Raw genomic sequence first — 119,579 nt, forward strand, 5'->3', positions numbered from 1 at the left:
ACCTTGTCATCGCAGCTGGATCGTGTGAACAACATTTCATTACCTGGGCACTGGGCCCAGGTAGTGAAATGGGGCACCCTGTCCAGTTCCTCCCCTCTTCGTGACCTGCCGCCTGAGCGACCCTCTCCTATGTGGGCCCGGGTGCAGTCGCACTGCCTGCAGAATCGATGGCTACACCACTGACCCCACCACCCCCTTGTGGACAAATGTGGGATTTGTTTTTATTTGTGTGGGAGATTTGAAGCCGCTGAAAGTAGTGCTCTTCAAGTGAACCTTATGGCGGAACCCCGGGGTACCATAGTACCCCGGCTGTCGCACAATGTCCGTGATGCAGTCACGTTTAGTCTGTCGATGGTCGGCGATGCGGCGATCGACTCATCTCGACGAGCTGTACACGATGCACAAATTGAAAGTTGAATTTCGCAATAACGGATTTTGTATGCTAATGTTTGGCGTTTCGACATCGCGGAGTAGCACTGATTTCGGATTGATTGGTGCCCCAGTCGCGGAGTGAAGTACACCCCTGTAAAAAAATAGTCCCAGAAACTAAATATTTAATTGCCTCGGCCATTTTGTATTATTTGGTACCCCGGGGTACTGTCATAAGGATCAAATAAAGATAGTGCCAGGTCAGTTGTTGGGAACTTATAAACAGACTTGTGAACGAAGGACAATTCTGTAAAACACAAAAAGTGAAAAGTGAACAAGAAGTGAGAAGGCCAGACTCGGCAATAAGGACTGTGGGGTCTGGGTTGGGGTGGATACAAATTGTCAGAAGAGAGCACAATCTACTCATCCTGACCATAACTGGATGACCAATCCGGAGTATAAGGGATGGGGTATACGTTGTTTATGGATGATCGAATAGGACTTCAAATCATCTCTGGCAGACCACACATTAACACAAACCTTAGCATTATCCAATAATGACTGAAAAATGAATGTGCGTGTCGATAGAGCAAAATTAGGCCCTTACATTGACGGAAGTAACTGAGCACTCTAAATATACGAAACATATCTGTGAAAAGAAAATATTTCATTCTCATACGCCGATTAGTGCAGCAAAGATGCTGTCAGGAATGGATAAAAATCGTTGGGTCATGCGATTGTGGGCCGTATGAAATGAAATCGTAAGTATCTTTCGGCCCGCCAGTCAGGGAGGTCCCCTGCTGATACCCTAGCACTAACCTTATGTCTGTCAATTTTTTGTAAATAAATTCACTTTAGTTGCTCACGGGGCGCTTTCCAGGTGGCAGATTAACGGTAGTAGATGAGGATGGCGGATTCCAGCAGCTTCTTTGTTGCGCTCCATTCCACACCTGTCCCGTAGCCACTCCAGTCGAAGGCACTAAAGTCACTGCACTGCCTTGGAGATGCCTCAGGCACGTAGCCGCCACCGCCTACACAGAACTGCACACACAGATATTGCCATTTACTTGAGTGGGCATGTGCTCGGGCATCACATGGGCTGGAGAGGAGAAAGGCTGATGTGGATCAGGATGTGGAGCTGACTGGACTTGCTGATGATTGGCACCGGCGGAATCAAGACCGGCCTCTGTGTGTGGAGGAGGCCCATGAGGGATGCTACTGGGCAGTTGGAAACAAGTCGCTCTCCAACAACAATAAAGGCGTGATGCGAAAGAGAAACGAGCAAAGCATCGGTGGGGAGCACAGGTGGTAAATATTATCAGTCGTCTATCTCGGTCAATTAGCCCATAATATCTGTGTCCGTTGTTTTTCTCGCACTTTCTGTTTATAGGCGGCGTTGTGTGGACACTATGGAAGGGTTTAACCAGAGATCAATCGATTTTGGGGCGTTTGGGTCGTTTCGAGTTTGGTAATCGGTTAGCATGGAGCAATAACCTGAACGGTGTTGAGCCAGTTTTGTGCGAATTGCCCGGGTCAGGGATTTTTCGTCATCTGCTATGGGTGGGGGGCAACCCCCTAGCACAACATTGGGCTTGTAGGTGTTCAGGCAGTGCATGGTAGCAGCGGTGTGCAAGTGGTTAAAAATTGATTTGGTGGTGCTATTTGGTGGAAGAGCATTTAAAGTAGATTGTACGTTGGTAGAGCTGAAGGAAAGCAAGGTGGATTTCATTTTCCTAGCAGGTGCAGGGGCTTTCAGTAGCTTTGTGCAAGGATGCGTTGTCAAGTGGCATGAAGCCAGATATTGATCGATGAGAAGCTTGCAGTGTTCTTGAATCAGAAGAACTTTGTTTCTTGGTGGGAATGGTCAATGGGCGCCATGAGGTGGCATCCTGTGGCTAGGCATAGTGCCTGGTATGGGGAGGTTTGGAGCTTTGGTAACCTATAGGGAGAGGTTTGGGCACCAAATGGGACTGGCATAATTGATGATGGGACGTCCAATGACTTTGTAGGTTAGGAGTAAGTCTCCTTTTGTTGACCCCAAGATATGCCGGCTAAAGCTCGTAAGATGTTATTTCATTTGTTAACTTTTGCATAGACGTTTCTGGCGTGTTGAGCGAAGCTGAACATGGTGTCAAAGGTTACACCTAGAATTTTGGGGGTTTTTGCTAGTGGGAGGCGTTTGTTGTTTATTATGACGTTGGGATGTAAGTTGTCTTGATAAGGATCAGGTGTGAAATGGGTGACTGTTGATTTGTATGTTGAGAGTTGAAGCGATCTATTGGCTAGGAAAGTACTGAGCCGTTTTAGATAGGAGTTGATAGAGTTTTCCATTTTGGGTATATTTTGATTAGAAGTGTAAACTGTGATGTCGTCGGCATAGCCGACTACTTGTACTCCTTTTGGAGGAGTTGGTAGATCGTGGAGGTAGGTGTTGAACAGCGCTGGGGATATTATGGAACCTTGTAGTACTCCTGCATGAATCTTTCGTGAGGAGGATTGAATATCACGAGAGTGCATCATTGGCAGGCCCCTTAGGTAATTTGTAAGCCAGCAAACAAAGCCTAATGGTAGCGTAGAACCCTGGATGATGTTGATGAGCGCAAGGTGGTTAACGGTATCGAAAGCCTTTGTAAGGTCAAGGGAAGTGACGATAGTGTGGGATGGTGTTCTTTTTCTCATTTAAAACGTTTGCAATTTGGGTGGTTGGGTTGAGAAGAGCTGTTGTTGTTGAGTGTGCAGGGCGAAATCCATATTAGTGAGATGGAGGTAAGTTGGTGGTGATGATTGGAAGGATGAGGGCCTCTAAAATCTTGATTGATGGCCAATGTAGGGAAATTCGGCCTGTAGGGACGTTACTTGATTTAGCTCTTTGCCGGGTTTTGGAAGTGGGATGATTGTCGATGATTTCCAGATGGCCAGAATGAGGTTGCACTGTAGTGAAGCGTGAATGGTGGAGGCGAGAAACGTTATGCCAAGGGGGCCGAGGTATTTCTTTTTGCTGTTTTAATATCTAAACACGTGCTTTATTTGCCAGAAAGGGTAAAACCTATTCTTATTTTTCATACTTTGATGCCGGCAAAAAGGTCACATGATCTAGTGTTTACTGTATTTGTATGCACTCGTCTGTGCTGCCATCGGTGTAGCAGCGTGCTCGATAGCAAGTATTGAAGTACTCACGTGTTCAGTGTTACAGTTGGAGACGACCTTCAACCCAGAGCAGATGGCAAATGGGGCTCTCTCCACTGTTAAACACTCTGAATTGCACAAACCCTGTTGTCGTTCCGCCTGTGGAACATGGTCTCATTTATTGAATGCATTTATGACGGTCAACTTCAGTTGTCATTAACATTGAAGCAACTGGCATTTCTGGAAGGCTCAAATGGGCCACACGGTGAGCTGGGTACGACTTTATTGTCAGCGCCGCTCACTTTTACACAGCTTTAGGATAGTGATTTTTTTTTAAACCTCGCTTTGTTCAAAAGTGGGGTGACTGCAGCCATCGTAAAGAAAACTGTTGGGCACCGTGCCAGTCTCATGAGACTTGTTGAAGAGGCCAACAAAGAAAGGCCCTCAATGCAGAAAAGGTTTTTCTGCAATCGTCCGCAATGGGTGGGGGGGTCCAATTGGGCAACAGGTAGATCGGGGAATCACAGCGATCAGAGAGGTCAGTTGCAAAGTTGCGATTCGCGGGGAACTTCACCAACAAAGTGCCCTCGCTTTGTCTGTTGCATTAGGAATTGCGGGTGCCGTAAAACAACCTTTATTTTAATTTTACTTGCAAACTACAACCTATTTCCTAATTCGGCACCTAACTAGTGTAGTCAAATATGATTACACTCAGGATATGTTTTGTTTACAATTAAACTCTTTAATGATAAACAAATAAAACCGCGAACAGCCACTGACCACAGCCGTAGCTCCACCCTCATTTTGACCCGAAGGGCATCGAAAATCCACCTTTCTTTTTGCTTTGAAGACGGACAAAACTTAATTTTTAAAATGTAGTTCAAAGATTAAAAAAACAGTTACCACTTTCTGTCAGAAGAGGGAGATGTGTCCCCTTAAATGTTGAATCCTCATCCGCACTTGCTTTCAATCAGCCCAACAACCCATATGGCATATGTAAAACCCCCTTTGGCTACACCTGTACCGTATTCTGCCGAACTACGTAATGCCATACCTGTCAACCCCTTATCAGCGCCTACCTCATTACAGACCAGTTCAGACCTTATTGGTCACCCCGTGCCCCTATAAATCTCAACGTTCATCCTACAAAGCCCCATCACAAGAGAGAAACACAAATAGACAAAAAAAAGTGCCTGTATTGAAACGGCTGTACGCCGTATGGGCCTAAGAACTCAATTCCCTGTACGACTTGCTCCAACACAATGGTGTGTTGTACTAGTATCGAATTGGCATGTTCTGTTTAACTATGACAATCTGTTAATCATACCGCATCGCAGATAAAGTACGTAGTATAAGTGTAGGACTCATACCGACGCGACAGCGTCTTTATTAACATATATAGTTCCACATCCCTTCCGTCGACATCACTCAATGTCACTCCGCTCGCTTCGCTCGCTCTCCTTTGCTCCTCCAGCGATTCTCCTCTCTGCTCTCTCTCGCGCTCCAGCTCGGCTGCTCTTTGTTAACTTTGTCGTCCCACTCCGTCGTAACTCTCCACCAAGGTCCGTTACTCCGCTGCTACCCTACGCTGTACTCGCTCCATCCACTGCCACTCTATACTGTATCCTCTCTATCCACTGCTACCTTACACTGTACTCTCTCTATCCACTGCCACCCTATGCTATACTCACTCTATCCGCTGCTCCGTCTCTCCATCCGTTCCTCTCTCGTCCCAGGCACCAACCACTCCCGTTTCACTCTACCATCTCACCCTTTATCCCCGAACCAATTACCCTTCATTAATTAGGTCATCCCCCCGCGACGCCACTCGCCCCCAGCCCCCGTGCCACGTGGCGTTGTGGTTCCAGACACGCCGACGCCAATAGACACCAATACCTCTCGTCCAATCACCGGCCTGCGTCCTCAATTACCCCCGGCCACCTGCAGCCCCCTTAACTATCACGCCACCTTAATTGGTACGACAACAACGGCTAGCCAATCAGCGCCCTGTGTCCTCGTTCGCCCTCACTGTCCGCCACGTGCGCGTATATCGACCCAGCGCGTGACGCTTGTTTCAAGCCCTACATAAGCAATACTTACCCCCACAGTTAGGACAGTTGTAAGAATTGATGACTGCGTCACTTCCATAGTCATAAACAATGGGGTAGGCAGGCCCGTTATTGGTGGGACAGCTTCCGGAATTGTACGTTAACGGGAAAAAATTCTGCCAACAAAAGGAGAACCATCAATTAATATTTACTTGAAAACAACAGAACAGTGTTGCGCCACTTACAATGTGTTTTTTCATGTGTGTTGATGTGTCTGCTCCCACTAAGATCACCCATATCATGTATGCGTTTTCCTTTCCGTCAAATCACTGCTAGATTAAGGTCTACCCACACAATGTGGGTCATAGGGGTTACTTGGCCATACATCAGCACATTGGTCAAGTGCAGATTGGTGGAGGTAGGGAGCATATATATGGAGGCATAGACATACATAGGAACATATATTGCCCCACTGTCCATTGCTATTCACTAAAGTCCTGAAGGCGTGATAACAACCTGTTCCTACTGGTTAATGGGCATTAATTTCCACCAGAGCTATCTGGGGCTGAGCTCCAGAAAATATATCCATTAAATTAAGCCTTGCTGGTCAATTATTCAATCACTATGCAGGCACAACCCTGATTAGCTTCTGAGATCTGACAAGTTCGGTGCCTTCAAGGTGGTTTGGTCAAAGGCATATCACATCGCACTACAATTTTTATATAAAGTTTTCAACCTCATGAATCACAATAAGTCAGACAAAGGACTCTACCTTGAAAAAGGAGTAAAGGCTTCCTCCAAAGGCAGCCAGAAACTTCGACTCCGTGTGGTAGCGGAAGAGTGATGATGTCTTCCACGCAGGCAGAGGAGTCCCATTGGGAACATGCCACACTGCTATGTCATTTGCCTCCAGATCGTAATATCCCGGGTTCTGAATAAATTAAACACACAGGCAGCAGAGCTATGATGAACCACTTAACTGAGTGCAACGAGGGGGCAAACACGATCATTTATTAATTGACATGTGTTGCTTGTTTCAGTTCCTTCACATAGAATAAAAAAACATTGACACATATTTCTTATCTATATTAGCAGACTTTACACAATTGTTTGTATTTTTTTCTCCCAAGTATCATTTGGGTTTGGGAGATCCAGAGCACGACACGTTGGACATTTGCGAACTATATATATACATACTGTATATGTATGTTGAATTTCTTTCTCACCGTACATCGCTAACTGTGCTAATCGGAGGTCTTCTTCTTCGGAAGTGGGGGAGAAGGGATAGGGTCGGAGGGTGACATGATGGTCAGGGTGAAGAGACAGTGATTAGGAGAGCAGAGATCAGTGGTGATGAGGGAAGCAGTGCAATAGAAGAACTCCAAAGTGTTGTCAGATATATGTGTAGAGTATTAGTGCTGACTGCTGACTGAAAGTGGTAACTGGTAACTACAGTGTACGACAGTACACATATCAACAGGTGACAGCATACACGGGGGGAAGACAACTAAGGCAGAGTTCATGGAGGGGTCCATCTGGAAGCCCTGGGAACCTGCCAGTAGGTTCCAGAAGGGGGGCGTGGCCAGGGCGGAGCAAGGCCACTCCGGGAGGATAAAAGAGGGGGCCCTCAGCGAGAGCTCGGGGCTGTTTCTGGAAGCAGATTCCCTCACCACCGTCGTCGCCACCGTCTTCACCATCACTGGACACCGCTAGCTAGACAGCCTGCCAACTGTTCTAGCTAGAGAGTGCTGCCGACGATAGACGGTTCTGTGTGACATATATATAGTGTACACCCAGGTATGTGTCGTCACCATTGTGGGTGGAATAAAGAAGGTGCCTCCAATAACTACTGTCTCTGAACTGCATCACTACATATGGAGGGGTGGGGGTGGAAGAAGGCATAGATTAAAGGAGCCTCTTAGAGAGAGGAAAACTGTGTAGATTTAGGGCAAATTGAGGTGGAGCTGGAAGGTATCTGGGAGAATGAGGGGGTGGGAGGAAGAGGGTAAATAGAGGCAAAAAGGCAGTCGATATGGTCGAAGAAGGATGCAGGGAGACCTGGTGGGCAATACATTTTAAGGAATGAGATGGAATGAGGACCGGAAAAAGAAGAGGGTTGCAACTCGAAAGAGCAAATGAAAGAGAGGAGGGGAATGAGACCAGAGATAGGAAATGAAAAGACCAACACTACCACCTTTCTTCCCAGCAGTCTGGGGAGAGTGAATAAATAAAGAGCATAAAGAGGAGAGAGCAGCAGGGGTTGCAGTGTTGATGGTAGCAAGTTTTAGTGAAACCAGGGCGTCAAGGTGTGGGGAGAAGAAGGCATCCAGAGTGGCAGCAGTTGTGTTACAAACAGAGCGTGAATTCTAGAGACCACGTTTCAAGTGGGGGAGACGGGGGGAGGGGAGCAGGGAGGGGCAGAGAAGAGATTGGTGGGGGGGTATGGGGAAAACATTGATGAGATTGTAGGGAATGGATTGATGGCGATGGGAGGCAGAGGAATAAAAGGGATGACACGATGGATGGGAGTGAGTGAAGATAAGAATGGGAGCGGGGGTGGGAGTGAGAGAGGTAGGGTCAGGGGACTACTATGTGTAGTTTGCAGTGAAGGTACCCAGGTAGGGGGGAGGAGCATGGCGTGTGGCCTCTGCCGCCACGGCAGCCCTGACAACGGTGCCTCCGACGTTGGCCATTTAAGAGACCAAGTTTGCGACGCACCGAGCCAATAACTCATTGTGGGCCCCAGATGAGTGGGTGAGAATGCATTGTAGATTAGAGAATTCACAATCTCTTATACCTATCTTCTTGAAAACAAGGAAATCAAGAGGCGTTGCCAAAATCGCAGAAAATAATTTGCCCCACCACGTGAGTGTATTTGTGTCTGCGTGAGAGTCTCTGTATTTATATGCAAGTCTCTGTGTGCGTCTCCCTGTGTCTGCGTCTCCGTGTCTGTGTGTGAGTACCTGGTGCAGTGTGTGAACATAGCCAGTTGGGACACAAATGCGGCCGGAAGTGGTGCTGGTCACCCAACCCTCTGGTGTGCCGTGCCGGCATTCATAGGTCCTCACTAACAACTGTTTCCCCAAAAGTATGTTAAGGATGGATGTGGGTCTTTGTGGGAATGTATACTCCTACGTCAGCAGTCCTCCTGCTGTGTTTGTTTCACACCTGATGACGGTTGCTTGTGTTGCGATCGAAACGTCGTGATCTATTATTTTTTTCTACCTACGTGACTTTACCGAAAGAACGAAAGAGTATGGATTCCTGCAGTCCCGAAAGCTTTAAATCAAGATTTAATGTATTCGTTACTGTGTGTGTCTGTACGTGTTTCTGTTTCTGTGTCTCTGTGTCGGTGTGTCTCAGTAGCTGTCTCCATGTCTGTGCGTATTCATGTTTGTGTCGTCTCTGTGTCTGCGTGCAAGCTGCACTTTAATACTATCACAAAGTGAGCTGCACTCTTAACACCTTCATACAAAGGTAGGCACCTCCGATGCACACCGTTGTTGTTGTTTACATGACTGACAGAATGTGTTGAATCATCCTTTCTTGGTACGAATTTGTACTTATGCCTGCTCTGACTTAGAAATCACCAGCCATCAGTTTTTTCACGCACTATTCCACTAGGTATGGGTCACAGAAAACGACCTGGCTGCCTCAGGTAGGTTGTGAGTTGGACATTTTATAACCCCTGCTCTCGTGTGTGGGTCCAAGTGGTGGAGGTGCAATTGCATTGCAGGCAAACCTTGTAGTCGTCATCAGTGGCCGACTCGGGGACACCAAATGTGTTGAGGTTGGCCCAGTTTTTATCTCCATCTACGAATGGAACTGCAGGATTGCTGCCCTGCTGGCTGGTCCAGCGGTCTCCCGTGGTACACTTGGCCGCGATGTTGTTCTCGTGAACGCTGGCGACCAGGGTCCAGCCTCCTCCGTTGGTGTTCATGTCGCAGAACGCCTGGTAGGACTGCCCGCTCTTCGTCTGCAGCAAGTATAGCCCATCTTTCGTGAGCAAAGGGAAAAGATTCAACAAATTGGTTATGTGTGGAATTGGAACAAATGTGGGTTTCCCAGTGCACTGTCTTTCTATTAACAGACCACTTGTGATACCCAATCCAATTATCAAACCAATTATGTAGGTAAATGTGTATTTTGGTACAGTGTGTAGTGCTATGAGGTTGAGAGAGGGGCCTACTGCAGGTGGCATGGGCCAATCAGTTGCTCGGAATTGGTGGCTGGGTCACTGGGTGAAAAGGGGGTGCATCACGTGGTAGAAATCGAGGGCATGGTTTTATGGCATCACAGCCATGAACAGACCCTGCCAACATCCCATATGAGGGGGTCGGGAAGCCAAGGGAGGGCTGAGGCGGTAGGGGACGAGCGGCAGGAAGTGGGGGGACGTGACAGTTGGTGGTGAGGCTCGACCAGGGCTCGGCAACCATTCAAGGTATAAGAGGAGCAATTTTTTTTTGTCTTTGACCAAAACAGGTTTGAGAGCCGCATCGCACGCAGAGCGACGTTTACACAACCACAACAGGTAGACAGCAAATAACAAATTATAACTATAAATAAGCTATGAATACAATTTTTGTTTTTACCAGGTAAGGCCCACTGAGCTCTACGAGCAGTCCTCGACTAGCGAATGCCCGACTTACGAACACCCGTACTTACTAACCAGCTTCCATGAAGTAAAAAAAAACATTTCCTTGACATGCAAACTCGCAATTGCAAACTATTTTGTTCAGAGAAGCGAGATGCGGGGAGATGGGGGCAGCCAAAGAGCCGCAGGTTGCCGACCCCTGGGCTTAAAGGTCGGAGTCGGATTTCCGATATCGGTGTGTCAGCTTAGTTAGGGGGTAGATCTCCATTGAAGCAGAAGGCAGCATTGTGTGAAGCATCTAGCCTCACCTCTCTCTGTTTTTGTCTTCTCTTTGATTTCAAGGCATGAGTGTGGCAGCTCCTCGGACCATTTATTTTGTGAAATCTCACTGCAATCCTCTGCTGAGAAGCACACTGCTGTCCTCACAACACCGGCACCTGGAAGCACAAGGCATCAGCATCACCCAGATTCAAACCCCACAAGCAAAGCACAGCATGCTTCTGTTGGTGATCCCAAGTCGGTGGTAGACATATCACATTTCATTGGTGGCACACAGTAACCGCATGTAACAATTACTGTTTATATCTGATTATTCTTAACGGTTGAACAAACTGAACTTCATTCAACTTTGTTGTCCTTCCCCCACACCTCTCATTAGCTCAGTTGCCTATGTATGGTGCGAAATAAGTTGAACATACATATACATGTTACTGCATAAGAGGGTAAAACTAAATATACAAACATGCAAAATATGTACTTGCGCACTGTATCGATTGCATCAATTGCATGAACTTCAATAAAAAGGAACTCACATAAAAGTGCCGTAGAAATGCTCACAAATGGCGACAATTTGAACAGCCCCATGGATAAGCAGAGAAACCACTCAACTCTCTATAACTCTACAGCGATCAGAAGCCTGTAAATACAATACATACAAACCGCTGCAGGTAACAAAACCCCCAACGCAACTTTGCGAAGATATACTGTGAGCACTAGAGTGAGAACAAAATTGGTGATTAGTTTAAGACACCAGCCTTGCAGACTGCAGCAGGAGTTGTCAGCTCTGTGAGCGTTGGGCAGACACTTATAGTTTAATGCCTGCTTACAGCAACCAATCAGGAAAGTTTATTGTGGTAGGAAATAGGTGATATGCAAATATGTTCAGGGACAGGGAAGTTAAATACCCCATAGTACTCATAACAATGTCCTCATTTACAAAGAATGGATTAATGAACAAATCCACCATTCACAATTGCGTGCCCCTCCCCCCTAGCTATAGGAACATAAATGTGGTGAACTTAGGACCTCGCACAAATGCTCAGAAACGGAGACAGTTTTAACAGTCCCACGGTTAAGCAGCGAAAGCACGCAACTCTCTATAACTCGACAGCGACAAGAGGAGCCAGTGAATACAAACCACTGTTCGGAACAAATCTCCTAACACAACTTGCAAATAGTTGCTGTGTGTGAGCACTAGAGTGAGAACAGAATTGGTTATTAGTTTAAGCCTTGCAGACTACAGCAGGAGTTGTCAATTCTGTGAGCGCTTGGCAGAGATTAATACAGTTTATAACCTACTTATAGCAACGAATCAGGAAAGTGTATTGTGTGACAGGAAATAGGAGATGTGGAAATATGTTCAGGGACAGGGAAGTTAAATACCCCATACTACTCTTAACAATGTCCTCATCTACAAAGAATAACGAGAGGCATATAAAAACACACAAATCTGACATCTATATTATGCAAATTCACAATTCACAATAGCTAACGCATACTATGCGTATCCCCTTCCTAGCTACAGGGTTATAAATGTAGTGAACTTTCATTAAAAAAGGACCCCACAAAAATGCTCAGAAAAGGCGACAATTAAAGATCTGCCATGGATAAGCAGTAAAACCACGCAACTCTCTATAACTCTAAACTACCCATAGAATCTCATAAATTCAAACCACTGCTGGGAACACAACTCCCAACATAACTTGCGAACCCCCCGAAGGACCATAACCTTATTGTGGTGGTGGGGTTCGCGTATTCCAATCACCCTCGGCTATGTCCACCTGGAGTCTTGTACTCCTGGTAGGGTCTCTCTTCGCGAACAGGTCTGGGTGAAGGTTCCAGACAAATAACGGTCCAAACAAAAGCCCCTTATAAATGTGTAGTGTAATAGCGCCGGCTGGTGGACAGTGAAGGAGAATAGCTGCCCTTAGTGAAGCAGTTGCAGTACCTCGGGGTCACTTTCACGAGTGATGGTAAGTGGGAGCAGGAGATAGGGCGGCGGGTCGGTGCGGAATCCTCAGTCATGCGGGCGCTGTACCATTCCATGGTAGTGAATCTACATTCCCACCCTCATTATGGTCATGAGCTTTGGGTAATGACCGAAGCATGAAATTGCGGGTACAAGGAGACAAAATGAGATTTATCCGCAGGGTTGCCGGGCTCACTTACCGTGATCAATTTAGGAGCTCGGTAATCTGAGAGAGCCTCAGAGTCATATTTCCCCAGTTGCTGAGGTGGGGGTACAAGGTATTGTAGCTATTGTGAATGGTGAATTTGCATAACGGGTATGAAGCCACGTGACTTTTTAATTTTCATTTCCTCATTCTCTGTAGATAAGGACATTGTTCTGAGTAGTTTGGGAAATTTCGATTTAAAGCTTTTGTGACTGCAGGGATTCATCTTCTTGGTTCTTTCGGTAAAGTGACTGCAGGGATTTATCTTTGGTTCTTTCGGTAAAGTCACGTAGAAGGGAAGTAATAAAATAATAAAAATAAAACATAATAAAATAATTCTCACGACGTTTCGGCCACTTCCCTTCTACGTGACTTTACCGAAAGAACCAAGAAGATAGTTTGGGAAATTTAACTTGTCCTGGTTTGTTGCGATCATCGTCATGATCCATGGGCAGATAGGTGTCCACTGCACGATTTTGTCATATGTTTCCACTTTCCTTTGTCGTATGCCAAGTACAGTCATACCTCGGTATACGACCGCTTTGGAATAAGTCGAATTTGGTATGTCATGTTTTGACGCGAAAATGTCTTGGGATACGACGTCTTGCTTGGGATACGACACGCTTGCTAGAACTTGTATGGGTCGGGATGAGTCACCGCGTACAGTGCCCGCGTACACAATACTGTTAAGGCTCTAGCAGGCCGTAACAGATTATTTCCTTTCCCTTTATTTCTTATGGGAATAATTCGTTTGGTATACGTCATTTTCGGTATAAGTCCTATCTTCTGGAACGAATTAACGACGTATACCGAGGTACCACTGTAGTACACATCTTTCTGGCACCAATCTCTTGTCATCAAACCATTCTGTGTTAGATCTTACTCTCTTTTCGATCTTTCTGGTTCCTTCCATTTTTCTGAACAACACTTTTAATTAATGTGTAAAGACCGAAACACAACAGACGACTTACCGGACATGTATAACTTTTTATTTTGATACTGGCAAGAAAGGTCGCGTGATGCAGCTGCTCACCCCGAGATATAAATGCCCTGATAGTGCATTGTCTGTGTGCTGTTCGCCTTTTTTGCATTCTCTGGTCTAGCACTGTTTGAGACTAGGCCATAAGGAGACTGTCTCTGGTGTGGACCAATCAGTTTCAAAGACAATGCATATATTACCAGAGCATGTTTTTGTTTGCAAGTTCACCACGTGTGGTTAATGCAGACTTGATTCCTTGAAAAGGTTTCTGTTTGGTGTTTTAACATTTTAACACCTTTTTTTCCAGAAATGATAAAACCTATTCTTATAAGCTAGGAAACTGCTTTGTGGCAATATTTTTACGTGTTTTGAAACATAGTAAGTCTTGATTTGAAGCTTTCGTGACTGCAGGAATCCATATTCTTTGGTTCTTTCGGTAAAATTACGTAGGTAGAATTCAAATAAAACAAATCACGACGTTTCGATCGCAACACAAGCAATCTTCATTAGGTGGAACAACCATAGCAAGAAAATGTAATAATCATTGACTCTTTGAATGCTAATGTTTTAAGTACAGCATTTCTCAGGATCAGAAACGTTGCCATGTAATCCTTTATAATTATTTAACGATTAGTTACATATATATTTATAATTCATTACATTTCTTCGAACCCTAAAAAAAACAAGTGGAATACGTTGAGAGAATTTACAATAGTGAGATAAACAAAATTAACTGTGGAGTGGGAATCGAGAGAAGGCAAATGATGATGAAGACGCGGGGTGCGGAAGATGGCGAGATTAAATCAGATAAATCGGAGACTACCTACTCAGGAAAACCACCTATTGTAACCTTAAACTGTAGTGCAACAGTGTAAAGTTACGGGTCTAAATGTGAGTGGAAATTCGCATCCAATACGTTACCACCTCACTCGGCACGAACGACATCCGGCTGTAAAGTATTATATCTGAAATAAAAACGTGTTAATATGTAAAATGTATTCCACTGTTTGTGGCAAACATGAAAGTCTGGATAACATTGTGCATACATTATTGCAGTAATATTTTACAGTTCAATTAGTTTAAAACGCATCTTGAAGCTTAGAAGCAACCAAAAAATATATATATTTAAAGAAATTTTTTTTTGCTAGAACCATTAAAAATATGAACGAATTTCGCAATTTAACCGCCTCACTCAGCACAAACAACGCCCGCCTGTAAAGTATAACTGAAATAAAACCCTGTTAAAATGCTAAGTCTATTCCACTGTTTGTGGCAAACATGAAAGTCTGGATAACATTGTGCATACATTATTGCAGTAATATTTTACAGTTCAATTAGTTTAAAACGCATCTTGAAGCTTAGAAGCAACCAAAAAATATATATATTTAAAGAAATTTTTTTTTGCTAGAACCATTAAAAATATGAACGAATTTCGCAATTTAACCGCCTCACTCAGCACAAACAACGCCCGCCTGTAAAGTATAACTGAAATAAAACCCTGTTAAAATGCTAAGTCTATTCCACTGTTTGTGCCAAACATGAAAGTTGTTCCAATGGTAAAATTGTGCACGCATTATTGCAGTAATATTTACAGTGCAATGAGTTAAAAACGCAACTTGAAGCTTAGAAACCCCCAAAAAACACATTTGTGCATATACCATTAAAAATAGAAACGAATTTGAATGTATTTAACGTTGTTCAGGTTGTTTAAAAACTCACTTAAAATCGGTTAAACAAATCTTTGCCATTACGGTATTAGTTGTACATTTTAAGTAGACATCCCCAGCGAGCACCAGCGGTGATGTTTACGAAAAGTCGTGAGGGCTCAATACAATATCCCAGATAAGTAAGTTCACCAGGGTTGGCCTTCGGAGGGAATGGCGCCCCGTACGAACTTTGCATTGGTTACCTCCAATTCCACTCGTGTTGGTTTATTCTCTTAGTTATTAGACTTAAATACAGCAGCACTGTAGCAGTGGGGAAACACGACTGAAAATAGAACCCCCCCCCCCGCCATAGAGTTAATGCGGTGTGTGTTATGTTCTCCTGAGAGAGGGAGTTGGAGCATGCCTGTGCATGTTTGGAAATGTGATAAGAGTCTGGGTGTGGGCTCGGGTTCACCAGTCGAACGAAGTAAACTGATAACACCGCACATGAAACGATCTGTCATAAAGAGTATGAAACCTATAAATTGCGTGTGGTGGAGTTTGTGCATGATGGGGGATCACACCTCCCACCCAGCACTAAACGATGTTCCCATTCCCTACAACTGGTTCATATCACACTCGTCGCCCATGTTAGCTGTGAATGAATTAAACTGAGATTGCCGGCTTCGGTGCAGTGATGCCCTTCCCATCTCTGTGAGGTTTGCTCGTTTTAATTTTAACGTGGAAGAGTGAGTTCAGATTAAATTTATCTCCCATGCAATCTATATATATAAAATCGCAAATCTGTCTGTCTGTCTGTGTGTGTGTCTGTGTATCGGACCATACGCAGTTTCATTGGACGAAATGTCAGGGATTTGTGAGACACGATTGGTCCGGCGGTTGCCCCTGGCAACGGGTAGCGACGCATTCGCCGCGGGGTGGACGCCATTTTTAATTCCCGTTAAAAATAGGCGCACGCATTAACACGCGACTCTGAGGTAAATTCATCAAAGTTTCACGTCCTCTTCACTCCCCCCCCACCACAATGTGTGCAATTACTATTATAGGGTCGGTAGATTATAAAATTATAGCAATTAGACAGTATTATTGTAGCGCGGGGGGGGGGGGGAACGGCACCCGTACCCAGCCTCAGCCGGGTGGGCAATTTAGGCGAGGCCGGAGGCTCTGCACGCTACACCCCACCACACTATAGGCCGTACATACTACTGCACAGCGGCCGAGGAGATCGTGGCTGGGGGGGGCAGGGGTAGCAGCCCATCTCTGTATATATGTAAGGTTATTAAGACATTTTTTTTTCACCCGGGCAACGCCGGGTACTTCTGCTAGTTCGTTTAATATTTTTATTGGAGACCAATGCGGATTTTTGTTTAAACGTGCTTTAACGGCGACAGAAAAGAGGACGAACTCGATTCAGAATACAATAAATCTTAACAATGTTTGGAATGTATTAATGAGGCCTAGATTCGTGATGCACTATTGACACACTCTGCACAAGGATACAAACCAACTGGGGCGGGTAACCACTTCTTGACAAACAAGCACAACCAGTTTAACACGGAGCAGGCTTTCACGACCAATATCCATCATAGAATCTTAATTTGGAGCTTTCGTGACTGCAGGAATTACTCTTTGGTTCTTTCGGTAAAGTCACAAATAAAGATAAAATAATAAATTAAATAATAGCATACGACGTTTCGATCGCAACACAAGCAATTATCATCAGGTATAAATGAAATAGAAACACAAATCTAGTATACTTAGAAATGGAATGTAATACAACAGAGAGTCGGATAACATAACAGTCAACACCCTACCTGGTTGATTACGTTCTTTCTGAGAATGCTAAATTTGAGAGAGAGATAAAACACAGAACCAGAAACATATAGACAGACATATAAGCAGACAGATATCACAGAGATACATAGAGAGAGAACAAACATAGGCACACAGAGAAAGAACGTCTCTGTGTCGAGGCCTTAAATAGAGAGAGGGGGGGCGGGAGCGGGGAGAGAGGGAGGGGTTAGAGAAAACTAGCATGTCAATGAGTAGCGCGATGAGTGGTGTGTTGACCAACCCTCTGTGTTGCATTGCATTACATTTCGAAATTTTGCTAGGTTTTATTTGATTTAGTGTACTTTTTTTCTGTCTCCAATCGTTTTTTTGTCGTTCTTATGTTCTGCTCTGCCTGTGTGTGTCCATTCCTCATGTTTGTGGTTTGTCTCTCTTTGAAATTTCACACTTAAATTCTAACTTAGCAATCTTTGAAAAAACGTAATCAACCAGGCTATGCGTTAATTGTGTGTTGACCGACTGTCTGTGTTGCATTACATTACATTTCGATATTTTGCTAGGTTATTTAACTTATTGTGCCTCTCTCCCGTTCTCCAAATTTTCAAGCTTGCGCACCTTACCACTCGTCGCGCTATTCATTGACATGCTAATTTTCTCTAACCCCTCCCTCTCCGCTCCCGCGTGAATTGTCATGCGAGGGGAGTTTGTGTAGAAATTGCAGCTCATTAGGCTTCTTAGATCCGAAGATATTAAGCCTCAACGATTCCAAAGAATATAAACGGACAACATGGCAAGTTCAATAAAAGGGTGTGAAAAAGGGCACCTCCACGAGATTCTGTATGGACTGCTGAAAGTTGAGCAGCATAACCGTCATCGATACTTTTCCCATCCCACACATCGACCAAGATGCGTTTTAACCGCCTGGTGGTGGGGTCGACGTCCTTCTTCACACTTTACCCTACTACGGACGTTTTTGTAGGAAAAGTTTAGCGAGTTCGCCGCCCCTTTGGCCACTGACGCTTACTCACCTCAAAAAACCTGAGTTTTCAACGGACACCAGAATGGCGGTCGGCCTTCAGAGGGGTTCAAAAGTAGAATGACTAAAGCACCGATCTTGGCTCACCCCGACTTCAACCGGGAGTTCTTCCTCGACACAGGGAGCCAAGAGCAGGTCAACACCTAAGCCAGGCACATCCTCAAGGGGGCAACGCTGAACTACTCCATGACCAGGCGAGAGTTGGTCACCATCCGGTTTGGCTGCTGACAGTTCCGTACATCTATGGTAGGACACATCACATACGAAATGTATCGTCAAGTGCTGTGGCTCTTGTTCTAATTCAACGATCCCCGGGAGAGGCATTGCCTAGCTGGGGAGTGCGCTTGGCCAAAACCAGGAGTGGGAAGAAATGCATTCTGGAGTTTAGATGGCACGAGGTGATTACGCATTTAATAAAGGAGGCATGGCTTTTATTTTTCGGTTTTGTTGCATTATATCCTCCCCCCCCCCATGCTACACACAATCGTTGCCCCCGAAGTGGCAAGGTGACGAACCCAACCTTACCCTGCGGGTCCCCCTGTATGAAAACGTGATAACCCTGGTTCGATGTGCTTTTGGTTCCTCTTGTATACCTGGCACCGCACATGTCCGAACCACTTCACAAGGATGTATGCATGTCAGTGGTCACTCCCGCTACCACCAGCCAATCAGCTGCCAGAAATAAGATCCCAATGTAATGTGGCTGCCGTTGTTGCATCAAGTTTCCGAACAACGCCCAGGCTGTGGTTGAGGTTTGTTGTACGTTCTAGCTATTTATGTTTTTTTTAAGTAACACGTGATTTTCGTTTGCATTTATTTGCGTGAGTGCGTGTATGTAATTGTTCAAATGTGTAATTTTGCGTGGGAATACTGTGCCCGTGTTTCTGTGCGAGTGCATTTTCCTTCTTTGGGTGTATCTATCTCGTGCCATGGCGGTCTTAATAGGTGCTGGCACAATAACATATTTGAAATCAAGTTTGATAACATATTTTTCTTGGGAATGCTTATTTTTTTCCTGTATTTAATGGACAATGGCTTTTTGAGGTTTTGACATTTTTTTTTAGTTGACTTTTATTGTAAAACAACAATGGAATGCTCGGCACAAAGAGGGGTACTTGTTAGAAAATTATCCAGAAAATGTATGGAGACTCATTGAGGCCTGGGTAAACACAGAAGCAAGACATTCAGGCACGCAAAAGTGCGATATTTAATAGAAAAATTTATAATCATGAAGAAATGAAATAGCCTAAAGGTGAATATAACACCGCACAAGAACAGAAACATGTATATCTATCCATTGCCACCAACCTCATGTTTGAGTGTGTGAGAGTCGGTGTGTCCCTGCGATTTCCCAGTGCGCGAATTTCGGCTACTGAAAACGCCGAGGCCTGCATAGCTCTGAGGCGACGCATGAGAGCTACGCTTCCATCCCACCCCTGCACCAGCGCATACGAATTGACACCAACGATGCATAGTGTTCACTAATTAAGGGTGAGCCTTGCACTCACAACGCACACATCCAGGTTGTGACTTTGAAAATCAATCACTTGAGATTCGTGCAAATTGTATGCACATGATATTTAAACACAACATAAAAAAAATTATTACTTTACCAGGTAAGGCCCCACTGAGATTATGCAGGTTTTTTTCAGAAGCGACCTGGCCAGGGGCAGTTTCTTCATTAGGGCGATTGGGCGACGCACCACCAATATCATTCAACCACAGAGTCACGCTAGCCGTCACTGTGCCTCTGGATATAGTCCAATCAGCGTCATGTCACGTTCTGTGGAGTACCGCCTCTTTTTGGGCGATTTCACTCCGGCTGAGAATCGCCCCGAGTGGCCCCATAGACTTATATTCAAAGATCTTTTTTTTCGACCGGGGGGCGCTGCAATGCATTCTCTATGGCTTCCGGGAGGGCTCGCACTAACGTGCTTACGTCATCATACGTAAGTACGTTTCATCCAACAATATAATTTGTCGCCACCTAGTGGAATCTTTAATAAAATAAACTTGAGTGGATTGTATTAATAGTGAATATAGAAACAAACAAGATGTATTGTAAGAGTCACTTTATTTTTCATTAATATTAAAGAAGTGAAGTTGCCTTTACATGCTTAAGCTGTTAATTTATCCATTGCATGGGTGGACCTTATCCTTATCAATCATCCAGACATTTGCCCCCCCTGAGAGATTTTGCAGGAGCCGCCACTGGACCTGGCCACAAATGATAGCTCATAAAAATGGCTTATCATGTGGAAATATAGCAACCAAATGTTTCTAAATGTGGTGAGAAAACCCGGAGAACCTGGCGAAAAAGCCATACCACCATGGGGAGAACATGCAAGCTCCAAATATACAGCAGGCATCAGGGTCGGGATCGAACTTATGACCTCCTGTATATCAGGCAAGGTAGTAAACATCTCGCCTCTGTGGCTAATTTGACAAACAGTGTAGGCTAATGTAACAAAGCAAAATAGTGTAGAGACGACTTCAACGCATTTGTCCTGGGAAGGTTTTCTTTATTAAGGAGCCACGTGCTCACACTGGGACAGGCGGAGACCCGCACTGCAACAGCCCCGAGTCTCCGAAGCATCTCCCTTTTATACGGTCCGAGGCCACGCCCCCTTTCCAGCACCTTCTCGCTGCTTCTAGACCGCTCGCTCTAACAGCAGACTCCACTGTCCTCTTCCATCCCCTAGCCACGCTCCTATTCTCGATCATTCCCGTAGCCAACAGTCAATTCGTACTGCAGGCTGACTCCCCTGTCATTACTTCCCGTGGCCACTAGTCCATTCGCACTGTAGGCTGACTCCCCTGTCATTACCTCCCGTGGCCACCAACCCATTCGCACTGCAGGCTGACTCCCCTGTCATTACATCCCATGGCCACTAGTCCACTCGCACTGCAGGCTGACTCCCCTGTCATTACCTCCCATGGCCACTAGTCCATTCGTACTGCAGTCTGACTCTCCTGCATTACCTCCTGTGGCCACTAACCCATTCGCACTGCAGGCTGACTCCCCTGTCATTACCTCCCTTGGCCACTAGTCCATTTACACCGTAGGTTGACTCTACTGTCATTAGAAAAGTACAAACAAGGTTGAACAAAGAAGAAATGCAAACGAAACAAAAAGTAATCAATTGTTGAATCGAATTTTGACCCCGAGTCGTGAAAATTTATAAAATCGCCGAGAGAAGGACGACCCATGATATGTCTGCTGGCTTTTGAAAGGCTTCAAAAGACCAAGTGGATCCGACCGCAACGCCTCACTCACTTGATACGGTTTCATTTCCTTAGGGGCGCCCTTACACGGTGACTTGATGTCAATCAGGCCCAAGTGCCCTCACTAGTGTGTGCCATGATATCATTTTCTATCATACAATACGAGATCAAATCTTACGTGACAGTTATCGCGATATCAATTTGCCGTAACTTTGTCATTGTATTCGGATGTTTAGTTTATTGTTTTTGCTCTTCGCTGCTACAATCATTACAACCGTATAATCTATATTGCTTATAACGCACAGTACACTACTAATAATTATGTATGTTGAACTTCTTTCGCACCGTACGTAGCCAACCGCTCTAATCGAAGGTGCAGGGGAAGGACAAGAAAGTAAACATAACAACAAGCAGTTCTAAAGAAATTAGTTTTCAATTTAGTATAGTGGTGTAGTGTATAATAGTGTATTGTAGTATAGTTTATTTAGTAATAATAGTGTAGTGTGTCGTAGTGTAGTGTATAGTAGTGTGGTGTGTATTGTAGTCTATCGTGTACTATGTAGTGTAGTGTATATTGTAGTGTATAGTGCAGGGGTCGGCAACCTATGGCTCCGGAGCCGCATGCGGCTCTTTACGGGCTGCTTCTTGACGATATGTACCTGAGTACAGTATGTACTCAGATGCATTGCGGCTCTTGAAATACTGAATTTTGTACCGAATTGGAAAGAAATGGCTCTTCTTGTTATTTTGGTTGCCGACCCCTGGTATAGTGTCATGTATGTTAAACGTCTTTCACACCGCACGTAGCCAACCGCGCTAATCGGAGGTGCAGGAGAAGGACAACAAACTAAACACAAAGAGCAGTTCTAAAGAAGTTAGTTTTTCATCTGGATGATTTAAAAGTGCGTAGCTCCCAGTGACTTCCTAATATCGAAAGGAAGAGTGCTCCAGACGGCTATGAAATGATTACATCGCATAACTGCCAAGCCACCAATTACTCAGAAAAACATTTTTGTAAGGCACGTGATTGAATGGGTAATAGCCATGTAATGATATTGTACAAAACGGATGACGTGATTATCTGTTATCTCTATATTTTGTGATATATTGTAAAGGCTCCATATCGTGGTAACTGTAGTACACTGTCCGTTTAGGTTTTCATTGCCAGTGTGATTTAATAATCGATTTTGGGTAATGATCTAAAACTATGTGTCATTAAGAGCCTCCATCTAGCCAAGCAAATTAAATGGTCACGTTTCAAACGTTTAACAACGCGGCAAATATAATTGTTTCAGCACACTTACTGGAAGAGTTAAAGAACAATCCTAGCAACCGAATTTAGCAGGAATGATACGAAAAATTCGCTTCAAATAAAACATCAACCATCTAAAGGACATCCAGGAAGTCCCAATCAAATCCTGGAAGTCAGAATCAAGTTGAAATTACTTCCTGAATGACTACTAAGAAGCTAGAATGACTTCCCGGATTTACTTCTCACCTGGAATTTTGACATCGTATCGAACAAAATGGCCCTCATCCAATTGCCTGATTTGATTGTGAGAACTGGTCTTAAAACTATCAAGTAAGATGCAACAACAATCGGTGCATTGAACGCTTGTGGAAGTGACAATTTAGTTTTCGGCTACGACGGGTTTGCAAAAGGGCCTTTTATAATGCAAGTCTTGCCATTATTTATTGCGTAGCCTAACCCAACAAAATGAAATTCACTAATAGGGTTTTTCCCCTTTTTTGGCAACAAAACGGACACCTTTTGCAAGGAATCATGTTTACATTAACCACAATACTTGCAGTCAAATGCCAACAAAAAACAATACTCTGATAATTTATGCATTGTCCTTGAAACTGATTGGTCCGCACCAGAGACAGCCAAAAGGCATCATCTGGTCGAACACCATATGAGACTAAGCTCTAAAGAAAGCTGTCTCTGGTGTGGACCAATCAGTTTCAAAGACAATGCATAAATTATCAGAGTATTGTTTTTTGTTTGCATTTGACTGCAAGATTTGTTGTTAATGTAAACATGATTCCTTGCAAAAGGTGTCAGTTTTGTTGCCAAAAAAAAAAGGGGAAAACCCCTATTAGTATATTTTGGTACTGGCAAAGGAGGTCCCATGATGTAAAAAATGAAATTCGTCAGCGGTAGAAGATGAGTACGGATGCCTCCAACAACTGTTTGGAGCAGCTCCAGCTGATCTGCGTCCCGTAGCCGTCCCAGTCGAAGGCGGAGAAGTCGCCGCACTGTCTCGGAGACTGCTCGGGAACGTATCCCGCGCCGCCGATGCAGTACTGCAGAGAGACAAGCACGGGTTAGAGTTCTCGGCTGCAGCAAAGTCACACATCGAAATGGCTGAGAAATTGGGGAAGAGCGGAGTCTGAGATCGGCGTTTGTGTACGGTGAACCTCTCGGTTATACGGTTAACCACTCGGTTATCCGTGAGCAGTTTTTCTGGGTTGTACCATGTTTGACAAATGTGTAAGAACCATGTATGCAGATACCGGTTCGGTTATTAGCTGCGCTTCACTCGTTGAGGGTCGGTGACTCAGCGTCTACGTTTCTTTAAGTAAATGTAAACCGTTAATTTCGTGTGTGAAGTGTTTTTAATGGAGGCAGTTGTAACTATTTATTTGCCATCCACTGCAGCAAGCCTGCCTTTTGTTGTCACTCGTTAAATGTCAAATGACGTGTGTGCTACCCAAAATATTCAGAATTTTAGGACACATGCATAAAATTTGGTAACAAAAAAAAAGTTATCTGCCTTCTTTTTTCATATGGCATTTTTGGGGGGATTGCAACAGATTACAAATTTGATGTTGAGATTTGACATCCATTCGACTGCTTTCAGGAATATCCACCTGGATTTGTTTCAGATCACTGTTGAATGATCCGATTGGACAATTGTTCACGACACGTTGCACGGTCTGAGGTATCCAGTTGTCTGTGATCATAGAGATATATATACATTTTTGCGTTCCCTTAACAGTTTTTCGTGAGTGGCCATCCTCATCACCCACTCCTAAGGCTTCGCCTAAGTAGACTTGATTATCCGCGTGCGGTTTATCCAATTTGTGGATTAACCGTGCACCTGACATTTTGACGTAAATTAATAACTCATGGATTCTCCCTTAAGCACGAATTAATCATCTAAAAACAGGCCCACAGTGTTATTCTTGGAAATGTTTTTTACAACCCACGTGCTTAAACCGAACAAATATGTGCTCCGGTTAGTCCGAAATCTACGTGATCGCCTCTACAGTACAGTAGTTGCATATCTTTACAACAGTGGGCGGAGTTTGATTGATGTTGATTGGCGTAGCTCTGCTATCCACTTAGTGAGCTGAGTCTTCTTGCGATCGTTAGTATTCATTATAAGTTGAAAGAGTAACAGTAGAAATCGTCAGTTGTGCTTAATTTTGAGTGCTTTATCCGATCATGTATTTGTGAGTGTTAATTTGTGAAACTGTGCGTGTGTTTGTGTATGGACTTTTGTAATTAAACAGGTGAAGGAGAGAATGTATTGCTCATTTTTTGGTTCATTAGCATACCAAATTTCATAATTTATACATATACTCGTGTTTTTTTTGCAAAGAGATCCTCGTTAAATAGTTCTTTTTTGGATAATCTGCGGCCATCCTTGCCGTCGTTAGCGTGGATAATTAATCGAGTCTCCTGTATGTGCAATTGCTATACAGCAGAGGTGGTGGAGACCCTTTAATTTACTGAGGACAGAATAGGACTTTCCAACTCCTCAGTTGATCCAACCGCACATTAACACGCAACTTAGTGTTATCCAATAACAATGCAAACAAAACAACTGAAATAGGGCTCGCGTTCACAGACGGACTGAGTGAGCGCTGGCAAAACTCACAGAACGCAAAGTGCTGCCAGTTGGGGCATTTGCAAGACGTTACCAACGACAAAACCAAAGAGTACGTTACCAATGATGGATGCGTGCCTTTCACAGGCCTATTTTTGAGGTGTTTATGGCCCTATGAAATGAGGTGACGGGGGGGGTTGGGGGGTGGGTTTGTTCCCCCGGGCTCTGCTTTACCGTATGGGGCGAGTGTAACATGACATCACTCTGAACACCGTGTGTCGGATGGTGCAAATGCTCCTCTCACATGCTCGGTGTTGCACTTGAGAGCCATGACCCCGGAGCAGAGGGCGAATGGGGCTTTCTCCGTGTTGAACACTCGGAACTGCACAAACCCTGGCCGTGTTTCACCTGTAGTGGGGGGGGGGGGGTGAATCGTTGTTAGTCTCGGTCGATCTACTGCTGGATGAAGGAGTCCTCAGTCACCCGCCCATATTTCTACGACGCAATAATCCACCTCGAACCTGATTTCATTGTTCTACAGTCGAACCCCCTCTTAACCACGGTACTTGGTTCCACGAAAGCGGTCGCTAAGCGATTTGGTAATTAAACGAGTATAGGAGATGCACGTTAAAGGCTTAATTCTTTCAGATCGCATCGAAAGTTATAATTTTTCACCGAAATTTTTTTTCTTTTAGCTATTTAAAGATACCAACAACATTATAAACACATAGTATTAACATTAACACGGTTAATCAATGCATTAATTCATATTTACTGTACCTACAACAGCCTGTCGTTAACAGGGGAATGGTCGGTAAGTAAACACATTGGGCTCTATGGAGGCACTACACATTACACTTCTATATACACTACACTACTATACACTACACATTGGGCTGTATGGAGGCCTGTCGTTAAGTGATTAGTCGTTAACAGGGGTGGTTGTTAAAAAGGGTATTTCCTCATTGGATCACCCCTCGTTCATCCCAAGACCCCCTAATCTCTCCCCATTCTAACCACAACCATTACTGTTCTTCCTTCACATTCTCTCTCCACGGCGACCACTCATTCTCCGTCCATCCAATGCGTCCATCGTCATTTGCTCTCGTATAAAACAAGGTTTTACTGAATTCACGCGTCACCGGTCCGCCCATCACTTCCTCTCGTCTTATTGTAATCACCTAGTCTTCACCATTACGTTCATACATAACGTTGTTAATACTCAAGGCGCTAAAAAAATACGACGAGACGAGATGCTCCATTCCTCGGCTATTACTCAGTCTTCATTCGTGACCATCGCTCCGCCGAACTAAAGAGTTCCGCGATTCGGTTTATAAGTACGAACGATCGTTCACAAGTCGTATGATTAAAAATAATAACAGTCTATCTTCTTGGTTCTTTAGGCAAAGTCACGTAGAATGGAAATAATAAAATAATAAAATAAAACATAATAAAACTTCTTTTATTTTATTATGTTTTATGTTATTTTATTATTTTATTAGTTCCATTCTACGTGACTTTGCCGAAAGAACCAAGAAGATGAACCCCTGCAGTCACGAAAGCTTTCAATCGAAAAATAACAGTCTAATTGCGGTTCGTTCATAAGTATGGATATTCGTAAGCCAGACTTTCGTATCTCGGGGACTGCCTATGTTCACACTAGCAGCATGGAAAACGGAGGCTTGCTGTAGACCTGCTAAGCGTGATATACTGTACATATTGTTGTGTTTTACAGACATTACAAATAAATGTGGTGCCATCAATGTGAAGTCCCTCCTGTCTTCATTTCGAACGTGCAACATGTTTTGTGCGTGAACCCAATTTTGACGAGTTAAACGCTCGGTAATAGTCACTCACCTATACAGTTAGGGCAGATGAGTGAGTTGACAACATTGTTGCTTCCAAAATCGTAAACTATTGGGTAAAAAGGTCCATTATTGATTTGACAGGTGCCTGAACCAAACGTCAATGGGTAGAAATTCTGAAATATAAACAGTGCAAACAATTAGATTTTAACAAGGGCGAGACTACTGTCCCTGCAGATTTGTGTGAAAAATAGATTTTTGGTATAACAAACCTTAAACCCTCACCCCAACCTTAACTCTAAGGCTTATCCCCTAACCCGTAAACCTAAACCCAACCCCTATCCATTTCCCTGAATGTTACCTGTAAGCATGAATCTCTTACTTTATGCACGAGTTAAAATGTATTGTAGAGACATTGGCGCATTTGACCATGTTTTTTTAACAACAACAACAACAAAGATCAAATTTACGTAACTGTTCAGCTATTACAGCATTTAGAAGCGTTTTAAAACGTGCTATTAATCACTAGTTACAAAGCAACACTAAATAATTTAACGGTGGGCAATACATGGATTGCGTTCCGTCCGCGAATCGCGAAGATACTTTTTTGTGAATCTCGGGGAAAAACAAAATTAGATCTTGATCATGAGGTCACAGTGGCATCGAGAGTGCTGCTGGGTCGTGATTGGCTGAGGGCAGGTGGGTGACTGGGTGGTACTTTAGGCCCCCTTCCTCCAGACACACGTACGCGGACACGTGACTTGCAGGTGAGCGTGTGTGTGTGTATTGGCACTGTGTGTTGGTAGATATGGGGAGCGGTAGTGTAGTGGTTATCGCACTGCGCTACGGAACCCGGTGACCCGAGTTCCCGCTCACGGCTGACACCAGTGGCGATTTTCTGAACCAGTCCTGGGCCTTGCCAAGGTCAACTCAGCCTCAAATGAGTACCTGGTGATGTGTGTAAACATCGCCACTTGGAAGAGAAAGGCGGCCGGGCCTGGTGCTGGCCACCCACCCATGTGTGTGCTGTTCCGGCCTTCATAGGTGCTTGCTAACAGCACTTGCCCCAACAGTATGTTAAGGATATACAGGGGATCTTTGTCTTTGTGTACACACGGAGCTCAGATACATGCTGCACATGTAACCCCCCCTGCCCCCTCGCCCTAAATCCACAACTGCCCAAAACATCATGGGCAATCGCACACGAGCGCATGGGGCCATGTATGTGTAATGACTAGTGGCCACGGGAGGTAATGACAGAGGAGTCAGTTGTGAGTGTGAAGGGACTGGTGGCCACGGGAGATAATGACAGGGGAGTCAGCAGACAGTGTGAATGCACTAGTGGTCACGCGAAGTCATGACAGGGGTGTCCGCTGTGAGTGCGAAGGGACTGGTGGCTACGGGAATGATCGAGAAGGGAGCGGGGTCAAGTGACGGAAGAGGACGGTGGAGTCTGCTGGTGAAGCGAGCGTCCAGAGTCAGCGAGAATGGTCGAGAAGGGGGGCGTGGCCTCGGTCCGTATATAACGGAGATGCGCGGGAGACTCGGGGATGTTGCAGTGGGGGTCTCCGCCTGTGTCAAGTGAACGTGACTTCACTAAAGTGCCATCTCAAGAAAAGTGTGTCAAGTTGTCATGGTATATGTATGTATGTTGAACTTCTTTCACACCGTACATACCTTGTATAAGGAGTAAAGGTTCCCCCCGAGGGGTTCCAGAAAGCCGACTTCCGTGTGGTAGCGCAGGATCGCCGACTGCTTCCACTGGGGCAAAGGTGTCCCATTTGGGACGTGCCATATCGCGATATCGTCCGCGTCAAGGTCATAGTATCCCTCGTTCTGAATGCACACATGTGCGCGCGACACAAAAACGGCATTAGACGGATAAAACTAAAACATTTGGGAGGCTTAATCTGCATACAGGGGCGCCTCTACTTAAGAACATTCAACTTTCAGAATTACAAACAAACCTGTCCAGTTGTCTGTTCGGATGGAGAGTCGTTCAACCACTGAGCATTAGATGGCGATGGTGGCATCTACATCTGCAGAATGCGAAGAACCAGTGGAATCTACATCTACAGGAGATTATTAAACTTTTGAAGCCATTCTCCGCGTTTGGTGTACATGCCGTTCAACGTGTTTGGAATCGACGGGGCTAAAGTTGGACTTACGAACAAATCGACTTACAAACAGACCTCTGGAACCTAACTCGTTCGTAAGTAGAGGAGTCCCTGTACATTGTGAGCTGCCAGCCATTCTCTCTTTAAGCCCCGCCCACTTTCACATAACCACACCCACTCCCCCCACTAGCCCCTCCCCCACAGTGAGTAGCTCTGCCACTGACCGCCCTGCCCCACCTGCTGTTCAGATAGCCACTTTCATGGCTCCGCCCATTACTGAGATAGCCACGCCTAGCAGCCAGCGTTTCCCCCACCCCTCTTTGCGTATGCTGTCGACCATGTGGTTAGAACAAAAAAATCAACTGAGAAAAAAGTTCAACTGGGACAAAATTATTTTGGGTTTCTTTTTCTTTGCAAACGCTTCAGTACACTAGGACACACCGTCCGATTATCAGATCGTCCAGGGAAAAAATAATACAACGATGTTATCATTGTTGTGTTTTTCTAATGCGCCTGGACCCATCCGAGTGGCAGCTGAGCCTGTCATCAAAACTACAATCTCAAGGAGAAAATCTAAAACAAATATCGGTGACAAATACACCAACTTAAAAAATTCCGCTCCACCACGATCGTTTTAAATGGACAATATCATAAATTCTTTATTCCCGTGGTAGTTGCCAGTCACTCTATGTCACAACCACTGTTACCCTTCCATACTGCGGTATTCATTGTATTGACCCCGAGTAGGACAAAGGGCATGTGGACACTCAACGAGGATTTGAACTTGTGTGTTCTGTGCTGTTAATTGTAAATTAATCATTGTGCAGCATCAATAGGGTGTCGTTGTAATTAAACATAGAGGGTCTGTGGCAACATTATTTGTGTATTAAAGTCACTCAGTCCATTTGAGTCAGTAATTCCTGGGGTTGGTCAGAGACACTGACATTGGGTTAACAACTCGGTGGTTATAGGAGGCCTCAGGCATACTTTCATGTGATACAGCACACAGATATATCTACTTTGAATGTGGGTGCTGTAACACTGGATCTGTGGCACAATTTTCAGATTTCAATTTAAAGCTTTCGTGACTGCAGGGATTCATCTTCTTGGTTCTTTCGGTAAAGTCACGTAGAAGGGAAGTAATAAAATAATAAAAATAAAACATAATAAAATAAAATAATTCTCACGACGTTTCGGCTACAACGCAAACAGCCGTCTTCAGGTGAAGAATGAGACACTACCAAACTAGGAGCTTATATATAAGCTGCGTTGGAGGTGGAAGAGCGCCTTAACAAAAAGAATGTGCATATGAAGAGGAATTTAGCATATTCATGGAAATGCGTAGGCGTTGGGGGGGGGGGGTTTCAAAGTCATATTATGCCCATGCATAATGCAGGATTAGCAGCACCAAGGGGGGGTGCAGGGATTAGCAGTAACAAAGGAAAGGAATGTTAATGATATGTAGCTGCAGTTACTCAACAACCACGTAGAAAACTAAAGTATAAACTACATAAAAAACTAAAGTATAAACTGCTTAGCACCATCAGTATACTTACTATACTCTACAATAAGCTGAGTTACTAACAGCAAGTAATACATTACAATTCTACGTCGTAAAAATTCTGTAATATGCTTCCATCTAAACTTTATTCTCTTCCATCACACGAGCATATACCGTACTATATACTGCCATAGATAAACCCAACATTAAATTATATACTGTATTGCTGTAAACCAACCTATACCTTATACATTTTAAGATAATACTATGTATTATTCTACACACCCTAATGTGTATCGAAATGGTTTATTACGTCCTTCCAATGATTGCTAAGCCAGAATCCATCTTCTCGGTTAAAATTGTCTCTGTGTTTGTATATGTGGATCGCCTCATGAACGAATCTCTCATGATAGCCAGATGGCTTGCAGAGAACCTCTGTCTTGGAGAAGTCAATATCATGTGAGCCCACTGAGTTGTAACAGTGATCTGCCACGGCTGAGGTGTTTGTCCTACCGTGTTTCAGGTCAGCTTTATGTTCACGGATGCGGTCCGAGACATGTCGTTTGGTTTCCCCAATGTAACTGCTACCACAGAGGAAACTTAGTTTGTAGACGCCAGGGTACTGTATGTCTGGAACCACATATTTTACAGACGGTACCAGATCACGGATTTTATGTACTGTGTTGAATCGGACCTGGATCTTGTGTTTAATCAGGATTTTGGAGATATTTTTTGTGACCCCAGCAATGTAGGGTAAGGTGATGGTCTTGAAAGGCTCCTCAACAGGATCCTTCTTGATGGTTGGAGTGATGGCTTTGCGGATTGTGTAGTCGGAGTAACCATTAGCCTTAAGAGCTTGGCGTACGTGTTTGAGTTCACTGGCAATGTGTTCATGGTCGGAGATGCATTGGGCTCTATGATATAGAGTCTTGATGAGGGAATTCTTCTGGGATGGATGGTGGTGGGAATCCGGTTTTAGATAAGCATCCGTATGGGTGGCTTTCCTGTAGACAGAGTGGCTCATTGAACCATCAGGTCTCCTTTTGATTAGGACATCCAAAAAGGGTAGCTTGCCATCTTTTTCGACTTCCATGGTGAATCTGATGGCTGGGTGTATGGAGTTGATGTGGTCGAGAAATTGGTCTAGAGCAGCACGGCCATGTGGCCAGATGACAAAAGTGTCGTCTACGTACCTCTTCCATAAGGTCGGGCGTAGAGTGGCAGTCTGGATGGCGTCCGTCTCAAATTTCTCCATGAAGATGTTGGCTACAACCGGAGATAGGGGGGAGCCCATTGGGGTGCCCTCAGTTTGCTTGTAGAAAGTTTCATTCCAGGTGAAGTATGTATTGGTTAAGCAGTGTCTCACCAGGGGGGGGGGGTACCCCAGCATTCAGTCCATGATGAACCAAGTCTTCAATGATTGCGATGGTGTCAGGTACAGGAACCTTGGTGAATAAGGAAACCACTTCAAAACTGACAAGCAGGTCGTCTGGGGACAGGGCAATCCCCTTGATTGTCGATACCAGGTCAGTAGAGTTTAGTACCGCAGAGGTGGTTTTTCCAGTGAAAGGCCGTAGGATTTCAGACAAAAAACGAGCCAATTTATAGGTGGGGGAGTTGATAGTAGAGACAATGGGACGAAGAGGTGTATCTTCTTTATGTATCTTTGGCAAGCCGTATAATCTTGGTGGCCTGGCTGCAGAAGGTTTCAACGAGAACTGTTTGGTCTGATCAAATAATGCGGTTGAATCAGAAATGATTTTGTTGGTTTTAGTGACGAGGCTGTTGGTGGGGTCTCTTTTTATTTTTGTATAGCTGCCATCGTTGAGTAGTTCTTGAATTTTGTTGTTATATTCTATTTGGTCCATGATGACAGTGGCATTGCCTTTGTCGGCTGGGAGGATGACAATGTCATCCCTCTTTTTTAATTGAGCTAATTCAAAACGCTCATCTTTGCTGATGTTGCTAGCTGGCATCTTAGCGTTTTTGAGGGTTGCAGAGATTTCAGATCTTGCTACGTCTGCAGCGATGTGACTCAAGCCCTTGAGAGCTACATCTACTCGAGCAATTATATCATTAACTGGTATGTGTCTAGGTGTGACTGCAAAGTTTAGTCCTTTAGCTAAAACGGATTTCAGACCTTCAGAAATAGAACTGTTACTGCGATTAATTACGACTTTGTTAACATCTAGCTTTTCAATGTGTGGGTCCGGTTTCTTGTTTGAGAGGCGGTTGAATTTGGAAATCAAGTTGTCCTTACATTTAGTCGACATAGCGGCAGCTGAAGAGGCAGTCATTTTTTCTACATGTTCCCAATCAGATGTGGACATTGTTGCACTCAAAGATAAGTGTGATTTGTAGAGTGTCTTGTCTAACTGATCTAGTTCGGTGCGCGTAAGTATGATTTTCTCTGAGATGAGAGCTAAGCATCAGCAAAGATGAGCGTTTTGAATTAGCTCAATTAAAAAAGAGGGATGACATTGTCATCCTCCCAGCCGACAAAGGCAATGCCACTGTCATCATGGACAAAATAGAATACAACAACAAAATTCAAGAACTACTCAACGATGGCAGCTATACAAAAATAAAAAGAGACCCCACCAACAGCCTCGTCACTAAAACCAACAAAATCATTTCTGATTCAACCGCATTATTTGATCAGACCAAACAGTTCTCGTTGAAACCTTCTGCAGCCAGGCCACCAAGATTATACGGCTTGCCAAAGATACATAAAGAAGATACACCTCTTCGTCCCATTGTCTCTACTATCAACTCCCCCACCTATAAATTGGCTCGTTTTTTGTCTGAAATCCTACGGCCTTTCACTGGAAAAACCACCTCTGCGGTACTAAACTCTACTGACCTGGTATCGACAATCAAGGGGATTGCCCTGTCCCCAGACGACCTGCTTGTCAGTTTTGAAGTGGTTTCCTTATTCACCAAGGTTCCTGTACCTGACACCATCGCAATCATTGAAGACTTGGTTCATCATGGACTGAATGCTGGGGTACCCCCCCCTGGTGAGACACTGCTTAACCAATACATACTTCACCTGGAATGAAACTTTCTACAAGCAAACTGAGGGCACCCCAATGGGCTCCCCCCTATCTCCGGTTGTAGCCAACATCTTCATGGAGAAATTTGAGACGGACGCCATCCAGACTGCCACTCTACGCCCGACCTTATGGAAGAGGTACGTAGACGACACTTTTGTCATCTGGCCACATGGCCGTGCTGCTCTAGACCAATTTCTCGACCACATCAACTCCATACACCCAGCCATCAGATTCACCATGGAAGTCGAAAAAGATGGCAAGCTACCCTTTTTGGATGTCCTAATCAAAAGGAGACCTGATGGTTCAATGAGCCACTCTGTCTACAGGAAAGCCACCCATACGGATGCTTATCTAAAACCGGATTCCCACCACCATCCATCCCAGAAGAATTCCCTCATCAAGACTCTATATCATAGAGCCCAATGCATCTCCGACCATGAACACGTTGCCAGTGAACTCAAACACGTACGCCAAGCTCTTAAGGCTAATGGTTACTCCGACTACACAATCCGCAAAGCCATCACTCCAACCATCAAGAAGGATCCTGTTGAGGAGCCTTTCAAGACCATCACCTTACCCTACATTGCTGGGGTCACAAAAAAGATCTCCAAAATCCTGATTAAACACAAGATACAGGTCCGATTCAACACAGTACATAAAATCCGTGATCTGGTACCGTCTGTAAAAGATGTGGTTCCAGACATACAGTACCCTGGCGTCTACAAACTAAGTTTCCTCTGTGGTAGCAGTTACATTGGGGAAACCAAACGACATGTCTCGGACCGCATCCGTGAACATAAAGCTGACCTGAAACACGGTAGGACAAACACCTCAGCCGTGGCAGATCACTGTTACAACTCAGTGGGCTCACATGATATTGACTTCTCCAAGACAGAGGTTCTCTGCAAGCCATCTGGCTATCATGAGAGATTCGTTCATGAGGCGATCCACATATACAAACACAGAGACAATTTTAACCGAGAAGATGGATTCTGGTTTAGCAATCATTGGAAGGACGTAATAAACCATTTCGATACACATTAGGGTGTGTAGAATAATACATAGTATTATATTAAAATGTATAAGGTATAGGTTGGTTTACAGCAATACAGTATATAATTTAATGTTGGGTTTATCTATGGCAGTATATAGTACGGTATATGCTCGTGTGATGTAAGAGAATAAAGTTTAGATGGAAGCATATTACAGAATTTTTACGACGTAGAATTGTAATGTATTACTTGCTGTTAGTAACTCAGCTTATTGTAGAGTATAGTAAGTATACTGATGGTGCTAAGCAGTTTATACTTTAGTTTTTTATGTAGTTTATACTTTAGTTTTCTACGTGGTTGTTGAGTAACTGCAGCTACATATCATTAACATTCCTTTCCTTTGTTACTGCTAATCCCTGCACCCCCCCTTGGTGCTGCTAATCCTGCATTATGCATGGGCATAATATGACTTTGAAACCCCCTTCAACGCCTACGCATTTGCCATGAATATGCTAAATTCCTCTTCATATGCACATTCTTTTTGTTAAGGCGCTCTTCCACCTCCAACGCAGCTTATATATAAGCTCCTAGTTTGGTAGTGTCTCATTCTTCACCTGAAGACGGCTGCTTGCGTTGTAGCCGAAACGTCGTGAGAATTATTTTATTTTATTATGTTTTATTTTTATTATTTTATTACTTCCCTTCTACGTGACTTTACCGAAAGAACCAAGAAGAACTTTCAGATTACTAAAGTCACCCAGTCCATTTGGGTCAGCAATTCCTGTGGTTGATCACAGACACTGACCTAGGGTTAATAGATCGGTGGTTACAGTAGGCCTGGGGTATAATATCATGTGATACAGCACGCTGATAAATTTGCTTTGAATGTGTGACATAACGTTGAACATTTTCAAGAAATAGATTAAACTTACGGACTAGGCAGGACATTGCTGCGCCTGTAGGGTCCTGGAAAGGCGTCGGAGTGAAAGCGTGTCCAAAGTGGCTCGTAATTAAATATTGGCAGGAATCCCGGGACTGGGTTATTAGACCGCTTTACATGCCCGTTACAAGTCAGTTACACTTGTTCATAGGCCCCGGCTGGGACAGATTGCCTTGGATCAGGCTTAATCAACTGGTATATGGCTACGGTCGATTTGGCACGCGGATTTGACACAATGACTGCGTAGCTGTCCAACAAAACAGCTGTCCACATTAGCGAGGAACTTTTTCCCCTTACAGCGGCGGCCAGAGTGTTTGATTTAACTCGACGAAGTGGCAAAAAAGGTGGTCGAGTGATTTGGATTGTTCGTGTGTGCGGTGGCTTGGGGAATAGCAACTTAAATGTCGATATTCAAGTTTGAAAGCCAAGCGATGGCCATTGGTGTCCCTCCTGCTGCTGCTTCAGTTGTATTTGCAAAGTTGGCAGGAGTTGACAATGTGGTCCACGTCTGGCAATGCGCTCTCCGTTTGGAAATGCGTCCTGCGGCTTGCAATGCGCTCTGCTCTTTACAAATGCGCTCTCGGGCTTAGAATGTGCTCTAGGGTTTGGTCAGTGTTTCCTTTGCTGTACCACCTTTAAAGACGGTGAACGGATCCGGCATGAAGGGTCATGCCGGAATCTCATTGAGTCATGATTCTCCATTTGTTTTCGGAGAGCCGTAACACCAAACGGCTTCATCGGTGGCATCCAACAATAGAAACGAGTCCAGGACGTCGCCGTAGGACGTCCGTTCGATACGTTTGCTGGCAAACGCAAGAACGGCGAGCAGAACTGACCTTATTCTTAGGTTTTTTCGGTAAAGTCACGTAGGTAAAAAAAATTAAAATTATAAAAGTAAAATAAAATAAAAATAAAATAAAAATCACGACGTTTCGGAGGCAACACAAGCTTCCGTCTTCAGGTGGAACCGTCACAGCACGCTTGCTGTATCAAGTAAATGAGAGATCACAAGAGATACTACCCCGTATATATACTGGTTGAGGGGGGGGTGAGCCAGGACAGGCCCCATTTTTATAATTATGGTCGTGATTTTTTTATTTTACTTTTATTAATTTTAATTACAATTTTTTACCTACGTGACTTCACCGAAAATAACTAAGAATATGAATCCTTGCAGTCACGAAAGCTTCAAATCTAGAAGAACTGACCTTGTAATCGGTGTCGGTGGCGGAGAGGATCTTGTTGAAGACATTGAGGTTGGTCCAGTTTTCGTCGCCATCCACGAAGATCGGCAACGGGTTGCTGCCTTGCTGGCTGGACCAGCGGTCGCCGATGGCGCACTTGGCCGCGATGTTGTTCTCGTGGACGCTGGCGACCAGGGTCCAGCCCCCTCCCTTGGTGTGCATGTCGCAGAACGCCTGGTACAGCTTGCCTTCCTTCGTCTGCAGCGAGTAGATGCCATCTGTGCGTGAATACAATGCGCATCGAGAGAGAGAGAGATCGTGACCAGGGGCAAGGAGTGCAACCATGGGGGGGGGGGGGGCCGGGGGGTTATGTGGCAGCAGCGTTATGCGACGCACACAGGACCCCAGTTGGCTACAGATAAACAAGTTACACACATTTTATGAAAATTAAGAATAGAAGATTCTATGATATAGCTGCTCACCCCGAGCTATAAATGCCCTGACAGTGCCTTGTCTTTGTGCTGTTCACCTCTGCGTTGTTCCCCGCTCTAACACTGCTGGTGAGACGAGGTCGTGAAGGAGGCTGTCTCTGGTATAGGCCAATCAGTTTCAAAGACAATGCTATCAGAGCATGTGTGTTTGCGTGTTCACCACAAGTACGTGTGGTTAATTAAGACTTGATTCCTCGCAAACGGTTTTTATTTGGTGTTTGAAGATCTGAACCACCTGTGTTATTGCCAGAAAGGGTAAAACTTATTATTATTTTGCATGCATTGATTCTGGCAAAACAGGTCACATGATAAGTAAAAATATATATATATACACGTGTTTTGAATTGTTTTTTTAAATATAGGAGAACAATACAATTTAGTTATAGCCTATATATTTATTACAACCGTAGCTATTTCAGTTCAAGTGAGTCGGCAGAAAGGAGGGGTCGGCGAGCACAGTCGTATCTTGCATAGCCACCCACTTGCATAGCCACCCACTTGCATAGCCACCCACTTGCATAGCCACCCACTTGCATAGCCACCCACTTGCATAGCCAACCACTTGCATAGCCACCCACTTGCATAGCCACCCACTCCCCCGTTGCAATAAGTCGTTGTGCCCCCTGTGCAGGTGCCTCCGATAGCATCGATGTGCAGAAGGCCCGGGACGAGGAACGAGTTGGCAAAGAGGACAAGAGAGGGAGCCCCAGCCATTCGCGGGGAGAATGGCAGGACATGGAATTGTTACCGAACAGAACAGCCACGTCCTCGACGCCGAAGATAAATGGATGTGATGGTTTTCAGGATTACCTTTGGTTGTGTCTGTCGTCTGTTTTATCTCCAGGCAGGATCTCGGGTACTTTTTGCAGCACGCGTCCGCTAGATTTTTGGCACAGCTGGTCCAGTCGTATGAATTGTCGCATGTCTTCTTGGTAATCGTAATGCCTGCAGACACACCTCATGCAGTTTAATACGTAGGCTTTCGCGACCAATATTATTAATAATAACAAAGCACCAAATAGGTGACTACTCCAGCCTACCGGTGTGTTGGAGAAGTAGTCACTATTTGGCGCTGTGTTTACGTGACAAATCCCTTACTAATTGGCTGTGTCGGGTGGTGGAGGGTTTCGACACATTCATACTTACGCGATCTAAGTAAAAAACATTTACACCTCATGCAACCCGATTTCATACTCAATCATTCTGATTCCACTAGTCAGACCACTCTTATGTTCTATTAGAAACTCGCTGATCATTTTTAAACCGACAATTCTCGTTTTCTGAGTTCGGAGAGTAGTGAGGCAGTGGTTAGTGCGCTACATTATGATCCCGATCACTTTCAATCCTGGCCGCGGCTAACAAGTGCTGATTTTACATCAAAATCAATCCAGCTCCCCACCCCCCCCCCCCCCCCCCATTTTTTTATTCAGCTCTCCCCGGCCGATGTGGTTACTGTGGTGAGAAACCACATTAGCCAATCAACCCCCATGACCAACAAGGCAAGTGAGAATGCACGATTTAATGCCATGAACCTCTTGGGCGACAGAACATCGATCGATCCCCCGGTTTCTCCGGGCCCAACAGCTCAATACTTTGTTCTCCTGCCCACTTTGCGGCCCCAGCGTGGTGAGATTCTGCAGTGGCGAGATGTTAACTAACTCGCCTGGTACACAGGAGGTCGTGGGTTTAATCCCGACCCGAACGCCTGCTGCTGCTGTATATTTGTAGTTTGTATGTTTCGCGCCGTGGTCACGTGGGATTTTTCTCTGGGTCCTCCCGTTTTCCCCCCCCACATTTAAACACACGGGTTTAGAGCATTCGGTTGCTTTACATTTCCACGTGCTAATCCACTTTGTTGAGCCATCATTTGTGATGGCCAGGTCGCTTCTGAAAAAAGAACTGTATAGCTCAGTGGGCCTTACCTGGTGTAAAAAAAAAATAAAGTTTAGTTGAGTACAACACGCGGAATTATAGCGAATCGTTGGAGCGTGCTGACCTACCACCGTCGTCAGAAGCATTGAAGAAGTTTGGGTACTTGATCGGTCCCCTCACCGGGGTGACACCATTGGTGGGGATTATTTCGACGGCAAGGCCGCTAATGGCTTGAGTGACGTTGTCCGCTCGTGTCCATCTGCCACCGACAGCCGCAGCTGGAAGACCGCACGGACGTGCACCGCATGGTCGGTGAGCACGATTGGTGGCGACGTACGGTCAAATTCACGTCCTGCACTGTTAGTCCGACCCCCTCCGTCTAGCAACCATTGTTTAAAAAAAAAAGAGGGCAGTCAGGGCCAGTCCTCGAAAATATGGTTGGCTGTCGGGCAGCGCTGTTACGTTTAAGGACATCAGTGTATGAACTTCACCGCTTACGCTGTCAAATCCGGGGGAAATGATCAAGCATGCACTTAGAGAGACTCCCACTGTTTTAAAGTTGGCTGGGGGAATTGACATCACTCCGTCAAAGATCTTAAGGGGGGGCGGGGGAGAATGTCTCTATACACAAAAGTGGGGGGGGGGGGGGGAATGTGTGGAAATTATATTTGTGAATACTGTTACAAATCAGCACTGTTATGACCTGTCCACAATGATCCTTCCAAATTTGGGAAGCCGACAGTTGGTTAAATTAGGAATGTTTCCTTTCAACCGTGATGTGTTTCTTGCACGTGAAGGCTCAAAATATGCCAAGTAACCAAGCAAAGTTGTAACAGTGTTATTATTTTTCGATTTAAAGCTTTCGTGACTGCAGGGATTCATCTTCTTGGTTCTTTCGGTAAAGTCACGTAGAAGGGAAATAATAAAATAATAAAAATAAAACATAATAAAATAAAATTCTCACGACGTTTCGGCCACAACACAAGCAGCCGTCCTCAGGTGAAGACAGAAGAGAGAGCTGTCATTGGAGCGCTGTCTTTCAGACAGCTCTGTTTCTTCACCTGAGGACGGCTGCTTGTATTGTGGCCGAAACGTCGTGAGAATTTTATTTTATCATGTTTTATTTTTATTATTTTATTATTTCCCTTCTACGTGACTTTACCGAAAGAACCAAGAAGATGAGTGTTATTATTCACAATTGATTTTGGGTTAGGACACGCACTGACTGGGCCACATCTTTGCGTGATGTGCTCCATCACCCTCCACAGCGAAACAAATGGAAATTTCCATGGCTACAATCGTTGAACAAACGTGCCAATTATTATTTTTTCCAGCTCACCAGTAAGTTGAACAACCATTTTCACAACTTTTTGTTTTTAACGGTAAAGTCAAGTAAGGTAAAAAATTAAAATAAATGAAATCACGACGTTTCGGAGGCAACACAAGCTTCCGTCTTCAGGTGGAAACGTCACAGCAAAATGACTGTATCAGTAATTTTAAACTTCTGATACAGTCATTTGCTGTATCAGTAATTTTGCTGTATTAGTAATTTAGCTGTGACGGTTCCACCTGAAGACGGAAGCTTGTGTTGCCTCCGAAACGTCGTGATTTCATTTATTTGAATTTTTTTACCTACGTGACTTTACCGAAAAAACCAAAGAGTATGAATCCTTGCAGTCACGAAAACTTCAAATCTAGAACCATTTTCACAACCCGATTTCGTTATTAAGCTGCTCCACAAAGTACAAATTCAGCCGAAGCTATTCCAACTTTGGCCGCATTTGTGGGTTGTCGTTTAGATGCAATAAATAAGCCGAAACAATTACATAATGGACGAAGCAAATCGGAATTTAACGATGCTCAAACGGTGAATGCAAAGTTCAACCTCTTGTACATACATAGTTGTGAACCATTGCAAAATATATCGTATTAAACTTCACTTTAAGAACAGCATTAAAATGTCAGCATCACAAGTAAAACATTCCCGTGAAATGGAGGCCCAGATAAAATAGTACGTTACGGAGAAATGTATCTTTGAGTGCAATTCCAAAAGTTGTGAAATTAACTGCTTCAGTGACTACAGCTTTTTGTCAAATAAAAAAAAACCCATCAAGAATATTACCCTCAACGCTCAATGCACGCGGACTTGTTCTTGTCGATGTTTTCGAGTGCCTTTTCTAACCGTGCATTATTAACTTGACGTGAATCGATGAACTTTGCCTCTCGTGTTTGGAGCTCTCTGTCCGATCGCGTCTGAGGTTTTGCTCCCCATGGTGGCGACGTTCAAATCACGGCCAAAGGCGGCCGGCCCAGTTCTATAACACTGGTCAACACACTTTTTCTGGCATAAGGTATTCCAACGGTTTTAAGGTAAGTTTGGGGTGCTGATTCCAAATCTGGCATCAGTTTTTGTCCATCATATCAGGTTTTTGAGATATCAAATATTGCATTTTCAATAAAAACTGCAGAATAAAAATATTAAATAAATGTGGATATCTACATAAAATGATATTATAAACACACTATCCTAAAAATACAGCACCGTATTTTAACACAAAAGTAGTCACTGACTCGCAACAACTTGCAATCATAAGTGACAGAGTTAATTTCGGGTAAAATCAATGAAAATGGGGTATGCCGATAGCATAAAATGAGATGTGATAGAGCAAATCTGAGATCAGATTTGGAATCAGCACCCTGAAATTCGTCTAAAACAGCTGCAAAAGTCCAGGCCATAATTTTTTTTTGTTGACCAGTGTAATTTAGCCTTCTGAATTTATTCTGGCATCTTAATTATTTTACCGTTTTTATAATGCTGTGTCTTCTCCTTATATACGTGGATTATTCTTTTGCTCACATTTGGCTTTTGTAAATGTTTGGTTTGATCTTAACTCGTGTGAAGTGGCATTGAACATTGTGCTTCGAAAGTGTGCTCTACAAATAGAGATAAAAAAAAACATTATTACCTCGGAAGCGGACATTTTCGTAAAGACGTGAATTACAAAACTAAGAAATCGACGAGTTTATTCATTTAAAAAAAATCGAGAAACTTACACACAAGTGCCGCGCTGGTGGTGAGAAACAACAGCAACGCTCCCAGAGTCCCCATCGCCACGTGGAATCCGCAGCTCGTACGGGACGCCGGCTCCACTCGTGGTCCAGATGCGTCCCTCCTTAAATAAGAACCGCTCGCTGCCAAACTCGCAGAGCTAACGCGACATCATCTGTCGAGCGCACGAGGGGCAGCTCTGTAGGCTGGACATTTTGGCAGCCTTCCTCTGCAAACAGTGGCTCGGTTTTATTTTTTTGGGCGGGGGGAGGGTGGTAAGCGCCGTCGCATTTCAAGCTCTCTCCAGCAAGAATTTCCAACGGGGATGGGGGGGGGGGGAGAAGGTGCCTCATGCCACTTGATGGAGCTCTGGTTCAAGAGAGGTCCTTGACGGATGCGGTGCAAAGATGATGGTGAAGGTCTGGGGGTGGGAGTCGGTGGGCAAAGATCGCGGGTGTTTCATCCAGCGCAGCGGATTCTGGCAGAGGTCAAGAAGCGATGGCTTCACTTCTCATGTAGTTGGCGTTTTACTTTACAGCTTCTTTATCAATCCGCTGCTGGATGAAGCCCCCCCGCCCCCCAGCACTCCCTCCTGTCATATACTGCGCCACGCTTGTCATTGTGTGCTGAAGTGGGGGTGTGAGGCCGAAGGGCCAGCTCGAATATCAAAATTCCATCTCTGTGAAATGAACAAAAATATCGGCTCGATTGTCATATTTAGCTAACTCTGCTCGAGTACGATTCCCCGACCAACGTCGAGTGGATCACTTCAGCAGCGTCGTTTCAAGAAAATGCAACAACTCCGAAACCGGTTTCGACTCCGCAGTGTCTCGTCAGCAGTCAGGTTCGCCTAAATGAGCGCTGGTGTAATGCCGATCTTGCGGGTATCGGAGATATGGGGGGGGGGGGGGGGGTGACCAACTCCTTACGATATGGGGTCCCCAGATTGCATTCGTGACCGATGGCCCACTACACTTGCGGTGGTGCTATGGGGCGTGAAAAAGTTATCGCAATGCCAGAGTTTTGAAGCAAACACGCCAGGATGGGTCCGCTCCTGCCCAGGCTGCCGTGACTTTACTGCGGGTCGCAGTCACCCCGCATCTCTCGGACGCGCTGATAATGTCTATTATCATTACAGACTCTTATCATTCTTGATTAAACATGTTTTGCTCAGACAAATGTGTTAAATCGATAGTGTTTGTTTCGAATAGATAATTGTCTGGCGATGTTTCTGTTTTTTAGACGAAGAATTGCGCTCCAGTGGTTTTTCTTTCAATTGCCTTCCAGTCGGCACGCTTCGGCAGTGGAGCAATGGTTTGTAATCCAGAGGTCACCTGCTCGATCTGATCGCACGGCGTGGCAGTTGAAACAACGGGGGAGAGTTGCTTCACGACGTTTCACACGTCGTAGGCTTTCGCGACCAATATCATCCATAATATAGGGGTTTTTTTCGGTTAGATCGAGTAAATAATAAAAATGTGTCGTTAAACCCGCCACCACCCGACACAGCCAATTAGGTTTGTCACGTAAACAGAACGTGCCAATTCGTGACTAGTACAGCACACCGGTGTGTTGGGGAGCAAAGCCACAACATTTACAATCTGAGTAACGAATTGGCATATTCTGTTTACGTGACAAACCTTACTTATTAGCTTTGTCGGGTGGTGGCGGGTTTATTGGCACATTTATATTTAAGCGATCTAAACCAAAAAAACCTAGATTATACACACAAAGTGCCCGCCACAAATTAACCCCAATTCTTTGCTGATCTCGTCAAGGAGCATAAACCATCATGCGAACTCCCGCATCGCGCGGAACTTTCAGATGCGCTTCTGTGGCCGTCTGGAACGCGCTCTTCCTTCCGATACTAGGACTCTACTGGAGCTATGCACTTTTAAATCGAGGTTGAAAACTAATTTCTTTAGAACTGCGTTTTTGTCTTCGGTTCGTTGTCCTTCCCCCACACCTCCGATTTAACCTTGTGCGTCACCCAGCCCATGATGAACGCGACTTTGATGTTTCAACGTCGGTGTGTTTTAACCTTGTGCGTCACCCAGCCCATGAGAAACGCGACTTTGATGTTTCAACGTCGGTGTGTTTTAACCTTGTCCGTCACCCAGCCCATGATGAACGCGACTTTGATGTTTCAACGTCGGTGTGTTTTAACCTTGTCCGTCACCCAGCCCATGATGAACGCGACTTTGATGTTTCAACGTCGGTGTGTTTTAACCTTGTGTGTCACTCAGCCCATGGTGAACGCGACTTTGATGTTTCAACGTCGGTGTGTTTTAACCTTGTGCGTCACCCAGCCCATGATGAACGCGACTTTGATGTTTCAACGTCGGTGTGTTTTAACCTTGTGTGTCACTCAGCCCATGGTGAACGCGACTTTGATGTTTCAACGTCGGTGTGTTTTAACCTTGTGCGTCACCCAGCCCATGATGAACGCGACTTTGATGTTTCAACGTCGGTGTGTTTTAACCTTGTGTGTCACTCAGCCCATGGTGAACGCGACTTTGATGTTTCAACGTCGGTGTGTTTTAACCTTGTGCGTCACCCAGCCCATGATGAACGCGACTTTGATGTTTCAACGTCGGTGTGTTTTAACCTTGTGTGTCACTCAGCCCATGGTGAACGCGACTTTGATGTTTCAACGTCGGTGTGTTTTAACCTTGTGCGTCACCCAGCCCATGATGAACGCGACTTTGATGTTTCAACGTCGGTGTGTTTTAACCTTGTGCGTCACCCAGCCCATGGTGAACGCGACTTTGATGTTTCAACGTCGGTGTGTTTTAACCTTGTGTGTCACTCAGCCCATGGTGAACGCGACTTTGATGTTTCAACGTCGGTGTGTTTTAACCTTGTGCGTCACCCAGCCCATGATGAACGCGACTTTGATGTTTCAACGTCGGTGTGTTTTAACCTTGTGCGTCACCCAGCCCATGATGAACGCGACTTTGATGTTTCAACGTCGGTGTGTTTTAACCTTGTGCGTCACCCAGCCCATGAGAAACGCGACTTTGATGTTTCAACGTCGGTGTGTTTTAACCTTGTCCGTCACCCAGCCCATGATGAACGCGACTTTGATGTTTCAACGTCGGTGTGTTTTAACCTTGTCCGTCACCCAGCCCATGATGAACGCGACTTTGATGTTTCAACGTCGGTGTGTTTTAACCTTGTGTGTCACTCAGCCCATGGTGAACGCGACTTTGATGTTTCAACGTCGGTGTGTTTTAACCTTGTGCGTCACCCAGCCCATGATGAACGCGACTTTGATGTTTCAACGTCGGTGTGTTTTAACCTTGTGTGTCACTCAGCCCATGGTGAACGCGACTTTGATGTTTCAACGTCGGTGTGTTTTAACCTTGTGCGTCACCCAGCCCATGATGAACGCGACTTTGATGTTTCAACGTCGGTGTGTTTTAACCTTGTGTGTCACTCAGCCCATGGTGAACGCGACTTTGATGTTTCAACGTCGGTGTGTTTTAACCTTGTGCGTCACCCAGCCCATGATGAACGCGACTTTGATGTTTCAACGTCGGTGTGTTTTAACCTTGTGTGTCACTCAGCCCATGGTGAACGCGACTTTGATGTTTCAACGTCGGTGTGTTTTAACCTTGTGCGTCACCCAGCCCATGATGAACGCGACTTTGATGTTTCAACGTCGGTGTGTTTTAACCTTGTGTGTCACTCAGCCCATGGTGAACGCGACTTTGATGTTTCAACGTCGGTGTGTTTTAACCTTGTGCGTCACCCAGCCCATGATGAACGCGACTTTGATGTTTCAACGTCGGTGTGTTTTAACCTTGTGTGTCACTCAGCCCATGGTGAACGCGACTTTGATGTTTCAACGTCGGTGTGTTTTAACCTTGTGCGTCACCCAGCCCATGATGAACGCGACTTTGATGTTTCAACGTCGGTGTGTTTTAACCTTGTGCGTCACCCAGCCCATGGTGAACGCGACTTTGATGTTTCAACGTCGGTGTGTTTTAACCTTGTGTGTCACTCAGCCCATGGTGAACGCGACTTTGATGTTTCAACGTCGGTGTGTTTTAACCTTGTGCGTCACCCAGCCCATGATGAACGCGACTTTGATGTTTCAACGTCGGTGTGTTTTAACCTTGTGTGTCACTCAGCCCATGGTGAACGCGACTTTGATGTTTCAACGTCGGTGTGTTTTAACCTTGTGCGTCACCCAGCCCATGATGAACGCGACTTTGATGTTTCAACGTCGGTGTGTTTTAACCTTGTGTGTCACTCAGCCCATGGTGAACGCGACTTTGATGTTTCAACGTCGGTGTGTTTTAACCTTGTGCGTCACCCAGCCCATGATGAACGCGACTTTGATGTTTCAACGTCGGTGTGTTTTAACCTTGTGTGTCACTCAGCCCATGGTGAACGCGACTTTGATGTTTCAACGTCGGTGTGTTTTAACCTTGTGCGTCACCCAGCCCATGATGAACGCGACTTTGATGTTTCAACGTCGGTGTGTTTTAACCTTGTGCGTCACCCAGCCCATGGTGAACGCGACTTTGATGTTTCAACGTCGGTGTGTTTTAACCTTGTGTGTCACTCAGCCCATGGTGAACGCGACTTTGATGTTTCAACGTCGGTGTGTTTTAACCTTGTGCGTCACCCAGCCCATGATGAACGCGACTTTGATGTTTCAACGTCGGTGTGTTTTAACCTTGTGCGTCACCCAGCCCATGATGAACGCGACTTTGATGTTTCAACGTCGGTGTGTTTTAACCTTGTGTGTCACTCAGCCCATGGTGAACGCGACTTTGATGTTTCAACGTCGGTGTGTTTTAACCTTGTGCGTCACCCAGCCCATGATGAACGCGACTTTGATGTTTCAACGTCGGTGTGTTTTAACCTTGTGTGTCACTCAGCCCATGGTGAACGCGACTTTGATGTTTCAACGTCGGTGTGTTTTAACCTTGTGCGTCACCCAGCCCATGATGAACGCGACTTTGATGTTTCAACTTCGATGTGTTTTATACGTGCTCGTCATCAGAGGGCAGTGCATCAAAATCCATTGGACTGTATATCTATCCTGGCCATGTGTATGACCCCCCACTCCCTCACCTTTACCAACCCGTACTGACCAGCGTGATGAAGTATGGCCAATTAACGCCCATGACGCACACGGCGAAGGGATGCCCTCATCTAGCAGTGCAATGTCAAAAGGGTTGCACATGCCCATGAACAAATGGCAGTCTTCCTGTTAACCGTACAGTAATGTCTATTAGACAGAGGTTCTTTGCAAGCCATCTGGCTACCATGAGAGGTTCGTTCATGAGGCTATTCACATATACAAACACAGAGACAATTTCAACCGACAAGATGGATTCTGGCTTAGCAATCATTGGAAGGATTTTATCAACCATTTCGGGTCTTAATTGATTGTGTTCACGCTTACGGTGACTTTCAGACCGCATTCCATTTTCTGCTCCCCCCACCCCTCCTCTTTTCCGAACATAGATGAACTCGTCCATCTGGCAAACAGCCAAATCGCTGTCTGTGGTGCTGACGTTAGAAAAAACCGTCACTTTTTAAATCCTTTATATTAAGTTCGCTTGCTTGCTTGCGTGCTTGCTTGCTTACGACCGTGTAAATCTTTCGGTCGTTTTTTAACCCACTTCCCATGATCCAATCGAGTTGACATTTGCCACACAGACTCGTTGTGCGTGACAATTAATGTTCTTGAAAATTTTTTTCCAAAATTTTACACTTTATAGGACAAAAATATTATATTTCATTACCAATTGTTTAATACTGCAGACAATCATCTGACCCAAAGGTGGCAGCCATCTCAAGCCAGAGGACGAGAGGACTCAAGCCGCCACGCATATAAAGGATTTAGAGTGAAAAACTTTGTTTTTACGGGTTTACTTATTTCAAATTTTCTTGCTGTGGATTTCACACCTGATGATGATTGCTTGTGTTGCAGTCGAAACGTCGTGATAATTTTTATTGTTTTATATTTATATTATTTTATTATCTCCCTTCTACGTGACTTTACCGAAATAACCAAGAATATAATGTATATTATTTAACTAAACTTTTTTTATTTTACCATATCAGGGCCCACTGAGCTATATCGTTATTTTTCAAGAGCGACCTGCCCACCAATGATAGCTCAGCAAAGTGGCTTATCATGTGCAAATGTATAGCAGCCAACTACTCCAAAGGCATGGTATTTAATGTGTGGGGGGAAAACGGGAGGACCTGGATAACAATCCACGCGGCCACGGGTGAAGAGAGACACGCAAACTCCAAATATACAGCAGCAGGCGTTGGGTTCTGGATGAAACCCGCGACCTCCTGTATACCAGGCGAGGTCGTTAACATCTCCCCGCCACCGTGGCGCCCTCATTATACAAATGTTTTTATTGTAAAAAAATAGAAAATACAGGTTAGTTAATAACACTGACTTTAAAATAAATAAAATACATATTCAATAGGCAACGTTTCGGCCGGTAATCCTTCATCAGAGCATATTGTTTACGTGCTATGAAGAAGGCCATTGCCAAACAAGTGTACTATACAAGTGTATTAGAAATTGTTTTACCTATTAAGACCACAGTCTTGTTCTTGGCTTTTTGTTGTTGATCATGCAGCAGCAGCAGCAGCAGCGTCACCTATTAATGTGTTTAACCCTGACATCACGACCATTCATGAACGACGAGGGGTTATTCAGTAAAATCCGTTCATTCAGCAAACCCCTAAGATACCCGAGAAATATAGCGATGAGAGAAGTGGTATCGTTTAATAATATATCAATTTTATTCGCGCACATTTGCAACGTAAGCAACATAAACAGGTGGCAATGCTGTCACACAATGCTGAGCCAGTGCCCCTTTCTGACAAATATCCCTCGAATAGCCTTAACAGACTGTTGGGGCAAGTGCTGTTAGCGAGCACCTGTGAAGGCCGGAATGGCACACGAGGGGGTGGATGGCCAGCACCATGCCCAGCCGCCTTTGTCTCCCCAGCGGCGATGTTTATACGCACCGCACCGGGTACTCATTTAAGGTTGAGTCGACCTAGGGAAGACCTAGGACCGGTTCAGATCATCGTCACTGGTGTCGGCTGTGAGCGGGAATCGAACTCGGGTCGCCGGGTTCGTAGCGCAGCGCGCTAACCGCTACACTACCGCTGCACGACACACACGTGCGTATTAAGCATCGTCCATCTCACACGTCAGTGGCACTGTCAATTATTTTTAAATTTGATCCTCAGAGCCGCGGCAGGCCTCACCACAGGCAAAGGAAGACGTAATACAAGAAACAACTAATATTATAAAGACACCAGTTGTGGTTCTTGTGTAAGTTTCCATTATTTGCAAGCGAGGAATGGTGAATCGATATGGTTTACAATTTACCGTTTACAAATTGGCCGTAATTTTGCAAATAATGATGGCAATGTTACGAAGTCAAATCCTTCCCGAGTAACTTTTTGAAATTCCCATTTGAAAGAACAAAACAACAACAAAAACTCACCACCTTCATCACTGACGATGCCTTTCCACAGAAACATTTAGCACACAGACGAGGCTAACACTACAGGCAATGGCCATTCTTCAGCCGAGCTGGGTGACCTTGGCCGAGGTGACATCGGGTGACCTCGGGTGACCTCGGGTGACCTCTGCCAGCACGACCTCGACGGCCCACTCAGCGCACGCCGGCACTGCTCTTCATCAACGGGCACCGGGCAAGGCCAAATCACCCTTCCGTCGAGGCAAGACCACGTGCACCCGTCTTGATGCGCAAACTCCAGCAGCAAATTGCGCTCACTCCGGGCGGCGGTCGACGTCGTTCGAAGTGAGAGACTGCGACCCTCGTGATCCGCGGTGCATGGGCAGCAAGGGAAGTTTGTGCAAATTCTGTCGCAAGAGTTCGCACGCTCGGCGCAACGGCCGCTCGCTCGCTGGTTGTGCGCGACGAATGAAGACCTTTGACGTGACTGACTTGGAGACGTAACTTCTTTGGAGGCCATTTTTTAATGAAACAACGAGCACACTGGTATACAATTTCTACTGTTGCACAACGCTCTGTCTCTCGCCTACAACACGATGCTAGCCGTCCGACACCGACGGCGCTGAGCTAAGACAGCCAACTCCTGCCAGCAGCGCAATTATCAAGTGGACGACGACAGCGAGGAAGGCAACAGGAGCGACGACGATGAGGACGGGGGGATCCCACTCCAAACGACGGCCCCGATCCCCCGCTCGGAGTCCCCTTTTACCCCGCCAGCGTGGCCTCGCTCCGCCCCGGCCACGCCCCCCTTCTGGAACCTACGAGCCGGGCTCTCGACGCCTCCCCTCCGTCACCTTTACCCTCGATCCCTCTCGGGTCTGCCACGTGGCCTGCTGTCAATCAGCGCTGCTTCCCTCTGCAGGTCCCCTTCTCTGCCAGCAGCCAGCGCTATGCTACGTAGTGACCAATTCTATGTCACTACACGTTGACTGATTTGCCTACGGAGTCCGCTGCCCCCCACCACCCCCACGTAGCCCGCAAAGGCCGTTGGGGCAATGTGCTTCTATACCACCGCGACACACGACGCAGTGTGTCCAGCACCATGCCCGGCCGTCTTTGTCTCCCCGGTGCTGATGTTTTAACACGTCAGCATCGGGTACTCGTTGAGGCCCGTGGTCAGTTCAGATATTCAGATGTGAGTGGGAGTGCAAGACGGTAAGCAGCCTTCACGCGGCCCACTCTGTCGGGTGAGAAATCACGACGATTGCCGTCAACGCGGCGACCGAGCATCGATCATCGATCCCGCGGTTCTCCGGAGCGACAACGCAGTGGGGTCGGCGGGTCCGTAGAGCATTGCGCTGACCATGGCACAAAAACGCACACGCGCACACACACTCATCCTGGGCAGCCATAAGGGGCATGATGACCCGACGCCGTGACCCCGGTCATCCTCGCAGCAGCAGCGGTGGATTTTGGCTGGCCATCAAACAAAGACGGTGGCGGTAACCGCATCGCGCGGCGCTTTCAGATGCGCTTCTGCGGCCGTCTGGAACGCTCTTCCCTTCCGATATAAGGAAGCCACTGGGAGCTGCGCACTTTTAAATCGTCTGGATTGAAAACTGACTTCTTGAGAACTGCTTTTGGTGTTGAGTTTGTCGTCCTTCTCTCCCGCACCTCCGATTAGCAGGGTTGGCTACGTACGGTGCGAAATAAGTTCAACGTATATGCTTACTCCCTGCGCAATCATCCTATACGTATATCCGGTACACCGGTGTCGACATCAGACAGTCGTTGACGTTGCCGGGCACTACGCGTTGCCCGCAAGGTTAGCCGATGGTACGGCTGTGTTCAAAGGCAGCTTTGAAGAGGAAGTCGCAGAGTTTCGTTGATTCAAGCTTGGGCACCACTGTGAATGGAGATCCTTTATTTATTTCCCTTTTTAAGAGGAGTTGCTATTGAGATAAGCTTTTTTTTTTATTAATTCATAACGGCGAGGTAAACATTTAATTGCCATTGTCATGGCAGTGTGCAGTTTTAAATACAAAAATCGGGTTTTTTTCCTTTGCTAAATAATGTGACTGGCTCCAAAGTTTACAATGTTCAAACCCAGGGTTAAAGCAAGACTGCAGTTTTCACCTCGATGACCGGGACAATCCAGGGGCGAGATGTTAACTATCTCGTCTGGTAAGCAGGATGGTCGTGGGTTCGATCGCGACCCTGACGCCTCTATATTTGGAGTTTGCGTGTCTCTCTTCCCATGGTTGCGTGGATTTTTCTCCGCGTCCTCCAGTTTTTCCCTCCACATTTAGAATCAACATGCGTTTCGAGTATTTGGCTTCTGCTATAAATGTCCACGTGATAAGCCACTTCGTTGAGCTATCATTTGTGGCCAGGTCGCTTCTGAAAAAAATATATTTAACTCAGTGGGCTTTACCTGGTAAAATAAAAAAATATATAGATTAGTTTTAAATCTGTATTCGGGTGGCAGGAGTGGATTCACAACCGAGATCTCGTACTGGTAATGTGTTCAACTTTATTACAGTTTACTGGACATTTCTGGTAGACCGAGACTGAGAAGTATGCCCTGCTTCGATAGACAGTGGAAATAGTGGTGATGTGTGTATGTATGTTGACCTGCGCTAATTGAAGGACACAAATTTACGCAGGAGGGGGCGATGTTGCTTCTCCGTAATTTCAAGTGAGAAATTTGCAGGTATTTCATTGAGCTTTGGGATGCGTAATTGGTTTAACACGTCGGCTTTCGCGACCAATATCAACCATAATACAGTTTTGTTCGCGATCTAACCCCAAAAACCTGTATTATGGACAAGTTACATTGCAAATTTGTTTGTTTTTTAGCTGTGGGAAGACACCCGAAGACTTCGAAAGAAACCCATGCCAGTACAAGGGGAGAACATACAAACTCCAAATACAGAGAGGCACCAGAGTCAGGATTCAAACCCAAGAACTCCTCACTGTGAGGCCACAAGTGTAACCACTGTGCCACCCAATGACTCATCGTAAACCTGCTGAGAGAATGCCTCTCTGTCCTCTGGCCCCGAAGATATTAAGGAACTGTGGAACGGACAGTAGAGATGACCGCGAGCAGAGAGAAAGAGGAGCGGGGTAGGAAGAAAGACCCCAAAGATAAATGGGAAAAATTTCACGGGCAAAAAAGATGGGGGTCACGTGCCAGTGACGGCACACACCCCCTTGACTCTGGCCAATGGCATGGCACTGCGACCGATAGGAGGGCACGATCGGGCCACCCGCCAGGTCAGCGGTAAAATATGAACACGGCGGCCTCGAGCAAGCTCTTGGAGGCGCTCCATTCGACGTGCGTCCCGATGCCGCTCCAGTCGAAGGCGCTGAAGTCACCGCACTGTCTCGGAGTCTGCTCTGGGACGTAGCCCGCGCCGCCGATGCAGTACTGCAGACACGGGAGAGGCGGAAACGCGGGTCAAGAGTGCCGCCCTCTGTCTCGCCTCTCCAGGAAAGTCAGCCTCGCTCATAGGCTGATAGCAACGCATCATCGTTACAACGAGCCGTCTTTTTTTTAATCAGAAAACCGGTCACATGGCACAGATCCCAATTCTAGATTTGAAGCTTTCGTGACTGCAAGGATTCATACTCTTAGGTTTTTTCGGTAAAGTCACGTAGGTAAAAAATTTAAAAATTAAAATACAAATAATAGAAATAATGATAGAAATAAAATAATAAATCACGACGTTTCGGAGGCAACACAAGTCTCCCCACCGCCACTCCCCAGCAATCACTTGTATTTAAGGGCTTGTCTCTTGGATTTTTCCTCACTTGATACAGTAAATTTACGTGTGACGGTCCCATCTGATGACGGAGACTTGTGTTGCCTCCGAAACGTCGTGATTTATGATTTTATTTCTATTATTATTTATTTTATTTTTATTATATATTTTAATTTTCACCTACGTGACTTTACCGAAAAAACCTAAGAGTACAGATCCCAATGACGCCATTACTCGTGACGTCGTCTCGTGACGTCACGCGCCTTGTGACGTCGTTAGCTGTACTCAAGAGCCACCGTCGTTCATTGTCAGCTACGATCCAATCCTCCCCGGATGAAAGCCTCCCCGGGACTCCACCATCCCTCGCCCTCCTGCGACGTAACAATCCGCCTAGCAGCCGCACACTCCACAGCTGTTTTCATCGCCCAAATGTCCGTCTTCGGACGTGCTCCAAAGCACCCTTCCCTCCCTTGGCTACGTGATTTATGGGAGCATTTTCGGGTCTTATGCAACCTGGGGGTGGGGCACCTCTGATTTTCAGGTCCAATGGCCTAATCGTTACACTACACAACTATGGCTGTCCGCCTGATGATGCTGGTTGTTGTAATTGCCGGCTAAATGTCACGGTGCTCGAAGTCTAAATGTTGTCGTGGGTTTACTCTCCAACACACAACCGCTTAGTGCTGAACTAGTAACTACACTAAACACTACACTATACCCTACACTATACACTACACTATAATTGTAAATGTTGTTGTGGGTTTACCCTCCAACACACAACTGGTTAGTGCTGAACTAGTCACTACACTATACACTACGCTATACACTACACTACTATACACTACACTACTATACACTACACCATACACTACACTATAATTGTAAATGTTGTAGTTAGTTTACCCTCCAACTCACAACCGGTTAGTGCTGAACGAGTAACAAATTGGTGCTTTTTGTTCACGTGACGAACCTTACAAATTGGCTGTGTCGGGTGGTGGTGGCGGGTTTAACGGCACATTTATATTTATGCGATATTACCCCCAAAAACCCCCCTCTATTATGGATAATATCGGTCGTGAAAGCCTAGTACGTGTTAAACTGACTACACGAGATGTTCTGCATAAATAACACGTGTGCAACGATGATGATCGAGTCTAACGTAAGTACTCACGTGTTCAGTGTTGCAATTATCAAGCACCCTGAGGCCTGAGCAGAGGGCGAATGGTGCCCTCTCGTTGTTGAAGACCCTCAAGTGAACATAACCTTGAAGCGTCCCACCTGCAAAAAACACCGCTGCATGTGAGCTGTGGAACATCAACTATACAGCGTGTCTCAAATTGATGGGCCCAATTTCAAAGCAGTATATTTCACGATGGCAACATGTTACAATTACACAAAAAGTTGCAAACGGTTTAATGAGTTATGAAGTTTAACTAACCATTTTATAAATTCTCTATGTGCCCTCCACCTGCTGTAGGGACAACATCGAGACGATAGTTGAATTCGTCCCAAACGCCTCTCTTCTCACGTTTTCCTCTGAAGTGCATGGTCACCCTGTGCTCTTCCCCTTACATAAACAGCCCGTTTCCTAAAATTGTCGGTACCAGCGACGAATGCTCTTTGACATTGGCTGATCAATGCCAAAACGCCGTTGAAACGCACGCTGCACCGCAATTATGAATTCAGTCTTGCTGAACTGCAGAACGCAAAACGCCGTCTTGCGTATGATTAAGGCTTGGGGCTGTTTGCGCGCTGGGAGAGGCATCTCGCGGTGATCATTTCAAACTCTATGCCCCGCCCTCTCTATGCCCCGCCCTCTCTATGCCCCGCCCTCTCAAGTGGTAAGAGTTTCATTCATGGGCGGTTCGTGGTTGCAGAGATATAGCGATTTCAAATCGTGTCCATCTTTTTAAACACCCTGTATTTATAAGAAAACTAAAAAATAATTGATTTGAACCAGAATAAACTCCTCCTCGTTCGAGACGCAAATATAATGGCACCATCTCTTCCTGGATTTGACATCCCTCCTTCTACTCCTCGAAGACACTCGTGGAGCCATCAACCGAATCACAATGTCCTTCGTGAATGGAAAATTAAAGACAAGCCTATGATTAAAACTATTAAAATTAACCTAAAACTATATATATTTTTTTATTTTACCGGGTAAGGCCCATGGAGCTATATAGAATGAAATTAATAAAAATAAAACAATAAAAATCACGACGTTTCGGAGGCAACACAAGTCTCCGTCATCAGGTGGGACCGTCACAGCCAGATTTGATGCAGCATATCTGGGGTGGGATTTGTGCGGTATTATTTAAGCAGAATATTTATGCTGGAGGAATCCGATAAGCTATAAAAACTCTTTTTCACAGACGTTCAGTCAGTGTCCGGGTCAGAAAGTTACAACAACAACAAAGAATAATAATAATATAACACGACAGGGAAATACGGAGAGTGATGGTGAGAAAAAAATATTACATAGAAAACAGGGGGAACATAGACATAGAGTATGGAGAAGGGAGTTAGAGAGAGAGAGGAAAGGGGTAAGAAGGAGGAGAGCAGAGCATGAAATCTTTTGTGAAATCTTTCATTTAAAAAGGAGCAGGGGGGCACATAAAACAAAGCATTGAAAAAAAAACGAAATGATGAACGATGCAAAGTGCCGACTACACCGAGCATCTTCTTGTTTCCTCTGATCGTAAAAAAGAGAGAGAGACAGGAGAGAGATGGGGAGGGTTGGGAGGGGAGGGATGTGGATGAGATAGATTGGAGAAAAGTTGGGAGGGGGGATGGAGGGGAGAGGGGGGAGGGAGGTGCTGAAGAGGACACACGGATAGAGAAACGGAATGGACGGCGAGAAATCTAGACACACACTGGGGATGTTGCAGCACAGGGAAGGGCAAGAGAAAAGTGGAAGGGAGTCAGGGCTGCGTACAAGGTTTGTTTTTAAGCGAGACGTGTAAATTATTTGTCCGGAGCCGAAACGTAGGAATGCATTTTACCCAGACAAGCTGGGCAGACTTGAGAGGCGACGCTGATGGTGTTCCCAAAGTCGTAAACGATTGGGATGGCTGGCCCATTGCTTGCTGGACAGGTCCCTGAACCGTATACTAATGGATAGAAGATCTGCAACAACATCAACAATCAACGTAGAAATGTTAGGCACACACGGAATAATTCCTGTTGTCGACAAGATTAAAAGTTTCAGATTGTATTGAATTTATATAGATAAAAATTTCTCTACGTGAGTACAAAAAAACTATGTGTAAACCGAAAGGAGAGGGTAGGTGTTCACTAACTATCACAAATTTTCGCTAAAAATGTGAGCATAAGGTCGCTTTACCAAAATGAATTTACAACAGAGGTCGCAACCGGGTACCCGATACCCGTACCCTACCCGATACCCGGCTACCCGTACCCGGCCGGGTACGGGTACGGGTAGCCGTTGCGACCCTGGTGCGGCCGGGTACGGGTACGGGTAGGCCGTGAGTCACTGGTGATTAACCGTTTGTCATTTCGGGTAGGGTACGGGTAGGGAACGGGTACCCGTACCCAGCCGGGTACGGATACGGGTACCCATTTGCGACCCTGGTGCGGCCGGGTATGGGTAGGGGCAAGGAATCAAAACCCGTTTGCGACCTCTGATTTACAATAACGTACTGGATTCTGAATTGATGCGAATTTGAAAAAAAAGTGACTCGTTGTTGTTGATCGCAAGGGGAGAGGTCGGTGTTCACTAGTTTTCACAAACGTTCACTATAAGTGCGAGCAAAAGTCATCAAAGTGAAACGGCGCTGAGTTCAAATTAAAAGCGGATTCTGCTTCTTTATTTAAATTTCTATTCGCTGTGCAAAAATAAAAATATTGTCACGCACAAATGAACTGAATAGATAATTGATTATTATTCTGTAATGTCGTGAAAAACAAAGAGATAAAATACAAAAAACAGGCACGCACTTTGATCTCATCAAAAGCGGCGCTGTGATCTTTTTGGAGGAAATGTATTAATCTTGTAACAACAAAGCAATAATCAAGTTACAATTTTAATAAGAAGTCTTTCGTGGCATTTAGGCACTCCCCCCTCCCTTCCCCTTCTCCTACAGGGGCATAGGAGCTTAGGAAGGCACCGAGGGCTTGTTTAAGTTTATTGAAACGGTTTATTGGAACATGCGATTTAGACGGGTTTGGATTGCACTGTAATCCGTAATGTGTGCCGTAATGTGTGTTTGTGCTGGTGGTCAACCCCTTGTCATATCCTCTCTGTGGCGTTTTGTACCTGAATCGTCTTGTTAATGAACCAAAACATACTTTTGACCCAATGTTTTTGTGGACGAGTGAGAGAAAGAGAGAGAGAAAAGTTCGCCAGCGAAATTTGAGGACATTTAAGCAAACGTGACGAGTCAACCTAGAGACCGCTTGCAGCGGCGAAGGAAATCCGAGGCCACTGCGACAACTTCCGTGAAGCGATCGGTGGCCGCAGTGAAAATCGGTGCCGAAGGGGATTTGTGCTCTGCAGGCGAACCACGTGTGACCGGACAGGATTTGTGCTCTGCAGGCGAAGCACGCGGGGGTGACCGGACGGGAGCGCGTGTTTTGGCGCGCGGTTTGAGCCCAGCGTCCGTCTTGGTAAATACTGCGGGTTTATGAACCTTTAAAAAAAAAGTTGTTTTAAATGCCATCTTCTTCGCAGTGGGACATACAATATCCCGTGATGTAACGCTAAACTATAAACTGTAAAACTATGAACTATTTTTTTTTTTTACCGCGTAAGGCCCACTGAGCTATGTAGCTCTTTTCAAAAGCGACCTGGCCATCACAAATGATAGCCTAACGAAGTGGCTTGTCATCGTGTAGGGAGTTTTAGCAGTCGAATACTCTAAACGCACGCTGGTTCTAAAGGTGGATGGAAAAACCGGAGGACCCAGAGAAAAAAAACACACGCCCACGGGGAGAGAGACATGCAAACTCCAAATATACAGCAGTCGGGGTCGAACCCGCGACCTCCTGTATACCAGGCGAGGTAGTTAACATCTCGCCACCAACAACTCGCAAACGAATAGGCCACATGTGCCAGCGTCACGGTCCCAAATCTTTGTCAAAATTAAAAATGACTCACAAATTGCATCATTACCATGAGTGCAACGATCGCTAAAATGAATTCGCAATATCGCCCTCCCCCCGTCTGCCATCCTATTGGCCGTCTGCGAAACATAGCACCTCCTGAGAGCCTTGGTACGTTTAAGAGCGAGTGACACCTGGCGTCGTATGTACGTTGAAATTATTTCGCACCTGTGGATAACCACAAGCTGCTGAGCTTGTGCTATCCACAGCGACAAGCGAGTGCCCTGTTCAGCTCGGAGCATTGGGTGTCGGGGAGAGCCAGCCTATAAGTAACTCTTTTAATATATAGATTGAAAACTAATTTCGTTCAAACTGCGTTTCGTTGGTTAGTTTGTTAAGTGCCTGCGCACGCCGCTGTCTGAGGAATGGCACTACCAAGGAACGTGAACTACCACCGCTCGAAACTCTGGTCGTCGTAAACCATCATCACGTCAACTCTGGCCATCGTAAACGATCGTCTCGCAAACTCCGTTCATCATCCTCGCAGCAGCAGAGCGGCTTTTGGCTGTCCATCGAACAGAGATGGTCACCGCATCGCACGGCGCTTTCAGATGTGCTTCTGCGGCCGTCTGGAACGCTCTCCCTTGCGATAATCGGAAGCCACTGAAACTTTGACTTTTAAATCATCTCGATTGAAAACTCAATTCTTTAAAACTTCTATTAGTGTTTAGTTTGTTGTCCTTCCCCCGCGCAACTCTGATTAGCATGGTTGGTTACGTACGGCGCAAAAGAACTTCAACATGTATACATATCCACACTCCAGCCCCTGTGTCGGGGTCCTACTACAACGGTCTGGGTGCTGCTAACTCAACAGAATACCGGACGGCCGCAAGAGTGCTGCCTACCTTGTAGAGGAAGTAGAGGTTGCCTCCCAAGGGGGTGAGAAACTCCGTCGCGGTGTGGTAGCGGAAGATCGATGAGATCTTCCACTGGGCCAGCGGCGTCCCGTTGGGGACGTGCCACACGGAGATGTCTTCCGCGTCCACGTCGAAGTAGCCTGGGTTCTGCTCGCGCACGGCAACACCACGACAGGGGAGCACGATTTTGAAAAAGAGATCGCTGGGCAGTGACCTCCTAGAGGTGGACAATATTTCTTGTTGGGCGGGCCAAGCTGACGATGACGTGCGTGGCTGGTGGCGTATACATCATCAGTTTCACGTGTACGTCATCAGAACGGAATCAGTAGAAAATTAAAATAAAAAAAACTGTGCCACACACCCTCCCACAAGGCCGTGCGAGAAGGCGTGTGGCACAGATTGGCGCCAGCTATCGTAGAGCGTGGCGGTTGTGTCTCCACGGTTCTCTGCTGTGAGTAACAACGTCTTTAATAGCAGCGGCACTTGCCACTCTAAATGAAAATTAACGCTGAATCATTCATGCGTTACCGAGATTCAGCGGTGAATGGGGTGGGAACCCACCGCCCTGCAACTTGCAGACATCTCAGAGCGGGTAAACTCGACACCTATAATAAGCAGAGAAATGCTAAAAACGGGACCGATCGGACTAAATTGGCCGCGACCGTCGGTGACGCCACCGCCGGTGAACCGAGGCAGCGGACCTTGTAGTCGTCGTCAGTGGCGGACTCCACCCGCCCGAAGGTGTTGAGGTTAGCCCAGCTTCTGTCCCCGTCTACGAAGCCGACGGCGGGGTTGCTGCCCAGCTGGCTGGACCAGCGGTCGCCGATGGCGCACTTGGCCGCGATGTTGTTCTCATGGACGCTGGCGACCAGGGTCCAGCCCCCTCCGTTGGTGTTCATGTCGCAGAACGCCTGGTAGAACTGCCCGCTCTTCGTCTGCAGGCAGTAGACCCCGTCTGTGCGTGCGTGCGTGCGGCAGTGGAGCGGTGTAAGCGTGTCAGCGCACTGCACTAGGAACCCGGCCACCCGAGTTCGATTCCCGCTCACGGCAACCAACATCAGTCACTATTATCTCAACCGGTCCTGGGCCTCTTTTAGGTCGACTCAGTCTAAAATGAGTACCTGGTTCGGTGTGTAAACATCGCCGACGGGGAGACAAGGGCGGCCGGGCGTGGTGCTGGCCACCCACCCCCTCGCATGCCGTGCCGGTCTTCATAGGTGCTCGCTAGCAGCACTTGCCCCAATCTGTTAAGGCTACACGGGGGGTCTTTGTCTTGCGACAGTGTTAATGTCGTCTGCGGCTTTTGTTTGTTTCCAGTCACGTGGTGGTGACGTGGCCAAGCCGTGCCGCGTTACCCACTCTTTGGGAGAAGTTCGTGGTTCGATGCAGCGGCCGCCCTGGTTAATACTAAAACTCAACTATTTAATTTTACCAGGTAATGTCCAATGAGCTATATAACTCTTTTTCAGAAGCGACCTGGCTATGACAAATTATAGCCCAATGAGGTGGCTTATTATCGCGTGGAAATTTACAGCAGCCAAATACTCTAAACGAGTGACGTTGATTCTAAATGTGGAGGGGGAAAAACGGAGGACTTGGAAACAATCCACGTGACCACGGGAAGAGAGAGACATGCAAACTCCAAATCTACAGGTGTCAGAGTCTGGATCGAACAAGCGACCTCCTACTCTTAGATGATTTCGGTAAAGTCACGTAGATAGTAAAATAAATAATAGATCACGACGTGTCGATCGCAAAAACAAGCTATCGTCCTCAGGTGAGAGAGAGGAACATGCCTCTGTGACGAGGCATTAGATAGAGGGGAAGGGGGGGAGGCTGCAAATGGGCGAGAGGGTGGGGATAACATTCAAAGAGGGCTTGGGTGAAAGAGAGAAAAGACACGTGACACAGAGGCACGGTTTTCTTTCTCTCACCTGAGGACGAGTGCTTGTTGCTGCGATCGAAACGTCGTGAATTATTATTTATTTTCCTATCTACGTGACTTTAACGAAAGAACCTAACACTGTGAAATCGTGCAGTCACGAAAGCTGATAATCAAAAGCGACCTCCTGTATACCATGCGACGTCGTTAACATCTCGCCACCGTACTAAGGTGTGCATGAACCGTAAAGATACCACGCGATACGTACAGAGACACGTGGAGATACATCAAAGACAAGCAACAGCAGTGCGACTGTGGCCACGTAACCCAAACAGTGGGGAAAAAGAGAGTTAGCCCAATGCAGTTTAACACGTAGGCTTTCGCGACCAATATTATTCATAATCAACGTTTTTGGGTTTAGATCGCGTTATTTATAAATGTGTCGTAACCCTCCACCACCCGACACGGCCAATCAGTAAAAAAAAAAGTGTCACGTTGACTTTTTGTCTTTTGTCAACGTGACACTTTTTTACTGATTGGCCGTGTCGAGTGATGGAGGGTTACGACACATTTATAAATAACGCGATCTAAACCCAAAAACGTTGATTATGAAGCCCAATGCAGTCTGCGCTCTCCGTTCAACGGAGGAAGAGGAGCACATCTCTAGGAACTCTCTTCTCGTGAAGCCATCTCGTGGCTTCTATCGTCAGCAGCAGCAACAGCGGCAAACTTCGACGCATCGAGAAGAGTCGCGGCGACGAGCAGAGGTCGTCGCGCGGTGGCTGCGAGGTCCGTACCTTCCTTCGTTTTCGTCTTCAATTTAATCTCCTTGCAGGAGCGCGGCAGCTGCTTGGTTTCTTCCTCGTGCTTGCAGCCACATTTCGACTCGCTTTCCTTCGCGTCCGAGCACGAATCGGTGCAGCTACCTGCAGACACGGCAGAGCCGAATTTAGCCGTTCTGACAAACACGCGGTTATATATTTAGCACGCGCTGGGCTTTCGCGACCGATGTGATGGCTCATAATTGATTTGGTTTTGTTCTTTTAGGTCAGATCGCGTGAATAAAATGTGTGTCGTGAAACCCTCTTCCACCCGGCAGTCATAAGCTGCGGCAAGACTAAATCAGCCATGTACGTTTTGTTCATTAACATTACCACTTTATTAATTGGCTGTGTTAGTTTGAGGAGGGTTACACGACATAATAACATTTTATTTACGCGATCTGACCTAAAATAAAAAATATATATATATTTTAAATGTAAAGAAATAAATTCTGACATCACATTATTATAATTTGTGATTGATGATTGTGAGGTTAAGCCACGTAACCATCTGATAAATGTGTTATCATTAATACGCTTATTTGGGTGGTTGAACCTTTCATTGTGAGCGTAGCAGCCGTAGCTGCAGTGCATGTGTGTATGTACGTTGAACTTTTTTCTTACCGTACGTAGCCCACCGTGCTAATTGGAGGTGCAGGGAGAAGGACGACAAACTAAACACAACAAAAATCAGTTCTAAAGAAATGAGGTTTCAATCTCCATGATTTAAAAGTGCATAGCCCAAGTGGCCTAATGTCGGAAGGAAGAGCATTCCAGACGGCCGCGCGATGCCGGTAACACAAAAGCCGCCGCTTGCGAGAATGAGCGGAGTGCGCGTGATGAGGGGAGGGGGCATTTGAGAAACTTGCCACCGTCCTTTCAACTGCCGCGCATGGAGACGGCATCTAACTCGCATCCTACGGATCGCAAGTCTCGCGTGAGGCCACTGTGGCAGCATCCCCTGCTCCCATGAGAACCGGAGGGTCAAGACAAAAGGGTCTCTCGGCTCAAACAAGCAACGGGACAGCGCTCATCTCTATCAGTAGGCTCCAACCAATGTTGTCAATTCCACGTTCACCTTTTGGGAGGCCAAGATTGACCTGTAGGTTTTTTACGATTTCTACTGTGTAAGCTCTCCGGTTTGGGTTTTCTGGGTTGTACCACGTGTCGTTCGGCCACGGTGCCCGACGTTTCGCTCCCGCGTGCTGGGACCTTCCTGAACAATCCGAATTTAGGACCTGAAACGAAACGTCGGACGCCGTGCCTAAACGCGCAACGTGGCAACGACCCGGACAATAAAAAGCGCTTCGGAAGGCGCGATAACCAAAACGAGCGACTTGGCGGGGAAGTTACTCACACGCAGCCGCGACGCTGTTGCAGAAGAGCAGCAGCGGTAGCAGCAGCAACAGCAGCAGTCTCGAAGCTTCCATGGTCTCAAGTCGTCCCACGGCTCTGTGATGAGATGCACTCGCCCCTCTGCGCATCCACCGAGTGTCCCTCTCTCTTTAAATAAGCGTCAGATGCCACCCGCTAAGACCATCCCTGGGGGTGGGCGGGGGTGTCAGACGCGACGGGGACGTGCCATCGTCAGCGGGCGCCGTGCCAGCCGAGAGGCGCTCGCCCGCCCGCCCGCTCTCTAGCGGCGAAACAATCAACGTGTGTATGTTGGCGACCCCTCGAATTAACTTGTGGGGTGTTTTTTGTTGTTGTTGCAAGGCATTCGTCTGCACGTGGCGGGTTGTGGTGGAGTGGCGAGCGCGCTCGCACCGCGGACAAAACAAACTCGAGGTTGATTCCAGGCCACGGTCAACTTCGGCTGGAGCCCACCACCTCGCACTTTCCAATAATTTGCACTGACCAGGTGGAATAATCACCACGGTGGCTAGGAGATGTTAACTACCTCGACTGGTATGCAGGAGGTCGTGGGTCCGATCCCGACCCTGACGCCTGCTGCTGTATATATTTGGAGTTTGTGTCTCTCTCATCATCACAGTAGCTAGGAGATGTTAACTACCTCGCCTGGTATGCAGGAGGTCGTGGGTTCGATCCCGACCCTTGACGCCTACTGTATATTTGGAGTTTGCTTGTCTCTCTCATCATCACGGTGGCTAGGAGATGTTAACTACCTCGCCTGGTATGCAGGAGGTCGTGGGTTCAAAACCGACACTGACGGCTGCTGCTGTATATTTGTAGTTTGCGTGTCTTTCTCTCTCCCCGTGGTCACGTGGGTTTTTCTCCGGTTTTCCCTCCACAATTAGAAACACGCATTTAGAATATATGGCTGCTAGAAATGTCCACATGATAAGCCATTTAATTGCTTCTGAACAGCCTTCATGCTGGCTAAGAAGGCTGTCTCTGGTGTAGAACAATCAGTTTTAAAGACAATGCATCTATTATCAGAGCGTGTTTTTGTTTGCATGTTCACCACAAATACGTGTGGCTAATGCGGACTTGATTCCTTGCAAAAGGTTTCTATTTGATGTTTGAACATCTTAAACACTCCCTGTTTTATTGCCAGAAAGGGTAAAGCCTCTTCTTATTTTTTCAACTAAGCGTTGATTGCACGCAGCTGTGGCGATTTAAATATGATGCTTAAGGTTGCACTGTCGTCTGCAACGTGAAGTGGATCGGTTTGCGAGTGGAAGATAATGAGCTATTTTAAAACAGGGAGAAGATATTATTTTGGAGACGCAACGGCCTTGCGGTATCACCAGAGTTAATGTTTGAAAGTGTGAGACTTCAACGACCAGAGCATATTGACCGATCCTTTCGTAAGCTAGAAAAGTTGACTCTCAAACTTTTATTGAATTTAGTTGCAACCGAGTAGTTAACGCACCATTGCCTGACCCGGCATGCTTCTGAGAAATAAAATGCACGAGCAACGAGCATCAACATTTCAGCCCAATTGTCCATATCGTGAGGCATCTCTAACTACTGAGTAACAACTAACAAGCGAATACATTGTTTACGATCAATGAAATTTCGATTTAAAGCTTTCGTGACTGTATGGATTCATATTCTTGGTTCTTTCGCTAAAGTCACGTAGAAGGGAAATAATATTTTTTAATCCTTTATATTAAGTTCGCTTGCTTGCTTGCTTGCGTGCTTGCTTGCTTAGGACCGTGTAAATCTTTCGGTCGTTTTTTAACCCACTTCCCGTGATCCAATCGAGCTGACATTTTCCACACAGACTCGTTGTGCGTGACAATTAATTTTCGTGAAATTTTTTTTCCAAAATTTTACACTGTTTAGGGGAAAAAAATATTTAATTACCAATTGCTTAATGCTGGCAGACAATCATCTGACCCATAGGTGGCAGCCATCTCAAGCCAGAGGACGAGAGGACTCTAGCCGCCACGCATATAAAGGATTTATAGTGAAAAACTTTGTTTTTACGGGTTAATTTTTTTATTATTTTGTTATTTCCCTTCTACGTGACTTTACCGAAAGAACCAAGAATACGATTAATGAGTTTAGTAACGGTCCTTTTTATCGTTATCAGTAACCATGTGGATTCAAATTGTATCGTAGTTATTTTATATTGGCAAATTCCTACGTGATTATTCAGTCAATGACTCTCGTGGCACGATATAATTTCACGCATTTATAAATCATCTCACGTAACCGCCAGGGAGAAGAAACACTGCCCTGTGCTTTTGAAATGTCGCGACGGCAATGATCGTAGACTCTCCAAAAGGGGTTCCAAGTCTTCAAAAGCTCCAAAATACGAGTCGCGTGAACACGTCCCGGTGAGGATTGCCCTTTGACTGAATCTGCACCGATGATCACAAGAACCGACGGCTCCCAGGTGATGGCGAGAGGAGGATGGTGACGAGGATAAGCCCGATCGATAGTTTTTTGACGAGATTCCATCACTTGGCATTGTCGGCGCCACACCAAAAAAAGATAACACGCCCGATGACACGATTGCGGTATTTTTAAAACGGGCATCGCCGAAAGCAAACGACATGACGGGTTCAGCTGTACCAAAGACAAAGATCCCCCATGTAGCCTGAACAGACTGTTGGGGCAAGTGCTATTAGCACCTATGAAGGGCTACCGGCATGGAACACGAGTAAGTGGGTGGCCAGCACCACGCCCGGCCGCATTTGTCTCCCCAGAAGGCGATGCTCACACACCGCGCCAGCTGCTCATTCGAGGCCGAGTCGACCTAGAGGAGGCCCGTGACCGGTTCAGATAATTGGTGGCAGAACTCAGGGCCACGGGGTTCGCCAGCGCAGCGTAGCGCCGACCGCTCCACGCCGACCGCTAAAGCTATTCCGCCACAAACATTGACCAGGCTTGCTGGGTTCCAAAACAAGCGGCGCTTGCGACAGATGTTTGACCGAGCCTGCGGTAATCTCACGCAGGGAGGTCTACGGTGACTTTTGCTGGAGGTTAGAGTCACCTCGGGCCCGGCTGCAACCCGTCGGCCGAACGTTGCTCGAACGTTAGTCCACGTATTGTTGTTGTTGTTGATATTATCTTGAGTCTTGCTCAAACGACTCCGGGAGAAATGTCAATTTTGCGATGTGGAACGCGTCTCGTGGGATTCGGGTTTGTTGGTGCTTAAAAACAATGCACGCACACGCACATCGTCATTTCGTTTAACAGCACAGCAGTTCCATGTCGTTGATTTAAGCGAAACTGAATCATCCAACTTCTTGCAAATATAGATCTGGGGGAAAAAAAGCACGTGATCATCGGATTAGCCATGGTCAATCGACAGTGGGATGAAGTCTTTCCCAAGCCGTCAACCATCTCTCACAAGCCCGTGATATAGCAATGATAATAATGATCATAAGCAATCCATCTAGCACCTGCACACCATAATACAGGTTTTTTTTTGAGTTAGATCGCGTAAATGTGTCGTTAAACCCGCCACCACCCGACACAGCCAATTAGTAAGGTTTGTAATGTAAATAAAACATGTCAATTTGTTACTTGTACAGCACACCGGTGTGTTGGAGAGTAAACCCACAATATTTACAATACGAATTGTAAATTTTGGTGGTGGCGGGTTTAACTAAAAAAACCTCTATTATAGATATTGGTCACGAAAGCCTACGTGTTAAACTAAAGGTCCAGGTAGATTCGTCTTTTATCGTACGTTATCAAAAATAATTAGAGTAAAACAGCTTCGCTGATTTACAACCAACGGCTCGTTCTGCTTCGACGAAGAGGTCCGAGTGTTTTTAACTTGCCAGGAGCGTTTCTCCGTTCCCGTACTGCGAAAGGGCAAGTGGCGAGTTTAAAAGTGTACAACGTCTGAAACCACATGTAATATTTCCCGGCGGTATATGATTTAAATTGTTTTTGTTTGCTCTACGGATCTTCAAAGAATTCACCCACCGGTTGCGAGATTCTATCATGCAGGCATCGGCTTTCCAAGTGCCACAATGTGGTCTTAACCAATCAACTTCCTTTTGGCTTTCATTCTCCTTGATTGACAATGCCATTCACATGCATTGTGCCCTCCCCGTAATCTCATTCTTTCCCAATGGTTTCACAATAGTTCTCTGTGTATCCCATCTTGGGTTTTACATTTTCATTATTTTTTCCAAAGCTCCCATTTTATTCAACAATTTGCTTCTCATAAAAGCAGCCGTGTGTATAATTATCGAGAACTAAAAAAACACCCCATTAAGTCACGCGTACACCACGTAAACATTTACAAGGTTTTATTGAACGCTTTCCCGGTCCTCACTGCAAATTCACATTTGATTCCATTCATTCATTTAATGTGTTGATATATTCCAGGATAGGTGGACTTGTTAATTCAGGCAAATATACTCCACAGCTGCAAAACAAATACGGGGGTTTGCGCTGAAGTATCTAATGTGTGCTCACATCAGATTGCACGCACCCTGAGCATGGTGAGGGGCAGCTGATGTTAATATATATTTAATAATTGTACCTTCTGAAACAGTTGCTAAACGTCTTATCATACCAAGGACAGCGCTCGCGGTGGCCACAAAGAGCAACACGTCCTCGCGTGCGCAACGATCGACCAACTTCGGTCACCTTTCCTGACAAATCTTCCCAAACTTGAGTTGACAGAATGGCGGATAGGTGGCAGAGGTCGAGGGAAGTTGATGAGACGACAGCTCCCCCCTCCCACCCCTCCAATCACAGGTCAGCCCGGACGCCGAACCCTGGCCCCGTGGGCGGCTCCGTGAGGGACGTGAGGCCTCCTGCCGGCTCGCACGAGAAGCGCTCGTTCCTGAAGAGACACGCGCACACGCAACGTTCACACTCTGTGCTGGGCGAGGTTGTCGCGGTTGTTGCTGCTCTACCAGCTCTTTAGATGCTGCTGTGCACAAATAATGCTATTGCCGAACAGTATTTGGTTTTGGGGTCCACTGAGGCGAAATGGGTGGACCACACAAACACCCGCAGGGAAAATGATGGATAGTGTTGACCATAATAGAGGTTTTTGGGTTGGATCGTGTAAATTTCAATAAGCCTACATGTAAAACGGATAATGTTTCACCTGAAGACGACTGCTTGTGTTGCGATCGAAACGTCGTGCTATTGTTATTATTTTGATTATTTTTTCTATCTACGTGGCTTTACGGAAAGACCCAAAGAATATGAATAGGATAATGTTAAGTTGGTACATGTACAGCCTCATCATCAATCTTAGCTGGATGAAGGTTTGCCCATTCCATGCACGTCGCGGGGTCTATTTGACCGTACGTCACCACGCTTATCAGCGGGGGCTGGTTGAGACAGGCAGCATAGATGTGTGAGAGTATAAAATGCACATTAGATTTGTTGCACTGCCCCCTGCTGATAGCATATCCCCTGCAGCCCATAACATCGACAACTGCAAGCAAATAAAACGATAAAAGGTCGTGTATTCGTCAACTAACCGCCACCAACCTGCACCGAGCAGCGAGGTGAAGTCTAGTCAAACAAGCCGCATGACTGATGGACGTATGAGGCCTTCATCGGTGGACTCACAAAGAAAGGGCTGTAGGTGTTTTTCATATCCCTCTTGTACGTGATGGGTTGTCACGTGACCAATAAAAATTTGAAAGTGCCATCCGATTTCAATGCGTCATGCGTGCCAATCCGTTCCGATCGTCACTAAAAATAGTGCTGGATTTGATTGTCCATCATATGACCCCCTTTTGAAATCCATAATAGACTCCTTAAACTATTGTCGAAAAAATATGACACGTGATCCACAATGCTACTTAAAAGATAACAATACCAAAACCCCTCAAACACGTTTCGTCAATAACACTAACCCCAAAATGAAAAAGAGCACACACAAGAGGTAACGTCTCGGGCACGAAAGCCTCCAGTCCTACTTTTAAAATAGGTCTATTAAGATAATTATACACATTTTAATTGAGTTTTTCCATTTTTTAAAAATATATATTTCATTTTCTCTAATCTTCTTTTGCTACTCCCAAAAGTTATAAATCCTGGACACGCAATACTATCACACTCACCTTGGGCCCGGCTTTGGCACTTTCCCAGCCTTCAAATCATCAATGATGTCATCCATATCCTTTGCAGTCAGATCCTCCTGCAAAAGATTAGTGCAACATTTCAACAGCCCCACAGAATTCACCTGAAACCCCTTCAACGTTAGGCATGGGATAAATTATTACAGGGTGGATCTTTTAAAATATACTCAATTAACGTTTTTATTGAATATAGTGTGTATACTTTTAAAAGACACGCCCTGCATTAATAGTCATACAGTAATGTCAATTGAGTGCTCCTGAAATATTACATTAGTACTTTTTTTCCCACTCACAATGCTTCAAATTAATGCCATACAGACCCGTGTACATATCTACAAGAACTATGCTCATTTGATAAGCTATATCACTTTCACTCACAGCCACATCATACTTATAATTAGTTTTTTACTGGATATCATTTTTTATTGTCATGTTTTATGATGTAATTGCACTTTGGGGTGGCACAACGTGTTAATCAAATATAAATTGACTTAACATGCTTGAATTTTGTGTTGTCTTGTCCTTTAAATCAGGGGTTTAGAACCATTTAATTCCCGAGGGCCAAGTAGGACATCCAAACGCGTTTCGTTGGGGCCGCACAATTACCACACACCTCAGTCGCTTCTGTCACTGCGAGAGGGCCCTTCAAAGTTTGAAATGTACTTCACTGAGCCAGGTGAGAACTCAAAGACACCAGGATAGCCTCCTTTGCAAGAGTGTCCTTGCAGTGGAAAAACGTGGCCATTTAGTGCGGCTAAGATGCTCGCAGTGATTGATGAATATCGTTCGCGGACCATTAAAAAAAATTAACCGGTATATGCCTCGTGTGACTGCTAGCCACGTAACGTGAACTCACGGACCGGATCTGGTCCTTTGGCCGCACCGCTGCAAAGGTGAAAAGACCGCACAAACTTAAGGAGGCGTCACTGTACGTACGCGTATGTGTTGAACTTATTTCGCCACTGTACGTAGCCAACCGTGCTAATCGGAGGTGCGCGGGTGGGGGGGAGAGGAAGGACGACAAACTAAACACAACAACTGCTCACTTACGAAGTAGTTATCGTTGATCTGCACCATGGGGGCATTCACGCATGCGCCCAGACATTCCACCTCGGTGATGGTGAACATCTTGTCCGGCGTCGTCTCTCCCAGCTTAATCCCTGAAAGCATTCAGAGCGAAGATGAAGAAACGCACGGAGCCAGGAACGACAGCGCTGCTCAAGAAACGCACTAATTGGCACGGGTTACATATATCTACAGTAGACTCTCGTTAGCCGCGTGCGGTCTATCCGAAATTGCGGATTAACCGCGCACCTGAGATTTTGAAGTAAATTAATAGCTCATGAATTTTTCCTTTAGCCTAAATTAATCATCTAAAACAGTTACACCTGTTAATTTTGGAAATGTTTATTACAATTAACGTGCTTAAACCGAACAAATATGTGCTCCGGTTAATCCGAAATCCACGTGATCGCCTCTACAGTACAGTAGTTGCATATCTTTACAATAGTGGGCGGAGTTTGATTGATGTTGATTGTCGTGGCTCTGCTATCACCCACTTAGTGGGCCGAGTCTTCTGCGTGGGAGCAGAAAAGGATTTTGAAACCTGTTCAAGTGAATTAGTGTTTTTTTGTATGGACTTTTGTAATAAAACAAGACCAATATATTCTTTACTACAAATGTTGTTTTGTTCATTAACGAAATTTTCTTAATATAAATAATATCTACCTATATTAGTGGTTTTGGCATAGAGATCTGCAGAAAATGGTTATATTTTTTAATTGTTCGCGATTTTTAATAATCCGCGGCCGTCCAACCCGTCATTTTTGTGGATAATCGAGAGCATACTGTGTATATAAAACGCTTTCCAGCACACGTTTGCATTCCGAATAATTTAATTAGCAGTATGGAAGCCGATGCGTAGCTGGCCAGGGCTTAAAACACGTTTGCAAACTTACAAGTAATACTTTTTTGCTTTGGTTTGTGTCTTAAGTTTTGGGCAACCCTTTAACCGATATTGCCAGTTTTCAATTGTCCCGAACAGCAACACAACATTATCCTACAGATCGGTGCATTTCGGAATCATCTTTACGAGAATTATAGTTTTTGGGTTCAAGGTGCAATGCTGCAAAAATGTATTTGGATGCACAGTCGTATACAAACTGTCAAACCCATCACTGATTACGTCTCAATACAACACGATGTATACGTAGATGTTTCAAATTACAGCAATTAAATTATATAACATTACATAAATTAGAGAATGATAAACACAACTTACCGGTTATATTCAATACTAAAAGTGTGTAATTATTTTTTCTATTTTACTCAGGAAAGCATCAACGAGCCCAGTCATTAGGCGCAGCGTAAAGTAGTAACATCTCTCCTCAATTCACTCCACTGCCCAATAAATCAATGCAGCTGGGCGCTCTTGAGCACCGTACTCGATCGATCACCTCGCTCGAGCCTGACAAAGCGTCTGCAATGCAGCATGTAAACCATCGCCTTGCGAACTCCAATAACCCTCGCAGCAGCAGCAGCGGCTTTTGGCTGGTCACCGAACAAAGACGGGTCACCGTATCTCACACTTTTAGATGCGGCTCTGCTACCGTTTGGAACGTGCTCTTCCTTCCGATATTAGGAATCCACTGGAGCTATGCATTTTTAAATCATCTATATTGAAGACTAATTTATTGAGAATAGCATTTGTGTTTAGTTTGTTGTACTTCCCCCACACCTCTGATTAGTACGGTTGGCTACGTACAATGCAAAAGAAGTTCAACATACATACATCCTACGCAATAATCCTATACGTACGACCGGTACGCCGGTGTCGACATCACAGTCACTCACGTTGCCAGGCGCTACGCATTGCCCGCAAGGTTAGCCGACGGTGCATCTGAGAATTTGCGTGTATGTTCGTTTGTTTTTTCTCGTACCCAGCTTCTTCTTGAGGGCCTCCACGATGCTGTCCGAGTTGCACAGCATGCAGGGAGTGGTGGTGCACACCTGGATGTGGTACTTCCCCATTGGCTGGCGATTGTACATGGTGTAGAAGGTGGCCACCTCATACACGCGCATCTTGGGTATCTTGAGGATCTCTGCCACCTAACCGCCACACCACAAGGGGATCTCAACTCAACATTCGAAAGAACGATCACGATTTGCAGACATTTGTCAAACCACCGCTGCACGAGGCTCTCCCCCACGCCACGTGGGTTTGTCTCTGGAGGTCGTTTGATCATTTTCTGAGTTGCGGTGCCAGCTACGCACGCCTGTCATCCAGCACTGTTGAGATGAGGGTTGGTGGATTGTGCAAATGTTGTGAAACTTCCTACCCATGGGCGTCGAGGTGTCACCCATACCCTGAAGGCAGTACAGCAAAATTCCGACTTATAAAATTGTTTGTCCCTCCCCATATAGCAGTTTTGTCACCTCACATATGTGTGTTTTCTCAGGGTACTCGCCACTGATGTTAACCGTGACCGGGAATTGAACTCAGGTAACCGGGTAGTGAGCAATATGGCTAAACAGGGCACACATACACCGATGACAACAGAAATATAAGCTGAGGCATGGACTGTATTGCGAGCATGAACAAATTATTTCATTAGTGATTTGATGTTCCATTCATGGTTAATAAATGACAAATGACAGTTTAATTTTGAAATAAGTGCATCTTTATGAGAATAGGTTTTCCACTTTTTTCTGGTGTGGACTAATCAGTTTCAAAGACAATGCATATATTATCAGAGTATGTTTTTTGTTTGCAGTCTTAATGCACACATGATTCGTTGTAAAAGGTTTCAGTTTGGTGTTTAAACATCTTAACACCTGTTTTGTTGCCAGAAAAAAGGGGAAAACCTATTCTCATATTTTGGTACTGGCAAAGGAGGTCCCATGATGCATCTTTATACTTCAAACTTATACTGATCCATCTTACTCTTTTGTTTCAAAATACAACACGTAAGACGAAGGCAAAGCTCAATATTACAATATTTCATCAATGTATTACAGAATGCGCATGCCACTGGAATGAAACTCTCCTGTCGGTGTCTTCAGCCAGCCGTAACTAAAGCGAGACAAACCTGACATGCCTACCTTGTTCATCGCGGAGATGGGCAGCCAACCATGCTGCCTCTGGGCCAGGTCGAGAACTGGGATGACAGCAGCTGCCTTGTGCTCAGCAGGGTAATTGCCAACGATCACCTCAATTCGCTGCACGACACAATTACATAAACACTTTATACGTCAAGAAAAATGGTACGGTTACAACTGTGACTATTTTGAGAATCGGTCGGCCATTAACATGGTTGTACACGCAATTTGGTGGCCATGCCACGAGACTGAACCAACGGTGACAATCACTCGTTTGACTGTCTAGAAATAACCTTATGTATGAGAGCTCCTACTCATTTCTATCCTGCACTCACGTTTCTGTCCGATGCGTTTCTCATCATTGACAGCAAGTGTTAGAAGTTGTTTCTAAGTAATATGTGTATTTCAGATACATTTCTCTAAAATACTAAATAATGGGCCCATTAACCATCCACTTCCCCCCCTCCCCCACTCCTACCCCCGTGATTACATGAATTTGTATGACTTGATTAAAAACCCAAATACTTTTTTATTTAGTTTGTATTGTCCTCTTGTTTTCTGTATCGTTAATTGCATCTCATTTGTTTCGTTTCATACAATTATTCGAAATGTAACATGAGCATATCACTTTTAGAAATCAGAAGCCATTCTTAAACACAGGATTTGATTCACTGATTGTTACATGCGTACAATACAGCAAATGTTTGTCAAGATTTTTCTCCATCGTAATTCCATTCCATTTGTGTAATCTCATAAGGCAACAGAAAAAAAACAACTGCAAACCCTTAAGAGCAATCAGTGCACCACCTTGTGTCTGAACGGCCCAAAAAGATGACAATGCAAAACTATTTCAGAAATATTTTCAATGGGTCTGTTCAGCCACACTCATGAAATGCATTTTACATGTTAAACCATTTGTTTTTCAATCAAAGCAAGACTTTAACCTATTTAACCTAAACTATTTTTCTTTCATCAGGTAAGGCCCACTGAGCTATACAGATCTTTTTCCCAAGCAACCTGGCCACAAATGATAGATATCCCAATGAAGTGGCTTATCATGTGGAAATTTATAGTAGTAGCCAAATATTAAAAACCAGTAGTTCTTAGCCTAGGGTGCACGCATCCCCTGGCGGTGCGAGAGGCCCTTTCTGAGAACCAATGGGGTGCAGGCTGCAGTAAAGGTGAAGAACCACCACTCCAAACGCACGTTTCTAAATTTGGAGGGAAAACTGGAGGGCCCGGAGAAAAATCCATGCGACTACGGGGGGCGGGGGAGACATATAAACTCCATGTCTACGGGGGGGTCGGGATCAAACCCATGCCCTCCTGTTTACCAGGTGAGGTAGTTAACATCTCGCCACCGTGGCACAACTCAGAGCAACCACCAATTAACTTGGTTCACCTTGTAGTTTTCAGAGGTGAAGTCAAAGGGCGTGTTGAGGTTGTTCTCGGCGGAGTCCCTGTGCTGGATGGATAACAATTAAGTGGAAATCACATGTTAGCAACATGTCAACGACGTTAATAAAACACAAATCCTAGCGACTGCACTGTGTACAAAATGCACAAAAGACACTGCACTGTGCCACAATTGTGATGAAAAACATTAACTTCTACCTGAATATAACAACAGAGTATTGAGAGCTCGGGGTAAGCATTTACACTATGAGACATCTCCTTTACCAGTGGCTATTACTATATTTTGCCACTGGTAAAGGAGATGTCTCATAGAGTAATGGTCGACCTGATGCAACCACGAGGCTTGGTTTGTTGTCCTTCACCCACACTGCCGATTAGCACGGTTGGTTCGGTATGGTGCGAAAGAAGTTCAACATACACTACATACATCTTGGCCGACACCTCGGCCTCTTCCACTCACGAGGTTCACAAACGTAAAACTCGTGGGCACTGAGAAACAGGTATCGACGTTGGCATGATACATTTTCATTTATATTACAAGAGTGTGATCGATATGTGGTTGTGCATTTTTGCATAGCAATTGTACACCACTGCCAATGGAAACCTTTATATTTTATTTAAAGAGAAAATTGTTAGACGTTTCTTGACACCGAATTCCAGCGAATGCATTTGCGGCCACCGCACTGCAGAGTTTCGCTCACCACGAAGAGACTTCCGCCACTCTGGACAGCAGCCGAGCGGCAGATCCCTCGCACCTGCTGGATCTGCCCACCACATACACAGCGCGGGAGTTAAGATCCAACTCCCCGAGTCATCGGGGGTTATTGGGCGAGATTGGTGGCCCACATAACACAAAAACACACAAAATGCAAAACAAATATAAATCCCGTTTTTTTAGTTGTTTACATGACATAGAATGGGGATAAAGACGTAGAACGCGTGCAATGTTTTTTATTGGTTCGTAAATTAATCGGTTTACTTGCCGACATACGTGAGGTTAAGGAGCAACTGTGACACTGACCCTGACGAGTGAGGTGCAGCTAATCATGAATTTGACAACCGTGCGTGTGAAAGGTGAGAATATGAGCATGTTATCCTGCAACCCTAACAAACCACCCACATGTATTCATCATTGTGATATTTATAATTCTCGGAAGCTAAGCAAGTTTGAGCCTGGATTTTGCTTGGATGGGTTGCCCACACATCACACAGGTGTCAAATTATGGGGCTAAGCTGTGGGCAATAGACGGCGGTGCGTTAAATCATATGTTGTACTGTACTGTGAGTCTATACTTTCATGTCTATGCTCTCCACTGCCACCAACCCGCAGACCAGCATGAAGTATGGCCAAATCACTCCTACAATCTGTGCACACATCGGGGGGAGGATCTAATCCAGAAGTGTTAATTAAAGGCTTTCAAAAATAATGTGAACGATTTACTCAACAGAATGCATCATCACCTGCCCCTACCGGACATCTGTGAAAAAGAGCTTTATAGCTCATTGGATTCCTCCAGTGTAAATAAAGACTGCGATTTTAATTTCTGAGCAGATAGACAAAAGGCTGTATCGTACATGCACACAGTCCAATTGTACTCGCGGTATCGTATCATGCGATGACGAGATATAATTTAGGAAATCTGGCAATGAGTAGTGTGAAATGTCTGAATGGTCCCAGTGTGTGTGTGGTGGTGGAACGGTGGCGCAGTGGTTAGCGCACTCCGCTACGCACCCGTGGCGACCCGAGTTCCAATTCGAGACCACGGCTAACATCAGTGTCGAGTGACATCGATAACCGAGCCGTAACGACCAGCGTGGTGAAGTATGGACGTCGATTACACAGGACCCACAGGGCATGGGCAGGTCTTCATCAACCAGTGTATTGACGACGAGTGGCACATTCATCTTATTTGTATTTGAATACCGTATCACAGGGCAGTCTAACCAAAGCGACGCTTGTGTGTTCAATCAGCGCAGCACTCAAAAAGTGTCAATTCCACATTTACATGGGCGGGTGCCAGTCCATTCACTAGTGAGCTAAGACGCCCAATGTTACACTCGTTATAGACACATATATACGTGTGAATTAATGCTTTTACAATGCGTGATATTGTAGTAGTAGTCGTAGTTATTGTAGCCAGTGTTATGATTATCAGTAGTAAGTTAATACTATACACTGTTAAGCTGTTTTCACTGTCCCGGTCACCCTGTCAACAGCAAGGTCAAACAACACAACGCATTTCAGTCACCGTTCGCGCTGCCAGACACCGCGCGGAGAACGCCGCCAATGACATCTTGACGGCCGTGTGCGGTATTCGTTGTGTGATAAAGAATAAAACTAAAAAGTTGTTTAAATCTTCTTCGTTGAAGTTTGTCACTTAAACGCCGCGCCCGCTCTAGCTGAGCGCGCAGGCCGCACGGGGAGGGAAGGGGTCCTCGCGGAGGGGTCCTCGCGGTCGCCCTCATTTAGGCGCCCCGCGCGCTTCTCGGCTGCGCCTGCGCGCCTGTTTCGCGCTCTTCACCCGCTTATTATTGCATTTAAGAACGCTTTACGATATGTAAATGTTATCATAATTGAGTACCTTTTTTTTTTAAATAAATCACACAGTTTTTGAGCTAATTATAAACTATTTTTTAAAGTATGTGAACGGTTGCCGTGGCAACGGTCTGTGTGTGTGTCTGTGCGGACAGCTGTCAAAGGTGATGCTGCTCTCTCCGTGTTTCAATCGCTAACATTATTTTTTTTTAAGCCTTATAAGTTAACAAAGTACAACTTTTACACATTCACATTCAAAACACACACCGCGGTGTCCGCTATTGCCGTTCGAAGTGTAACTTTTGGCCATTGTGACATTTAAATATCCCTGTAAGTATGCAGTACTCAATCTTGATTTCGTTTTTTTCGGTAAATTCACGTCGGTAGTGATTTATTTTATACCTACGTGACTTTACCGATAGAACTAAAGCGTGTACAGTACTCGTATGCCGTGGTGTAGTGAACGCAGCGGCCTTGCAATCCAGCGAGCGGTCGCCTCGTCGACATCCCAAAACAAATAGGGCCTCTGTCCTCCACCCAGCAGTGTGAATGGGTCACTCTGCAGTCCGTATACAGGAGGTCGTGGGTTTGACCCCGACCCTGACGCCTGCTGCTGTATATTTGGAGTTTGCGTGTCTCTCTCTCATCATGATCACGGTGGCTAGGAGATGTTAACTACCTCGCCTGGTATACAGGAGGTCGTGGGTTTGATGCCGACCCTGACGCCTGCTGTATATTTGGAATGTGTGCGTCTCTCTCTCATCATGATCACGGTGACTAGGAGATGTTAACTACCTCGTCTGGTATGCAAGAGGTCGTGGGTTCGATCCCGACCCTGGCGCCTGCTGCTGTATATTTGGAGTTTGCGTGTTCGTTCTCCCCGTGGTCACGTGGATTCTTCTCCGGGCCCTCCGGTTTTTCTCTCCACATTTAGAATCAACATCACGCGTTTAGAATATTTGGCTGCGGCTATAAATTTCTATATGACAAGCCGCTTCATTTAGCAATAATTTATGACCAGGTCGCTTCTGAAAAACAGCTGTATAGCTCAGTGGGCTTTACCTGGTAAAATACATTTACATTGTTTCGTTTTATAACCTCTAGAGTGCATAGCTCCAAGTGGTTACCTTATATCGGAAGAGCGTTCCAGACGGCCACAGAAGCGCATCTGAAAGCGTGCGATGCGGTGACCGTTTTTGTTCGATGGCCAGCCAAATCCGCTGCTGCGAGGATTACCGGAATTCGCGTGATGGCTTATGCTCCTTGACGAGATAAGCAGGGTATTGCGGTTCATTTGTGGCAAACATTTTGTGTAAAGAATGCAACCTTATGATATATTATTTTGGCAAACGAAAGCTAATGTAGCTCGGCGACCACTTGAAGGACATGGCCGGATCTGGCTGTCTCCGTCACGACACGTGCCAAAGAATGTTGTACACCCTGCAGCTTAGTAATCGTTTTTGCCAGACATCCCGTAGAGTAGTGAGTTACAATAATCGAGCCTTTCGATACTGTGCTGCACGAGGTGAGCTGGGAAAGCCAGGCAAGTGCAAGTCTGAATATGACTTCTTCCTTTTGGTCTTGTACAAAGGCAATTCAAGTATACAAGTATTCATAGCTCGGTTTGAGCGGTTATAAAAACAATACATCTATTATCAGAGCATGTTTGTTTGCATGTTTTGCCACAAGTACGTGTGGTTAATGCAGTCTTGATGCCTTGCAAAAGGTATCTATTTGGCGTTTGAACATCTTAACACCTGTTTTATTACCATGAAGGGTAAAAAAAAGAACTACTCTTATCATTGTCATACTTTGATACCGACCAAAAAAATGTCCCATAGATGCAAATGTGAAGGATCCACGAGGCTTTCAACTCTGCACTGTGCGGCAGCAGCACTCATGCAGTGGATCTGCAGCAAGGACCGCCAGCGCTGCATGATCAGCCCGAGGCCACCGCCACCGCACGGCCGTTGCTCGAAAACTCGTCGGCAAGCGTCGGAGCCGCGCGCCCTCCTGGTTGACTCCGGGGAGCTGGTCGACCTGCCGGGCTGTCACCGCGACACTCGCGTGCGGCAGGTGAAGGAGCTCCTGGAGATCACAGCCGGAATCCCGAGTGACCTCCAGCGGCTGAGCTACCTGGACGAAGGTGATTGATACTGCGCGTGCGTGGCGTCACCTCGCGAGATGGGTGGCTACGGCCAAAGGAGAGATTTCGTGGTGGCACGGTGGCTCGGAAGACTGACATTGTTTATCTGCTTACCCACCTACGCGTATACCCACTTAACCTACCTCCTCGTCCATCGCCACCCACTCGTCCCAAATTTTCATTCCTCACAGGAGACCTGGCAGATGAGGCCACCCTGTGCTCCCTGGACACAGTGGCAGGGGCAACGCTGGGCGTGCGCGTGTGGCAGCATGACGGCTGGCACCGGCTGGTGGCGGCTGCCCTCCGGGGAGACCCAGAGGTAGGAATCCACTTCCGTGGTGTGTCACCACCTGATGCCCCTCGATCTTACCCGTGGACAAAGTAGACGCGTCAATGAGTCAGTTGAGTTCTAATTATAATAACAACCAATCTCTTGCCTTACCTCGAAGCCTAACTAGCACTAATCCTACAACTGACACGAACTTGAACCCTATCCCATCCCTTATCATTTCACCCAGCTGCCATTTCAATTTTTTTACGGGTTTTTTCTCCCAATTACAGTGTGCCCTCGAGATACAGGTTTACATCGCTTTGTGGGGTAGATGCGTTTCAAAAAGAAAACGGTGTGCAAAGCGAAATCACAAAGCGTATACAACACGCACACACACGCAACGTTGTCCCACGCCCGACCGCAGGGCCGCATGTGAGTGAATTCAAACCGCTTACGGCGAAATTTTGGCAGAATTAGGTTAGCAGCATATACGCGAGATCGCACAAACTAAACCCGCGTTAAACGAGAGAAACTTTTACTGGACCAAGTCAGGGGTGGTGTGCCCTGGTATATATATAACAAACAAAACCATTGAGACAACCAAATGTTACAAGATCATTCTTTGACGCACAATCCAATGCTATAGTAGTCTAGTTACTGCACTATACAGAACGGAATTGGGACTGCCTGGCACGTGACATTCTGTGCAGCATGGAAAGGCAGCCAGCGGAAAGTCAGCATTGCTTGGCATGAAGCGAGAAAAAATTGCTTTGGGAGTGCGATTTTTTTTCTTTAGGTCCCCCATTAAAAAATAAACACCCCAGTTACGCGTGGGCACTGCATCCACCGACGTAAAATTCCGACGACACACTCGATAGCGGCACTCGCGTTTCTTTGAATACCAGCTCACTCGGCCTGCGCGCAAACATTCCCCCCCCTAATCGCCTCCCGGCCCTAGGTGCTGCGTCTGGGAGTGACGGACGACCTCAGCTACGGCGACTTCCGCACCCCGCACGCCGCTCGTCTGGCAGCCGCCGACCTCTCGGCGTGGCGCTCTCGGCGCGCGTTCGTGGCGCTCTTCGCCGCCGCGCACCGTAACCACGCCGGCCTCGTGGGGCTCTTGCTCCGGCACGGTGAATGTCACACGCCGGCAGGGGGAGGTACAGCAAAAACCCGCGACTCCCATTCGCACAGTTAGCTACGTACGGTGCGGCAGAAAGTTCAACATACGTACGTACAAGCCGCCACGCTCTGGGAAGCATAATGAGACCAGTCAAGGTAGCAAGATGATAACTCCCTCGCCTGACATACAGGAGGTTGCGGGTTCATTCCTGACCGCATGTTCTCTCGCCCGGTGGTCGTGTGGACTTTTCTTTGGGTCCTCCCGTTTTGCCCTCCACATATAGAAACATGCGTTGAGATTAGTTGGCGAGTATAAATATTCCACATGATATAAGCCACTTTGATGTGTGGCCAGGTCGCCTTTGAAAAAGAGCCAATAGTTCAGTGGGCGTTACCTGGTAAATAGTAGAAATAGTTTTGCTGAGAGGTTAACACAAACTCTGCTAGTATATCAAACATCTACTTGTACAGGCTGTTGTCAATCCACTGCTGGATGAGGGCCTCCTTATGCCTTGTGGCTTGTGGAGATAATTGGACCATTCTTCCCTCTGCTGGTCTGTGTGGATTGGTGAGGTGGGGTGCATATACATTGAAGCATGGTACTTTAAAACTGTATTGTGATGCATTGCCTTCTATTGAAAACGTATATATATGTGGACATAGCAGCGAGATAGGCAATGACATGGCCAAGTGGTAGCCTATTCGCCGCTTTTTGACTCGCGGTTAGAATCCAGCTGCCGCCCTGATTATTACTGGGGGGTGTGTAATAACCATAATATGCACCGCGTGCCTTTGAATGGATGTTAAAGATCCTGTGATGTAACTCGCAAGAGTATGCCATTGCGTCAGGGTCCACATTATCCTCAATCGAAAATGGCACGCAATGAATGAATCAATTGGGATTATCCGTAGCAACCATTGCACCCCCTGGCCCGTTTGCAGGCCAGGTGCTGAGTCATCTTGTGCCCACAGAGACATCTGTCACTTGGGGTGCCCTATCAATGTTTGAGACATGACAATGACGATGGTCTGCGAGACGCTACATCAAACAAAAACTATAATCATTCCACAAATGCCCTTTGCCCGTCACTCCCCATCGTGCATGCAGGCGCAAGCGCGAGCGCCACCACCCCTTGCGGCCGCACGGCCCTGCACGCGGCGGCCGCCAGCGGCAGCCTCGAGGCCTTGCACAAGCTCCTGCGGCACGGCGCCCCCACGGACGCCCGCGATGCCGCGGGGCTGACGGCGCTGGAGCTCGCGCGCCGCTGGGCTCCCCGCAGCGCCGGCGCGGACCACGCGATCTTCCGCTTCGTGTGGCACGAACGGGCGCAGGCGATGCGGCCGCCACCGACGTGGCTCGACCCCGAGGAGCTCATGGCGCACCAGCGCTTCGACTCGGTGCTGCGCACCACCTTGGACGGGCGGCGAGCGCAGAGGTACCAGGCCTGCCTGCTGCCCGTGTGTCCCGCCAGGGGGCCGGCGGGACAGGGACGGGGTCGCGGGGGCAGGAGGATGGGGAGGCCCTCGGGGAAGAGTTCACGTCGGTGAGAAGAGCTGTCGTGGGCAGGCGCGGCGAGCGTGGCTGTAACTGCACCGACTGTGTGTGGGTGTGCCTACGTTGGACTTCTTTCGCACCATACGTAGCCAACCGTGCTTATCGGCGGTGCGGGGGAAGCAGAGCAACCTAAACACAAACAGCAGTTCTCAAGAAATTCGTTTTCAATCTATATTTAAAAGTGCATTGCTCCAGTCAGTGGCTTCCTAATGTCGGAAAGGAAGAGCTTTCAGATGCGCAGAAGTGCATCTGAAAGCACGCGATGCAGTGACGGTGTCTCTGATTTAGCAGTGCGGTCAGCTGCACCACAACACAATTTGGAATGACACATGGCCGCAGGTTTGCCCACCACTAGCGGAGGCCGTTAAACTCCCAAACACAGAGAAAACCCTCTTTAGAAAGGACCCTGCCAAAACATTGCAATGCAGAACGCGGCTGACCGATTTGGGCTGGAGACTTATTAAGGCCTATCAGAATGGCATATTATTATTATTATACAGGTGATACATAAAATGTACCTTTCACGATTATAGAAGAATTATAATGAGACAGAAGTTGGAGTTGGAGTGATACAACATGCACGTATCTCTCTTAACTCTTTGGCCTCTTTATGTGCCCCAAAAGCTGCATTTAATGTACTTTCTTTTCTTTTTAAAGCATGTTGTTATGTTTTGTAACTTGCGCTTGTACACACACTTGGTCGAATGATTTGTTTTCCAATTCGTTGCATTCATCCAAACCCACAAAGCATTGTGGCGAGATTTAATTGTTTTGAGATGTTATGTTGTATGTTGTTAAAGATCACTGGGGCTTTTTGGTTTTAAATAACCTGCGTATCTAAGGAACGTGTTATCAACATTTTAATTATGATTACCCCTTTCAAAATGCTGTCTAATGACAACTCTTTAACAATCTATGATACATGTATGGACACCCTGTACGATCTAATGTTTTCTCAAAATGTTCGTGATATTTTTGTTTAAGAGCTCAAAAGGCGCGTTACCCGCTCTCCCACAGTTTATAATCTGACAGACCAATGTGTTACAGTGGTTTGTAGATGATTGAATGAGACGACTGGCATCTCATTCGGCACACCAACACATACCTGTCAACCCCTTATCAGTGCCTACCTTATTACAGACCAATTTATGCCCTTATAAATCTCAACGTTCATCCTGTAAAGTCCCATCACAAGGGAGAAACACAGATGTAGGGGTGTCAGGGGAAGGATTCCCACCAATAGATGGGTTAGTGGGAGGGGTGATCGAAGAGATATAAGGAGAGAACGGGCGGGAAGAAGGGGCCTTTGGCGGGAACGAGATTGGGACGGCTGGGGGACAGGTGTGGATGGAAGGGAAGGAATAAAGGACGAGACCCCTGCAATCTGGTGTCGGCTCCTACTTTACATCTGGTGGCAGCGGTGGGATCTCATGGCTACAAAGAAAAATCCCCGCGGGAAAGAGCCAAGGGAGGAGGAAGCAGGGGCCGGGGATCCTTCCCATCCCGGGCAACAAGGGGGCCTGCTATCAGAAGCAGCAGCAGGGGGCCCGGATCGCCTGGAGGACCCCATGGAGGACCGCATGGCCCGCGTGGAGAGGGCACTCCAGGAGCTCCTACAGAGGCTCCCTATGGGGGACCCGCCAGCACCGGGACCCCCACCCCCACGCGTACTACGGGAGGAGAGGCCACGGGACCCGGAGGCCGACCAGCCGGCCGGGCAACCAACCTCGTCACGCCAGCCGCCGCCGGTCCCGCCAAAACCCCCAGGGCTAACCATCCAACAGGGAGAGCAGGTGGCCGGACGGCCGCGTCGGCTGGGGCCCGTCGACAAGTTCGTGGCTGAGGAAGAAGACTGGGAGGAGTTTGTCCGCCGATTCGAGGCTGCCTTCCACGCTCTCGAGTGGACAGACGAAGAGGCACTACGAGCGCTGCCATCCGTTCTGGGCAAGGAAGCACTCGCCTCTTACACCTCCCTTCCCTCGCACAGCAAGACCACGCTACAGGCGGCCTACGAGGCTTTGGGGGAGATCTATTGCCCGGCGGAAGGAGCCTTTAAACGGTTCCAGGATCGCCAGCGAGGGGCTAAAGAATCCCCTTTATCCTACAGGGGTGCACTGCTCGTGTTGGCGAGGAGAGCTTTCCCTCGCCTGGCTGAAGAAGCGCTCGAGGATCTCGTGGTCGAGCACCTCATCGCCTACGCTTGCCGCGCCGGCGTTGTAATGCCCGTGGTGACGCCGGGGGAACGCACCTCGCTGTGGGCTGCCCGGACCATCCAAGCCCACGAGCAGGTCATGGGCCGGGCGCCACCCGTGGGCCCGATAGCTGGCGCGGCGGGGGGGAACAGCCGAGCCGTTGCCGCGGCGCTACTGGGTCCAGCGACACCAACCGCCGAACCTGCACCGTCGCCACAGGCTGCCTGTGGAGCAGCTGGGGACGGACCCCCGACGTCTGAGACGGAGCCATCGCTACGGGAGGTGTACGCGGCGATCCGGGGACTGGCGGAGCAGAGGGACCAGGGGCGCGACCAACCGCCGCGTCGCTGGCAGCCGCCTCTACAACATCGCGCCGAGCCCCCCCGACGGAACGCCCCGTGGGTCTGCCACCGTTGTGGTCGAGAGGGGCATGTGGCGAGGGGGTGCCGCACAGAGCCGGAGGCCGCCAACGTCACCTGGAACCCGCCGGGGCCGAACGCCGACAGGATCCAGGCGAGTGACACCGTCCCGCCCGGCCTCTCGGTCGGGCCGAGCAATTATAATTCCGACGCCGCGAACTTACCGGGAGTCTCCTCGGGGTGGGCGCCGTCGGTGTCGTTCCCCGGTCCCCATTGTCCGGGTCGGGGGAAGGGGATCGCGCCGGGGATAGCGCCGGGGACTGGGATTGCGTCGCGACCAGGGGTGGCGTCGCGACCCGGAGTGGCGTCGCGAACGGACGTGACGTTGCATCCGGGAGTGATGTCGCGGCCAGGAGTGGTGTCGCGGATCGCGCCGGGAATTGCGCCGGGGCCGTGGACCACGTCGGGGATCGCGCCGAGGCCGGAGACCGCGTCGGGAGTCGCGCCGGGGCCGGAGACCGCGTCGGGAGTCGCGCCGAGGCCGGGAGGGACGTCGCGGGCGGACGTGACGTCGCGGGCGGAGGTGACGTCGCGGGCGGACGTGACGTCGCGGGCGGAGGTGACGTCGCGGGCGGAGGTGACGTCGCGGGCGGGCGTAGTTTCGCCGGCGGGCGTGACGTCGCGGGCGGGCATGACGTCGCCGGCGGGCGTGACGTCGCCGGCGGGCGTGACGTCGCCGGCGGGCGTGACGTCACCAGTTGCCTGCGACGCCGGCGAGTTGCCAGGGGCAACGGCCCGGGGGCGGAGGCAGCCCACAAGATTGACAGTGCGCCCTGGAGCAGTTCCACGGGCCGCCTCACCACCGCTTTGCGGCAGATTGAGACGGAACCAGGGGGACCACGCCCCCGTGACAAAGGGAAGGGAGGGGAGAAGGGAGGGGCTCACGGGAAGGCCCACCCCCCAGTCCCCACTGCCCCCTACAATGGGGGGGGCCCCCACACCACAAGGGGGGCCCATCCTACGTCACCAAAGGGGGGCAATTTGCACCACATAGAGAGCCCAGCCCGCAACCCAGGGGTAAGCCCACACTATGTAACAAGGGCGCGTTCACCCTGCTGCGACGCACTCCAAAGGGAGGAACCCCATCTTCAGTCCATTCACATCCATCCCCCATCATTTCACCATGCACCACAGGATAACGAGACGCCGCCTGGTCAGTGGCCGGACTCAGCCACACAATGGAGGAAGCTGGCAAGGCGGGTGGTAGCGGCCACGTCAGGAACCTCGGTCCTGGTCGGTGAAATCGCGGGAGTGTCGGCACGTATCTTGGTTGATACGGGGGCATCAGCCACGATCATCTCGAGCACCATGCACGAGATGCTGCCGGATAAAATCCGACCTTTAGTCCCCGTCAAGACAACGTTCATTGCAGCAAATGGAGGCAGCATGGGCTTACTGGGCCAGGTTGAAGCCCCGATACAGATTGGGCAGCTTTCGGTAGCAGGACCCATCCTTGTCTCCGCAACATTGCCCGTACCCTGCCTGTTGGGGACGGACTTTCTGAGGCGGATGCCAATGAAAATCGATCTGGCCAATGGGCGGGTGGAAGTCCAGGGAACGCATCTCCATTTCCTAAAGGCGGAGGGAGCCAGCCGGGGTGTACCCTACGTGCAGGCTCTGGTCAGTAAGTCTGTCTCCATTCCCCCGGCAGCCCAGATGCTGATTCCGCTGCAATATCGGTCTCCCCTCGTGACAGCCCGACCAGACTCACCCATCCTGGTGTCTCCGGCATCAGCTGCCATGGATCGCCATGCGCTGGTGGGAGCCGAAACTATTGTACAGAGGAACCAGCATCTGTTCATTCAGGTGCTGAACACCTCCGATAGAACAGCGACGGTGCAGGAGGGAACAGTTCTGGCCCACGTTAGTCCCTTGTCACTAGGAGCCCCAGGGACAAAGCCCGAGCTTGTAGGCAGCATCAGCCAGTCCGAGGACAGAGGGGCCGAATCGTGGATGGACCAGCTGGCGGGGCCTGAGCCGGGATTGCCGCCCGACCAGAAACAGCAGCTGCACTCATTATTGCATGAGTTCTCGGACGTGTTCAGCCGGGGACCGTTCGACCTAGGGCGCACAAATCTGTCGCAGCACCACATTAACACGGGAGATGCCGCACCCCTGCGCCAAAACACATATAGAATGAGCCCAATGGAAAAAGGGCACATTCAACAAGCGGTGCAGGAGATGCTGCGGGCCGACATAATTTCTCCATCCTCGAGTCCCTGGGGGGCACCGGTGGTCCTAGTCAAGAAGTCAGACGGGTCACTGAGATTCTGTGTGGACTTCCGACGCCTCAATGCCGTCACGCTGGCCGACGCATATCCCCAACCACGTATTGACGACTCATTGGATGCACTGGCGGGAGCAACATTTTTCAGTACGCTGGATTTATTGTCCGGGTTCTGGCAGGTCCCACTAGACGCGGACTCCCGGCCTAAAACAGCGTTCCGGACACCACAGGGCCTGTTCGAGTTCAACTGCCTGCCTATGGGCCTCCAGACTGCGCCGGCGACGTTCCAACGCATAATGGAGTTGGCCTTAGCAGGCCTCCAATGGGAAACGTGCCTCATCTACCTGGATGACGTCATTGTCTTCAGCCGATCATTCGAGGAACACATTGACCGATTACGTCAGGTATTCCTGCGGTTCCGGAACGCGAACTTGAAGCTCAAGCCGTCGAAGTGCCACCTTATGCAGTCGTCGGTACGCTACTTGGGCCACGTCGTCAGTGAGTCTGGAGTGGCTACAGACCCGGAAAAGACGGCCTGCGTGAGGGCCTGGGCTGTTCCCACAACGGTTCCAGAGGTACGCCGGTTTGTGGGTTTCGTTTCTTATTACCGCCGGTTCGTACCCAACTTCGCAACCATTGCCAAGCCCTTGCACGTGTTGACGGCGAAGAACCAGAGGTTTTATTGGGGCCCTCTGGAGGAAGAGGCATTCCAGCAGCTGCGATCACGTCTGACAGATGCACCACCATTGGCTTTTCCGGATTTTGGCCTCCCCTTTATCCTGGACACGGACGCCAGCGATGTGGGCATCGGCAGTGTTTTGTCGCAAGTCCAGCAGGGTCGCGAGGTGGTTATCGCCTATGGTAGTCGCGTGCTTTCATCAGCGGAGCAGCGCTACTGCGTCACACGTAGGGAACTCCTGGCAGTCGTTCACTTCGTGCAGCAATTTCGACCCTACCTGTATGGTCGCAAATTTACGGTCCGCACTGACCACGCGGCCTTGCAGTATTCGCTCCGCATCGACCAGCCTTCGGGCCAGCTGGCCAGATGGATAGAGCGCCTGCAGGAGTACAGGTACCAAGTAGTGCATCGCAAAGGGACCAGACATGCCAACGCAGACGCATTGTCCCGACTGGCGCCCCAGGGCCCTTGTGCATGCACCACAGGCGGGGCACGCTGCAAGGAGGCGAGGCCGGAGGGGACAGTCATCGCTCCCGTACGCACGGCGGAGGACGCACAGGGTGAGGTCCAGCTGACCGACCACGACCTGGGTCTGACCTTGGACGATTGGCGACGGCTACAGCTGGAGGAAGCCCCACTGCGAATGCTACGCGCCTCAGCAGAGGCAGGGGGGGAGGAGTACATCGTATGGGAGGACCTCCTCATGCGATGGGACCCGACAGGGCGCCGACGATGCCTGGTAGTTCCGGAGTCGCTGCGTCAACAATTGGTTATGGACGTACACGGCCGCCAGCTGCTGCACCTGGCGGGGCGGAAGACACTGTACACATTAGAGAGTCGGTACTTTTGGCCAGGTATGACCGCTGACGTGCATCGATGGGTCGCTACCTGCGTCGAATGTGCGCGGCGAAAGCCGCCACCCCGGGTAAGCCGGGCGCCCCTACAGCCCATCACGGTGACCAGGGTCAACGAATTGGTTGCGTTGGACATCCTGGGACCACTGCCGGTCACGCCACGGGGAAATAAATACCTGTTGGTCGGAGTCGAGTACTGCACGAGGTGGCCGATGGCGTGGGCCCTCCCGGACCAAACGGCACAGACCATCGCCGATGCCTTCGTGGGAGGCTATGTCCTTGATAAGGGGGCACCGGAGCGGTTGCTCACGGATCAGGGCAGGAATTTCTCCTCACAGCTATTGAAGGACGTCTGCTCTATCCTGGGCACTAAAAAGGTCCGAACATCTCCGTATCATCCCCAGACCGATGGGATGGTAGAGCGGCTTAACCGCACCATAGCGGCCATGCTGTCCCAAGTGGTGGACGAAAACCATTCCGACTGGGACCTCCACATTCCATCTGTCTTAGCGGCGTACAGGGTGGCCCCACACGCGGCGACGGGGTTCTCGCCGTTTTTCCTGATGTACGGACGGGATCCCGTTCCGCCTATTGAGGTGCAGTTGACGGACATTCCCGCAAGAGCCGACGCATGGCCGAAGGCACTAAAGACCTCCCTCATTTATTTGAGAGAGGCCCGCCAAGCAGCCGAGGCCGCATCGGCCACGAGCCAAGAGAGTAATGTACGGATACGGGAGAGGACAGTGACAGCCAAGCCCTTCAAAGTCGGGGACCAGGCATGGCTACACTGTCCTCAGGTGCCGGTTGGCCTCTCACCAAAGCTGCACCGACCCTGGAAAGGGCCAGTCGAGGTCATTAAAGCACTCCGACCGCAGTGCGTCCAGGTCCAACTGGATAAGCGACGATGGTTTGTACACCCCACCCGCCTTAAGCCATACATCTCTCCACCGTCATCTTCACCAACATCACCACCAACATCACTGCCAACATCATCATCATCCCTACCCAGGCCAAGGTCGCCGACCACCACGCGCCGACCGGCAGGGGGTTCGGTGCCCTGTGTTCCCTTGTCACCTACAGCACCCCATGTGAGGCCTGACGGAGCGGCGGCACGAGCGGGGGCCGGAGAGACAGCGGCGCCGGGCAAGGCGACACCGGCACCACCGAACCAGGGACCGCGACGAGAGGGCCTTCGAAGGAGGGGGCCGCCACGGTCATCTGCTGCCTGTGGATGTCCGGGCTGTTACGGGATGCTGGCTGGAGACCTGGGCAGGCCGTGCAATTGATTTCGTTGTGTTATGTTGCATTGTATGGTTGTGGGGGGGGTAAGGGCTGTCGTCACTGTCAGTGGGGGGAGGCATGGGGAGATTTAAATGGTCCATGGGGGAGGCAGAACCGAGGACGGTTATTTTTTCTCCGGGGGGGGGGGGTGATGTAGGGGTGTCAGGGGAAGGATTCCCACCAATAGATGGGTTAGTGGGAGGGGTGATCGAAGAGATATAAGGAGAGAACGGGCGGGAAGAAGGGGCCTTTGGCGGGAACGAGATTGGGACGGCTGGGGGACAGGTGTGGATGGAAGGGAAGGAATAAAGGACGAGACCCCTGCAATCTGGTGTCGGCTCCTACTTTACACAAACATACTTTGAGCCTTCACATGGACACTCCCCACACCCCAGATACCTCACCAGTTTCGATCAATAATTCTGGAATCTTGGATAATGTATCACGTGCCCCTTGTGGAGGTGGTGATGCAAGTCACTTTGGGCAAGACACTGTCCCATGATTCGACGTTAGGGGTCGCTATTTATCTACTATAACAATGATCGTAACGATCACGTCTCAGCTGTTCTGCTGGGCAGTAGCGGAGCAAGCATGGGGGACACGAGGTGCCTTTGCAACCCCCACCGCCCCCTAGTGGCCAAAGCTACGAGTTGGGGCCCCCGATGTTAAATGTTCGAGACCGTGAGAGTAATGATGAGCGACTGTGCGAGACAAATCAAATATTGGGGGCCCCCACCTGACCGATTGACTCACCCCGAGCTGGTAATGTAGTCACGACGCCACTGATAATGTAGTTACTACACCACTGATAATAGAGTTACTTCGCCACTGATAATGTAGTTACTACACCACTGATAATGTAGTTACTACGTCACTGATAATGTAGTCACTTCACCACTGATAATAGAGTTACTTCGCCACTGATAATGTAGTTACTACGCCACTGGTAATGTAGTTACTACACCACTGATAATGTAGTTACTACGTCACTGATAATGTAGTCACTACACCACTGATAATAGAGTTACTTCGCCACTGATAATGTAGTCACTACACCACTGATAATAGAGTTACTTCGCCACTGATAATGTAGTTACTACACCACTGATAATAGAGTTACTTCGCCACTGATAATGTAGTTACTACACCACTGATAATGTAGTTACTACACCACTGATAATGTAGTTACTACGTCACTGATAATGTAGTCACTTCACCACTGATAATAGAGTTACTTCGCCACTGATAATGTAGTTACTACGCCACTGGTAATGTAGTTACTACACCACTGATAATGTAGTTACTACGTCACTGATAATGTAGTCACTACACCACTGATAATAGAGTTACTTCGCCACTGATAATGTAGTCACTACACCACTGATAATAGAGTTACTTCGCCACTGATAATGTAGTTACTACACCACTGATAATAGAGTTACTTCGCCACTGATAATGTAGTTACTACACCACTGATAATGTAGTTACTTCGCCACTGATAATGTAGTCACTACACCACTGATAATGTAGTTACTTCGCCACTGATAATGTAGTTACTACACCACTGATAATGTAGTTACTTCGCCACTGATAATGTAGTTACTACACCACTGATAATGTAGTTACTTCACCACTGATAATGTAGTCACTACACCATTGATAATGTAGTTACTACACCACTGATAATAGAGTTACTTCGCCACTGATAATGTAGTTACTACACCACTGATAATGTAGTCACTACACCACTGATAATGTAGTTACTACACCACTGATAATAGAGTTACTTAGCCACTGATAATGTAGTTACTTCGCCACTGATAATGTAGTTACTACACCACTGATAATAGAGTTACTTCGCCACTGATAATGTAGTTACTACACCACTGATAATGTAGTTACTTCGCCACTGATAATGTAGTTACTACACCACTGATAATGTAGTTACTTCGCCACTGATAATGTAGTCACTACACCACGGATAATAGAGTTACTTCGCCACTGATAATGTAGTCACTACACCACTGATAATGTAGTCACTACACCACTGATAATATAGTTACTTCGCCACTGATAATGTAGTCACTACACCACTGATAATTTAGTTACTACACTACTGATAATGTAGTCACTACACCACTGATAATGTAGTTACTTCGCCACTGATAATGTAGTCACTACACCACTGATAATGTAGTTACTACACTACTGCTAATGTAGTGACTACACCACTGATAATGTAGTTACTACACTACTGATAATGTAGTTACTACACTACTGATAATGTAGTTACTACACCACTGATAATGTAGTCACTACACCACTGATAATGTAGTTACTTCGCCACTGATAATGTAGTCACTACACCACTGATAATGTAGTTACTACACTACTGATAATGTAGTGACTACACCACTGATAATGTAGTTACTACACTACTGATAATGTAGTTACTACACTACTGATAATGTAGTTACTACACTACTGATAATGTAGTCACTACACCACTGATAATGGAGTTACTTCGCCACTGATAATGTAGTCACTACACCACTGATAATAGAGTTACTTCGCCACTGATAATGTAGTCACTACACCACTGATAATGTAGTTACTACACCACTGATAATGTAGTTACTACACTACTGATAATGTAGTGACTACACCACTGATAATGTAGTCACTACACCACTGATAATGTAGTTACTACACCACTGATAATGTAGTTACTACACTACTGATAATGTAGTGACTACACCACTGATAATGTAGTTACTACACTACTGATAATGTAGTTACTACACTACTGATAATGTAGTTACTACACCACTGATGATGTAGTTACTACACCACTGATGTAGTTACTACACCACTGATAATGTAGTTACTACACCACTGATAATGTAATCACGACGCCACTGATAATGTAGTCACTACGCCACTGATAATGTAGTTACTACGCCACTGATAATGTAGTTACTACACAACTGATAATGTAATCACGACGCCACTGATAATGTAGTTACTACACTACTGATAATATAGTTACTACACCACTGATAGTGGAGTTACTACGCCACTGATCATGTCATTACTTCGCCAATGATAATGTCGTTACTACACCACTGGTGCTGGATAGACAACCTCATCACATCGTAACAGTACTGCAGGGACTTTCAGGACCGTGATCGCACAAAGCAACTCGTGGTAACGGCCTGGGTGGCTCAGTGGTAAAGCCAGCCGCTCGCCATCGGAAGGTTGCGAGTTCAAAATCCCGGTCGATAGAAATGATCTACCAATTTTGTGGGGAATTTGGCGGAGGTGGATTTGTGGAGAGTCTCCGGCACGTCAACCATACGGATGTGGCATTTCCGCCACTTGGTCAGGGCTGTAAAAACAAAGAGCTTCAACGCTAATTTGAATAAAAACACATTTTGGTGTACATGGTCATTTACGGTATTATTTGATATGGGATCGATTGGCCTGTAGTAGTTAGGTCTTCAACAGCACAGCCAATCCAAGAATAATTTATATTTCACTTTAAATAGTGTGTATCGTCAGAGGCTATGCAGCGTTTGGTGGATTCTCACGCGAACGGAAATATGTCTCGGCTCGTCACTTTATGAATGCGACTGGTTACAATTTTTAAGTTCGTAATTACAGGCGCACGGACAAAAATATGGCACTTGAAATTGTTTTTTTTCCAAAAGAATTCCCAAAGAAAAAATACTTAATTCTGGTGTCATAATGTGTTGCATGTCATTACATAACAACAAGACGAAAAGACAAAGATCCCCCGTATAGCCTTAACAGACTAATGGGGCAAGTGCTGTTAGCAAGCACCTTTGAAGGCCGGCATGGCACACGAGGGGGTGAGTGGCCAGCAACCACGCCCGGCCGCCTTTGTCTCCCCAGTGGCGGTGTTTACAAATTGCACCAGGTACTAATTTAAGGTTGAGTCGACCTAGGGGAGGCCCAGGCCCGGTTACAATCGTCACTGGTGTTGGCCATGAGCAGGAATCGAACCCGGGTGACCAGGTTCGTAGCGCAGCACGCTAAAACACACACACAACACACTCTTAACACCAATATATATTTTTTAATGGCAACATTTTAATGGCATCAAGGAGTGCTGCCTTACTGAATCCCAGACATCAGTAATGACATTTGACTGGTTTTGGCATTTTAGAAGTTTTCGAACTCTTTCCGCAGCGAACTCTACTCCCCACTAACTCCGGGGATGGAAACCCCGATAACCCATGGGCTGTATGCAAACCGCAACTTCATTTCAAAGGGTCTGCGGTCACATGAAGCCTACCGATTCGAAAGGGCCCCACAAATAATATGTATCCATCACTGCAAACATCCGAGCCACACTCAGGGGAACCTTTTCAACCTGGCAACAACATTCTTCACGTGAACTCGGTCATCCTCCCAGCAGCTTTTGGGCCGTCTGGAACGCTCTTTCCTTCTCGTGTTAGAACGTCACTTGGAGCTATGCACTTTAAAATTATCAAGTTGGAAAACTAATTTCTTTAAAACTCCTTTTGGTGTTCAGTGTGTTGTCCTTCCCCTGGCACACTCCCATTAGCAACGGTTGGCTACGTACGGTGCGAAAGAAGTTCAACATAAATGCACAGAGGATGGCCAGCGCACCTTTCAGTGTTTAAGTCTAAACATTCCAACACGTTGGTGTTAACACAACTACATCTTAGCAACACGTGGGTGCGTACATTCTTCATTTGTATTCTTAATTGTATTGCACTCCGGGCCTTCTGCAGTGAGTAAGTGGCTGAGGTGTGTGTGTTTAAATGTATTGCCGTCAAAGGTATCCAAAAGATAAGGATCAGCCCTGCTGGAAACTCTTCACCAAAATACACAACGAGCAAAAGGCTGTAGAATCACAAGGGGAAGTGAAATAAAACCAACTGGAAAAAACCTGCAATGTTATTGACCACATTTGAGGTCATTGCCACACATTTTCCATACAATAAGACTTGACTGTGGTGTATTCTAGGCTTTGCTATGTTTTGGTTATATTATGATGCAACGTAGTTTTCCAAGCCGTTATTGGTAACGCAGAACACCACCAAGAGATAGCATTGTAATGCTGAACGCCACACTTCAATGTTGTGAGTCCAACCCTGTGCTGGTTTTTACAAGGTCCTGGGTGTTGCTGTGAAAGCAGTGACATGTGACCACACAGACAAAGATCACCCTTAAAGCCTTAATAAACGTTAGCGGTAAGTTCTGCTCGTGAGCACATATGAAAGCCGGCACTATACACGATGGGGTGGGTGGCCAGCACCACGCCCGACCACCTTTGTTTCCGCAGTGCCAATGTTTAAACACTGCACCAGGTACTAATTTAAAGCTGAGTCAACCTAGGCGCGGCCCCTGACCGGTTCAGATAATCGTGACGGGTGTTGGTGGCCGTGAGTGGGAATCGAACTTGGGTCGCCGGGTTTGTAGCGCAGCGAATTAACCGCTGCACCACTGCTCCCCACGTTACACGTGATCAAAACGCACACACTTCACCAGTTGGACATTTTTCAGGACCCGTGACATACCCACAACTCAAAGAGCAATTTTTTTTGAGGCAGCATTCCAACACGTAGTCCATATTTTTGCTCAAGTTTGTGTTGTATTCAAAATGCAAACACCACGTGGCATTTGCTAAAACCGTCAAGCAAGAGTTTGGTAGGCATATTAATAATATGATGCACACATTCTTATGGGACAATAAAACATGGTATATGTACAACAGCCAAAGCAAACCATGGCAAACAAACATACTGAACACAATTTACAAAAGGTTCATTACGCACTCGTAAAATAACCTTTTGCAAGCGTGGGAAAATTTCACCGCACATATGATGCCGGCTTCCCCACAAACAAACCTCATCAGTCCGATGACGCCAGAGCTCTCTCGTGTCCGAGCGAAAAATGTCTCGCAAAAGCTGAATATTCACGGGGCATCTCAATTTGAAAAAGCCACAACGCCACTCACGTGAATGCAAGTGTCGGTTGCAGCTACAGTCACGCGTTTTCAACAAACGTCAATGGAGTGCAATCTTCTATATATATAAAATCGCAAATCTGTCTGTCTGTCTGTGTGTCGCCGGACCATACGCAGTTTCATTGGACGGCGGTTGCCCCTGGCAACGGGTAGCGACGCATTCGCTGCGGGATGGACGCCATTTTTTATTCCCGTTAAAAATATGCGTACGCATTAACACGTGACTCTGAGGTAAATTCATAAAAGTTTCACGTCCTCTTCACCCCCCCCCCCACCCCAATGTGTGCAATTACTATTATAGGGTCGGTAGATAATAAAATTATAGCGATTAGACAGTATTATTGTAGCGCGGGAGGGGGGGGGAACGGCACCCGTACCCAGCCTCAGCCGGGTGGGCAATTTAGGCGAGGCCGGAGGCTCTGCACGGTACTAGGACTCGACACCCCACCACACTATAGGCCGTACATATTACTGCACAGCGGCCGAGGAGATCGTGGCTGGGGGGGGGGGGGGGTCAGGGGTAGCAGCCCATCTGTGTATATATGTAAGGTTATTAAGAAATATATTTTTCACCCGGGCAACGCCGGGTACTTATGCTAGTATTCAATGTTTTTACGAAAAAACTGCCAAGACTCCTATGAGATATAACTGTGCTTTTCAGAGGGCCGAGTATATGACCGGTGTATCCAAGGCATATACTTTGAGTGGGCTTTGAGACACTAAAACGATTCATTCAACTGTGGGTAGGTATAGATATTTTAATATTGATAAGGGAACGTCACGTGCCAAGCGTGTTGTTTTTTTACTATTCCAGTATAGTCTTCAGAAAGTAAATCACATCGCAAGTTGCACATGGGCTTAGGTTGGTCTTCGTGGAAATAACAGCGTTTGGTTGAAGAGAATGGATACAGCGGGTTACATCCCAAACCCCTAAATTAACCAAATGTGCATTTTCTTGTACGCAGCCGCGCGTGCATAGCTCCTTCATAGGTTGGCAGAGGGTGTTCATGTCAACGGTGGCCCCGTTACACACGCAGTGCATGCACGTATTGCCCCGTAATGTTTCTCTTTCTGAGCGCACCACCCGCCACCTCCCACGATCCACAAACTTGTTGGGAGGAGGAGGCGGGGGTGATGGCCTTTGGTGCCATGTGTGTTACAAATGTGAGGTCCGGGGTTTTAAAAAAAAAACACATTTTTGTAACTTCTACCCACATTTTTTGCATTCCAAGTTGGCTAGTGGGCTGCACGGCCACAAACGTGTTTTTCGGAGCCGCTTCGAACATGCCTGTATGTACACACACAAAGACAAAGATCCCCCGTATAGTCTGAACACACTGTTGGGGCAAGTGCTGTTAGCGAGTAGCACCTGTGAAGGCCGGCACGGCACACGAGATGGTTGGTGGCCAGCACCACGTGCGGCCGCCTTTGTCTCCCCAGTGGCGATGTTTACTACACACCGCACCGGGTACTCATTTGAGGCTGAGTCGAACTAGGGGAGGCCCAGGACCGGTTAAGACAATCGTCACCGGTGTTAGCCGTGAGCTGGAATGGAACCCGGGTCGCCAGGTTCGAAGCGCAGCGCGCTAACCGCTACACCACCGCTCCCCGCTACGCACACGCGCACACACACGTGGGTTTGTGCGACACGCGCTTAAATCACAAGGCTTGCCACGAGTGTCTCTCGCGATCCTTATGCCCGCCGAGCGTTTCTGTTCGTGTCGTAGCAACCCAAGTACAACAGCGACTCGTCACACGCGCGTCCGGATCTACACGGAGTCGTGACCAGCACCCAATTGTGATGTACGAATAACATTCAGACAAATACATATTTACGTTTCCACTGCTAAGGTTGGCCGGAATTTCATCACACACGGTTGTGCGTATGATGAGTCACGTGAAGAAACACAACTCGCTTATTCAAGGGCACATTGAGTGACCCCCCCCCCCCCCCCCCCCTTTAAAGTTGCTCATTTTCTCTCTGCCACTCCGTTCATCGTCTGTGACGTTATGCACACTCACAGGCGGCTCGACCTCTACGGCCTTGATGTGCCGTCGAAGGACCGTTGCCCGAAACGTCGTCCACTATATACGTTCCTTTCAACGCAGTGTCATCGATGAATGCGTTGAAGTTTTTGTTGTTGTTTATTCGTTGTGCGATAATACACCGCGTGTCAACACGGTATCGGGAAAAAATCAAACGTTTCACTTTACATAGGCTGGGTTCATGTTTTTGATTTGACAGTACAGTATCAACAAACACTTCCCTCTGCACGACCAATAGTTTCATTTCGCTCGCGTTTTTGGAACCTCGATAATGTTGGCACGTCCACATGGGGAGTCACGGCGTCTCAGACAACAGCCGTCGACTCATCCCCTCTTGTTCCATTTGACAAAGACTGCCCCCCCCCGCCTGCCTGCCCGCCCCCCCCCACAACAGGGCAAAGCAACAATAAGAGCAGGCTTAATGCGGCCAGCCAGCGCTGTTATCAATGCATCTCCACGCCTGAACTCCACTCTCAGCGATGAAATGACCAAAGCCAGCCGCAAGACTGTAACACTATTTAAATTATTTTCTTTTATTTTTTACCAGGTGTAAGTCCCACTGAGTGAAGTCGCTCTTTGTCGGAAGCGACTTGGCCATCACCAACGATAGCTTCACCGAAGCGGCTCATCGTCACGCGGAAATACATCACAGCCAAATTTTCTAAACGCATGATGTTGATTCTCAACGTGGAGGGGAAACACCGGAGGACCCGGAGCAAAACCCACGCGACCACGGGGAGAAAGAAACGCAAACTCCAAATGTACAGCAGCAGCAGCAGGCGTCAGGGTCGGGATCGAACCCACGCCCTCCTGTGTACCGGGCGAGGGAGTTAACATCTCTACACCGGTCATCACCACGTGGTGAATAAGCGGCAGCTTGTGTCTCCAACCAAAAGGTCACCCTGGAATTGGGGCAGGGAGGATCAGTTTAGATTTAAAACAAATTTTTTTAGAACTGCTTTTCGTATTTATTCATAATAAAAAAGGGGTTTGTTTTTTGGTTAGAGTAAATATAACTGTATCGTTAGCCCACCACCATCCGACACAGACAATTAGTGAGGTTTGTCAAGTAAACGAAACGTGTCAATTAGGTACAACAAGCTGCTGCAGTGGTCACTAATTGGGCTCGTTTTGCTTACGTGACAAACCTTACTGATTGGCAGTGTCGGGTGGCGGTGTGTTAACGACGCATTTATATTGACGCGATCTCACGTGAAAACAAAACCTTTATAACATCAGTTCCGAAAGCGTACGTGTTAAACTTTGTGTTTCATTTGTTGTCTTGCCCCCGCACCTCCGGCTAGCGCGGTTGGCTACGTACGGTGCGAAAGAAGTTCAACATAAATACACGCAGGATGGCCAGTGTACCTTTCAGTGTTTAAGTCTAAACATTCCAACACGTTGGTGTTAACACAACTGCATCTTAGCAACACGTGGGTGCCATGGTGGTTGTTTTGTCAGGAGCGGGCGCGTAGATGGGTGGAGGCGCGCTTGCCGATCTCGGTCGACAATGACCGTGACCAGCTCACGTGCTGAGTCGTCTCCAGCCATCACGTGACAGCCACCAGTTCACTTGCCGAGTCGTCTCCAGCCATCACGTGACAGCCACCAGTTCACTTGCCGAGTCGTCTCGAGCCATCACGTGACAGCCTCCAGTTCACTTGCCGAGTCATCTCCAGCCATCACGTGACAGCCACCAGTTCACTTGCCGAGTCGTCTCGAGCCATCACGTGACAGCCACCAGTTCACTTGCCGAGACGTCTCGAGCCATCACGTGACAGCCACCAGTTCACTTGCCGAGTCGTCTCCAGCCATCACGTGACAGCCACCAGTTCACTTGCTGAGTCGTCTCCAGCCATCACGTGACAGCCACCAGTTCACTTGCTGAGTCGTCTCCAGCCATCACGTGACAGCCTCCAGTTCACTTGCCGAGTCGTCTCCAGCCATCACGTGACAGCCACCAGTTCACTTGCTGAGTCGTCTCCAGCCATCACGTGACAGCCTCCAGTTCACTTGCCGAGTCGTCTCCAGCCATCACGTGACAGCCACCAGTTCACTTGCTGAGTCGTCTCCAGCCATCACGTGACAGCCACCAGTTCACTTGCTGAGTCGTCTCCAGCCATCACGTGACAGCCACCAGTTCACTTGCCGAGTCGTCTCGAGCCATCACGTGACAGCCACCAGTTCACTTGCTGAGTCATCTCGAGCCATCACGTGACAGCCACCAGTTCACTTGCTGAGTCGTCTCCATCCATCACGTGACAGCCACCAGTTCACTTGCTGAGTCGTCTCCATCCATCACGTGACAGCCACCAGTTCACTTGCTGAGTCGTCTCCAGCCATCACGTGACAGCCACCAGTTCACTTGCCGAGTCGTCTCCATCCATCACGTGACAGCCACCAGTTCACTTGCTGAGTCATCTCGAGCCATCACGTGACAGCCACCAGTTCACTTGCTGAGTCATCTCGAGCCATCACGTGACAGCCACCAGTTCACTTGCTGAGTCATCTCGAGCCATCACGTGACAGCATCCAGTTCACTTGCTGAGTCATCTCGAGCCATCACGTGACAGCCACCAGTTCACTTGCTGAGTCATCTCGAGCCATCACGTGACAGCCACCAGTTCACTTGCTGAGTCATCTCGAGCCATCACGTGACAGCCACCAGTTCACTTGCCGAGTCATCTCGAGCCATCACGTGACAGCCTCCAGTTCACTTGCTGAGTCATCTCCAGCCATCACGTGACAGCCTCCAGTTCACTTGCTGAGTCATCTCCAGCCATCACGTGACAGCCCCCAGTTCACTTGCTGAGTCATCTCGAGCCATCACGTGACAGCCTCCAGTTCACTTGCTGAGTCGTCTCCAGCCATCACGTGACAGCCCCCAGTCCACTTGCCGAGTCGTCTCCAGCCATCACGTGACAGCCCCCAGTTCACTTGCTGAGTCGTCTCGAGCCATCACGTGACAGCCTCCAGTTCACTTGCTGAGTCGTCTCCAGCCATCACGTGACAGCCTCTAGTTCACTTGCTGAGTCGTCTCCAGCCATCACGTGACAGCCTCCAGTTCACTTGCTGAGTCATCTCCAGCCATCACGTGACAGCCTCCAGTTCACTTGCCGAGTCGTCTCCATCCATCACGTGACAGCCTCCAGTTCACTTGCCGAGTCGTCTCCAGCCATCACGTGACAGCCACCAGTTCACTTGCCGAGTCGTCTCCAGCCATCACGTGACAGCCTCCAGTTCACTTGCTGAGTCGTCTCCAGCCATCACGTGACAGCCTCCAGTTCACTTGCTGAGTCGTCTCCAGCCATCACGTGACAGCCACCAGTTCACTTGCCGAGTCGTCTCCAGCCATCACGTGACAGCCACCAGTTCACTTGCTGAGTCGTCTCCATCCATCACGTGACAGCCTCCAGTTCACTTGCTGAGTCGTCTCCATCCATCACGTGACAGCCTCCAGTTCACTTGCCAAGTCGTCTCCAGCCATCACGTGACAGCCACCAGTTCACTTGCTGAGTCGTCTCCATCCATCACGTGACAGCCTCCAGTTCACTTGCTGAGTCGTCTCCATCCATCACGTGACAGCCTCCAGTTCACTTGCCGAGTCGTCTCCAGCCATCACGTGACAGCCTCCAGTTCACTTGCTGAGTCGTCTCCATCCATCACGTGACAGCCTCCAGTTCACTTGCCAAGTCGTCTCCATCCATCACGTGACAGCCTCCAGTTCACTTGCCAAGTCGTCTCCATCCATCACGTGACAGCCTCCAGTTCACTTGCCGAGTCGTCTCCATCCATCACGTGACAGCCTCCAGTTCACTTGCTGAGTCGTCTCCAGCCATCACGTGACAGCCTCCAGTTTACTTGCCGAGTCGTCTCCATCCATCACGTGACAGCCTCCAGTTCACTTGCTGAGTCGTCTCCATCCATCACGTGACAGCCTCCAGTTCACTTGCTGAGTCGTCTCCATCCATCACGTGACAGCCTCCAGTTCACTTGCTGAGTCGTCTCCATCCATCACGTGACAGCCTCCAGTTCACTTGCTGAGTCGTCTCCAGCCATCACGTGACAGCCTCCAGTTCACTTGCCGAGTCGTCTCCAGCCATCACGTGACAGCCACCATCCACTTTATAAACCACTTAGAAAATCTTAAGCACATAGACCGTGTTCCAAATCTGCATTGGGCAAACAACTTGGTTCTGCATTTCAGCATCATCATCATTAGCCACTGTCTGGATAAAGGTCACCCATTACCATGGTACCCCCTCTCCCACGTACCCCCTCTCCCGTGTACCCCCTCTCCAGCGTACCCCCTCTCCAGCGTACCCCCAGCACCTTTGCACCCCTCCTCCGGCTTATCGACACCGGTGCAGTTGCACCGCCTGCACCCTCGACAGTGGAGTCACCGCGCGCCGCCGCACTGCCCACCTCGTTCCTGCACGCCCACGTGACCCCCGTCTCACCGCTCCATCTCCGCGGCCGTCATCCCCTCCCGGGCGCATTCTCTCTCCGTTGAGCCATCACGTCAGAGCGGTCTTGCCCATCAGCCATGATGCCCCTTGCAGTGGATGCAAGTCTTCCCAATCCTCATTTTTTTATTTGTTTGTTTAAACAGTGAAGATGAAGATTCTGATTTACATTTAACAAGTGGGGGGGGGGGGGGGGGGGGGGGGGGGAGATGATTTTCTATTTTACATTAAGTACAAAAAGAGAGTTTTAAAAAAACACGTCGCTTTGGTCTTGAACGTGGTAGAGAGGAGACCGTTTCGCTTCTCTTCCGTCCCCCGTCCGCTACTTTCCCGGGTACGGTGGAGGAGGGTAGCCAGGCCCGGGGCCCGTGCTTTGGGCCGCGTAGGGGGGCGGCAGGTCGGCTCCCACTGCCGGACTGTACGGACTGTACGGCGGTGGCGGGGGGAAGCCTGCACAGGCCGGACACAGGGTCATGGGTAAGGAAGGGGCAAGTCAGAGACGGGAGGGGTTCTGCCATAGATCCGCCCCGCGTAGCCTGGGACAGGCTGTTGGGGCGAGTGCCGTTAGCGAGCAGCGCCGACGAGGCACCGGCACGGCACGCGAGGGGGGTGGGTGGCCAGCAACCACGCCCGGCCGCCTTTGTCTCCCCCCAGTGGCGATGTTTTTTACACACCGTATCAGGTACTCGTGAGGCCGAATCGACCCTAGAGCAGGCCCAGGACCGGTTCAGATAATCGTCGCCTGGCGTTGGCCGGGAGCGGGAATCGAGCCCGGGTCACCGGCTCCGTCGCGTCGCGCGCTCACCGCTCACCGCTACCCCAGGGAGACGGACGGGGGTGGGGAACTCCCAGGGCACGTGCACGGAGAGAGCCGCTTTGCAACACCAGCTGCGTAGCCCCACACATCGCACCGCCGCACACAGAGGCGAGCAAACGCCAACAGTGCAAAGGGGATCTCTGGTGAGGTTCCAGCGGGAGCGGAAGGGCTTATGGCCATGGGTTGTAAGGCCAAGACGACGGGACAGGGGTTACTTGATTAGTTGGGGTTTGGAGTAATGGTGCAGTTTGCTTGACTAACGTGGTTAGGGGTAGGGGTAGTGTTTACTTGGCTATTGTGGTTGGGGCTCTCTGGCCTCTCTCTATGCGCTGTGAAGAAGGCCCATTGCCCAACACGCTGCCTATCATACGCCTTTTCTTTTTAAGGCAGTGTTGTTGCCGAATGAGTCGGGTATTTTTTTTTCTTTGTTATTGAACGGTTGAGTAATTTGTTTACGTTGGAAGTAGTGCTGGACCCTACTTGGAGTAGGGGTTTGGTTGGCTGGGGAGGTAAATATTCGAGCTACAGATTGGTTGGATGGCGTGGCTGTGAGTATGGGCAGGGCGAGCGACTGGGCCGGTTTGTTAGTTTGTTGTGGTTAGGGGTAGCTGCCGAGGAGCATTTAATAATTAAACCAACGCACGCATGCGCCGGATCGTGAAAGGTGCGAATGAGCACTGTTAATCGCCAATGAGGATAATCCGCCCGTGGATAAATGAGAGTCACCTGCAGAAGCAACCCAACAGAAATTCGTATATTTCGTCTTCAACTGGCCGTCGACGAAGCGGCTGATGATTAGAGCGAGCGTGTGCCTTCAAAACATTCCATTAACTCTTTAACAAGCACGCTTTATCCGCAGCACAGATGACCTGGCTCCAAATTGCCGAAGCGTCGCTAAATTCCACGCGGTCTGCGCAAGACCCATCCGTTGCGACTTGCCTTCCCATAAAATTTAAAATGAGAAAAAAAACGCGATCCTTATTTATTATTTGTTTAATTTACTCCGTAGATTTTTTTTTTGCGCGTCCTAAATATTCGCTGCGCACGGTCGCACTTAATCTTGCTCGGTCGATGTTAGCCGCCGAGGTCGTGACGGGCTTAACTCATTCCTGTTGCTCCGTGCCTCCTGTACCGTTTCCAGTCCTGCTGCGACGTGCACCCGATGCCTACTTAATATTCGCTCCGATATCGGCACGTAAATTAAACACCGACGGACCGACCCGCCAACGCACCGACCCACCGTACTTACTATAACCCTCGCCGGCCGCCACGGTGACGGTGCTGAGCGCGTTGGAGCGCGACGGCGTCGCCATGCCCACCCTGCGCTGGCTCGACTTGAGGCAGGAGCAGATGCACACGGCCACGGCCGCGATGATCCCCAGCAGGAAGACGAGGCCCAGCACGATGCCGGCGATCGCCGCCCCCCTGCACAGCGCGCGCAACCACACGGACGCGACGGGCGAGACGCTCCGCTGGATGTCTGCGAAAAAGAGCTTTGTAGCTCGTCGGATTTCCTCCAGTGGCATGTTAATGTTTCCGGTTGCGATTCTGAAATGCCCGGGGGATTTGTCACGCCCTGCATTGTTTGTTGCCCCCCCCCAACCCACCCCCCACACCTTTCTAGCAAATGATGTTGATCCGGCTGCTCGGTCATACAAAAGACGTGGATCTGAAAAACGAAGTTCGACTGGCTGGAGGAGTTTATTCACAAACTCGTCTAACGACAAAAATGCGATTTTACATTTCATATCCGGCCCTCTACACTGCATCGCACCGCCACGCTCTGCTTGGGCAATACTGCAGGGGGTAGAGGGGGGTTATGGGAAAGTGGCGGTGGGGCTAAACGCATTCGGCGGAGACCTGCTCCCGCAGATGGATGCCAACTCTGAGTGGACCCTTCCGAGCGGGGCTAGAAGAATGAATGGAGGCGCCGCAGGCGTGCACTCACGTCAGCACGTTGCCCACGTAGGAGAGGTACGAGCAGCAGTAGGCCGTGTCGTCGGAGCTGCAGCAGTACTTCTCCTGGTCGCACACGTCGTAGCACTGCGCCAGCGCCACGTCTGCCAAACAGGCGCAGCGCGAGCACCGCAATTAAAACGCATCGTGAGATGTGCGTGTGTGTGTGTGTGTGCGTGTGTGTGTGTGCGTGTGTGCGTGTGCGCGTGTGCGTGTGCGTGTGTGTGTGTTGTGGGGAGCGGTAGCGGTTAGCGCGCTGCGCTATGAACCTGGCGACCCGGGTTCGATTCCCGCTCACGGCTAACACCAGTGACGATTATCTGAACCGGTCCTGGGCCTTCCCTAGGTCGACTCAGCCTTAAATGAGTACCTGGTGCGGTGTGTAAACATCGCCACTAGGGAGACAAAGGCGGTCGGGCGTGGTGCTGGCCACCCACCCCCTCGTGTACCGTTCCGGCCTTCATAGGTGCTCGCTAACAGCACTTGCCCCTACAGTCTGTTCAGGCTATACGGGGGATCTTTATCTTTTTTGTGTGTGTGTGTGTGTGCGTGTGTGTGTGTGCGTGTGTGTGTGCGTGTGTGTGCGTGTGTGTGTGCGTGTGTGTGTGCGTGTGTGTGCGTGTGTGTGCGTGTGTGTGCGCGTGTGTGTGTGCGTGTAGATATAGTGGGGAGCGGGAGTGTAGCGGTTAGTGCTACGCTGCGCTACAAACCCGGCGACCCGAGTTCGATTCCCGTTCACGGCCCACACCGGTGACGATTATCAGAACCGGTCCTGGGCCTCCACTAGGTCGACTCAGCCTCAAATGACTACCTGGTGCGATGTGTAAACTTCGCCACTGTTGACAACGCAGCCCCGCAGCGCTGTGCGCGAGCACTATCCAGGCACAATCACGTTTTCGCCGCGAGATCCGATGAGATAGCGGGTGTGCGTTCCGTGCGATTTGGTCGCGGGAGAAAAAATTGTATTAACATGCGAATACAAATTTTTTTGGGACCGGAACGCGTTTGCAGTGGTGTACGGGTATACATGAAAAACACCCTTCTATACACTTTCGATTCATACGGTTCGTAAATGTGACCGCGTCTCAAGGACCGCTGTGCAAATGAAGGAAACCGCGCGCATCTAAATAGTCTGGAGAAGAGGGGGGGTCCCTCCGTTTGGAGGGGCGCGGAATGCCAGACGGCAGAGAGGTACAGTTGAGATCGATACATACAAACGAGATGACTTCACGGCAGAAGCGTGTATGGAGACGCTTAAAAAAAAAGGGACAGAGGCGATCATAGGCAAAGAAGATACATTCTCAAGGCCGCACTTGACCAGGGCAAGGGGTTTCAGCCACGTCGACTGTCAGAGGGAGGAAAAAACACATTCACACATCCTAAACTGCCTTGTATACTGGATACATCGCACTGCCAAAGAGGCTTCTTTTGGCAAATAACCCTTTAAAATTAAAATTAATAAAAGTAAAATAAAATAAAAATCACGACGTTTCGGAGGCAACACAAGCTTCCGTCTTCAGGTGGAACCGTCACAGCACGCTCGCTGTATCAAAGAATATGAATCCTTGCAGTCACGAAAGCTTCAAATCTAGAATTAAATAACCCTTTCTTGAATACGAAGGGCAGATAACAAGCACAACAACAGCAACAGCACACGATACACCGTGGCTTTGTGCGAGTATCGTCCGAATGTGACCGTTATCTCAAGACGCAGCACAAACACAGTTGGGTGTGTTTACTCTGCAGAGACAGAGGGCTGAGTGGGGGAGGCGGACAGTCCGCATGAAGGACGGAAAGTGTTTTTGCTCGAGCCTGGACTTGGAACAGGGCTGGGGGGGCGGGGTGTTGGGCTAGGGGGGGGGGGAAGGAGTCGAGGGCAGATTGGTGGAAGGTGCACTTCAGAAACGCCGGCACGCGATAGAGGGACACGTGAAAACTGTAGCACGATATCATCTTCTTGGTTCTTTCGGTAAAGTCACGTAGAAGGGAAGTAATAAAATAATAAAAATAAAACACAATAAAATAATTATCACAATATTTCGCGTGTGACCTGTAGTTGAAGAAATCAGTCGATGGCTCAGCCCGCAAGCAATTGTAGGGCTGCACCTTCACCGCGGTTAGTTTTTAGCGCATTTCACCGTGACAGGAGGTGCTCACACCGCACGCAAGTGTTGTAAATGCACGCGAACAACTCGCGTGAATTTCGGTGACCCACTTAAAAGCGACACGAGCCGTTCCTGCTGCCAACGGCACAACGCGTGGCTCTGGTTGACGTATCCGTACGTGTAAAATGTATCCGATTTAGGGAATGTTTTAGCCGACTAAACTTTGACAAGACGCGATTATGGCTAAAGAGGGCGGCGATGCGTGAGAAAGCTTTGACTTTACAAAAACGGACTCGCGCTCAGTTACGCGACATTTTCAAACGATTTGTGTAAATGCGCAGGCCCTTTTTTGCCGACCCACTGCTGGATGAGGGCCTTGTCAATCCACTGTTGGATGAGGGCCTTGTCAATCCACCGATGGATGTGCCGGTTGGCACGATACTTTGTGCGCCACACCGGTCTGTCAGCTGTTGGTGAAGAGCTAGACCATGGAGCCATAGGGCTCGCGGGTGGCTAGGAGATGTTAACTCCCTCGCCTGGTATACAGGAGGTCAGTGGCGAGATGTTAACTCCCTCGCCTGGTTTACAGGAGGTCGGTGGCTTGGAGATGTTAACTCCCTTGCCTGGTGTACAGGAGGTCGGTGGCTAGGAGATGTTAACTCCCTCGCCTGGTATACAGGAGGTCAGTGGCGAGATGTTAACTCCCTTTCCTGGTATACAGGAGGTCGGTAGCTAGGAGATGTTAACTCCCTTGCCTGACATACAGGAGGTCGATGGCTTGGAGATGTTAACTCCCTTGTCTGGTATACAGGAGGTCGTGGATTCGATCCCGACCCTGACGGCTGCTGTATATTTGGAGTTTGCGTGTCTCTCTCTCTCGCTCTCCCCGTGGTCGCGTGTATTTTTCTCCGGGTCCTCCGGTTTTTCCCCTCCACATTTAGAATGAACGTCACGCGTTTATGGAGTATTTGGCTGCTGCAAATTTCCACGTGATGAAGCCACGATCGTTGAGCTATCATTTGCAATAGCCAGGTCGCTTCTGAAAAATAGGTGTAGAGCTTAGTGAGCTTTACCTGGTAAATAAAAAAAAAGTTTAGTTTATTTCAGCACAGAAGTACAGAAGTTTCACAATGGATTTCACCGAACCCTCCCACTTTAAAACTATTTAAACTATGTTTTATTTTACCACGTAGGACCCACTGAGCTATATAGATTTTTTTCAGAAGGGACCTGACCACAGATGGTAGCTCAACGAAGCGGCTTATCGTCGCGTGGAAATTTATAGCAGACAAATACTCTTAAACGCTCGATGTTGATTCTGTATGCGGAGGGAAAACCCGGAGCACCTGGAGAGAAATTCACGTGACCACAGAGAGAACGAACGTGAAAACTCCAAATATACAGCAGCAGGCGTCGTCAGGGTCGGGTTCACACCCACGACCTCCTGCATACCAGGCGAGGTAGTTAACATATCCTTGCCACCCTGATGTTGATGAGAGAGACATACAAACTACAAATATATACAGCAGGCGTCTGGGTCGGGATCGAACCCACGACCCCCTGCATACCAGGCGAGGTAGTTAACATCTCGCCACCGTGGCACCCACGACGTAGTCCCGGCGGCAGTCGAGAGCAGCAACCTGTTCGTGCACGTATTAGGTCACCCATCCATCGCGAGCATTCACCAGGCTCACACCCCCCCCCCCTCCTGCTTAAGCTTCCAAGATGTAGGAAGATCGTGCGCGTTTCACGCGAGTTGGTCATCGGGCTGTTTACGTAGCCTCGTGAGGTCACCATGACTGAACATTCCTGATTGACACACGCTGCGTAAAACGATGCACGGAACAGCCCTTTGCTGTCAAGCCACCGGTCGGACGAGGCCTTCCCCACGCCGTGCTGGTTCCCGTCGGTGGTGTTTGACCATACTTCACCACGCCGGTCGGTTCGAGATGAAGTCCCCGGCGTGTACCTTGTAAGCGATCTTTCACCTCGTGAATCTTACTCCTGGCACAGCGTGGTACCCGCACGCGTTTGTGAGCGAGTTTTCTTTTTTAAACGTTTCGTGGCGAGCCCCAGAGTGCGCACCAGGCGAGAGATTGGGTGCACAAGACAATTGTCAGTGAATCTAACTAAAATGGTCTCGAGTTCAAAAGTTAGTTTAAGACAATAGCAAGCTAATTCAGTAACACACAACACGAGCGAATTAATCTCCTTCTAAAGCGAATCCGTCTCGCAATGTTGTCCTTGTTTCTGTTGGGATCTCGTCTCACCACATCTCCCTTATCTCACTACAACTGTGTATCTTGTCTGTGAGTCTCACACCTCACTACAACTGTGTATCTTGTCTGTGTGTTCCACGCCTCACTACAACTGTGTATCTCGTCTGTGTGTTCCACACCTCACTACAACTGTGTATCTTGTCTGTGTGTTCCACACCTCACTACAACTGTGTATCTTGTCTGTGTGTTCCACACCTCACTACAACTGTGTATCTTGTCTGTGTGTTCCACGCCTCACTACAACTGTGTGTCTTGTCTGTGTGTTCCACGCCTCACTACAACTGTGTGTCTTGTCTGTGTGTTCCACGCCTCACTACAACTGTGTATCTTGTCTGTGTGTTCCACGCCTCACTACAACTGTGTATCTTGTCTGTGTGTTCCACGCCTCACTACAACTGTGTATCTTGTCTGTGTGTTCCACGCCTCACTGCAACTGTGTATCTTGTCTGTGTGTTCCACGCCTCACTACAACTGTGTATCTTGTCTGTGTGTTCCACGCCTCACTACAACTGTGTATCTTGTCTGTGTGTTCCACGCCTCACTACAACTGTGTATCTTGTCTGTGTGTTCCACGCCTCACTACAACTGTGTATCTTGTCTGTGTGTTCCACGCCTCACTACAACTGTGTATCTTGTCTGTGTGTTCCACACCTCACTACAACTGTGTATCTTGTCTGTGTGTTCCACGCCTCACTACAACTGTGTATCTTGTCTGTGTGTTCCACGCCTCACTACAACTGTGTATCTTGTCTGTGTGTTCCACACCTCACTACAACTGTGTATCTTGTCTGTGTGTTCCACGCCTCACTACAACTGTGTATCTTGTCTGTGTGTTCCACGCCTCACTACAACTGTGTGTCTTGTCTGTGTGTTCCACGCCTCACTACAACTGTGTATCTTGTCTGTGTGTTCCACACCTCACTACAACTGTGTATCTCGTCTGTGTGTTCCACGCCTCACTACAACTGTGTATCTCGTCTGTGTGTTCCACGCCTCACTACAACTGTGTATCTTGTCTGTGTGTTCCACACCTCACTACAACTGTGTATCTTGTCTGTGTGTTCCACGCCTCACTACAACTGTGTATCTTGTCTGTGTGTTCCACGCCTCACTACAACTGTGTATCTTGTCTGTGTGTTCCACACCTCACTACAACTGTGTATCTTGTCTGTGTGTTCCACGCCTCACTACAACTGTGTATCTTGTCTGTGTGTTCCACGCCTCACTACAACTGTGTATCTTGTCTGTGTGTTCCACACCTCACTACAACTGTGTATCTTGTCTGTGTGTTCCACGCCTCACTACAACTGTGTATCTCGTCTGTGTGTTCCACGCCTCACTACAACTGTGTGTCTTGTCTGTGTGTTCCACGCCTCACTACAACTGTGTATCTTGTCTGTGTGTTCCACGCCTCACTACAACTGTGTATCTTGTCTGTGTGTTCCACGCCTCACTACAACTGTGTATCTTGTCTGTGTGTTCCACACCTCACCACAACTGTGTATCTTGTCTGTGAGTTCCACACCTCACTACAACTGTGTATCTTGTCTGTGTGTTCCACGCCTCACTACAACTGTGTATCTTGTCTGTGTGTTCCACACCTCACCACAACTGTGTATCTTGTCTGTGAGTTCCACACCTCACTACAACTGTGTATCTTGTCTGTGTGTTCCACGCCTCACTACAACTGTGTATCTTGTCTGTGTGTTCCACACCTCACCACAACTGTGTATCTTGTCTGTGAGTTCCACGCCTCACTGCATCCCTTGTCCACACAGTCGTCCATTCAATCGTCTCTCGTCGCAGGGCGGTGTCAAAGTTGAAAAGGTCACCCAACAAATGATTCTCTGTTTCGGGGCCCCAAAGACGACATTGGGACCGACCCAACAACCACAGTAGCTAGGAGATGTTAACTACCTCGCCTGGTCTACAGGAGGTCGTGGGCTCGTTCCCAACCCTGACGACTGCTCTATATTTGGAGTTTGCGTCTTTATCTCTCTCTCTCTCTCCCCATGGTCACGTGGATTTTTTTTAGAATCAACATCACGCGTTCAGAGTATTTGGCCGCTGTTATAAATTCCTACGTCGTGAAGATAAGCAACTTAGCTTGAGTTATGATTTGTGATAGCCAGGTCGCTTATGCAAAAAACTACTATATAGTTCCGTGGGCTTTACCTGGTAAAATGTACCAAAAAAATAGCGATTATAGTCTGTTTTAGTTTTTAACCACGATGACTCCCCTACACCATCCACCCCAACCACGTGGGTCATGTAGACACCCACGTGGGTCATGTAGACAACCACGTGGGTCATGCAGACAACCACGTGGGTCATGCAGACAACCCAGGTGGGTCATGCAGACAACCCATGTGGGTCATGCAGACAACCCACGTGGGTCATGCAGACAACCCACGTGGGTCATGCAGACAACCCACGTGGGTCATGCAGACAACCCACGTGGGTCATGCAGACAACCACGTGGGTCATGCAGACAACCCACGTGGGTCATGCAGACAACCCACGTGGGTCATGCAGACAACCACGTGGGTCATGCAGACAACCCAGGTGGGTCATGCAGACAACCACGTGGGTCATGCAGACAACCACGTGGGTCATGCAGACAACCACGTGGGTCATGCAGACAACCACGTGGGTCATGCAGACAACCCAGGTGGGTCATGCAGACAACCACGTGGGTCATGCAGACAACCCACGTGGGTCATGCAGACAACCCACGTGGGTCATGCAGACAACCACGTGGGTCATGCAGACAACCCACGTGGGTCATGCAGACAACCACGTGGGTCATGCAGACAACCACGTGGGTCATGCAGACAACCCAGGTGGGTCATGCAGACAACCACGTGGGTCATGCAGACAACCCACGTGGGTCATGCAGACAACCCACGTGGGTCATGCAGACAACCACGTGGGTCATGCAGACAACCACGTGGGTCATGCAGACAACCACGTGGGTCATGCAGACAACCCACGTGGGGCATGCAGACAACCACGTGGGTCATGCAGACAACCACGTGGGTCATGCAGACAAACCACGTGGGTCATGCAGACAACCACGTGGGTCATGTAGACAACCCACGTGGGTCATGCAGACAACCACGTGGGTCATGCAGACAACCACGTGGGTCATGCAGACAACCCACGTGGGTCATGCAGACAACCACGTGGGGCATGCAGACAACCACGTGGGGCATGCAGACAACCACGTGGGTCATGCAGACAACCACGTGGGTCATGCAGACAAACCACGTGGGTCATGCAGACAACCACGTGGGTCATGTAGACAACCACGTGGGGCATGCAGACAACCACGTGGGTCATGCAGACAAACCACGTGGGTCATGCAGACAACCACGTGGGTCATGCAGACAACCACGTGGGTCATGCAGACAACCACGTGGGTCATGCAGACAACCACGTGGGTCATGCAGACAACCCACGTGGGGCATGCAGACAACCACGTGGGTCATGCAGACAACCACGTGGGTCATGCAGACAAACCACGTGGGTCATGCAGACAACCACGTGGGTCATGTAGACAACCACGTGGGGCATGCAGACACCCACGCGGGCACGGCTCTGTGACCGTGGGAACAAAAAACACAATGCAGACAACAACTCGCAGACGTCGTCGGACAAAAAAAACCCCGCGACATGGACATTCCCCAACCACGATCGAGCACAAAACGAGGACAACCAAGTCTGTCCACAGGCCACGTGTGGGGGAGACGACACATCGAGAGGGATGAGTTCGGGACAAGAAGCACGCAGAAGACACGTGGGAGAAGGCGCTTGGAGTTATGCCAAAGAGACGGCAAGGGCGGACACACAAGACGTGGGTTATCGAGTTTAGGGGTTCTGCGTCTTCTCGGCCTGGGGGGCACGCACATCGTGGGGGTGCGAGATGCCCTTTCTGGGGGTTGGGGGGGATGAGAGACATGGGCCAGAATTTTTGAGAAGGTAAATAGTCGACAACACAATTAAGCACGGGAATGTAAGCTACAGCTTACTTTCATAATAGAGGTGTTTTGGGGTTATATCGCGTAAATGTGTCGTTAACCCCTCCACCACCCGACACAGCCAAGTAGTGAGGTTTGTCGCGTAAACAGAACGTGCCAATTCGTCACCAGTACAGCAACATCTCTACAATGGATGATATTGGTCGCGAAAGCCTGCGTGTTAAACTGACAACTTTGTTTCATCAAACCCTATGTATGTATTTAACGTTGTACACGTTGTGTACGATTGAAACCCAAAGGGAGGGGGGTGCAAGGCTGCAGTGAAAAGGGTCGAGGGCTCACGCGGATCGAGAGGGACGAGACCCCCGGGCACGGAGACGGACCGACTTGCGGAGAAAAGTGGTTGTACGAAAGTGGCCTTGGGCTCGGCGCGTCGGACCAAAGCGACTGCTGCGATGTGCGGCGTGCGGGAAAACTTCGCCGGAGAGGGCAGAGGAGGCCCCGCGAACGATCGAGGGAGCAGCGCGCGGAAGATGATGGAGCCGTGGAACGAGAAGCCCGCGGCGTGTCAGACGTTTCGCGGATTGCTCCATCGCATAGACCGCGCGAGAGATGGCGGTGGAGTTGGCTCGCCAGCCAGCAGTGGATTTATCATGGCCGATGACGACGATGACAGCGAGAGATGATGCCGGCTTTGAGAGGGCTCCATCCAGCGGTGGATAAGACCGCGACCCGACGCGATGGGGAACAACTCACCGACAAAGGCGACCACTGCCAAGAGGGCAGGCGGAGTGGCGCGCAGACGCGAAGTCATCATCGCGCATTCCTTCTTGCGAGACAAAAGGTTTCCCTCTCTCGCAGCAGCAGCAGCGGCGGCTGATAAGTCCCGTTCCGTCTCTCCCTCCCCCCTCTCTCTCTCGAGCTCTCGTCCCACGCAGGGATACCGGCACAAATCACGACAGATAAAAACCCTAATCCGAGTAGGGGTGGTGGGGTGGGGGGGGTAAGCGCAAGGGTTTTGAGAACTTTTCGGCTGAGATGTTTGGGATCGACCCCCAAACTCTATGTGGTGGCGTTCCTGTTCCCCTCCCCGCCACGCAGTAACAACAACGTCAGCTGCTGAAGCTCGCCTCGCTCTTCTCTCTCTCGCACGGCACGGCACGCGGGCAGGAAGACTGGGTGGGTGGGTGGCTCTGCTGCTTGCTGCCTTGCTCTCCACAACCACCTCCCCGCTCCCCTGCCCCCTCCTCCTCTCCCCCCCTCTTTCTCTGCTACCCCCCTCCCTCTGCCATCCCTCCCCCTGCCGCCCTTCCCTCCCTGCGCCCTCCCATCCCCTCTTCCTGCTACCCCCTCCCTGCCCCTCCCTCCCCTGCCCCCTTCCCTCCCCTGCCCCTTCTCTCCCCTGCCCCCACCTCCTCTGCCCCCTCTTTCTCTGCTAGCCCCCTCCCCTGCCCGCTCCCTCCCCTACCTTGCCCCCATCTCCTCTTCCCCCTCTTTCTCTGCCACCCCCCTCCCTCCCCTGCGCCCTCCTCCTCTGCCCCCCCCTCCTCCCTCCCTACCCCCCGACTCGCGTCACATTTGTTGGAAGAAGAAGAAACAATCGCGCACGCTTCCCCCGCCACCACCAAAGACAAAGATGCCCCGGATAGGCTTTGAACAGACAGTTGAGGGCAAGTGCTGCTCGGCAGTAGCACCTATGATGGCCGGAAGGCTCAGCACTACGCCCAACCGCCTTTGTCTCCCCAGTGGCGATGATTTTACACAGCGCACCAGGCAACTCGTTTGAGGCTGAGTGGACCTAGGGGAGGCCCGAGGACCGGTTCAGAGAGCGGGAATCGAACTCGGGTGGCTGGGTTCGTCGCGGCGGCCACGCTAACTGCTGCACCACCGCTCGCCCACCATCACCACCCCCATCATCCCCCACCCCAGACCGCCACTTTCCTCCCACGCTATGCGCCATCTCGTGGGCTGGTTCGCGTAAGAGCATCAATTGGGAGGAAGCCTTGGCTTGCACGACCAATATTGTGGTTCGGAATTGATTTCCAGTGGGTTACAATGTTCCATAGATCGCGTTGGTGAACTTCCATTCTCGAGCTACATAACCGTCCGTCACCGGACAGAGCCACTTAAATTAAATGAAGCTGTCGCCGCCCTGGAAAGTTATCGTGACACATACGCTTTGGTTCTTTCGGTAAAGTCACGTAGGTGAAAAAATAAATAAAATAAATCACGACGTTTTGATTGCAACACAAGCAATCATCATCAGGTGTGACAACCACAGCAATTTTTTTTATTATTGCTATGGTTGTCACACCTGATGATGATTGATTGTGTTGCAATAGAAACGTGGTGATTTTATTTATTTATTTTTACACCTTCGTGACTTTACCGAAAGAACCAAAGAGTATGGGATCCTTGCAATCACGAAAACATCAAATCTGGAATTATCGTGACACATTTACGCTGTCTACTCAACCTTCGGCTGTCCATCGCGAACGATGGTGGCTTGCGGAGAACACCGAGTGGCTTGGCAGCTGCTTCAGCAGCTCCAGCTGCTCCAGCAGCTACAACAGCTACAACAACTACAGCAGCTACAACAGCTACAGCAGCTACAGCAGCTACAACAGCTACAACAACTACAGCAGCTACAACAACTACAGCAGCTACAGCAGCTACAACAACTACAACAGCTACAACAGCTACAGCAGCTACAACAGCGTTATCTCCTGGGTGGGATGAGAGGGCACCAGCCCCTTGAACATAAGCATCGGCAGCACTGTGGTCAGATAGCCGCTCCTCGTCTGCTGGATGGGATTGGTGTTGTTCCGCTGCTGCTCTTTCTTTTCAACCCTCTTCGCCAAGTCGGTGGCAGCGAGCGCCTGGGCTCTGACATTTCCTCCCACGTGTCCACATTGCTATTGTTGGCTGTCTTGAGGTGTCTTTGTCGCAAAGTTTGGTTTGGCCACCGGGAACACGCATGCTTCAGCCTCTCTGAGTCCACCGTCAAGAAGGGCATCAGGAAGCCGACGTTCTGGCATTCCTGGTGTACGTGCCCTGACCATTTCAACCGAGAGGGGGTGACTGCTTCCTTTCTGCACTGGGAGTCCCAGCTCTAGCCAGCATCTCGGTTGCTTTGTCATTAGGCCTTGGCCAGTTCGTCCTCGTGATTTGTTTCAAATGTGCTCAGCTGTGGGCACGTCCGTTTCTTCACGTGCCGCCTGTTGTGTGCCACGTGTTTCCGCAGAGCAAAGTGGTGGACGAATGACCACTGGCTCCGTCTGTTAGGCCTTCACTTTGGTGGACACGCTGGGGACCGGGGAGCCTATCGAGGCTACCGAATGCCTGAGATGCAGCTTGAAGGCGCTGCGTGACCTCCGTGTCTGCAGAGTCGTCGTTACGAGCTCCACCATTGACGAAAACATTCCTGGGTGGACGTGGATTACAGTTTCGTGTTTTTTGCTGGTAGTGACGACATCTCAGTCTTATATTCTTTGGGTCTTTCGGTAAAGTCACGTAGATAGGTTCAAAGAAAATGACAAAAAAACTACGACGTTTCGATCACAATAAAAGTGATCGTCATCAGGAGAAAAAAAATATGAGGATCACTTGTGTTGTTATCGAAATGTCGTAGTTTTTTCTTTGAACCTATCTCGGTGACTTTACCGAAAGACCCAAAGAATATGAATTCCTGCAGTCACGCAAGCTTTAAGTCAAGATCTCAGTCTTACTCGTGTTGATTCTTGGCCGCAAATTGGTTCGCAGCAGCAGCAGCAGCACTTGGGTTTCGCGATTTCTTGAATGTCACTCCGCCTGCGTCATCGGCAAAAAAACACAAGTTCTCGAGCACAATGTTCTCTCACTGTGGTGTGAGCACGTAGCCTGGCCAGATTAAACACCGTGCCGTCGCTCTGGGGTTCGTGTCTATAGCTGCCGGTGTGAAGATTGACACTCGTGGCTGTGAGCACTGCTGCGAGGAAGAGAGTGAGGAGAATGTGGGGCAGCACACAAATCCCTCTTTCACTCCATGACCAAATACTAAAAAATTAACCCGTAAAAAAAGGTTTTTCACTCTAAATCCTTTATATGCGTGGCGGCTAGAGTCCTCTCGTCCTCTGGCTTGAGATGGCTGCCACCTATGGGTCAGATGATTGTCTGCCACCATTAAGCAATTGGTAATTAAATATTTAAAATTTTTCCCTAAACTGTGTAAAATTTTGGAAAAAAATTTTCACGAAAATTGTCAGGCACAACGAGTCTGTGTGCAAATTGTCAGCTCGATTGGATCACGGGAAGTGGGTTAAAAAACGACCGAAAGATGTGCACGGTCCTAAGCAAGCAAGCAAGCACGCATGCAAGCAAGCAAGTGAACTTAATATAAAGAATTTTAAAAAAGGGGTCTGACCAAAATTCCCGCGACCAATACCCCTGCCAATCGTGTTGTCGTGAAACTGTCCGCTGACGTTTTTGCAAAGTGCTCTGGACATCCTATAAACTCTTAGAACTTTCCAGAGTGTGTGTGTGTGTGTTTATTTTTGAGGCCACCCTGTCCAAGTCCTTCGAGAAATCGACAACAACAAAACCCCGCAAACAGATCTTGATGCTGCCCGGCCGCTTTTTCGTGTATTTGTCTAAAGGGTGAAAAAAAAATCACGTCGTTTGTTGAGCTTCCTGCACGAAACCCACACTGGCTCTCGGGTAGGACTCGCTCCGCTAGGACTTTCAGCCTACTCAGGAGCATCTTGGCAAGGATCTTCAAAAGCCGTGGGCGGGAATCGAACTCGGGTCGCCGGGTTCGTAGCGCGGCGCGCTAACCACGACACTCCAATGCGTTACGCTTCCACATGCGCGGGTCACGTGGCAGATTTGATGTCACAGCTCACTTGCCGTGCAAAAAAGAAATGCATTATTGAGCTCCCCCCCCCCAAAAAAACCAAAGTGTATTTTTCTAATTTTTGCATGGTGTACAGTCTGGAAAGTACCCACATGGCAAATTTCAAGTTTGTTGCATGTCGGGAAGTACGCTAAACATTTTGAACAGACGCACATAATCACAACTTTGTCTTTTTTATATACATGGAGGTAATCCTGTGAGCCATGCGGCTCTTGACTCAGGTGCAACCGCAACAAAACAAAAACATGAACATATGAGCCGGGATGTCATATACCTGGGGCCCCTTGAGCTATTTGGGGTCACTACGCCTTGTCCTTTGTTTCGCTTATACCTCGTGTTCCGAGATTAGTGGGAGACGCGGAAAGGCATTGAAATAAAAGAAATCTAAGAAATCCCCCTCTCCCCATGTATTGGGGTATCTATAAATGGATCATCCTGTTCGTACATTAAACGGCGCGCGTGCCATCGTGATGAATCATTAACAGCTCTCCGTTGTCATGGCGACAGAGTGATCGCTATCATCTCCGTGCGCTAATTTGTTTGTCGATTGTTTCGGGGAGGGGGTGGGGGGCGTCTTTCGCGGGTTGTAATTCGCGTTGTTCTCCCACCCACCACCACCCCAAATCGAAATGAGAATCGCGCGAACAAACCGCGTGCGTTGCGTTCGAGTGAGACAAATGGGG

At 48.0% G+C, this 119,579-nt stretch overlaps 6 protein-coding genes across 7 annotated transcripts in view; 1 reads left to right on the forward strand and 5 right to left on the reverse strand.

Moving 5' to 3' along the window:
- Positions 1–11,111, reverse strand: part of LOC133357123 (intelectin-1-like) — an 11,892-nt gene extending 781 nt beyond the window's left edge. Inside the window, 8 exon segments of the mRNA XM_061574914.1 lie at positions 1–1,410; positions 3,547–3,609; positions 3,611–3,654; positions 5,596–5,719; positions 6,316–6,474; positions 9,286–9,539; positions 10,446–10,574; positions 10,950–11,111. The exon segment at positions 1–1,410 is cut by the window's left edge and continues 781 nt beyond it. Of these exon segments, the coding sequence (XP_061430898.1) occupies positions 1,258–1,410; positions 3,547–3,609; positions 3,611–3,654; positions 5,596–5,719; positions 6,316–6,474; positions 9,286–9,539; positions 10,446–10,574; positions 10,950–11,001 (978 nt within the window). The 5' untranslated portion in view covers positions 11,002–11,111 and the 3' untranslated portion in view covers positions 1–1,257.
- Positions 11,112–23,347: 12,236 nt separating this feature from the next.
- LOC133357056 (intelectin-like protein) lies at positions 23,348–42,353 on the reverse strand. Of its 2 annotated transcripts, XM_061574801.1 has the most exons (8): positions 42,137–42,353; positions 39,211–39,360; positions 38,021–38,155; positions 36,744–36,997; positions 28,607–28,765; positions 26,982–27,105; positions 25,429–25,532; positions 23,348–23,595 (listed from the first exon to the last, which is right to left on the reverse strand). In XM_061574801.1, the coding sequence occupies exons 1-8, from the start codon at positions 42,189–42,191 to the stop codon at positions 23,443–23,445; spliced, it is 1,134 nt and encodes a 377-aa protein (XP_061430785.1). In that variant the 5' UTR covers positions 42,192–42,353; the 3' UTR covers positions 23,348–23,442. The 2 variants fall into 2 exon arrangements, with proteins under 2 accessions (XP_061430785.1, XP_061430786.1); XM_061574802.1 differs by lacking the exon at positions 39,211–39,360.
- A 9,796-nt stretch (positions 42,354–52,149) lies between these two features.
- LOC133357058 (intelectin-1a-like) lies at positions 52,150–63,702 on the reverse strand. Its single transcript, XM_061574803.1, has 7 exons — positions 63,418–63,702; positions 62,037–62,165; positions 60,059–60,312; positions 59,346–59,504; positions 56,382–56,505; positions 54,548–54,654; positions 52,150–53,042 (listed from the first exon to the last, which is right to left on the reverse strand). Exons 1-7 carry the CDS (start codon positions 63,542–63,544, stop codon positions 52,890–52,892), a joined length of 1,053 nt encoding a protein of 350 aa, XP_061430787.1. The 5' UTR covers positions 63,545–63,702; the 3' UTR covers positions 52,150–52,889.
- A 4,024-nt stretch (positions 63,703–67,726) lies between these two features.
- Positions 67,727–77,497, reverse strand: NDUFV2 (NADH:ubiquinone oxidoreductase core subunit V2). The gene is made up of 8 exons (XM_061574603.1): positions 77,305–77,497; positions 75,757–75,819; positions 75,042–75,104; positions 73,643–73,759; positions 72,481–72,649; positions 70,592–70,701; positions 69,524–69,600; positions 67,727–68,283 (listed from the first exon to the last, which is right to left on the reverse strand). Exons 1-8 carry the CDS (start codon positions 77,347–77,349, stop codon positions 68,190–68,192), a joined length of 738 nt encoding a protein of 245 aa, XP_061430587.1. The 5' UTR covers positions 77,350–77,497; the 3' UTR covers positions 67,727–68,189.
- Positions 77,498–77,745: 248 nt separating this feature from the next.
- Positions 77,746–98,141, forward strand: ANKRD60 (ankyrin repeat domain 60). The gene is made up of 7 exons (XM_061574777.1): positions 77,746–77,921; positions 79,483–79,737; positions 79,929–80,056; positions 80,967–81,141; positions 82,239–82,674; positions 84,793–85,728; positions 98,084–98,141. The coding sequence occupies exons 2-7, from the start codon at positions 79,491–79,493 to the stop codon at positions 98,139–98,141; spliced, it is 1,980 nt and encodes a 659-aa protein (XP_061430761.1). The 5' UTR covers positions 77,746–77,921; positions 79,483–79,490.
- Positions 98,142–103,088: 4,947 nt separating this feature from the next.
- Positions 103,089–115,204, reverse strand: CYYR1 (cysteine and tyrosine rich 1). The gene is made up of 4 exons (XM_061574602.1): positions 114,762–115,204; positions 105,634–105,745; positions 104,935–105,110; positions 103,089–103,318 (listed from the first exon to the last, which is right to left on the reverse strand). The coding sequence occupies exons 1-4, from the start codon at positions 114,820–114,822 to the stop codon at positions 103,191–103,193; spliced, it is 477 nt and encodes a 158-aa protein (XP_061430586.1). The 5' UTR covers positions 114,823–115,204; the 3' UTR covers positions 103,089–103,190.
- Between the last annotated feature and the right edge of the window lie 4,375 nt (positions 115,205–119,579).

The sequence above is a fragment of the Lethenteron reissneri genome, chromosome 56 (genome assembly GCF_015708825.2).
Source record: "Lethenteron reissneri isolate LAM-NWPU_2019-01 chromosome 56, ASM1570882v1, whole genome shotgun sequence".
Classification (NCBI taxonomy): domain Eukaryota; kingdom Metazoa; phylum Chordata; class Hyperoartia; order Petromyzontiformes; family Petromyzontidae; genus Lethenteron; species Lethenteron reissneri.

What these genes read in the sequence shown, in the direction of transcription:
- ANKRD60 (XM_061574777.1), top strand. Translation starts at nt 79,491, where the DNA reads ATGCAGTGGATCTGCAGCAAGGACCGCCAGCGCTGCATGATCAGCCCG. An exon ending in GGGGCTCTTGCTCCGGCACG is followed by an intron (nt 81,142 to 82,238) that starts GTGAATGTCACA and finishes TCGTGCATGCAG; the next exon opens with GCGCAAGCGCGAGCGCCACC. An exon ending in GCGCCGAGGCCGGAGACCGC is followed by an intron (nt 85,729 to 98,083) that starts GTCGGGAGTCGC and finishes TTCGTGTCGTAG; the next exon opens with CAACCCAAGTACAACAGCGA.
- NDUFV2 (XM_061574603.1), bottom strand. Translation starts at nt 77,349, where the DNA reads ATGTCATTGGCGGCGTTCTCCGCGCGGTGTCTGGCAGCGCGAACG. An exon ending in GGCCCTCAAGAAGAAGCTGG is followed by an intron (nt 70,702 to 72,480) that starts GTACGAGAAAAA and finishes GAATGCTTTCAG; the next exon opens with GGATTAAGCTGGGAGAGACG. An exon ending in AGATCAACGATAACTACTTC is followed by an intron (nt 69,601 to 70,591) that starts GTAAGTGAGCAG and finishes AATCTTTTGCAG; the next exon opens with GAGGATCTGACTGCAAAGGA.
- CYYR1 (XM_061574602.1), bottom strand. Translation starts at nt 114,822, where the DNA reads ATGATGACTTCGCGTCTGCGCGCCACTCCGCCTGCCCTCTTGGCAGTG. An exon ending in GGCAGTGGTCGCCTTTGTCG is followed by an intron (nt 105,746 to 114,761) that starts GTGAGTTGTTCC and finishes CCTGTTTGGCAG; the next exon opens with ACGTGGCGCTGGCGCAGTGC. An exon ending in TACGTGGGCAACGTGCTGAC is followed by an intron (nt 105,111 to 105,633) that starts GTGAGTGCACGC and finishes CGCGCTGTGCAG; the next exon opens with GGGGGCGGCGATCGCCGGCA.
- LOC133357058 (XM_061574803.1), bottom strand. Translation starts at nt 63,544, where the DNA reads ATGCGCAGAGGGGCGAGTGCATCTCATCACAGAGCCGTGGGACGACTT. An exon ending in CCACTGACGACGACTACAAG is followed by an intron (nt 59,505 to 60,058) that starts GTCCGCTGCCTC and finishes GTGCGCGAGCAG; the next exon opens with AACCCAGGCTACTTCGACGT. An exon ending in ACCTCTACTTCCTCTACAAG is followed by an intron (nt 56,506 to 59,345) that starts GTAGGCAGCACT and finishes ATGTTGTTGCAG; the next exon opens with ATCTTCTATCCATTAGTATA.
- LOC133357056 (XM_061574801.1), bottom strand. Translation starts at nt 42,191, where the DNA reads ATGGGGACTCTGGGAGCGTTGCTGTTGTTTCTCACCACCAGCGCGGCA. An exon ending in CATCTGCCCTAACTGTATAG is followed by an intron (nt 25,533 to 26,981) that starts GTGAGTGACTAT and finishes CCCCCACTACAG; the next exon opens with GTGAAACACGGCCAGGGTTT. An exon ending in TCAAGTGCAACACCGAGCAT is followed by an intron (nt 23,596 to 25,428) that starts GTGAGAGGAGCA and finishes GTCTCTCTGCAG; the next exon opens with TACTGCATCGGCGGCGCGGG.